Genomic DNA, 144,179 nt, shown 5'->3' on the forward strand with positions numbered 1-144,179 from the left:
ATATGGTAACTTGCTTGAAGGGCCAAAACTTTCTGCATGCTCATTCTGACATATACATATTCTCAGATTACAATGGCTGATTAAGTTGCTGGATATTATATTTTTCTTCTTGCAAAGGTGCCATGATCCACTTTCCCTATAGAAAATCAAGACAAAAATTCTGAATGTAAAAAAAAAAAAAAAAAAACTTCAATAGCTCCCAATGCACTTAATTTTTTTTGGGTCAATCTATAATCCTTTTTTAAAAAAGATCTTGGGTAGACATGTCTGCTGCAGACAATATTGGATGGATCTTCTGAAATTTGGTTTCCATTTTTCCTTTAAAACAGAAAAAAGCCATTTTTCATGCATGATTTAGGCATAAGGAAGGTATTCGTTTTGTTCGATATTCAAATACATTTGGTATCATTGATCATCGTAAATCTACAGGTTGTTGCTATAGGATTCGGAGGTGTTCTGTAAAAAGAACCATGGTTTTGTTTTGGTCAACATTGCTAAAGAGGAACAGGTGGCAATTGCTCATGGATTTATCCTTTGGAGTTTAAGACTTTTATTCCTTTTATTTTGAACTTCTGCATCAGCTTTCTTTAAGCATATGTCCTCTAACAGCACTGGGATTAAAATGTCTATAATTCTCAATTGGCATATCCAGGAATCAAGCTGGATAAATATAATGGAATTATGATACAATATAACTTGAGCCATTAATTTGTATAAACTGATTTGTGTGAAATATCTATAAAAATCATCCAGATCTGTATTAATTTTCACCAGATGTTTAGAATGCTGCAAAAATCCAGAATCGCTTCTAGGTCAGAACATTTATTGTAGAATAGATTTAAATCCTACAGTTTATCTTCTGCTGGTCAACAAGTGCAGTAAAGATTTTCTCACTTTTATTAAGATGCAGAGAAAATGGTTATTATTTATGCTTAGAAAAAGTTTTAGAAGTTTGGTGTAAAATAACATCTGGACCAAGTAGGATGCAGACTACATCTCTTCTAATTAATAAAACAGTAATCTGCATTAATTTTTGATGAACCTATATAATGAATTTAGATATTAATTATGCTACAGTTGCATTTGGGATCTTTGTACTAGAAATGATGGCAGATGTCATGTAGCATAGGATATTGGTTTACAAAATTTAAAATGCTAGGATTTTGACATATAAAAAAAGTAAACTAAAATAAATCACTTTTCTTTGTAAGAAAAGGTTTCTGTTTAGCTATCCCACTCCACAGCCCAGACTGAGGTTATTGTCACATGTAGTATACAACCAAGTACTTGCCAGACATTCCTCCAGCTTTTTTAATGTTGCTATAGGCCTCTTGGCAGTCTCTGACCAGTTTCCTTTCTTTTTTACATCTATTTTGGAAAAAATCCAGTTCTTGGTAATATCCCTTTTCTTCCACTTGATGACTGACTTTACTTTGTTTCTTGGTATAGCCAATGTCTTGAAAATTGTTTTGTAGTCTTCTCTGAATTGATATCTTCCAACAATGATATCCCTGTGATGCTCTCTAAGCTCTTTGAAAACCATGGCTTTTGCTGTAAGAGGCAACTGAGTAAATGTCAGAAAAATCCTACTGGGACAGTTCTACTTTATAAGGACTTGATAAGACTTGATACTACTATTTAACATCAGTTCAAATGTAACTGGCTAATTTTTAAACAGAGCCATATCCCCTACTTATAAATACTGTAGGTGTGCAACTTATGCATATTATTGTATGTTTTTTATTGTTATTTTCCCCCTGAAAGATTTCAGTTTGCTTTTTAATTGAATTGTATAGCTTATATGTTATATTAAAGGTGAAAAAAATTCTGAAGTAATTTATCTTGGTCTCATTTTTTTTACATCTCGAAAACCTGGTATTTTACCAGGAATACGTTAATTTTTTATATTCACTGTCTATTTAAAAATATATGCATTTTGCAAGTATTTGGCACTACCACTTTAGTTATGTTTTACTTCTCCCTTAAAATCTCAATGGTATGTTTTAAAAAATGCACTGTGCTGTATAATAATACCATTAATAACTATTTTTCCATGATTTGTGTCAGTTCCTATATAAGGCTCATGTCCATAGAGGCATGAAGACTCAAGATGCCTCAAAAGTGATGGAACAAATAGACAACAAAAAGAGACTGATATTTAGTAGATACTGACAGATTTCTAAAAGCTGAGTTGGAGCTGCGTAACACTTGAGTGAAGGATTAACCTTCGCTCTAAGGCAAGTCTGGGAAGTAAAAAAAAAATGTTTTACAGAAGGAGACAATGAAAAGGTATTCTAGTATTGTTTCTAGGGAAATCTTAATGAAAAGTTCATGAAGTCATCAGGGGTCAAGTCTGATTTGAAGAGATTATCTTAGCTTTTCACATATTTAATTAATATGGACAAAAGATGTATTAGAAATATCAGACACCCACATGATTAGTTTGTCAAAAGAAGCCTAACAACTCCAGAGCAATTTAATGTTACTTCTTGCTGGCATTTTGTAATTTTTCTTTAGTCTTAAGTTTTACCTCTCCATGTAGCCTTCTAACATTTGATTTCAAATTGTCCATTTCAATAAATAATGCTAGGTGGCGTGTATTATAAAATATACAACATACATTTTCAGGATATGCCTTACTTAGGTCAACAGGTTTATAATTAAGTTGCAGGTTTCTATATTTTGAAGAATACTCCAATGAAGAGAATGGATAAGTGTGCAGTAAACCAAGAGGGTGCAGAGGAAAAAGATGGTTTGGTTTAGGACCAATCATAAACATACTGAATTATGAACTCGCCAATCTCCTTGAAGTCCACTATACTATGCAAAGCAGCTGGAATAAGTACAGTACAGTATTTATTTTAATTTAATTTGTTTGTATCTTACCTTTATTATTTTATAAATAACTCAAGACAGTGAATATATTTAACACACACCCCTCCTATTTATTTGCAACAACCTTGTGAGGCGAGTTATATTGAGAAAGAGAAACTGGCCCAAGTCAGCTTTCATGGCTAAGGCAGGACCAGATCTCTGGAACCTCCACCCTTGTCCATTGAATTAATTACATTGTGATTTATATGAACACTAAATAAGCCTAATGTAGCTCTGGGATTATAAGGCTCCAGCTGATCATATAATGGTCTTACTCCAATATGGATTTCTGTTTTAATGACAATTATATTGTATTTTTCCTGCTCCTCTCTTTTTTTCCTAATTCCTTTTTCCGCCAGAGGTGGAGGGGAGCTTTGACTTCTCTTCAGTCTTGCACAAGTCATTTAGCTCCAGACAGGTTCAGGTAACAGTTGCCTTCAGTAGGTTGAAACAAAGGGGTCAATCCTTGAGTAGCCGTTTCTTTCCTCCTCCTTCTTTGCCTCCCTAAAAAAAAAAATAAAGAAAAGAAAATCCATTATACTGTCCCCTCCCCTCCCCCAAAACCTGTCACCAGTGCTCCCAAGATCACCGCCTGTTGCATTTCCTGTACAGAATGGGCTCCTGCTCCTTCCCTCTTGACAAGGCAGCTACTTCCTAGCCGCTCAGTTTTTTCTAACTTCTGGGCGAGGCAGACGACAAGGTTGCAGAGGTGGTGGAGAAGCAGCAGGGGTCGGTGTCCACTGTATGGGAGAGACTTGTTTTTTTTTTGCAGAGAGGATATTTTCCCCCATAAGTGAACAGCACCATTCTCTAGATATGCTCTCTTCAAGTAAATCTTTCGAAGTTGCAGGGTGCAATTCATAAAAATGGAAAGCACGGAGGACGCAGGCAGGGAGAGAATGTTAATTTGTGACCAAAAGGGTCTTTGGCTATACAGCTTGCAGACCTTTTCTCCAAAATGTAGTATTCTCCCGCATCCCCTTCCCGGGCGTTTAAAGTCTGGTTGAAGGAAAATTGCGCATATACGATTTCTAGATAGACTTAGAAAGACGAAACTGCATCGCTGCAAATCATCAGTAGAAAGAACAAGAGAACAGTACCTATTCAGAGTTGGGGTTATACAGTAATATGGAAATGATCAAATTGAAATGCTACTACTAGGTATTATCACTGCCGAATACAACTATGGTACATTCAGCCACAGTCGGTCTTATGGGGGAGCCCTGATCAACGGAGAAAGATTTGAAGCTGCAAGAGCAACAGTTTACTAGACAGTCGGAAAGGAGATGGGAAGAAACCTGCGGTAAAACTAGGAAGATGTAATACGATTGGGGCAACAGAGTAGGTTAAGGCAGAACGCGGCTATGATTAGGAAGACTTCTCCCGACTGAGCATATTTAAAATGAATCTCGAGAGGCCAGGTGCTTGTAAAGAGATTAGCAATACGAACCTATTCTGGACGTTGGCTGGGAGGTTTTTGCACAGCAAGCAAACGAGCCGAACCCCGGATTGGTTTGTCAAGCTGAGAGAGCCAGTATACAATAGCGCAAGCCCCTTCCCGAACGGGAGGGGGGAAAACCTGGGGTTACCTCATTAGGGAGATCGTGCGGAATTGAATGCCTCATCTCTTTCCGCAGATGTTCCAGCTGCAGGGCAGGGTGGGGAAAGGAAAATTGAAACTAGACACCAGGAGCCTGTGATTCTCTTGCAGCACATAAGACAAAACTCTCATAGCTTGCCCCGTTAGAAAGCAAGTCATCTCCCGGATCGCAGAGGCTGCGCGCGCGCTTCCTCGGGAAGCAAGGCTTGAGGGTCTCGGAGAATACAAATCTCCCTCGAGGAAGAAAAAAGGGGGGCAGCCCCCCCTTTGGCCCCTTTACGCCGCACCTGTGGAGCACGAAGCAATTGAGTGGGTCGCGTTTCTCCAACATTCCCTCACTCCCCCCTCTCCCGCAGCTTTTGCCACGCCCGGGTTGTAGGACGCCACCGACGCCGTTCATCATTCGGTAAGCTAAAGCAACGAAGTACGAGGGCGATTGGGACGTGCTAGACGGCTGACGGCGCAACATGAGGCGAAGAGCGAGCAGGCAACTGAGTCCCGCGGGGGGAAGAGCTGCTACTTGCCTTGGGATTTTGCTACAGTGAAAGGAACAAACGGAACAGAACGAGCCTCCCTAAGATCGTCATGGGGAGGAAAGGCTAATCCTACATGCCTCGTGGCGGTTTCTCCCAGAAGGCGTGCAACAAATGGCAGCCAGGTCTTTAATCCAGGCTGCAGTGACGACGGTAGCGGCTCCCAGGTGAGGCGCAAGACTCCAGTTCGCTAGCTGCGGTTCTCCATGCTTGCCTGCTTCTCGCCTCCCTTCCTCCTTCTGAGTCATCCCGCTGCATCTGGTAAGGCACTCGAACCCCCTGTCGTGTATGGTTTGGGTGGGCTAATCAGGGAGTCAACTTCATGCCCGAGTGAGAATCTCTCTTTTTTTTTTTCCCCCTTTTTTAAGTGGAATGTTTTGCACATTCCACTTAAAACCTTAACACGCGAAGACCGAGAACGCGAGCTGAATGTCCCATTGCAAGGAAAAAATAATTAATGTATAAATCGATCCAAAACGGGAGAACGTCCCAAGGGACGTTGTGGTCGCCACTCCAAAATACGCAGTTATGGACTATGTAAAGGAGATGTAGAGATTCGCCGCAAGTGGGAAATAGCAGCTATGTATATCTGTATATGTTTTTCTAAAGGGAATATAGAAATTCAATAGCCTTGAAAAAAGGAGGAAGGAGATAATACATTCTAATAGCTGTTGAAAGCCTTAGATAGTAGATAAATCAAATAAATTACTTCAACGGATCCTGTATTTGCCTAACTAGGAAGGGGAGAGAATAACCAATTGTGTAAAAAGAGAAGCATAAAAGCTGAAAAAATACAAATAATAAAAGTCTAGTTTGGAAAATGGAAGATGATGAATGGAAAACTTGAGTTAAACACAAATTCTGTTGTATTAGAATATTAGATGAGCTGTGGTAATTAAAAACAAGAATCTTGAAAGGTTTTTTTTTAAGGTACTGAATACTTAACATACTTTTCCTTATTGTTTTGGTAACTTCTTGACAAAAAAATGATACAGATGAGTGTGTGAATTGGGGATAAAGAAGAAACTAGTTATTTATTTGGGCCTTCAAATCATTATTGAGTCCTGGTGTATTGTGAACAAGTTGATACTATACAGTTTTCTTGGCAACATTTTTGGGTTTGCTCTTGCTTCCTTCCTAGAGTTGTGAGAGAATGACTGGTCCAAAGTCATCCAACTGGCTTCATGCCTAAGGCAGGACTAGAACTAATGATTTTTCTGCTTGGTTTCTAGATTGATTCTTTTAATCACCATCCCAAAGTGGTTAAATGCTAGAAAGTAAATGGACTTTCTCTATCTTTTCTCTTGATTAATGGACACTATTGAATATTTCTGTACTAGATCTCCTGAAAGTAGTCCTGTGACACAGAACGTCTGAGCAATTTCAGGAATGTTTATTCCAATTGTTTGTTCCAAATAATCCTTGTAATATTCTGAATCATGAATTAACAGTACAGATATTAACTTTCAGATCTCTATTATCTAAGATTTGCACAGTTATTTTAAGAGATTTAGTTTATCTTCATAATTTGGATTTAGTGTCCCTGATCACTAAAAGTGATTCCTGCTTGACTTCCAACAGGTTAAAAATATGTTCCATTCTTATCTAAATTTCTTTTCTTCTAAATTGCTAAAAATGCTACCAATACAGACACATTTAACATTTTTAATGGTGGTGAGCTAGGGATGGGGGGGGGGGAATACTTTGGGACATTTTGAGCAGGACTTAGTATTGTAGAAGACTATCTACATTTTATATCTGAATAAGAACTTAAAGGAAATAAATACATTGCAAGAAATAAAATTAATATACAGGTATATTCACATAAAGATCCAAAGTGAAGCAGTTCAAAAGAAAATGAGAGAAGCATTCCAGACATTCCTACATTCAGTTTCCTTCTCTGCTTAACAGTATATGCTGATCTTAATAAACCCTTTAGTGCCAATGCCACTGAAGAGCAAGACAGTCTATAACAAAATGCTTATTTATATAATAAATCCAGGGATCATAGTCCATGTAATTAACTTCATCTCCTATTTTGTTTACTATTCTAGGGACTAACTAAGGTAAAATGAATCTTTTCATTATTAAGTCAGTGTCACTTGCTCTTTTCACCCAAATTAAATGACCTTTTAAACCCACCAAGGTTATTTTCTCTGTAACACATTGGGAGGGGGCAGTGATTTGTTTCAGGCAAACACAATGATGATTTTTTTTAATATATATATATTAAAAAAACATGTTATGTTATATATATAACATAACAAAATTATGTTTTAAAACATTGCATTTTAGGATTCTTGAATTAACATAGTAGAGGGAAATCCCTATTAAATTTCCATGATAATGGAAGGTAAATAGAAGCTAAGTCACAAATTTAATAATTTCCCAATGGAGGGTGGAGATCATTTTGGAGATGATTAAATGTGATCCTGTAGCCATTAGGTCTAAAAAATTCTTTAACATAATTAAATGTACCTATGTTTATTATATGCTATAAGAATTGTCACTGGTTTTGGCAGGTCATAGGAATACTTGCCATGGATTGCTCCATTGGTAAAAATGAAAGTGCAATTAAGTCAACATGAAATATTCAATGGGAGAAATATAAGCATATACTTAAAATCATACAGCAATTGAACTCTTGTTCTATACATGTCTATCCAGAGAGGAACTTACTTTTTTTCAATATAATTGAGGCCTGCCAGTCTTAATCCTTAGTCTGGTGATCATTGTCTTTATTAAATATAATAATAATAATAATAATAATAATAATAATAATAATAATAATAGTAATAATAATAATAATGTTGGAAGGGACCTTGGAGGGACATCTGGTCCAACCCCCTGCTCAGGCAGGAAACCCTATACCATTTCAGACAAATGGCCGTCTAGTCTCTTCTTAAAAACTTCCAGTGTTGGAGCATTCACCACCTCTGGAGGCAGGTTGTTCCACTGGTTAATTGTTCTAACTGTCAGGAAGTTTCTCCTTAGTTCTAGGTTGCTTCTCTCCTTGATTAGTTTCCATCCGTTGCTTCTTGTCCTGCCTTCAGGCGCCTTGGAAAATAGCTTGACTCCCTCTTCTTTGTGGCAGCCCCTGAAATACTGGAACATTGCTATCATGTCCCCCCTTGTCCTTCTCTTCATTAAACTAGACATATCCAATTCCAGCAGCTGTTCCTTATATGCTTTAGCCTCCAGTCCCCTAATCATCCTTGTTGCTCTTCTCTGTACTCTTTCTAGAGTCTCAACATCTTTTTTACATCGTGGTGACCAAAACTGGATGCAGTATTCCAAGTGTGGCCTTACCGAGGCATTGTCAAGTGGTATTAATACTTCACATGATCTTGATTCTATCCCTCTGTTAATGTAGCCTAGCACTGTGTTGGCCTTTTTGGCAGCTGCAACACACAGCTGGCTCATATTTAAGTGATTGTCCACTAGGACTCTGAAGTCCCTCTCACAGTTACTATTATTGAGCAAGGTACCCCCTATACTATACCTGTACATTTGGTTTTTCTTGCCTAAATGTAGAACCTTACTTTTTTCACCACTGAATTTCATTTTGTTAGATAGCGCCCAGTGTTCAAGTCTGTCCAACTTATTGATTATTTATTTGAAACTATAAAATAGAAATTAAAGACAATTTTTAGCATAATTTCTTGAGCTTTCACAGTTTGTTCCTAAGCACTATGACCACTAACTGAGTCTGATGGTAAATCAACTGATGGCATCAACTGAGTCTAATGGTAAATCATGGTAAAGACTGCTACAGAGATACTAATGATAACATCAGTGTTTTTTGTTTTTTAAATTTAGACTTTTGTGTAGTTCTGAGCAGATTAAACATTTCCATGAATTTCTTTGGGCTTGGGGAAAAATTGTGATTTTTTTTTTTAAAAGGGCAGAGAAGAATATTTGAAGGAAAAGATAATTTCTTAAGTAGGGTGGATCCTTACAATAGATATCTTGAAATTAAAGAGCTTACTCTCTCTATTGGCCTCATTATTCCAATACTTAGACAATTTTAAGCATGATTAATTCAGTATCCAACTTTGACAGGTAATTCAGAACTACATATAGCAATTTTCAAGAATATTGGAATTTATTTAGCAAATGTGTTGTGCTTGGTTTAGGAAGTATTATAAACAATTATTTGGCCTTTAACTAAAATTAGTATTATTGCTTAATCGATAAAATATATATTAGTGTTCTTAACATGTTTGACCAGGAAGCACCCAATACTGTAGAACTTTAAATACACTGTATAGTGAATTTAATATATTATTTTCAATCCACATTCTTTAGTTTGTATTTCATAGAAACAAATGTTATCTTCAGACATGATTTGATCATCAGAATTAAGTCTTTATCTTATGTGCTATCACTCTGCTATCACCAACTCCGACCCTATTGCATCCTCATTCCATCCCTTAGTTTTTAGGATGTGTCTAGTTTGGAGAGAAATTTGAGTTTGTAACAATCATGGTTTGGTAATTTAGTTCTGTCCGACAATGGAATGACTCCCAGAAAGCCTAGCCATCATCAACAATGGTGAGAAACATTGTGAATTGTGATACAACTCTTCAGTAGTGAAATAAGAAACAAGACTTACTGAACAAAATTATTATGAGGGAGTGAGAAAATCTACAGTTCCAAATTTATAATACTTATTTTTAAGCAGACAAATGTTATTTCATAGGTATTATAATTGGACTCCAGTTGTCAGCAAGGAATAAATCTACAGAGTTTTCTTTATATTTGTAAAGATTGCCCAAGAAGAAAAATGTTTTTGATAGTGTGACTATTCAACAAGATCCATTTGCAAAGGTTATTTATATACAAATACATATTCAGTAGCACACATGTTCTAGGTTTCTGGTCATTGCTGATAGTTGAAAAGTTTGTCTTTAAAAATATGCCTTTGATTTCCTACTGTAAACCAAGATTTGACTCATATGATTTATTGAACATGTCTCAGTTGCCTGTCATTGGATATCACATTAAGTTATAGTTAAATTCACACTACTACATCAAGCCAAAATGAAGCCATAATTTGAGTTAATGTTATATAAGTATCTAGCAGGATCCTCCTACTGTAGAAGTAAGTCCAGGCTAAATTATCCTTGATTTTAGTAGTTTGTGCTTATAGCTTGCTGATATGCTGATATTTAAATCTTCCAATATGTCCTTTCCATAATTCCATTCTTCAAATTTAATTCAGTAGTCTAGGACTTTGTTTCTGGCGTACAGACATTCACAGAATGCAACACCAACTTTGAACAAAATCACTGATTTCAGCTGATTTAATACAATCAAAGTTCATGATTGCATCTGGTTAGTCTTGCTCACAGCAAAGACAGTATGCTCTGTTATGATATACTGTATGAGGATCTTTATTTGCTCATAATATTCCCAAAGAAGAAATTAGTGTTCCATGTTAGTAAATTGTGAGAATATTTACAAAGAAACAATATTTATATTAAAATATCATTGTCTGACATGTGTAACAATTTATTTTTATTCTCAGGATTGTTCATCCAGTTCGTATAAAATATCCTTCACCTTCTTTCCTTCTGTTATTTCTAGATGCAGAGGGTATTTTTCCCCAAGCCAAATTTCCTGAAAGAGCTTGATCATAACTCTTGGTTTAAGGAATTGTTCAACTCAGAGTTTGTTATCTTGTGATTGAACCATGACTAAGGGAAAAGCTTTTAATGCACTCAGAGACTGGTGCATGGAATGGTTGTTTCTATTTATGCTCCAGTGCCTAGCAGTAATGTTCCGTAGATAGAACTGAACTTCAAAATTTTGGCCATGTTGGGCTTCTGGCTCTCAGAAACCCAGTCTCTCTCTCTCTCTCTGTGTATATTTATATGTTGCAAATGTTATAATTAAGGCATATTGTTCACAGAGGATATTTCAGTACTAAATTCTGTTTATAGCTGAAGGAAGAGGCAGGGCTGGTCCATTTAAAAAAAAAAGTCCCCCTAGCATAAATAACCCCTCCCAATCCCATTTGGTTGGTAAGAGACTAGAGATATTATAATGTGGCACACTGGAGAGAACACTAAGAGATGTTACAAGGAGAGTAAAATAGGCATTTCAAAAAGACCAAAGAAGTTGTGCAGATATGCAAGAAGACTGTGGATCATGTACTTATGATAGCTAAGATATCAGAGTTGCAATCCCAAAGGGCTAATCTTTATGGTTGGGCAATGCTTCAGAATCAGACTAAAGAAATACTTTGGAACATATGGGCTCCAGATGAAGTACTTGAGCAGCTGTCCTTGGAAGCATCTTTTGGCTGAATCCAAAGTCAATGCAGTCCTGCTAATTATCGTAAATATTACATACTTCTTCTTTTGGATTATATGCTTGCGATCAGTTGCTTAATCATTTAAATTGGACCCCAGGTAGAATTTAGGCATCTAAAATATTTTTTTTTAAAAAACTACTCCTTGTCTAGAAGATTTGTATATTGTTTTTGAAAATTAAAGCAACATTGGAGTTCTGAAGCTACAAAATTCTAGCAGTGACAAAAGAGAACTTCTGCCCCAGAGGAGAAAAGAAATCAGCTCCCTTTCAGAATCAAGAGACTTGTTTTCTCAGACCAGGGCCTATTACTAATGGAAAATTCACAATTTGTTTTGGTCTTATTCTATTTAGAAAGCCATAAAACACACTTTCCCCCCTTTGATTGTGGATAGATGTATGAAATATCTGAGTAACATGAGAGCATTGTAAGTCAGAATAAACTGCATTCTAGCTAAGAAATAAGGTGACCAACTTTTTTACAATGAAAAGGAGTACACAAATAAATTGAAGAAAAAAATATCGTAAATAAAAGAAACATTTTATTCATTGCAACAATAATACAGACAACTTGCATGTGCAAAGTTTGCCAACCGAGTGTTTTGGTGCGTTCAGCAGCCATTCCTATTGGCTTTTGAAAGCCAATAGCAGGAGTAGCACAGCTCATGCAAAAGTTGAAAAAAAAACCATCTAAAAAAGGTGCCGGAACGCCGTTCTGAGCGTTCTATGAGAAAAAAAAAAAGCCCTGCTGATTAGTCTTCAAATATCGAAAAAGAAGACATGTAGGAGGACACTTTTTGAGGGAGGACAGAACTTACAAAAGGAGGACTGTCCTCCCTAAAGGAGGACGGTTGGTCACCTTACAAGAAAGAAAGCTGACGGGACTCATTTCTTTAATGTCTGTCTTTGGAACATGGGAAGCAGCCCTGTAATGCCCATAGCAATCAATTTTTGCACATTCGTAATTAAAGAACAATATTTTGGGATCAGAAACAGTGGATTATGAGTATATTTGAGTTACAGCATGCTTCTTTTCAGACAGTGAAACTACTTTTAACGCTGCAGGCTTTATTCTGGCTGCTATGCTCCTCTACCAGATGGCCAACCAATCAGTCATGCTGTGGTCAAATGATAGAATGTTCTGCTGTTGTGAACTGAATCATATTGCTTCTTGCTGACGGTCACTGACCCAGCTAGGAGATTTGTGTTTTCAACACTCAGCAGTCATCTTTTAGTTAATTAGTGTGTGACAATGGAGGACAATTACAAAGGCCATGGACTTTTTAAAACAGTGGTAAAGTGAAAGGAACCAGTTTCCTATCTATTATGTTTTCTACCTTAGGGAAACGGCTTCCTTGCACTTTACTACTGTTTTTAAAAGTCCATTGCCTTTATATTGAATGTATACTGTTCTTTCATTCTCAAGCATGATAAAATGTACTTTCTTGGAAGGTTGCAAAATTGTTACCTCAAGAAAAGCAATCTGGTTTGTTTGTGATCTCTCTCTGTACATTGTAAATTATTTTCATTAAAGGAATAGGTCCTTCCACAATACCAATTAATATGAAAAGAGGCAGACTCCAAAATGGAATAGTCCAGGACAAGAAAACGGATGGGGCCAGAAGAGAAACTAAAGTACAGTAAATTTAATCAAATCAAGAAAAAATATCAAACCAAATAATTTAATACAGGTCATTGACCCAGACTACACAGTTAACAGGATATCATATGGAGAGTAACATGGAATAGTAGAATATAACACAGGGATACCCTGTAGCTTACTATATAATGGACCAATCATATTTCAACTCCAAGGGGATGTTGTAAGAATAAAAATGAAGGGGATGCCATACATGCTACCTTGAACAATGTCAGGGTACAAAGGTAATTTAAGAAACATATTCCTCACATATTTGATTGTGTTTCTATAACACTGCAAATAATTAATCGACATAAAAGTTTGGAGAGGATATATGAGATTATGAACAGTTATGCTCTGTACTATTTTCTGCTGGAGGAAAGTAATTTGTTTCTACCAATACCAACATATTTTCTAGATGTATCTTATGGCACTAGTTGCTCAAAGACTGGAACCTTTCTAGTAGTAGACTTTGAATGGAAATGTATAATAAAGAACTAGTTTTATTATACACTAGCTGTTCCCGGCCACCCGTTGCTGTGGCTCAGTCTGGTTAAATGAAAAAGAAAGAAAAGAGAAAGCGCACATTTGTAATATGTTTAATTTCACAATGCTTGTGGTTATACAATACTTTTTGTTGTTCCATTGTCTGTGCAGATATAGAGATTGTCTGAAATCATAGCGTGTGTTGCTTTTACGTCCAACAGATGGTGCTGTTTTTCACCAAAAGCATGTTTTTATCTGTCATAGGTGTGACATCTATATAATATAGGTATATAAAAACACGTGCATATTCAAATGCAACGTTGTGTCAAACTTTCAAAGCAATCGGTGAAGAACTTTCAGAGATTTAAGATTTTGAACAAACAAACATTTACATTTTTATTTATATATACATTTTTATTTATATATAAAGATAGATTTCCAGTAGTTCAATAGCTAAGACCTAGGATAGAAACATAATTTTATTTCCTGAGTTGTCTGAAGGGTGATGCTTTGAGTTCTTTCAAAGGGATGGGACTTATATTGGTAATGGAAAAGAAAGAAAATTATAGGTTTCTTTCCAAATGCTCTGTCTGAATATGAACAAGTTTGGCATCAGGAAAAAGAGGATATAAAATATATCAGACTTTCCTTAGCCACAACAAGGCTTTATTAGGCTGAGTCAATGGAAGCTGGCAGGGAAGATAAAGAACTAAACTAAGTCAGGCATCCCCAGAAACACTTTCTGTCTTTTGCTGGGCATATCTGGAATTCTGGGAAGTTGTTACATGCTGTTGTGTAGACTGGCTGTTACCTTATCATAGAATAGCTGCCTTAGAGGATGCAACCATTTACAGAACACCAAATTACCTGCCAGTCCCCTCAAAACTCCAGATTGTTTTTGTCCATTTTTCTGAGCAGAAGAGCAAGCTTGCTATATAAAGAGTGCACTGACCTCTACTTGCCCATTAAACTGTTTGACTCCACTAGCAATCCAGTTTTCTGTTTTATTTTTGTTTTAATTGTTTCTTTTTTGAATGTAAAATATTAGGTAGGGTAGAAAATCTGGCAAGCGTCAAAGGAGATATTGTAGAGAACCTGGATTAAATTATCACTTGAAAATCTATTTGTAGGATTGCTTTGCATTCTGAACAGAGTGAGCTTCATGAATAAATTCCAGAAACTTATTTAAATGAAAAATTATTCCAGAAATACTTGAGTTTTTCTAGGAATCATGCTAAAATTTCAAAGGAAAAAAAATATTGATTTTAGCTTGGATTAAAGAATCATAGAAGGACAGGGTGATTGTGGAAAACAGTGTCAAGCTATGTTCTCCTCCCCCCCCCCAAAGTTGTGTGGCTCATACTTTACTTAATAGAGAAAGAAATATCTAGGCTATTACCTATTATTGTTCAAATAACATTTGAAATGCTAGTGCTTCCAGTAGGTAGTCAATAGTTTGTCTTTGATCAATGTAGGGATCAAGAAAAAATAGTATACTTATGATTTAGGTCTTCTTCTCTTTGCTTTCAACAAGAAAATGTGTTGAAACATTCAAGCTATTTTTTGCTAGCTTGTTAAGTCTTTATTCAGCTTTCCAATCAAAATGTAGCCATCTGAGCCTAGGTGTTTGCAAGAAGAGTTGCAAAATGATGACAGTGCTGTCTAGTTAAAGAACTGAAAGCAACAGCAGGGTGGCCTGCTGGGTTGACAGCTGTGTCATTTTTGCAGTTACAGATGTACAGGAAGTTTATGGAAACCCCCCTTGATTGGGTTCATTTTCCTGGTCATATGTTTTGACATCAAAATATAACGAGTGTGGTTCACCATGGATATTTTCAGTGAATGGTAATGCTTAACAAAATCTGTCATCTGATTATTCTTATAAATGTTTCACTTATATACTTAAGAGTAAGAAAAGAGAATTTATTTTTAATACAGGGATGAAAATAATGTGATTGTGTAATAAAATATCTATATAACATTTTGACTTTTTAATTTGCAGAGTGGAGTCCCTCTACAATTTTTAACAAAGACATATCTTTGTTAAAGATTAGGGTCTGCTGTTCAGAGAAAAATTGCAGTGGGGGAAGGTTGTTCTCTGGAATATATTAAGTATTAATTTAGAAATGAATAGATTTTGTTATTACTGTACTGAGGATATTCATGTGTATTATCTTAATTCTAATAACAAAAATAGAAAGCCATTCATTGGAGCATCATATGACAGATGGTGAGGCAGGAAAGGGAGTGGTCTGAATGAATTGGAACAGAGGTTTGAATTGCATTATATCTCCATAAACTCCACTAGATAAACTACTTGTGATTAATGGCTTCTTAATCCTCTTAAGAGCATGTAGAGCATTAACTAAAATGACAGTTCAGAAGAGTCACCTTGCATTGAATATCTGACATGGAAGTAGAGTTTAGACAATATGTATAAGAATATAATTAGTATTAAATTGCTTTAATGTTGTAGGAAAAAATGCTGGCTTTTGTTACAAATAAATCTGCAGTTCCTAAGTGGGATGCAGAAACATTTTCATGTCCTTCTACAGTTTACAGTACAAAATTGTGCAATGTACAATATCTGAAAGATGTAGTTTCCAGCATTGTTGACTTTTTAATTATTATCTTGAGTTGTAAATTGGAGACTATTAAGCAGCAAAAGGTTTGGCATATGAGCTAATACTAAAAATGTCATAAGTCTAAGTATGTATATATATATTCTGAAAAAGTGTTGGCTTATGCTCACCAGTTATCTCAACTGACCCCTTTCAGATTCATTCTGACTTAAGTTTGGGCTTTTTCTCAAACACCTCTTTTCCCAGGAGTTCTATATATCTCTTTCCACTTCCTTATTATATTCTCATCAACTGTGCTTTGGTTGCTAATTGGTCTCTAGGTGAAATCATATTCAACAAGAGAGTAAGGATTGGAACAAGTCTATTAAAGGACTCTCCCTTAGTGTATGCTCTCCTCAAGACTCCATCACATCAGTAAATACAGGAATGTCAGTACCTGATTTTTAAGTCATCCTGGGACATTTAAACAATGATTATGATGAGTGCACTGACCAGGGGCTTTTGCAGAAAAGACAAAATAGTCAAAAAGGTAATCAAACCACACAATAAAAGCCCCATCTATTTTGCATGTTCAGTCATGCAATTATGATTGCCATTCTTATTTTTTTCCATCTTTGTGGGCACTCCTGCCTCTGACACCAAGCAATAACAAGTAAAAAGAGCCTGGACATAGGAAACAGAATAAAATATAAAATATACACATATTTATAATAAGTGAAGAGGGGAAAAGCTGTGAGATTACTAGAATGGTAACAATTTACCTAATAGCAAGCATATCTTTAAGACCTATGAACTTTAATGGAATGTGTGTGTGTGTGTGTCTTTGGTTATTCGGGTTTTCTCCTGCATCAAATTGGAAATGTCTTGGCAACGTTTCGACGAAGTCTCATTCGTCATCTTCAGGCTGGTGTTTTCGGCTTTGTGCTTCTAGGAGCAATGTGTGATCGTAGCTGTTTCTTCCTTTTAACTGCCAGTGGGGGTATGAACTGATTGGGTGGGAGCTTGGCTGTGTTCTGATTGGGTGGAGGTATGTTCTGATTGGTTAGGGGCTTGGCTGTGCTCTGATTGGCTGGGGGAGTGTTCTGTTTGGGTGGGGGCTTTGTTGTGCTCAGGTTAGTCTGAGTTGCAGGGGGCTTTGAAATGGTGAGCTGCATTGCTGTTGTTTGGCTTTGCCTTCGTGGGTGGTGCCTCATCTTCATGGTGGGTATCAGTTTGCTTCATGTGTGGATTGGAGGGGTTTAAAGTGGCTAATGATACAGCTGTGGTCTGGCTTCTGGTTTGTGGTCATGCCTCATCATCAGTGTGGGCTTGGGTTTGCTTTTTGTGTGGATGTGTGGTGGTGACATCCTGATTGTGGGAGCAGTAGATGACCTTGGTTCCCACAGGATAGAAGATTATTATGACTAGTGAAGCACCTGGACAAGCCCCCCCTCCCTCCATCTTTTGTGGCAACCTAGAATGAAGAGAAAGATGGCTGCAGCCAGGCTCATTGTACAGTTGACAGCTGAAATAGTTTTCATTTCCTTCTTCTGATTTTTTTTTCTTTCCCAACTTGCCTGAAATCTCAGTATTTTGGTCAATCTCTCATCCAAATTTTAAGCAAACACTATTCCACTTAGCTTTCAGAGATCTATCAAGTACCAATCTCTTTTGTTCTCCTTTTTTTCTTCATGCCTCTCGATGGACATGACCGTTAGACATCAAGATATTTAAGCTTCAACTTCATTATTAAAGTTTACAATGACTGGTCTGGTCTTACTTCATCTAGCATCAAATGATTCAACATATTCTCAGAAATTATCACTGATACATTTCAAAAGTATTGTTTTTCCTCATTCGGCCTCTAGAATTGTCTTTAGATGCAGGGATACCTAATTTTGGTGCATTACTGCCATCAAATCTATGTTGACCCTTCATGACAAATGGGACTGGAGTTGCAAAACAGAGGAAGGACATCAGGGCAGTGGAGAGCAAGGCAGCCAAAAGGGCAGAGATGTGTGAGATATGTGGGGATAGTTGAAGCATGCTGTGATTGTAAATGCAGGTAAGGTGCTAAGTATCTGAATGTTGATCATGTGAATACTAGGGCATTAGGCCATAAATACAGTTCATTCAGCAATGTTGTAACTTTGAATGGTTGTTAAATGAAGTCCACCTATAGTCATTTTTGCTTTGGGAGCAGGTTATTTTGATAGTGTTTCGTATTTTTCTTTCTTATTTACTTACAGAAGCTACACACAAAAATGTATGCCACATATCTCAACTCTTGCAATTCTTTCTTATTGATTTGGTATAGCTATGGCAGATGAAATCATAATCTACTGCAGAAACAGCATGAACATTCTATTAGAAAGATGCTTAAAGTGTAATCTTTCATCTTCCATCTTGTTTTGCTTTTCAAGAAGATCAGGGAGTGTTCAGAGAGTACTTCTTGATACTAATTGGGCTAAAAGAGTATTAGTTTGGAAAGAACATCCTTTTAATTAATTTTGTTGAATTTGTTTATTTAAAAATGATTCTTTGAATATTAGTGGGAGTTCTAAATGGTCACCTTGTTCTATGTTAGCTGTTAAATCTGCCAGAAAAAAATCTATTTTTAATTAGCTGTGATAAGATTATCCCAATACAGAGAGTTCCTCTGGAGGCAATATATTACTTGAATTTAAGAAACCGTCTTTAGATTAAAGGTAAAATTAACTCCCATGCAGCATACATCAACACCAGTTAGGAATATATATATTACATACTGGAGTGAGATGGGCATCAAACTACGTTAGTATATATAATGAATATGCCATACATGTTTAAAAATCAACACTTGCTAGAGGACTAGTTCATCTAGTATATCTCTTTTACCATAATTAACTGAATACAGGAATATGTCAGAAACACCCATTTACTGCCAACTTAATTTACTCCCCTCCCCCATCTTCTGCAGACAGATGAATTCTTTGAAATAAAGCATTGTAGTTTGCAAAGAAAGAGTAAAATTCAAATCATACTGAGCCGATAATCTTTTTTTTGTAAATATTTTATTAATTTCAAGTTTTACAATCATAAGTACTTAATAAACAACTCGGTGTCTGTGTTCCTTTATCATTCAGTGGTATATATTAACTTTCACTCAAAAATCCAATACTACACCATTCAGTATTTCCCTGATCCTCTCTTCTTCCAATAATAATAGTTTTCCCACACCATGCAAGTATAATTCTTACTGCTATTAATACCTATACAATTAAATATAAACATCTTCATCACATGTTTCTAATGTTATACATAGTATCAATATCAGTTTATAATATCTTCTCTAGCCAAGACATATCTCAAATGTATTTACAATCAGTTCCCTTATTCAAACTGTATCCTGTTTTTTTTCAATTTTAATTTCCCATTAATATTCAAAATAACTTTATCAATTATCATTTTTCTCATAATTAATTATATTAAACTAAAAGCTTCCCTTGTACCAACCCTCTTAGTATTTTCATATTTCCATCTTATAAAAAATTATGTTATCCTAATTACAAATCACATCCTTCTATTTTATAATGGTCCTTTTATTTCTAACAATTGTCTATTTTTTAAAATCATGGTATAATACCTCATCTAATTAGTCAGGACCTCTGTTTTCTTCAGTCTTACTCTAGCTTTCTTCCTTTGCCAAATAACTTTGCAAGTCAGTGCATTTAGGTCACCAAATATTTCTTCCTCTGTTTCTGTATATATTATTTGGAATAAAAAAGACAATTTAATTAAAATGTTTTTGTAAACATGCTTAATCCATTTATATTTGTTAAACATCCTCCATTTTCTTTCTCCTTCAATTTCTCTTTTGGTCTCTTGTTTCCCAGTTTTCAGCATTTCTCCTAGTAGCTCTGTCATCCATTGTATCAATTCTTCTTCATTGTCCTCAAATATGTTCTGAAGTCTTGAAAAGTAAAATGTCTTTCCTATTTCTAATGTTATATCTGGGTCTTCCAAATTTTTATTTATCTGTGCCTTTCGGTTTCTTTTTTGAATCCTCTATCTTTATGTCAGTTTCCTCTATTTTTTCTTCTGGTTTCTGAGTTGCTAGTTAATAATAATAATAATAATAATAATAATAATAATAATATAAAAATAATAAAGTTAGAAGGGACCTTGGAGGTCATCTAGTCCAACCCCCTGCTCAGGCAGAAAACCCTATACCATTTCAGACGATTCATTCTTTATGGTCATTTTCTGAATGTTTTTTGCTTGTAAGTTTAAGTTGGAGAGTTGCTCATTTATGTTATTTAAATTATTTTTACTCTCTTCATAATTTAAAACAAGTGTCTCTTGAATTGATTTCAACATGGAAAGAATTTCTTTCTGAAGCCCATTTACAAATTCTTGTTGATTATCCATGTTTCCTCCAAAGAAAAATAATCCAGAGGCAGCTTACCCATTGTTTCTTAATATTTCTTAATAATAAAGAGTCAGTCAGTATTTGTAATCCAAGCCAGCCAATTTAGAATGGTTTATTGTCTCCTTCATACAGATAAAACAGCCCAAGGATTCCCCCCCCCATTTCTCAACTGCAGTCTGTAAAAGTGAAAGTTTCCAGGAACCACAGAGTCTTATCTATGTCTGGGCTTCATGCCAAATTTTCTTTAAGCATAATAAATTGTAATTCCAAGGTTTACCACTAGATGTCGTTAACATCCATCTTCCAGCTTTTAAGTACAAACCTATTTCACCAACTTTCTAAATATCTTTTCAAAAAGAAAGTCTTAAAAATACTTTTAGTCCCCAAATTTGTCAAAGCTATGTCTCTGTATTAAATCCAAATTAATCTTGTAGTTTTTTCTAGTTTTCACTTCTTCTCTATTCCTGAGAGAACGGGATGGAAATTCTCCTTCTCGCTATCATCTGGGAATTTCTTTCCTTTGGGAATTCTTTTTTCCAGGAAGTGGTTTTAAAATTATAAAAAAAGGATTGTTCTCACCCAGTTCTATCTGTGTTGTTCAGAGGTTGCTAGTTATTGCTTATCTTGGGTTGTCGATGGCTTCTGGCTGGCTGCATAAATGTGATCAGTCTTCTGCCAGTTTGAAGGACTTCCTCTGATCAAACGGAAGGGCCATTGTCCCTCTGGGATCGATGAGGGTCCCCTTCTGCATTGTCGCCTCTATGGGGCAACTTTAGACCCTTTTTAGGGTCCCCAGCAGAATGAAATTGGACATGGAAAACAGAGCTCTGTTTTCATGCACCCGTTATGCCATGATGTCTAACGGAAGTCCCTAAACTGATAATCCAACATACCAAGCAAGATGTCTTATGGGCAGGCTACTCTTCACTGAAGACTTCTAGAATAGACAGAAGCAATTTAAATCAAGATTCTTAAAATATATCCATATAGTTAATTTTAGTAATACTTTGTATGGGTTTGTACAACAATACAGTCAATATTGGCATTTTGAAACCCTTTTGTTTATTTGAGTTATTGTGTTAAGAACTAACTCACTGGCTATCTGAAATCAGCTCTTTGTGCTTCTAATGCTGTTATCATTATATAACTTTTCCGGAGCTTGTTTTAATTTAAGTTTGAAGAGATCACCAATGCATTAAAATAATCTTGCTCTCTGAGTCTAAATTTGTGTTCTTGGTTTTCCACTCATTTAATAAAAGTGCTTCTGTTAAAACAGTACAGCTTTGAATGGAAGGTGATGAAGTGAAACAAAGCCGATAATAAGATGCAATATATACAACTGCCACTGGCAACAGTTTTTCAATTTTTGAAAGACATCCAAAAGTTTATTTCTTTATGTATTTTTCCTCATATTCCAGCAGAATGATTTAATATTACATTTATTTTACTAAATCTTAATTAAAACTCTAGAGCAAGGAAAGATGTATAAAAAGGTTAATATTAGAAGTAAGAAGTAAATTATTTATATTTAACATTCTTTTTCATTAGAAAATATTTAACTTACAATTTATTTATCCATACATCCAGTTTTTGCCTTACCACAGTTGTAAAGCTGCCATTGGTGACATAAAACAAAGGTCATCTTAAACAGGTCGGCTTTTAATAATTTCTGAAGTCTAACACCATTCACCTATTACAAATAGATAGTAGGAGTGGTGGGGTGTTAATAATAGATCTTCCTAGGAACTCTGCGTTAGGTGGACTGAACATGAGGGGAAGAAATCATCTTGGAGGTACTATAATGCCAAGCCTTAATTTTTTTTATTCCGTTCAATAGTAATAGTAATTGCTGGCTGTGGAATTCTGGGAGTTGAAGTTCACATGCCTTAAAATTGTCAAGGTTGAAAAACACTGGTCTAGACAAATCCTTGCAGTGTCATTGGCAATGTTCTTCAGAAGAGGTTTTCCATTGCCATCTTCCTAGGGCTGAGAGAGAGTGACTGGCCACTATAAATAAGAATAGTTTCTAAGTACCATATATGTATTGATGTTAGATAAGCATTAAGGATGCCTTACTGAATTCTGTGTAGTTCTTTTCCTTCCTTACTCTTGCCCAGCTGTGTGGGATATGGTACATAGTTGGGGTGTCTTGGAACTAGTAAGATGAATTTTCACCTTCATTTATAGTGAATTAATCAAGGCAAATTGTCTTTAAATGATAGGAAATGCTTCTTCTTGCACTTTTTTCCACCTCGTTGGACTAAGTTGCCATTTATGAAATACATTATCAAATGACTTGATTACTATTATCTTGCGTTCCCCTTCTAATCCCCCATCTAAATTGTTTATAGAGATGTTGAGGAGTACTGGGCCTAAAACAGAACCTTGGGGTCCCTCACTGCTTCCTTCCTTCCAAGTAGATATAGTTCCACTGAGGACAATATGTTGAATACAATTTGTCAGCCAATTACAAATCCATTTGATGGTGATGCTTTGTATCCCACATTTTTTTAGTTTATCAAGAAGTAGGTTGTGGTCTACTTTGTCAGAGGCCTTACTAAAGTATATTCTATATCCACTGTATTTCGCTGGTCCACTAATTTAGTCACTTTATCAAATACCAAAATAAGACTTATTTGGCATGATCTATTTTTGACAAACATGTGTTGGCTTCTGGTTATAACTTTGCTTGCTTCTAGATTTTTGCAGATCTGTTGATTGATTATCTTTTCCAGGATCTTCCCAGGTATTGATGTCAGGCTGATTGGACTGTAGTTTCCTGGATCTATTCCCCCCCCCCTTTTTTTTTGAAGATGGAACCACATCAGCTCTTTTCCAATCCTCTGGTAATTCCCTGGTGCTTCAAGAACTTTGAAAGATATGGTTCAATGGTTTTGAGATAACAGCTTCTAGATTCTTCAGAGTTCTAGGCTAAAATCTATCAGGTCCCGGTGATTTGAACTCATCTAAACAGATGGATATTCTCTTACCATTCTTGTTTATTTTAATTTGTATTCCTAGTCTGTTTTTTACAGTTATGCTTTTGATATAAGAGAAATCTGAGTCCAAAGCAGGAATGGTGATGGATAATGCATCTTAGAATTGACCTTCCCTAGTTCTTTGGAATGTAAACATTGTGTCACTGTAACCTTGGAAAAAAAGTAGTGTTAGCATTCTTGGTTTTGATGTCCTAGTCTGGAGTACCTTAAAAGGCTGATATATCTTTTTGTAAGCCGGCTGTTTGTACGTTCACCTGCTGCTGGTGTTGCAACAATACTATAGCAAGGCAATCAGCAGATAGTGATATAGTATCCTGGGGATGGAAATATCTCTAAAAACCAAAACAGGATGTTTTGCCTCTTTAAAAAGACAATAGTAAATTTGCAAGATTGATCTCAGCTTTTAAGATAGTCCAGACCAGGAAAGCAAAACCAAGAATAAGGGAAGCCTGGAACCTGGAACTCATTTCTATCTAGTCCACCACCTCACTATTACACCATGCCAGCTATTATATATCAATGCTAATCCTGTTTAGACATTCCCTTCGCATATGGATCTCACTTTAACAAGATACAATGAAGAATCTCTCAGTTCAATAATGTCAGTACATAGTCAGTTATTTGCAAGTATAGCAAGTGTTATCAGCAGAAGGGTTTTGCATACATATGCAACACTGAGTTTAACTCATATGGAAACTTTTGTTTAAACACATATATTTTCCAGGGAATATTTAACACCAACTGTTTTGTTCTGTGCATTGGTAAGGCATTGAGACGGGGCAGGTATAACAACAGTTGCTTCTTTATTCAAACTTCAACAGAACAACACAAAATGGCGCAGATCCCTTTTATACTCTTTTGCAGGGAACAGCATCAGCCAATAAATGCAACGTATTTTCTGCTTTGTGCGTGTGCAATAGGCTGGAGACAGCCTGTCTGGCCTGGGCAGCCACATGGTCTGCCCGGGTCTCTCTGCAGCTTCCTGCACCTGCTCTGTCAATCACAGACACAGGATATAACACCCCTCCCCTCTTAGTTCAAAAAATATATACACTACTATTTTTAACTACTACAAGGTTACCCTTTTGAGCGTATTCTTATTTCTAGGGAACCCTTAGGTTTGCCAGCTTACTGACAAGAACCTTACATAATCTTGTAAGAACTTTGGAGGGCCTCTGACTTGCTCCAAATGTCTCGGAGCTGCTGCAAGTGCCCAGTCTGCAAGCTCACCTGCCAGGCTCGGCAGACCGGGAATTTGAGGCCCAATTGATACAGGTGAACCTGCATCTTGCTGACTGGCCTGGTCTGGTAAGCCCAATCCTTTGTCCATTTGACTTCGGCTGGCTCTTTCCGTTAAGCCCAGACCAGAGTTCCTTGGTGAGGTGGAATTCCCCAGGTCCCTGTTGGGGTCCTGCAGTAGGTGTGGCATGAAAAGCCAGTTGTGTGCAATGTCCCATGGACCCAGTGCCAGAGTCAGGAGCCACCTCGTTGACAAAACCCCTATTTGCAGAGTGCAAACCCCTGCTTTCACAGAGAGACTGAGATCCATGATCGTGATTCTCCTCCCCTCGAGAGCAGAATCAGGAGCGGAAGGGTGACTAGGTAGCCTCCATCGCAGCTGGTCAATGTGCCAACGCAGCACACGACCATCTTCCAAGGCCACTTCGTATGACAGTGACCTGGTGACCTTGCAGATCACTCTTGTCACTCAGAGATGTCCAGGACCATAGTTCCTTGCCCAAACTGGATTGCTTAGTTGTAGTCTCCTCGGTGCCCACAGCTGTGACACCTGTGAAGCCACCTGGTCTGGGTAATGAGACGGCGACCCCAGCGGTGACCCCAGCAGAGTTCAACTGGGCTCTTACCTGTAGGTATGCAAGGTGTGGTGTGGTGGCAAAGGAGAAAATCAGCTAACCTGTGGTGCCAGCTCCCGTGAGTGAGCCTCTTCAAGGTGTCTTTGGTTGTGCGCACCATGCACTCGGCTTGGTCCTTGGAAGCCGGATGAAAGGACGCCGAAGTAGCATGATGAATCATGTTGGCTTGCAGGAAAGCCTGGAACTCCTAGGGGTGAATTGAGGTCCGTTGTCGGAGACAAGGACATCTGGCAGCCCATGAGAGGCGAAGATCCCTCTCAGCACCTGGATGGTCCTGGCAGTAGTCATGGTGGACACTGGAATGACCTCTAGCCATTTAGAGTGACTATCCATCACAATGAAGAAGAATTGCCCCTGTCAATATGAACCCTTGACCAAGGAGCATGTATGTCCTCCCACCTATGCACAGGAGCCTGTGTCATTTAGGCCTGGACTGTTGGCAAATGTGGCACCTTTTGATCTTGGCCTCAATCTCCTTATCAAGCCCAGGCCACCAGAGATAGATATGTGCAAGCGCCTTCATCCAGACTATCCCCAGATGTCCCTCATGCAGAGACTGCAAGACTCTAGTCCTCAGTGAGGTTGGGATAACTACCCTGCTACATTACAGGACACAACCCTTAAAGGTGGATAGCTCATGCTTCCTTCTCCAGAAATTAGTATCAGGACACATATCAGGCCATCCTGACAGCACCCAGTTCAGCATGCGTGTTAGTGTGTGATCAGTGGCAGTTTCTGCAGCCACATCCCCTGCATTGAAGGGAGACTCAGGCAAATTCTGGATAGCCAGGATGTGGTTAGCTGGAGCAGGATCTGATTCTACAAGCTGTAGAGGCAACCTATTAAGGCCATCTGCACGGCCCATTTCTTTGCCTGGTTTGTGAACCAGGGAGTAGTCATATGCAGAAAGGAAAATTGACCACCTCAACATTCTAGGAGAAATTATGTGTGGGGTTTGCTTGTTTCTTGTGAACAACCCCAGCAGTGGCTTGTGGTCTGTAAAGACCGTGAAGTGGTGATCATACAAACTTTTTTATGCCATCCACTATGGCCAAGGCTTCTCTGTCTATCTGTGCGTAATTACGCTCAGCAGAAGACAGAGTCTTTGAGTAGTAGGCTACAAGAACTTGTGTTCCATCAGCCTTGAGGTGACTTAAGACAGCCTTGATCCCATAAGGGGATGCATTGCAGGCTATACACACTAGCAGCTGGTCATTGAAATGAGTGAGAACAGCATTTGAAGACAACAATGCCTTGACCTCAGCAAAACTCCTTTCGTGGACCTGTGTCCACTTCCATGGAGCCTGTTTATTCAAGAGCCGTTGTAATGGCTCTGCCACTGCAACCTTGTGAGGGAGGAAGGATTGGTAAAAATTTAGAAGCCCAAGGAAGGCTTGAAGCTCGCACTTTGATTTGGGACTTGGGGCCTGCTGAATCACTTTGAGTTTAGATTCAGCAGGACGGATGCCTTTGGCATCTATGCGAAACCCCAGATAATTCAGTGGAAGTTACTCCAATTTTGCATTTTTCCTGCTTAAGCTTCACCCCCCGCTTCGCGGAAATGCAGCAAAACGGACCGAAGCCTTTCAGCCAGGTTTTCGAGTGATTCCCCTGCGATGAGGACATCATCGAAATATGGGCAAACTACCTGAATGTTATGGAGCATTCGCTCCATCACGCTTTGGAAAATGCCAGGAGCTACGTTAATCCTGAACTACAGTCTTCTGACTTTGAAAGCTACCTGGGGCGTTATGATTGTCTGGGCCTCTTCTGTTGCATCATCAACCAGTAGCTGTTGATAAGCCTGAGCCAAATCGAGTTTGGCGAAAACTCGGCCTTCTTTAAGTGAGGCCAAAATGTGGCTCACCACCGGCACCGGATAAAAGTGCTGCTGTAATGCTTTGTTTAGCCTGCATTTATAGTCAGCACAAATGCGGACTTCCCCATTGGCCTTGAGTGGCGTGATTATGGGTGTTTCCCACAGGTTCCAAAATACCTTGCAGTAGCAGTTTATCCAGCTCGGCATTAATCTTTTGCTTAAGGCTCCCGACGAGGATTAATCCTAATCGGTGTAATGGAGGGATCTAACCGCAAAGCAATGGGAGGCCCCTTCTATGATCCTAGCTCTGGGCTGAACATATCAGCAAACTCCTTGCAAACTTCCGCAAGGCCTGCCGTTTGCAAGCTGTGCAGCCCAGTCACTTGAATCCCAAGTGCTTCGAACAAATCGAGTCCGATTAAACTAGTGCAATCACCCTCAACCACAACAATGTCCAGAAAACCTTTGAATTGCCTATGTTGCACTCTGAGTGTGGCCTCCCCTTTCACACTGACTTGGGAATTCTTGAAGCCTGTTAAGATAAGATTTGACAGCCTAAGTTTAACTCTCTGGCCACTTCTACAGCAGATCTGCTTGAAGGTGTTCTGGGAAATGATTGGCAGAGCTAAACCCATGTCCAGCTCCATCGTTAAGGGGACCCCCTGCAATTTGACATCAATACGCAGCTGTTTCTTCAATGGCTGGTGGGCCCCTGTTCTCAAAACACTCCTGCGGGATGTGCAGAAACCCATCCTATTCTGGCTGGGGACCCTGATACCTTTCTGAGGCTATTCTTCCGATGTACGGTCATTCATGCGACCCAAACAGATGGCAGCTATGTGGCCTTCGTGGCTACACACACAGCAAATAGCAGAGCGAAAACGGCAGTCAGAGTGCTTGTGGCGTCCTCCACATCCGAAACACTGAGGGAATAGAACTGCCTTTTCAGACCCCTTTCAGCTCGCTCTTGGGGCCTTCTCTCTGCTGGCTGCTGCGACGGTCGACCTCATTTTCGGAATCTAGTTCGGATACCTTTCGAGCAACCTCTTGATGGATTGAGCCCGAACTTGTAGGAGTCTTGGAAAGGTGCAAGGCCTTAACAGCTCCTCCCACTACTTCATCGGCCATGATCTCCCTTAGCGTATCCTGGAAGGAAATGTCTTTCCTTGCAAAGATCTTTTGCTGCAGTTCTCGGCTCCTCAAGCCAGAAACTAGCTGATCATGCAGCCGTTCTTCTAAGTGTTTGAACTTACAGGGCCTTGCAATTTGCTACAGAGCAGCAATAAAGTCCGCAGCAGACTCTCCTGGATGTTAGTCCTGCTGCTCAAATGCATGTCACCATGCAATCACCAATAGCTTTGGTTCAAAATGGTCCTTTAACATTTTCTTAAGCTCAGTATAAGCGATGGATTCCAGAGGTGCTGGGGCAACCAGATTTTCAGCAATATCAAATGTCTCTTGCCCACAGACACAAAAGTAATGTTGCGGCTTTGAGCCCGTCCTCACGAACGTGGTTTACTTGAAAGTAGTTTTCTACTCTGGCAACATATGAACTCCAACGTTCAGAGTGCACTGTATCGATTTCGGACAAACACTCTCCTTGGCGGCCTCGTCAATACCTCGTGCTGCTCAGGCTTGCGAAGGAGTTCCAGGGCAAATTTGCCGAGCTCTCCTCCAGCATTTTCATACTGGCAGGCAGAGTTGCACAAGTCGGAACGCTGAACTTCCAAGCAATTCGGCCTCCTGTGGTGAGTCAGCCTAGTATTCTTTTGTTGTTTCCTTGCAGCATGATCCCATCCTCATCGCCAATGTTCTGTTCTGTGCATTGTTAAGGCATTGAGACGAGGCAAGTGTAACAACAGTTGCTTCTTTATTCAAGCTTCAACAGAACAACACAAAATGGCGCGAATCCCTTTTATACCCGTTTTCAGGAAACAGCGTCAGCCAATAAATGCAACTTATTTTCCCATTTTGAGCATGTGCAATAGGCTAGAGACAGCTTGTCTGGCCCAGGCAGCCACGTAGTCTGCCCGGGTCTCTCTGCAGCTTCCTGCACCTGCTCTGTCAATCACAGGCCCAGGACATAACACCAACCATTCACTCTTATCAGATAAGCAGTAATGTTGTATCATTGGCTATATGTGTAACTAGCTAGTTATTATGATTTTTCTTTGAAGTAAATACAGTAGTAATTATGCATTAAGAACCATGATATTCAATTAGAATTCCAGTCATTTTGTTTTTCTTTAAAGAAAATTCCCCAACTCCCATATTGACCCCATTCCTTCCCCAACCTTATAAAACTTAATAAAACTTTATAACAAAAAAAAAAGAAAATTGTGGGAGTGTCATAGATTTTTTTCTACTAGATAAATTTAAAGTTATAAATAATAATATATAGCCAAATTGTATTATGGTGTTGTGACATTGCAAAATAATTCTTGTGAACTGAAAACAAAAAGCAACTTTTGAAAAATAAGTTTATCTAAGGTTACTTTCTACTTATTGGGAAAAATGAAAATTTTCCCTTGTTTTTTTCACTTGAGTTCTAATTCCATTCATATCCATAAAAATTAAATGAAAAATATGATTCCTTGGATACAAACATTCCTAAATAATATTTTTGTTCATATATTCAAGATGTTCTAGTCAGAATGGAAGGATCTGGGCATCAGATTATATTTATGTTGATATCTGACAATCAGCAAGTAGTCTGAAATAATTATTATAAATATAAATCAAAACTTACATCCTTTTAAAGCTTGCCTTAAAGCCCAGGAAAATATAATTGATTATAGCATGCATCTGTCAGAGCATGCATTTTTCTAAAGCTACTTTTTGTAAATTTCATTATGAATAACATAAGTGGAATTATTCAACAACAACAATAATAATAATTATAATAGAAAAATCTAAATGCAGCAAATAGAATTCTATAGTTTCTTACTGGTTTTTCATGCTTTCCTATTTCTTTTATTTGGTGTTCTCTTCTCTGTAATTGTAAAAATGCTTGTAAATTATATTTTTATGACTGTTCAGTAATTCATTTGCAGCTGCAAATGAAGATTTGTTTTAAAAATCAAAATAATAATTTCTATTTAGCTCTTTCTTTAAAAGGAAAGCTTGAGATGGAAAAAGTGAGCTTATTTCACAAAATTGATAATAAATTAATAATATATTCAAAAAGTGTTATAGATAAAGCACTCTGATGCAAAACTGAGGCCAAATAGTCTTTAGAAAGGACATGTATCTAAGAAATAGTGTTAAAACACTGTTGCCTATTTCTGCTTGTCTAATTTAAAACATTCATTTACTCAGTGCTTTTTTTGTAAAAAAAAAAAAAAAAAAAGAAAAAAGAAAAAAAAAGAGGTGCTGGAACTCACACACGTCATACAACCCGCTTTGCCTACCCTTACAAGGTTCCATCCGAAAAAGGTGCCGGAACTCCGTTCTGGGCGTTCTATGACAAAAAAGGCTCTGCATTTACTTAATTTCCAATGAGGAGGGACAAAAAGCTTCATTGTTAGCATAATACAATGTCTATCTTTTACAAACAAGAGTACACATACAAATCCTACAATAGACAATTAGATATATAGCCTTTAGATAAATACAGATTTGTTGGAAAAATTGTATTTATCTGGAATAATGCAAAGATGGGGAACATAAAGCCATATTGGTATGTTACTGTTACTGCAGAGGAGAAAGTACTAATATACATAGGGTGAGTTCTTTTTGAGGAAGATTGAGCATATAATAATAGGAGCTTCCTTTGTCTGCCACAAAAACAAAATGTTACTGTTGGTTCCAGTGAAAATGAAAATGATATGACATATGGTCTAAATGCCAGAAGGACTTATTTCAGTGCCTGGGAAGAGACTCCATGTATCTTTCCTCTGGAAGAGATGATGCAAATATCGTTATGCTGATTGGTTGTGCTGGGACTGCAGAAGTTTCTATATTGAGTCTAAGGCTACCTGTTTAGTGTATGTTTCAGCTTTTTTAAAAAAAATGATTCAAGGTCTGCTTTATTGCATAGATTTATTGCAGAAGTTGACAACTCAAGGCTGCATGTAGACTTCAGATGTTGGGGGGCAGCTATCAGTGATCTCCAAGGCTTCTTGCCAAATATAAGTTTTTACTTAATTATTAAATACATGATTGGTAAATATTTAACATTATTTAATTGCAATTATCTTTATTGTGAATAAGGTCACCCACTATTTATTGGAATATGTTCCTCAACATGTCATTCAAAAGCCTGGTGTAGCCCTTAAGCCTGTAAACATTGGGTTGGTAGCTAAAAGATATAGATTCAGTTGTATCATTGCAACTTTCACAGGTATGGACTGCAGCTTTTCTCAACTTTTTTAATCTGGAGAAATTTTGAAATAATTTTCAGGTCTTGGGGAACTTTGTATAATAATCTATAGCTAGCATTACAAGACACATAAAGGTTAAATGATTTTTTGGGGATCAACTAGTACCACAGCATCCTACATCTTCTGTAGCACTATTACCTGTATAATACCAATAGCATTTAGACTTATATACCACTTCACAGTGCTTTATAGCCCTCTCTAAGAAGTTTACAGAATCAACATATTGCCCCCAACAATCTGGCTCCTCGTTTTACTCTCCTCAGAAGAATGAAAGGCTGAGTCAATCTTGAGCCAGTGAGAATTGAACTGCTGGCAGTCAGCAGAATTAGCCTGCAATACTGCATTCTAACCACTGTGCCATTACCTCTCTTTATGCTTACACTTATGCATTTGGGGCTGCCCAGACTGCCTTATTTATTTTCATAATGATCTGGAATAATATTTCATTGTAGGTATTCTTGGAAACTGAAATGTCATTTAGGCCCTGTTGCTGATTGTGTTGATAGAGCCTAAGATAGATGAAGTAGTCCATCTAGAAAGTATTCTGTTTGGAGAAAAATGATGTTAAGGAAAGTAAAACCTTCTCCAGCACTGGAGCTGGAGAATCCACCAATGGGTTTAGACTGTATTCCTGCCCAATCAGATCAAGTCAGCCAAAGTTGCCATGCCCGTCCTGGACCATAGAGATCCCAGTCTTGACTTGATCTCGCTCAGGACAGACGTGCAAGTTTGGCTCTTAGGCAGGTACAGACTCCATTGGTGGATTTTTTCCCCAGTTGCTGAACTGTGCTTTGATTAGTAATTGAATTTGGCTTCCCTATTATAATTAATCCATTCAGAATCATCCTAAAATTTCAAATTTTCAACAAATTGCTGATTAAAAGTGGGGAAACAGAAACTGAAAGTACAGGAGGGATCTCCATATTTTCTTTCTTCCCCACTTCCAATCCTGTTCAATTTTCCTTGCTGAGGGTCCCTAGATTAATTGAGACACAGGCAGAATAGCGGCTGCTATTTTCCCAACTAGTCTCAGCTCGGTCTGCCTTGGCATCGGAGCTTGCAGCTGCAGCTCTGGTGATTCGTCGAGTAGTAGGTGGGGGAAGACTCCTCGTTTTCCTTCCGACGGGTTCAGGATCCCATTAGGGAACCTTAACTAGCTTTCTGGAGATTGCGGCTGCAGCTCCGAAGTTTTTTTCTGCTGGTATTTCCCTCTGTTTGCCCCTGTAGCCGGCTTATCCAGCCGTTTCTCAGGCGGTAGGCGCATTTGCGCTCTAAATCACTACCACCGATCAGCTGGTAGGCGGCATAGGAGGGGGGAAGTTAAAAGCTTCTGCTGCATTTTTTTCTATTTCAGGAGGCAGATTTTCAGCAACAAAGGAGCTCTCGCGCCCAGCAGTCTTTTGCCTCGTAGCCTCCTGAAACAAGGCAGGTGCGGCCATTGTTTCACGTGCGGCCGCCATCTTGGACCACATGGTCAAAGTCTTCAGGAAGTTACAATCATTGTGTTGGGAGGAAGGGTCTCCTTCCTCCTCAAAATGTTTTCCCAGTTTTCACAATAGGAATTAATTCAGGACAAGCAAATTGGGTGGGCAGTCTTCTAGGACGTACTGCAGATCCACCATCACTAAGCAGGTTGCCATTTAAGGGGATGGCCACCATCTTGTTTCTACAATCAGTTTCACTTTACATTGAGTCCTGATAATTCCTGGTGCTCGTTGTTGAGTCTAATTGGAATTCACTGCAATTGTTTAATATTAGATCTAGTAGGTTGTTATAAAAATCCACAACAATCCAGATTCATTTCCTTGGTTCACCATCTCTATTAGTTTTTGCAAGCTTGGTGTCTCCTGGCTCTATCCTGCACACACTGACTCATTGGACTTGAGATTTCCAGCTCAATACCAAGTTTTCCTTGGGTTCCAGGTGTACCTCATCATGCACCTGTTCTTACCCATAACAGCCCTTTCTGGATTCCAGGCGTCCCCCATCGTACATCTGTTCTTATCTGTGCACAGATATAGCTGGGTTCCAGGCGTCCCCTATCGTGCGCCTGTTCTTATCCACACTGTTGGCTTACCTGGATTCCAGGCGTCCCCATTAGTGCACCTGTCCTTATCCAGTGTATAATATTCTCTGTATCTCTGGGGCCCCCCATAGTGTCTCTGCAGTAGCAGAGAATGGAGGAGTCTATGTCTACCACAAAGGGCACTCTACCATCCTCATTGACTCCAATGAATCCTAATTCTCCTGGCCTGGTGAGCACAGATAAGCCTGTGGCCAAAAGCAAGGACAAAACTACCACCAAGGCTTCAAAGAGGTCAGAAAAGCAGGCCAGCTGGAGACACCAAGCTCTGGAAAAAGAGTTTTCCAAGGCACAGAAGAGGGCCAGGACAGAGACCTCCCAAGCAGAGGAGTTGGCCTTGGACCTACCTTTAGGTCCCCCAACCTCTCCCCTGGGCATATGGTCAACGGGGGATTCATTCCATTCCCCAGCGCAGAATGGAAGTGGCAGAATTCTGCCAGTTTCCCAAACTACAGCTTCACAGACTCCTCACGGAATCCCAAAGGTGACATTCACTCCTACTGCAGCCGGTCTCCGACCAACCGAGCCCATTCTCCTCCCTACGGAGGACCGTCTCTCCTTATTGATAGCACAAGCGGTAGACCGCGCTCTTGATGCTAGGGCACAAGCTTCTGGTTCAGGGACTGTCCCTCCTCCCACTACACACTACTCGGTCCCTCAGACCTATTATGTCCCATCCTCCCCGTCCGGGTCTACCTGTTCTGAGGGCTCATCCCTTCAGGCACACGACACCAAACAGGGGATTCCAAAGTCTGAGGAGGAGGATCCTATCCCAGAAGCCCCCTCATTCAGTGATCTCTTCAATCCTTCTTTCTTTGTCACCTTGCTCTACAAGGCCACATCCACAGCCCACCTAGGCCCTGAGCCTTCCACATCTACAACCACCGTTTCCCCAGAATAGGAGGTGGATCCAAATTTCACCAAACCGGTGGCGCTCAGCACCACATCCCTTGTCCCTCCATGTTCTTGAATGCGATAAGGAAGCAATAGACATCTCCTGCCTCCTTTCCTCTTCCAGGTAATACTGATAAGAAGTTATATAATGTGGCTAAGAATTCGAAGTTCCTGCAGTGGACGAGCCATTCGGGCCCCTAGTATCTCCCACTGCCATTCCCAGGGATATCTCTGAAGCCCTCAAAGCAGAGGACCGTAAGTGTGAACTCACTTATCACAGAACGCATCAGGCTGCTGCATGGGCTGTTAGGTTGGCCACCTCAGCATCTTTTTTCAATAGATCCGCTCTCCGCTGGCTCAGGCAACTTCAGGCCCGAGTACCAGCGGAAGATATCCGTACACATCAGGATCTTAGCAAACTGGTGGCTGCCACAGAGTACGCGTCAGATGCCACCCTCCAGGTTGCCAGGTTCTCTTCCAGAGCTATGCGTCTAACGTGACTGGTGGCCGGATGCTGTGGCTGAAGCACTGGCAGGCAGATGCCAAGTCTAAATGGTGTCTTTCGGCTGCTCCATATCAAGGGGGTAAGTTGTTTGGGGATGCGTTAGATCCTTACTTAACTGAGAACAAGGATAAGCGCAAGGTACTTAATCACCTCATTAAGAAACCAGACAAATGGCAAAATTATTACCAAAGGCGACAGTCATTTCGGGCAGGAGCTAGGTATAGTTACTCCCAACCTATGTGGTCCTTTCCAGCCAGACAGGACAGACAGGAGAGACAACCTGACAGACAGAAAGACAGGCCTAGACAGCAATTTCAGGGCAAGCAGCCCTTTCGCGGGAACGGCCGACCTTTCCGCCGATCCAGGTGACTCTCTGGCGAGTCCTCCCATAGGGGGCAGACTCTCCCTCTTCGCCCACCAGTGGGAGGCCATCACCACAGACGTGTGAGTAGTAAACACCGTATGTCACGGTCTGTTCCTAGAATTCATTTCCAACCCTCCAGCTCATTTTCTTTCTTGCCCCTACCCACAAAACTGAACAAAAAAGAGACTAATGAGGGAGGCCGTTCAACATCTGTTAAGCATACGGGCCATAGAACCGGTTCTGGTGGACCAGAGAGGTCGGGGATTTTATTCTATCCTCTTTGTCGTTCCAAAGGCGTCAGGGGGATGGAGAGCCATTTTAGATCTCAAAGGTCTGAATTTCCATCTGGCTTACCGTAAATTCAAAATGCAAACACTCCGCTCCATCTTGGGAAGCATGAGAAAAGGAGACTTTCTCATGTCTACTGACCTTATGGAAGTGTATCTTCATATCCCCATCTCTCTCGCCCACCGCTGGTTTCTAAGGTTTGCATACAAGGGACGCCATTTCCAATACAGGGCGCTCCCATTTGGCCTCTCTTCAGCTCCCAGGGTCTTTACCAAAATCCTGGCGGTACTGGTAGCTCACTTACGAATGATACCAGTCAGAGTCCAATGTTACTTGGACGACATATTAATCTAGTCATCGTCCATCCAGTCCGCAAGGATAGACCTCAAACTGGTGATAAAACTATTCCAAGACCATGGGTTCTCCATAAATTTTCCAAAAAGTCACATGATTCCCACAACCAGACTGTTGCACCTCGGGGCCATTATAGACACAGTGGATTGCCGGATGTACTTGTCCCAGGAACGCCGGAACAGCATAAGAGAGTCCATCCTGCAATTACACGGGGGTCAGTCAGTAACATTGGTCAGTCTTTACCAACTGTTAGGCAAGATGATTTTGGCCATAGCAATTGTCCCCTGGTCCAGGCTTCACTCCAGGGAACTACATGGTTCATGTTCCCTTTTTAGAGACAGAACCTCAGTTCCTCCCTACGACGAACAAGTCTCCCGCCACAGGTGGTGCGTTCTCTAATGTGGTGGCGATCAACTGCCATGCTCAGAGGGTTATGTTTCAAGGAACCGGATTAGATAGTAATAACTACAGACGCCAGCCTGTTCGGCTGGGGAGCACACCTGCATTCGCAGTGGGTTCAGGCCAGTGGTCTCGCTCAGACTTGCGCCACAACATAAATTGGCTAGTACTAAGGGCCATACATCTAGCCCTGCATCACTTTCACAGTCTGATGAGGGGGTGTCATGTACTGGTCCTCACAGACAACGTGGCCGCCAAGGCTCATGTGAACCGTCAAGGGGGCACCAAATCTCGGGCCTTACTGACCGAGTTGCTAATGCTGGGTTCTTGGGCAGAACACAATCTGGCCTCCATCAGGGCCAATCAGGGTCAAGCTGACCTTCTGAGCAGAGCCACAGAGTGGCGCCTTCAACCGAGACTCTTCAGAGAGATCTGTCACCGTTTTGGCCTTCCACTCGTGGACTTCTTTGTGTCCCTGAGAAACGCTCAGCTGTCTCGGTTCTTCTCCCAGTTTCCATCTCCAAGGGTGGAGCAGACGGATGCTCTTTGGAGCCCATGGCCTCAGGGTCAGCTTTATGCATTCCCTCCTCTATCTCTTATCCCAGTGGTAATCCGCAAGCTTCTTCGGGAGCAAGCGGAGATACTCCTAGTGGCCCCTTATTGGCCAAGGAGGCATTGGTTTGCCGATCTGATGAATCTCTCCCTAGCAGACCCTTGGCAGATTCCTCCAGAACGGGTCTCTCTCAGTCAAGGGAGCATCCTTCATCTGGACCTCCAATGGCTCCAGTTAGCCATCTGGCACTTGAGCGTTCACTCTTAATACAGGAGCTCCGCACACCAGGGGTCATTACTGTTATCCAGGCCTCCTGTCGTCCTTCCACAAACCGAGGCCACGTGGAAGAATTTCCAATCATGGTGTTCTGGTCGTCACTTATCACTTTCGGAACTCACGGTTCCACATATTCTGGACTATCTGTAACAGGGCCTAGAGAAGGGCCTGGCCACAAACACACTGCGCAGACAGGTTGCTGCTCTTTCCACGGTCCTCACCTGTGACTCGGTGGGGTCCTTGGGACATCATCCCTTAATTCGCTCTTACCTTAAAGGGGCTTCTAATTCTAGGCCTCCTACGGTATACAGGTACCCTTCATGGGAACTACCATGGGTCTTTAGGCCTCTTACCAAGCTTCCCTTTGAGCCCCTGGGGATGTGCGACATTTACTACCTGTCCCACAAGGTGGCATTCCTAGTGGCAATCACGTCAGCACGCTGTATTTCAGAATTGGCAGCGCTTTCTACAAGGATGACCTGTGTATTTTTCACCAGGATAGAGTGGTCCTTCAGCTCGACCCTACTTTCATCCCAAAGGTTAACTCTCTGTTCCATAGGTCCCAGGAAATAGTGCTGCTGGATTTCTGCCCCAACCCATCGCATGCACTGGAACGGCAATGGCATAGCCTGGATGTCCGCAGGGCACTTAGGCACTATATTTCGCGGACAGTGACATTCCGCAAATTGGAAGCCCTCTTTGTATCCTTCCATTCTTCCTCCAGGGGGCGGAAGGTTTCCTCTTTCATGATTGGCAGGTAGATCAGGGTGTGCATAGCTGAGGCATATCAAGCTGAGTCATTGCCGGTTCCACGACGGGTCATGGCCCACTCTACAAGGAGTGCGGCTACTTCTGCGGCATGGGCCACCCAGGCGTCCATTGAGGACGTCTGCAGGGTGGCTACATGGACTTCACCATCTCCTTTCATACAACACTACAAAATTGATAGGTTTGCCTCGGCTGAGGCCTCTGTCGGTAGGAGAGTTCTCCAATAAGTTTTACATCAAACTGCCACACCGGACCAGTCTACTACCCACCCTCAGGGACAGTAGGCTTTGGTATGTCCCATTGGTGGATTCTCCATCTCCAGTGCTGGGGAAGGGGCATTGTCTTACCTGAACAGCTTTTCTCAGCATGGAGATGGAGAATCCACTCCCACCCTTGTAGGTTATCAGGCCTAGGGTTAGTTAATTTTTGTGAGCCACAATGTCTTGCTATCGGTCAATGGCTATGCTCGCGTCAAGACTGGGATCTCTATGGTTCAGGATGGGCGTGGCAACTTTAGCTGACTTGATCTGATTGGGAAGGAATATAGTCTAAACCCATTGGTGGATTCTCCATCTCCGTGCTGAGAAAAGCTGTTCAGGTAAGACAACGCCCCTTCTCAGCTATTTGGAAGATAAATGTAATAAGATGAATATAATAATACATGGATTATAAAAACGGTAATAATTAATGCATAATCCAAAAATATGATCATGCATAGTAAGGAGATCTTACACATTTTAGTGGAATTTCCTTTTCTTTTCTGGTTCTCTATTAAGCAGCAGAACTTTGAAATACACATTGTGTCTATTTCACTGCTGTTCATGTTCTTGGTACTAGATTAGTTTGCAGTCATATGAATAAAGGTAGCCCTTGGTTAAAGAGGCTAGAATTTAGTCTAGCATGTATATCACCAAGCAATGCAGTCAAGAACAAATCCCCATTACTGTCATTAAGCAAGATTTGCAGGTCATTAAGCACAGACCTACTCACAACTTCCTGCTATCTTCCAAAATCAAAGTCAGTTGGGAAACTGATAGGAAGCTGACAGGTGGCTAGCAAGGATGCCTAGCAGGCAGATGAGGGAGAGCATGCAGGGTGCATGGATGGATGGCCATGGCAGCAAGGATTGTGATGGCTGCTGCTGTGTAGTAAGGTGACCAACTTTTTTACAATGAAAAGGAGGCCACAAATAAATTGAAAAAAAATATCGTAAATAAAAGAAACATTTTACTCATTCCAACAATATTACAGAATACACTATAATATGATAAATGCATAATAAAAAACATTTGTAACAATAATATTTTATATTGTAATTATGCTTACATCCCGCGCCCCCACCCACAGCCACCCTGCCAGCACTGCTGCCGCACAGTGTAGAGCGGGCCCCGTGGCTCCCAAAGCACCAGCTGCGCCAGCTCCGGCCCCAGGGGGCAGCCCACCATCAACACACCCTGCCTGCAGCTGCCTCGCCAGCACCACCGCCCACCCTGCACAGCCCCATGTAGAGCAAGCCCCACGGCTCCCACAGCACAGGAGGCAGCCGGCCACCGCCGTCCCTCACACCCCCACCTGCAGCAGCCCCATCACCCCTGCCTCTTGCATCCACAGCCATTATTGCCCTACCATGGCGTCGCCACTCCAGTCTCCTCCAGGTATCTTCGAGACTAACTAGGAGTTAGTGTAGTTGGGTAGCAGGGAGAGGTACAAAGTTCCTGCCAATTCGCCTTCACTGCAGACAACTTATATGTGCAAAGTTTGCCGGCTGGGTTTTTCATACGTGCTCAGCAGCAATTCCTATTGGCTTTCGAAAGCCAATAGGGGGAGTAGCACAGCTCATGCAAAAGTTGAAAAAAAAACCCATCAAAAAAAGGTGCCGGAACGCCGTTCTGAGCGTTCTACGAAAAAAAAAAGCCCTGCAGATTAGTCTTCAAATATCGAAAAGGAGGACATGTAGGAGGACACTTTTTGAGAGAGGACAGAACTTACAAAAGGAGGACTGTCCTCCCTAAAGGAGGACGGTTGGTCACCTTATGTGTAGAGAAGGTATGCAGGAGGCTGATTCAGAGCAAGTGTAGCAAGGCTTGGGGTGGCTGCTATCTTATGAGGGACATTTAGTGGAGTGACTTGTGACCTTTCCTGCCAGCCTCCCCATTGACTTGTGGGAATTCAGAGGGAAAATTCCAAATGGCAGTCTTGTGACCATGAAACTCTGGAATTGTCATTTGAGCCAGATACCAAGCACCCAGATTGTGATCATGTGGCCATGAGGTGGCTGGAATTTTGAAGACTGATCCTAACTACCATTGGTTCAATGCTTTGTAATAATCATGAATGAGTGGTCATTAGCCAAGGACTATCTCTATGCTAAAGTGTTTACTGTTTTATTGGTGACAATTTGCATCTGTTAAAATTTTGTACTTTGAGAACCATATCTGTCTTATTTAATGACAAGAATGTCTCAGATGAATAGAGATTGTTCTTATGACCTTTGTTGTGTTATCTTCTCAAGCTCTGAGGCGTTTTTCCTTTTATTTTTAACGAGCCAAGCAATGCTTCAATCATCAATATTGAATCTTTAAGGATCATGGAGCCAGAGCTTGCCATGATCCAGTTTAGCAACCTCACAAACACAGCAGGCAGTCTCAATGGTCACAGTGAGACTTAATACTAAAAAACACTAACTAATATTAAGAACAACAAAGTGCAAAGTGTTCAAATGAAAATGTGTAAGTTGGGATAGCTTCAGGAAGAAAAGTCTGGAAGAAACTACAGAACATGTTCCTACTGACTGCTTTTATTTGGAGAATAACAGCTGCGTGGTCCAATCTAAAATATTACTGCCAAACATTTTCTACTATCTGGTTTTACATCAAAATGGTGTTTGCAATAATATTTTTGAAGATAGTCAGAAAATAATACTTTTGAGCAGGAGTTCCAGCTAAAGCATTAGAACTCCTTGTCCTCCTAAAATAAAAGTGGGCAGAATAAACATACTTTTGTCAATATGGGACTAATATATCTGTCATCTTATTCCAAAACAGCAGAATGTTCTGGGTCTGTTTGCTGTCCTAAAAAGCAAGGAGCAGGGCAGACCAAAGGGCATTAATGGAGGAAATAGGCAGGTATGCGGGGGGGGGGGGGGATTAAAAATCCCTGCAATAATAAATGTAGAGGTCTTCCAAGTGCCTGAATTTTGATAACATGTCTGTAGAGATGTTACAACAGCCATACTTTGGGCATAAGTCAAAATATATTTTTTTAAGTATCATCATAATTTTGAATAATCATTGAATAAATGGTTATAAGGCAAGGACAATTTGTACAGTTGTAAAGATAACACTTCACACTTGTACCATTGTTGTTAAACATTTGTCTCTGCCAAGCTTCCACAGTGAGAAGCCCATCATACATCACAGCAGTGTGAAGTTAACATGTGAAAACACTGGTCACAGTAGATGCCTGCTGATCTGGAAATCCCTTCATGCTCTGTTGTTTGTACAAAGAGATCTTTCAATATCGCTAAGAATGTGGTGCCTGAAATAGATATTGTGTATGTGTACTAGTTTTTTAAGCTGAGAGCTACCTTTTGAATGATACACTGGAAGCTTCAAAACAAAGAGGGCACCTACATTTAATTTCATTTTCTTGACATATTTTAAATTTAATAGAGTTGATACGAACATATACTGTAAGGAATATTTTTTTTCTTCTTTTATATTGGAAACTACAATTTGATTATAGAGATCAAATTGCCAACATACGCTGAATCATGGAGAAAGCTAGGGAGTTCCAGAAAAACATCTACTTCTGCTTCATTGATTATGCTAAAGCCTTTGATTGTGTGGATCACAACAAATTGTGGCAAGTTCTTAAAGAGATGGGAGTACCAGACCATCTCATTTGTTTCTTGAGAAACCTATATGCAGGTCAAGAAGCAACAGTGAGAACTGGACACAGAACAACTGATTGGTTCAAAATTGGGAAAGTAGTCCGGCAAGGCTGTATACTGTTGTCCTGCCTATTTAACTTATATGCAGAGCACATTATGAGAAAGGCAAGGCTAGATGAATCAAAAGTTGGAATTAAGATTGCCGGGAGAAATATCAACAACCTACAATATGATACCACTCTAATGGCAGAAAGTGAAGAGGAACTAAAGAGCCTCTTGATGCGGGTGAAGAAAGAGAGTACAAAAGTTGGCTTGAAACTCAGCATTAAGAAAACCAAAATCATGGCATCCGGCCCTCTCAATTCCTGGCAAATAGATGGGAAGAAATGGAGATAGTGACAGATTTTATCTTCCTGGGCTCCAAGATCACCATAGATGGGGACTACAGCCAAGAAATTAAAAGACGCTTGCTCCTGGGGAGGAAAGCTGTGGCAAATCTAGACAGCATACTAAAAAGCAGAGACATCACCCTGCCAACAAAAGTGTGTATAGTCAAAGCCATGGTTTTCCCAGTTGCAATGTATGGATGTGAAAGTTGGACCATAAGAGTGACAAAGAATGGAGGCTTTTGAAATATGGTGCTGGAGAAGACTCCTGCGAGTCACCTGGACTGCAAGGTGTTCAAACCGGTCAGTCCTAGAAGAGATCAACCCCGACTGCTCTTTAGAAGGCCAGATCCTGAAGTTGAAACTCAAATGCTTTGGCCATCTAATGAGAAGGAAGGACTCACTGGAGAAGGGCCTAACACTGGGAAAGATTGAGGGCAATAAAAGAAAGGGATGACAGAGAATGAGGTGGCTGGATGGAGTCACTGAAGCAATAGGCGTGAACTTAAATAGACTCCAGAAGATGGTAGAGGACAGGAAGACCCCGAGGAATGTTGTCCATGGGGTCGCGATAAGTCGGACATGACTTTGCAATTAACAACAACAATTTGATAACTTCTAGAGGCCTACCTTCTTTTGAGGATGTCATGCTCTATAACGAGTGTCAAACTGCCAGCCCAAGGGCCGGATGCATCATACCAAAACCACCACCACCCCATTGCCGGCAATGGAAAAAAAGTCACGATACATCACGTGATGTTGTGAGTTTGACACCCCTGCTCTATAGGAAGGGGTGAAGTTTATCCTAAATTTGTTTTTCTGATTTTTGTAACTTATTATATAGCCATTCTGTATGTCCAGAATTGTGGATGCATAGTTCATCCTTTTCTCTGCTCACTCAGCAACAAGATCTATAGGATTCAGTTAGGCCTCAACCAAAATCAGTCACATCAGTTGTAAGCTTTTAAATATTCAGTGTAGCAGGATCCAATCTGGGTGGGTCACCGCATCAGAGGTTCTTTCTTCCAAGCTTTAGGACTCGTGTCGGAGCCCATTTGATCCCAGTGACCAACCCAGATTGCATCCTGCAACATTATCCTGTAACGCTTCTTCATTTGTAATATTCAATATATTTCAGAAGTAAACAAGGTTAGGGCTGCACTTTTATGTTCTCTCATCACAAAATGCAGTCAGATCAAATCAATCCTTATTAGTACACAGAGGCCTGCATTAATCTCCACAAAAAGTACAGTATTTATAATTGTACAGTATGAAAAAGTCTGAGAACTGTACAGTGGTTTATTTTTCCTAAGTTAATAAAGTACTTCATCAAATAGCCCTTTTGTATCCTTTTTTGCTGAAAAATGATTTTATATCATTGCTTAAATTAAAAACATCCGTCCCTGATTTTTGCATAGATGAACTGTATAAAAGAAGCAATTTACTAATATTAGTTCAGTTTATGCTTTTTCAGTAAATAAATCTATAGACAAAAAATTTCTGGGAAAAACTTTAATTGAAGAATCAGAATAATGCTAAGTACTTGGTTGAGTAAAATTTAATTTTCCTTCATGCTATGGCACTGCTCTTTAGATTTTATTATACAGTATTACCAATGGGGTTAGGAGGGAGGTTTATAGTAGCAGTGGAGTCCATGCGATCTTATTCCCTTAGTGATTTATTAGCAGTAAATGTGACCATAATATATATTTACTTCTAGCATAGTTAACTTCTTTTGATCCTTTGGGTGAGGTTAAAAACATTTAATACAGATGATTTGGGTACAGAAATCTTCCTAGAAAATTACCATATGGAAGACGAAATGGATCACTTTGTGATTTCAAGGCCTTGGAGATGGGCTTTTTTCCAAGCCTGTTAAATATTACCAAAGAGGTATATCAATTTATTCCCATCAAGAACAGGGATATATCTCCATTCCTTTATATACTAATAAAACTCTCCTGTCTCTACCCTTCTGTTAGCCCAAACAGTGCCTTATATCAGAACAATTTTTGAATCAAGACCTCAAATCTGCTAACTTAAAAATGCATTTAAAAAATGGGACTCATTACTCTTAGGGCAATGATGGCGAACCTTTTAGAGACCGAGTGCCCAAACCACAATCCCAAACCCACTTATTTATCGCAAAGTGCCAGGGGCCCATCAGCATTGTGGTGCCCTTCTGGGGGAGGCAGGGAGGTGCCTCTGAGTGCTGCCTCTGGCATGCAAAAACCAGGGGCGCAAAAACGTCACCGCTGTGCCGCAGGGTGCAGATACAAGGCGCTGCATCATACAAGAATGGGGCAGGGCTAGTGAATATCACGCAGGCACTAGCCCCGCCTCATTTGCAGCGTATGCATGTTCATGGCCCCATGCATGCACGCATGTAAAAGGCTTTCCCCTCCCTTTTCTTCCAGTCCACCAATTGACAATGGTTGGTGACCTCTGCTCTACCACCTCTACTCTACTTGCTAGTTGGCCACTTTGCCTCCTTTGTGCTGGGCGAGGCTCCTGCTCTGGGCAGTGGTGGCAGCCTGATGGACCTGCTGCTGGCGGTGGTGGTGCACATGCCAACAGAAAGAGCTCTGAGTGCCGCCTCTGGCACACGTGCTATAGGTTCGCCATCACTGTCTTAGGGAATTGAATTTTCCATGATATTCACCCCACTTTTATTCACAGAGCATCCCTGCAATCATATTATTGTGATGTCTAACACTCCCTGACAGATTAGAAATTTCACATTGAATATCCCAATATTTTAAAGGAGCTTCTGGTATTTCAGATTTGATGTAGGCTATAATATTAGGTAAGAGTAGTCCTCAACTTATAACCACAATTGGTCCACAAATCCAGTTGTAAGTCATTATGGTTATAAGTCACAGTACCTATGTGATCCTACTTTTTTTTACATTTTTCATGTAATAATTAAACAAAACAGGTGACTATTAGCTGAATGGCATAGTTATCATTTGAACCCTTTTTTCCTGAATGGGTATTTTTTGCCAGAACCTGGCAATTAGAATTATAAATGGATAAAAAAAGTTGCAAATTGCAGTCATGTGACCATGAGACACTACAGTGGCTGGAACTAGCTTTATGGGCTATAAAACATCCATTATGGTTTCTACTCTGAATTGTCATAACTCCAAAGCACATAAAATGATTGATTGTATATGGAAGACTATCTGCATTTCACCCTTTCACTCATGTTTCTCTGAACTGTGGTTCTTCTTCTATGGGGCAATGGGAGATTTAGTGGTCTGGAGAGTATATTTATAAAGTAAAATGGCATTTAAAGAAAACAATTAGATATTTATGTACAGGTATAGTATAGGGGGACCCTTGCTCAATAGTAGTAACTGTGAGAGGGATCTCGGAGTCCTGGTGGACAATCATTTAAATATGAGCCAGCAGTGTGCTGCAGCTGCCAAAAAGCCAACACAGTGCTGGGCGACATTAACAGAGGGATAGAATCAAGATCACACAAAGTATTAATACACTCTACAATGCCTTGGTAAGGTCACACTTGGAATACTGCATCCAGTTTTGGTCACCATGATGTAAAAAAGATGTTGAGACTCTAGAAAGAGTACAGAGAAGAGCAACAAAGATGATTAGGGGACTGGAGGCTAAAACATATGAGGAATGGTTGCTGGAATTGGGTATGTCTAGTTTAATGAAGAGAAGGACAAGGGGGGACATGATAGCAATGTTCCAATATCTCAGGGGCTGCCACAAAGAAGAGGGAGTCAAGCTATTTTCCAAAGTGCCTGAAGGCAGGACAAGAAGCAATGGATGGAAACTAATCAAGGAGAGAAACAACCTAGAACTAAAGAGAAACTTCCTGACAGAACAATTAATCAGTGGAACAAGCTGCCTCCAGAAGCAGTGAATGCTCCAACACTGGAAGTTTTTAAGAAGAAACTGGACAGCCATTTGTCCGAAATGATATAGGGTTACCTGCCTGAGCAGGGGGTTGGACTAGATGACTTCCAAGATCCCTTCCAACTTTATTATTATTATTATTATTTTACAGTGCCATTAATTTATTCAAGTTGAGAAAAAAGTATGTGGCATCAACTAGGGCTGCCAGTTTAGGCTTCATAACTTTGGACAACAGGAAGATACAGTAAATTCTGTTTGCTGCCATCTATTGGTTATATGGAATGTTGCATATAGATACAATAGCTCTACTTCCAAGCTCTAATGTAAAAAGGAGTTATGATAATCACATCTCCCAAAATGGGCAGAGCCAGAAATCAAGAACAAATTAATAATAGAGTTAATAACATTAAAGTTGATGATTATGTAAAAGAAGGTATTCATTAACTGATCCCATCTATAAATAAGTATACTATTAGTCCTAGATTTACGATTACAATTGAGACTAAAATTTCCATTGCTAGCTAAGCAAGGTAGTTATTAAATGAGTCATGCCATCATTAAGTAAATCTGGCTTCCCCCATTGACTTTGCATGTCAGAAGCCAGCTCAGAAGGTCACAAATGGCAATCACATAACCCCAAGCACTGCAACCATCATATACACATGCCAGTTGTCAAGCACTCAAATCTTGATTACGTGACTCTGAAAATGCTGCAGCGATCATAAATGTGAGGACTGTTAATAAGTCACTTTTTCAGCACCATTGTAACTTCAAACACTCATTAAATGAATAGTTGTAAGTCAAGAACTACTTGCAGTTGACGGTATAAGACACATTCATCTACAGAAAGACACATGTGTGCAGACAGATGCACCCATCCACGTTCCCCCTTTTTTTCCGACAGAAAGAAGAAGTAAATCCAAGGTGGCATTGAGGTAAGAAGAAGTAGTATCTTTATTGGGAAGAGAAAGAGGCTGCAGAACTGCAAAGAGATGAAGCAAGAGCAAGGACAGAGGTTGGAGCCCTGCTTTTAGGCCTTAGGGCAGTGTTTCCCAAACTTGACAATTTTAAGGCATGTGGACTTCAACTCCCAGCAATGCTGGCTGTGGAATTCTGGGAGTTGAAGTCCACATGCCTTAAAATTGTCAAGTTTGGGAAACACTGCCTTAGGGGGAAAAAAGAGTTACTTTCCCAGGGGAAAGATTCCTTTTGAGGCAACAGCTAATCTTCAAGTTTGTCATCTATGTTTTTAGTTTTTCTATCTTTTCTTCCTCAAAAATAGAGTCAGTATCTTAAATTTACCTTCCTTTCAGACAACTGTGGTATTGTTATCGTAGCTAAAGTACATGTTTGGTCATAAGCAACTATGCAAGTCTTAGTTGAAATAAGTGAGCTCAATAGGTGGAGCCATTCAGGACTAGCTTTCAGAAGACTTCCTTTGATAGAAGTTCTCACACTTTGAAATTGAAAAATTACTATGTGGAAAAGCCCCCTAATTAAGCTTTGTATAGTTGTATAGCAACTTTATTTTCAGCAGGCAGTAAATATAAATGATACCAAGACTGCTATTGTCTCTTGTTTGCAGCAGAGATTTAAAAATAGATTTGTAGTAGCTAGCTTAATAAAATAAGCATGCCTCATCAGCTTAAAGACATTTGGCACAGTCACTTGTAACCTTTACACCGAAGACACCACTGACATAATTTTTTATTAATATTATACAAGGGGGTTTGAATGACAGTTCTTTGGATCTGCAAATGATTTTTGCAGTTATATTGCTCATTATTAAACATGTTGATTATACAATTCTGTTAATGACATTTTAGAATTTTGTTTTAAATTAAATTATTTAATATCTACGCTTTTTTTTTTTAACTACAATCTATTCAGGTTTGGAAGAAAAAAGGCACTCTTTATAATTGCTTCTTTACTATTTTTGTAAAATAGATGTGAAAAAAAACTTGGTGAAGGACACAAGTGTTTAATATTTGAGGGCATGGAGGAAGGGCAATGATGCAAAATGGAATCAGATGGAACTGGAGGTAACCTCAGAGGAGGTGTCATATATGTCAAGACACACCCAGGATTGCATTCTCAAGGCTCCAGCCTTTTAAAATGGGCATTTCCATTACCTGTATCAATAAATGCCTCTGCCTTCTTTTCCTCCACCATGTTTAGAAGAGATGGGATTATTTTTGTTGTTGCTGCTGTTCTTATTTTCAATTTCTAAAGCTGTCTTAGGTCTGATTTAGGACTTTCTGCTAAATGTTTTATGTTTCCTTTCTGAAAATGGAAGGAAACCACTGCTGATTTTCAGCAATTGCACTAGCAAAACCTGAGTCCGTAAGGAGAGAGGGAAGGAAGGAAGGGAGGGAGGGAGGGAGGGAGGGAGGGAGGGAGAAAATAAATCTATAGTCCTTGGCCATAGGTTATCTATCTTAGGATAGAAAACTGCTTTGGCTCATTCTTTTGTGCCCCATTGTATTTTTCTAATCAACTAAGTATATTGATTTTCTCAATTTTTGTATCAGTGCAGAAACAATACTTTGCATGCCTCTGTTCCATGTGGAAATAAATATGTTTTCATCTGTCAGTTTAAATGTTTGCTTGTCAGCTTTCTAGCAGCATGAAACTTCATCTGAAAAAATGATAAAAGCTTGCATCAATATGATTTTTTTCATCTGCCTATACCTGCCTATTGCTGTATGCTATTCCCTTCCAGTATAGCTCATAATTGGATAACACAAGATAATAAATCAATTGGTAACTTCAGGTTTTCTCAAAAGATTATTTATTCATTGCTATTATATATTTTATTTCTTCCTGGGACTACTAACTGTGTTATTAAGTAGAAAAGGCAGCCTTTTTCAGCTGATGTTCTGGGCATCAGATTTGGATTTGTAAAAATTATTTTATTCTAAAAATAACTCAATGAGTTAAATTAATCATGTTAGTTAGTCCATTTACAAATATATTAGGAGAAGAGAAAAGAAATGCAATCCTAGTCCAACAACCTGCCTGAGCAGGAGTTCTTAATACTATCCTGCATAAATGGTTGTATAACCTTTTCTTCAAAACCACCAGCAATGGAGCATTCACAACTTCAGGAAGCAAGCTGTTCTACTGATTAATTGTTCTTATTATCAGGAGATTTCTCCTTAGTTTCAGGTTGGATCTGTCTTTGAAGAACTTTCATACATTGCTTCTTGTCCTACCCCCATGTTCTTTGGAGAATAAGTCAACTCCCTCTTCTCAGTGACAGCCCCTCAAGTACTGAAAGACAGCATCATATCATCCCTAATCCTTCTTTTTGTTAGGCTAGACCAGGGGTCGGCAACCATAAACACTCAAAGAGCCACTTGGACTCATTTTCCACAGAAAAGAAAACAATGGGAGTTGCAAAACCTGTGTGTGCTTATGAGCGTGAGGAGGGGGCTTGATTGAAGAGTTTAATTAAAAAGAAATAGAGCTGTCTCTCTCTCTTCTTTCTCTCTCTCTTCCTCTTTCTCTCTCTTTCTCTTTCCTCTCCCTCTCTCTTTTTCTCTCCCTCCTCTTTCTCTTTCTTTCTCTTTTCTCTCCCTCTCTCTTTTTCTCTCTCCCTTTCTTTCCTCTTCTTCTCTCTCCCCCCCCTCTCTCTTTCTCTCCCTCTCTCTCTTTCTCTCTTTTTCTCTCCCTCTCTCTTCCCCTGTCTTTCTTTCTCTCTCTTCCCCCTCTCCAATTTTCTGCTCACCTGGCAAGCTGGCTTCACGCTGTTCTCCAACAAGCTCACACACATTCTAATTGGACTGGCTCTCTCCTGCCCTTCCTGCTTCCTGCAGAGACACAGCCAAGGCAGGAGCCCTGCCCAATAAGCTTGTCAGCTCATCAGAGAACAGCATGAGGCCACTCTCTTTTATATATATATATACACACACACACACACACACACAGAGAGAGAGAGAGAGAGAGAGAGAGAGAGAGAGAAGGGAAGCACAAGTGCCTCTCTCTGTCTCTCTCTCTGCAAATGGCAGAGGAGGCTGGGAGTCGCAGGAGAAGGCTCAAAGAGCTGCATGCAGCTCCAGAGCCGTCAGTTGCTGACCTGTGGGCTAGACATATATAGTTCCCTTATATGTTCATCTTATGATAAATCATGACTCCAGACTCTTATCAACTTGATTGCTCTTCTCTGCATAGTTTCTAGGGCCTCAGTATCTTTTTTATATCCTGGTAACAGGAATTGGATGCAGTATTCCAAGTATGGCCTCACTAGTGCAGTATGAAGTGATACCATCACGTCTCATGATCTTGATTTTATATCTCTTTTGATGCAATCTAGGACTGCATTGACCTTATTAACAGCTGCAGCCCACTCTTGGTTTATACACCAGGACACCCAGATCCCTCTCACAGTTACTACTGCTGAGCCAGGTACAATCTACTCTGTACCTGTATATTTGGGTTTTGATTTTGCATATGGTATGATGAACACTGAGCAATATGGATATAGTCCTGTTATGAAAATGCACTTCATATGTGAAATGTAATAGAACCTGTACACAATGAGTTTTTCTAGGCCTTATATGAGACTTGAACTATAAAAGTATAAGAAGTATAAAAGTATAAGAATTCAATATATTCCTGTATAAGCTATCATTTTTTGCTACTTTATACAGCAATACAGGAATAAATTTAAGATACCTAGATCCAATCATTTGTGCACTTGCCCAGAAATAAATATGGAAGGTAGGAAGACTGATTTCTGCATATAGATGCACAAAACTAACTTCACTTATTTTCCAAACACTAGTTTCATTCACACAGAACTTGATTGTGAAAAATTTAGTTTGTGTTCCTCTTGCAGAAATATTATGTTTACATATGGATGCAATCTCATCTGAACAGAGATTATTTCCTTCATCCAGTTATATGTATGTCTCATTTAAGCAAATTTGCTTCCTTATCAGTTATTGGAAAGCAAAACCAGAGCTTAGAAATTGCAGTAGAGTGATTTGAGTTGTCACAACATACTAAGTCAAGCCATATTACAATTTAATTTGATGGAAAAAGTCAGTTCTAGAATGTTGATTTATTTTTTTCCTTATGAAAAACTGGTGTTCATGTAAGATGATTCCTATTTAATGGTACCAATTGTTCCAACTAATAAAGAAACTAGTAGTTTTTCAGTGTAAAAATAACATTTAAATAAAAAATGCAGTGAGCTATTTCAAATGATCCAACCAGTTGTAGATTTGTTTGAAATGCTGTGATGAATCTTCATTTTTCTTGCTTGTTTTGATAATTTATAGGATATGGGGCAAAGAGTATTGAAACCAATTTCATATTGAGCATGCCCCGATTTAAAGCTCATTTTATTATTTTATTAAGTTCCTTAATCCCTTTTAACATTTGCCACATACATTTGCAGTGGCATTGTGTATTGTTCAAAACTCAGGAAATGAATGAATCTCAATTCATATTCTATCCATTTCGTGGAATGGAATTTGTGACACATTTGTCTGATAATTCCTACTAATAATTGTCCTATTGGCTTTATTCCATATGGATTTCTCTGACTTTCAAGGGATGTATCACATGGTAGCCTCATATACAGCCTGGAATTTAAAGTCCTGTCATAAAAACCTTGATAACTGTTAGACCTGTGAGGTTAGAGAGTTTGTGCCCTTTCCCTGATCTTTCTTAACCCTCTCAGAATCAAAAGTTACCCTCATTTGCTGTGTCATGAGACTATAGTATAGAGCATGTCCTTAAGTAAATCCACTCATCCCAATCAATCTGAGACTATCCAAGGTCCTTCACTCCCTGATTTTTTTCAAGTAAGTAAAGTAAATAAGTCCATGTGTTTTATTCCACATTTTTTCTTTGTAAAATGGGTTAATGAATTTCTTATTGTAATTTAAAGAGGATCTTTCGACGGAAAGAGAAAAAGGATAGGCAGGGAAAAGAATGAGTCTGTCAGGTTTCTAAAAACAATTGAGCACTATCTCATATTGTAGTCTAAGTTGCATAACTTCACACCATTCTTGATGGTCCTTTAATAGATGCTGATCATCAGACTGATGCTGCTTCAAGACTTCTAAGGATAATTATGACAAAAAAAATGGTCTAGAAGACTTCAGGATCAAAAAAGTGATGAAAGTTATTTTTACCTCTTTCTGCCTAGACTTCTGCTTTCCACTTTCTGTTACAGTCATAGCTCTAAAGATAAATATTAATTAGGCATTGTTTTCCTTTTATTATTTCTCATTAAAAGAAATAACTCATAATTCTCGATTTTTATTTTCTGCAGTTTAAAAAATAATTTTCTTTTCTCCAGCACTGGAGATGGATAATCCACTAATGGGTTAACTTAATCCTCCTGCCCAATCAGATCAAGTTAGCCAAACTTGCCACGCCTGTCCTGGGCCTATTTTCCAAGTCTCAACTTGATCTTGCCCAGAACAAACGTGCATGTTTGGCTCAGGCAGGTAAATTTAACCTATTAGTGGATTATCCATTTGTCCTCTAATAACTTTAATAACTCCCAATACCTTCTAGCCCTCAGAGTAGTGCTGGGATCAGCGCTTCTCTAGAGGACTATCTAATCCCCATTGGGATTTAGCAACAAACGGAGGCTTCTGTTTCTCCCTTCCCCTTCCAGCACAGAGCTGGGCCCAGTGCTGTTACAAATCCCCCCCCCATTCCCCTCAGCTCACCATCAGCATCGGAGCTTGCGGCTGCAGCTCTGACGGCCTTACAGCATTCGGGTTAGCCTCGTGGAGGCTGCAGGGCCTCGGATCACAAATTATTGCATCGAAGGCTTCCAGCATTCCTGAAATGCTGCCAATCAGCTGGGGAGGCTGTTCGCCCCCCGTCTCTTTCGGAGAATTGTGCGTTTGGTTGGGTGAGCCTTTTCAGCCGTTCGGAGTCAGAGGGGTGAATGGAGCTTGGGATGCGGCCACCATTTTGCGGACCACGTGGTCATCCCCAGTCCTTGCTGGCTGCAAGGGGAGGCAGGGGGAAGGAATTTCCACCCAATTTCTGCTTTCGCTAGCCTTTCTTTAAGGGGCATCTCCCCTTCATTGTGCAAGCCCCTGGAAGAGATTTCATCTGAGAAGAAGGCATGGGAAGGAGCCCCACTGGTTACGGTCACCATCTTGGAGGCTTCATCATCCTCCCAGGCTACCATCTTGGAGGCTCCTCATGCTCCAGCCCAAGGCCTTACTGAGTAAGGCCTCTTTCTGATCAAGGCCCCTTCCCGGGTTCCTTGTATCCAAGGATTCCCTGAGATCTCTGTCTTGTCATCCCTGGAAACTCCTTTTTGTGGCATTGTCCTTGACTCTCTCATTCCTTGCATTGGCACAATTAATTTAATTGGGCTCTCTGGTGTCTCCAGTCCTGGTTACCACCTGGCTAGCTGATTAACACAGTAGTTCCCAACCTCTGACTCTGTATTGGTTGCCATTCTTTTAAATTGCTGGCCTGACAACACAGCAAGCCTCACTAGCAGGACGCATCCACCCTCTGGGAGGAAATTATAGCGACTGCAAGTAGGACCGGTTTTTTGGGATACCACCGGTTTGGTGACTGGTGGGGGTAGGGCAGTTCTTATGAGCCGTTGCCCTACACCTTTCTCCAGCATGATTAAGAAGAATCCACCAATGGGTTATCTTAGTCCTACTGCCCAATCAGACCAAGTTGTCAAGCCTCCTCATTATCTGGGGACCTCCCAGTTTTCTTCTTGGTCTTCGCCCATTACAGACGTGATTTCTTGACTCTCTCTACGTTGGAGCAGGTCTGATAGAAAATTTACTCATTGGTGGATTCTTTAAAAAAGTTTAGCAGCTTAGTTGAGAGTTTGTTTTCCCCTCTGTAAGGATTTGCTGCATTCCCCTCCTCAGGGTTAGGTTAAAACTTTCTAAGGAAAGGGGGGGTGGGTTTTTCACTTCCCCAGATTCAGTATCCTGCTGAATCAGCAAACAAACCTCACCCTACACAGTGGGGGGGGGAGGTTTAATCTATACGCATTTCAAAGGTGTTGTTAAAAAAAAAAAGATCTCAGTTTCACGTGCTTGGTTCCTTTCCTTGCTGCTTTCAGTTTTGCAGCCTCGTGGCTTCTCCCTAGCCTGGCTCGGCTAGGGACTCTTAGCAGCAGCCATTTGAATTTCAAAAGGCCTAATCTCACTTCTAAACACCTTTTTTTACTGCTGCAACAAAGGAAACAGTGGCCTTACAATCATCTAAAGCCATTGTGGAAGCATTAGGAGCCTCGTGGGGCAGCAGTAAAGCTTTTTGCACCTAACGGCTGTTAGGCACAAATCCCTGCTTCTCAGGCCAAAGCAGATTCCAATTAGCCTCGTTTGTGGCAGTCACTGGCCCCTTGCAGTGCAGCATTAATCCCTCACACACACACCCTTCTTTACCCCCCTCCCTCCTGGTATTCCCTCCAAGGGAACGTTCACAGAGCCTGCCATTTGGAGGCTCATTCCCCCTGGCAGTCGCCATTTTGAATTAAAAATAATAAAAATAAATAAATAAATAAATAAATAAATAAATAAAATAATAAATAAATAAATAAATAAATCTAAATTGAATGCAATAACGGGGGTGAACTACAAATGTTAATTGTATTAAATTAGATTGATTAACAAAATTGCTGTCTCCTTCATCTGAGTCTCAGTTTCAGCCATCTCCTGATCCATGCACCTGTGAGCAAGAGTGTGGTACCAACAGCAGCTCTGGTTCTTCAGCCTGGTCGCCATATTGCCTGTCTGCCCTTCTGCATCTGGTGGCTGTTCCAGCATCCAGACCTTCGCCACTACTGTGGGACACGTGTGATTCTTCCCCACCCAATCCACGTAGGTCAGTCCCCCGCGGGGGCCTCTGATGTCCCTTGCAGAACGAATCAGGCCAAAGACAACCTTGGGTTGATTTCGATGGAAATGGCAGACCCTTCTGAGCCATGTTCCTTGGACATGGACGTCATTCCCGCCTCAACTGAGCCGACACCCGAGCCTCCATCAGGTAAGGCGAGATCCAAGTCTAAGCACGGCAGGAAAGCTGGCACGGCGAGCGACAAACTGGCTGAACGCACCCACAGAGCTCTGGAGAAGCAATTCTCCCGGGCCCAATGCTCGTCTGCTGAAGGAGGTCTCACATTGCCAACCTCCATACCACCGGACAGGGGAGAGCCTCAACCATCCACATCCAGAGTATGGTTGCTGGAGACGGGGTATCAACAGGTCCCAACTCGGACTCTTGGTCAGGTAGGCCCACCCGTGTTTGGGGAGAACTTTGCCTTGCCAGGTTCATCTGCAGCACCCACTGCTGCCAGCACTCCACCTGCTGCGGGGTTAAGGCTTCTGCTAGAGCAGTCCATTTCCGACCAGCTCCAAATGTGGATATCACAGGCAGTGTGCCAAGCTATGGCATCAGCGAGTCATCAACAAGCCCCCTCCGTTCCAGGACCATGCTCTTCTTCGGCACCAACAACTGCCGTGAGGCCTCCACTGGATCAGTTAGGTATGGTCTCTCCCTCCCAATCCCCTGATTCGGACCCGGATGTTTCAGATTACGGGGGAGGCAAGGATGGTTGGTCGGATTGCGAGGAACCATCTTACGAATCCCAACCCATGGCGGAGCTTTTTAATGCTTCGCTATTTCCGGCTTTGTTACGCAGAGCATGCGAGGCAAGTAAGCTTTCCCCTCAGTCGGTACCAACCCCTCAGCCTTCCTCCGATCAGGAAACCAATCCTTTGTTTGCTGTGCCTGTAGACACGCACCTCCATATCCCTTGTCCACAGCTGTTCTTCCAAAATGTGCAGGATCAGTGGGAATCACCAGCAGCCCAGCCATCTCAAAGCGCGTCTGAGCGCAAAATGGTAGACATGCCTAAGGCATTCGGAGACCTACTAGAGGTCCCAAAAGTGGATGAATCGCTGGCACCGCTTTTCTCCACTGCCAGCCTTCCAGCTGATGTATCCGATGCCCTTAAGGCAGAGGATAAAAAATCTGAAATGGCCTTACGCAAAGCGCACTTGGCATCTGCCTGGGCTGTGAAGGCAGCGACGGCCACTTCCTTCTTTGCAAGAATCTCTATCACCTGGCTGCGTCAGCTGCAGGATAGAATCCCACTTGAGGAAACTAGACTGCATCAGGATCTAACAAAAATACTTGCCACATCCAAATATATGGCCGATGCCTCTCTGTATTCAGCCAAACATTCAGCCCGGGCTATGGCTTCCAACGTGGTAGCTAGGAGACTCCTGTGGCTAAAAAATTGGAGGGCCGAAAGTAAGCATAAGTGGCGCGCGGCCACAGCCCCTTTCAAAGGTGGCAAATTATTTGGGGATGCACTAACACCGTACTTAGTTGAAAATAAACAGAAGCAAAAGGTGATCTCCCACATGGCAAAGAGGTCCACAAGACGGTTCACCCCTTACAGTCGCCGGCAGCCCTTTCAGGCAGGGACAGCAACAGAGTCGGCACAACCGTACCGACCGGTCGCTCCCAAACAGGAGCGTTCACTGGACAGGACAGGTTATAGAGACAGGTCCAGGTACCAGCCACAACCCAAAAATTCCTTTCGTGGCCGAGGGGGTCGGTCCTTCCGCCGAGGCAAATGACTCCGAGGGAAATCCCCCCATTGGCGGCAGGCTCACTCACTTTACTCGCCAGTGGGAAAACACGACCACAGACTCCTGGGTGTTGCGTACCATAAGGGAAGGCCTGTCCCTGGAGTTCAAATCCATTCCTTTCAATCACTTTGTGTCTTGCCCAGCCATGAGAAACCCAGTAAAGAGGGGACTCATGGAGGATGCTATACAGCATCGTCTAGCCATCAAGGCGATAGAGGAGGTTCCCCCAAGCCAGGTAGGGCAGGGATATTACTCAATCCTGTTTGTAGTCCCAAAGTCTTTGGGGGGATGGAGGGCAATCCTCGATCTCAAGGGATTGAATCTTCACCTTCATTACAAACGGTTCAAAATGCAAACATTGCACTCCATCCTAACCAGTATCAGGCGGGGAGATTTATTAACATCCATAGATCTGAAGGAGGCATATCTCCACATCCCTATTCTCCCAGCTCATCACAGGTACTTAAGATTCTGCTATCTCAACCGCAATTTTCAGTACAGAGCCCTTCCTTTCGGCCTCTCTTCAGCCCCCAGGGTCTTCACCAAAATCCTGGCAGTGTTGGCGGCTCACTTGCGGCTGGTCCCAGTCAGGGTCCAGTGCTACCTGGACGATATCCTGATCCAGTCCCCGTCAGTCTCAGCCGCCCATTCGGATTGGACCCTCACTATACAGACTCTTCAGGCCCATGGCTTCCTGATCAACTTCAAAAAGAGCCAGATGAATCCATCTACCCATCTGCTTCACCTGGGAGCAGTAATAGACACGGAATCATGTCATGTGTACCTGTCAGAGGAGAGACGCAGGAGCATCAGGGACTTGGCTCGCAAGGTACGCAGGGACAGAACCGTGGCATTAGCCACGCTTTCTCAGCTCCTGGGCAAACAGATCTCATGTATAGCAATCGTGCCGTGGGCTCGGCTACATACCCGGGAGCTTCAGTGGTTTCTTCTCCCATACCAAAGACAGCATACCAGTACGTCCAACAGACGGGTTCGGGTTCCCCGTCAAGTATGGGTTTCCCTTGGCTGGTGGACTTCATCGGCTGTCAGCAAAGGGACCCTGTTCAAAGAACCCAACCGCCTTCAGGTGACCACGGATGCCAGTCTCTTCGGCTGGGGGGCTCACCTCCAATCCCGGATAGCTCAGGGTCGGTGGTCGCAAGCAGATCTCAAACACAACATAAATTGGTTGGAGCTCAGAGCGATTTATCTAGCTGTTCAAAAATTCCACACAGAAGTCAGGGGCCAGCATGTACTGATTCAAACAGACAACGTGGCTGCAAAGGCCCACGTGAACCGGCAGGGGGGCACACGGTCGAAATCCCTCATGACAGAAGCGCGAGCATTGGTCACCTGGGCAGAGAAACACCTGCTCTCCATCAGAGCCGAACACATTTCAGGGGAGGCAAATCGACAGGCAGATTTCCTCAGCAGGTCGACAATAGATCATTCGGAGTGGATGCTTCATCCAGATATCTTCAGGGAGATATCAGCCAAATTCGGCAGTCCGATCATGGACCTGTTTGCCACCCCGGAGAACGCTCAGCTTCCCAGATTCCTTTCCCGGTTCCCTTCTCGGGGAGCAGAGGGAACGGATGCGCTTCGCAGCAGATGGCCACAAGGCCTATTGTATGCCTTCCCCCCATTGCCTCTACTTCCTGCAGCGATCAGGAAGCTCCTGGAGGAACAAGCGGAGGTGATCTTCATCGCCCCTTACTGACCCAGGAGACCATGGTTCGCGGATCTGGTGAGTCTTTCATTTTCAGCTCCATGGAGGATTCCCGACAGCCAAATAAGGCTGATACAGGGAGATCTACAACATCCAGATCCACAATGGCTTCAACTGACCGCCTGGTACTTGAACGCCACGCCCTAACCAGGGAATCTTACTCAGCGGAGGTGATTGCTATGATACAGGCAGCCAGGAGACCGGCAACGAACCGGCTTTATGACCATACGTGGAAGCATTTCGGTCAATGGTGTGATAAGGAACATGTAAGTCTATCACAGGTGACGATTCCCAGGGTCCTGGAATATTTAATGGAGGGCATCAACAAGGGGTTGGCACCCAACACTTTGCGCAGACAGTTAGCAGCCCTGTCCTCAATTTTGTCATGGGACTCCTCGAGCTCCTTATCAAGACATCCAGCCATTCGGGCTTTTCTTAAAGGGGTCTCGAATACCAGACCACCTGTTATTCACAGGTATCCCTCCTGGAACCTACCCCGAGTGCTTCAAGCTCTAACATCTTCTCCTTTTGAACCACTCAAAATGTGCTCATTACGACATTTGTCATTCAAGGTCTCCTTTCTCATTGCCATTACCTCGGCCAGGCGCATTTCAGAGTTAGCGGCCTTGTCGGTTAGAAAAGACCTATGCACATTCCACAAGGATAGGGTAGTTCTCAGGCTTGACCCTTCATTTATTCCAAAGGTTAACACGGTTTTCCATAGGGCACAGGAGGTTATCCTCCCAAATTTTTGCCCTCACCCGTCACATGAATTGGAACAACGCTGGCACACTTTGGATGTAAGGAGGGCCTTGCGATGTTATATCAAGCGCACTAAGCCCTTCCGTAAGTCAGAAACTCTATTTGTGTCCTTTCAGCCTTCGTCTATGGGGCAAAAGGTTTTAGCTTCCACCATAGGGAGGTGGATAAGGGCCTGTATTTCAAGCGCTTATGTTTCCCTGGCCTTACCAGTTCCTCCTCATGTGACGGCTCACTCTACCCGCAGTGCTGCTACAACTGCGGCGTGGGCAACACAGGCGTCCATTGAGGACATATGCAGGGCGGCGACATGGTCATCGCCATCTCCATTCATTAGACATTACCGTTTAGACAAGTTTGCTTCGGCTGAGGCCGCCTTTGGTAGACGTATCCTACAACAAGTAGTCACACCATCTGAGGGCCCGGCCCCTACTGACTCCCACCCTTAGGGACTCGAGAAGCTTTGGTACGTCCCATTGGTGGATTCTTCTTTATCATGCTGGAGAAGGAGCGTTGGCTTACCTGAACGCCTTTTCTCAGCATGATGAAGAAGAATCCATGCCCTCCCTAAGTAGAAGTCAGTCAGGTCTGGGTGGGATGGTTGTTCTGTTAGTTGTCGTTACTACCTGCTTGAGAGTCATCACGTCGTACTGTTGTCAATGGCTTCGCCCGTCGATGAAAACTGGGAGGTCCCCAGATAATGAGGAGGCGTGACAACTTGACAACTTGGTCTGATTGGGCAGTAGGACTAAGATAACCCATTGGTGGATTCTTCTTCATCATGCTGAGAAAAGGCGTTCAGGTAAGCCAACGCTCCTTATCAGCCAACTGATCCTTTTTCCAGGGGTACTTTTCGTTCACCTGAAATCTTTATTGCACCGGAGGCTTCCAACGTTCCTGAAATGCTGCCAATCGTTCTCCCTGATTTCTGCCCTAATCCTTCCCATGATCTGGAACATCAATGGCATTCCCTGGACGTACGCCGGGCTCGCCATTATTATATCAAGCGGACGGCTCCCTTCCGTAGCTCTGAGGCACTTTTTGTCTCATTCCACCCTTCTTCAAAGGGTCGGAAGTCTCGACCTTCACGATCGGCCGGTGGATAAGAGCCTGCATTGCGGGGGCGTGCCAGTCTGATTCCTTGCCGGTTCCATCTCATGTCACTGCCCACTCCACGTGTAGTGCAGCCACATCTGCGGCTTGGGCCACCCAGGCTTCCATTGAGGTGTGTAGGGCGGCCACGTGGTCTTCCCCTTCAATGTTCATCCGGCATTACAAACTGGACAGGTACACATCCACCGAGGCCTCCTTTGGCAGGAGGGTTCTGCAACAGGTGGTGCCACGTGATACGGTTCCAAACATGCCCGCTTCCTTCCCGTAAGGACAGTGGGCTTTGGTTTGTCCCATTGGTGGATTATCCATCTCCAGTGCTGGAGAAGGGGTATTGTCTTACCTGAACACCTTTTCTCAGCACGGAGATGGATAATCTACACCCACCCGTTTAGGTCCTTAGGCCTCGGGTTTGTTTCTGTGAGCCAACACATCATGCTGTCAGTGAGTATCTGCGCCCTCATCGAGACTGGGAAAACAGGCGCAGGACAGGCATGGCAAGTTTGGCTGACTTCATCTGATTGGGCAGGAGGATTAAGTTAACCCATTAGTGGATTATCCATCTCTGTGCTGAGAAAAGGCATTCAGGTAAAACAACGCCCTTCTCTTTCTCATGCTTTCTTCATAATACAGTACTTCACGTTATCCTATTGTTAATCTTTTGAGCCCATGGTTAGAAAAAGTTATTATTTATTAACTTTTTTGAACAATTAACACAGATATTTACACATGAATTCAGTGATCAGCATTCTATGAGACTGAAATAGATAATTTGAAAGAAAACAAAGGAAAAGAGTAAAAGATTCCTGTTTCCAATATGGTATAGATCAGGGGTAGGCAACCTTGGCTTTTTTATGACTTGTGGACTTCAACTCCCAGAATTCCTGAGCTAGCCATGCATGTTGAAGTTGAAGTCCACGAGTCATAAAAGAGCCAAGGTTGCCTACCCCTTGTATAGATGTTCTCATAAGGATAGCAATAGTGATAGCACTTAGACTTATATACTGCTTCATAATGCTTTACAGCCCTCTCTAAGCAGTTTACAGAGCTAGCATATGGTCCCCAACAATCTGGCTCCTCATTTTACTGACCTTGGAAGGAGGGAAGGCTGCGTCAACCTTGAGCTGGTTAGGATCAATTCTGGCAGTCAGCAGAATTAGCCTGCAATACTGCATTCTAAACCCTGCACCATCATGGTTCTTGCCTGCAAGATAAGAATACTAAACATTTTTCTGTGATTTTTTTCAATATTAGGACTTTTTTCACACATGTTTGTATTCTAGCAGTACTTCCTGGAAAATCCATGTGTTATATTAAGTTGCCATACTATTACAGTATACTATAGCTCTCCAATAAAAGTTTATACATTTTAGCAATTACATTTCATAATTTGAACATTGCAAAACTGAGTTTGAAATAGTATGTAATGCTAAATGTATAAACTTTGGCTTGGTTATAATTTAGAGATGGAACAATGGAAAAATATATGGTTGAAAGGATTAAAATTTACACTTTTATCATTATCTTAAAGAGAGTTTTTATAAAATAATGTGACATATATCTTTGGAACATATCACAGAGAAATTGTCTAGAATGCATAAAAGGACTTCATATTTACATATGAAATATGAACAAGAAGGGATATTTTCTGATGTTTGGTAGACATGTTAGAAAACTATAAAATTTTGATGCAAACACACACCAATTCAGAGGATTTTAACAGTTAAATACATTTGAGATGTTTTTCTTTGGGGATTGATAGACAAATAATTGTAAAATGTCATGGCACTTTGTTTTTAATATGATAATTACAGGAAGATTGTTGTAAGATGGAAAGATTTGACACAATAGAAGAATGATTGGTAAAATCGGATAAGAATTTTTTTCAAAACTTTAACAAAACTATACTCAAATTTATTTGGCAAGGAAAAAAAGCAAGGATTAAATTAAAATTACTGTAGGATTCGAAGGAAAGGGGGGGACTTGGCCTCCCTGACCTGGAAAAATACTATCAGGCCATAGTACTAGTATGGGTGCAGGATTGGATACTTTTGAAGAACAGGAGGTTATTATGTCTGGAAGGTCATGATTTACAAATAGGATGGCATGGGACCAGAAATATAAGACACACAAATATTTTCGAAGGCATTATATCAGACGAGTTTTAATTGATGTATGGGTTAAAACCTGGCAACCAAACTATACTCAAGTCCCCGGCTGGATCTCATTGTTAGGAATGCATGTACATCCAAAGTTTATCCAATTAGGGAAGATTATAACATATAAAAACGTACTAGACGAGAAAGGGGAATTGAAGCCCAGGAAAATTCTTCCAGACGAAGGGATAGAACTAGAATTGTGGGCATACCTTCAACTACAGGCGAGATATTGAAAAGATAAAAAAGAGTTAGGCATAAAAATAGAGCCGACAGGGCTGGATAAAATATTACTAGGTACTGAGGATAAAATGATTAAAAAGCTATATCATTATTTGTTAGATCAGGCAATGTATGAAGAAGAGGTAAAAGAAACCATGCAGGGATTTTGATTTCAACTTTGATCTGCATATCTGGCAAGAACTATGGGTACGAAATAGGAAACTTACTTTGGCCACCTCCTACAAAGAAAACCTGTACAAAATGTTCTACAGATGGCATCTCCCACCCACAAGATTAGCTAAAATGGGTCCAAATATTTCTTCCACGTGCTGGAAATGTAAATTGGCAAGAGGGACATATTACCACATGTGGAGGGAGTGCTCAAAAGCTCGTGACTTTTGGAACAAAGTTAAAAAATGGCTGGAAGAAATACTAATGATAGAGGTAGAGCTAAAGCCAGAACTCTACGCAGAAATACGACAAAGGAATACTTTACTTGATGCTACATATTCTCACTGCTGCTAGATTGGCATATGCACAAAACTGGAGGAATAAAGAAATTCCAACAGAAGAAGAGATTTTATATAAAATCCTATCATGTGCTGATATGGATAGGCTCACAATGGAAATGAAGGATAAGACAGAGTCAGATTACTTTGAAATCTGGGACAAATTCTATTGTTGGTGTGAATCAATGAGAACTGTTCGGGTTTTAAGTTAGTGTTAAGACAGAGATATATAAAACTATGTTAGTATATAGAGAAACAAATTAGAGACTGTATTGTATAGAAAAATATGTATATATAGATATTAAGAATTATATGTATGATGAGGAACAAATTGTTAGGAATATATACACTGGAATGTTAGGTTATGTCCATCTTTGTTTTAACTGTTTTATAAATAAAAAACTTTTTATTAAAAAAAATAGAAGAATGATTTGTGAAGATGATGGGACATGCTGAGATGGCTAAAGTAATTTCTTTGATGAGAGAAGAGATAAATATCTGTATTTATGGCGGACTGGAAACCCTTTGTGGACTTTTCATATGAAATAGAAAAATGAATTTCTGATTTACAGATAGATTATAGAAACAAGACAGTTACGTTGCAACAGATAAAGTTATAATTGTACATTATAACAGCTATAGAGAAGATTGGAGGCTACTTCTTTTTTCTTTCTACTTTTTCTTTTACATTCTTCTATTCTGTACTTTGAGCTTTCTCTTTGATTTCTTTTTCTTTATATTAGCTTATATTAGTTTTCATCTTCCTTTTTAAAAACCATATGGGATATGATTTTCTAGAGGTTGCCAGAATGGGAATGTATGTGAAAAGAACAAACTACTGCTATGACCAAGCATGTAATTTTTAAAAAATTAATAAAATAAACCTTCAGATATGAAAATGTTTTGTACAGATACATTGTTCCTTCATAAACCCCATAAAAATCAGAAAAGAATGTGTCTGTTATACAGAGAAGAAAATATTACGTGAATTAGGGAATAGAAAATACAATTTCCAGCATTTTCAGTTGAAAGAACTGCTGGGATTATATGAGCTGCTTAGTGGAATAAAGTCATTGACTTTCCTTCCAAATGAGCAAGATAGGCAGATTCAGAAGCCTGCTTGAATGTGTGCCAATTATGCATATTCAAGCAAGCCCAACAGAAATAATGTAATAATCATCCTCATCCTCATGATATTTTGATAAAGTAATGCCTTTACATTTTCAGCCACTTTTTCTATAGTACTTCTATTTCTTCTACTGGCTAGTGAGACCATGTTTCTTGAACAATTTGTACCATCACAATGAACTAGATTTCTTGGGCAGTGTGTATTAATGTGCTTCTTGCTGGATTTATGTCACTCTGGTATTTACGCCTTTTCTGCCATGCTGACATTATTAACAGACTTCCTCAGTCTAATTACAGTCACACTTTTTTCTGTATTTCCTATTTAGCACCTCAGATATCTGCTTCTCATTCATTATTCTTTCCAAACAATCTTACTGTATAAAACAAGTGCTAATTAGGGTAAGTTAGTAGGTGCTGAAGTGTACAGCTCTACCCTTAGTCTCCTTTATTTGTGGATTTGTCTGTGTTGCACAAGAATAGAAGAGAGAAAAAGAAGGCTGTTTAGGTGACTCACTGCTTAGTCAGGGAGGATTTGTCTCAGACTGTTATCAGTTCATTTTAACTCAGGCAATAAAATTTATCCCATCTTTTATCTTTAGATCTCTTTCACTGGGCTCTCTATTCATAATTTAATGCCATTAAGCAATACATAGTGCATATGAGGTTTATATGAAGATAAACAGAGAAGGACAAGAACTGGTTTGTCTAAAATAGAAAGGATGAACTTTATTTTTTATTCTTCTATAAGTGATCATGTTCTTGACAATGAAGGGCCAAAACTGGAGCTCAGTGTAGCCAAAGCTATATGTGGGATGGCCACGTGCTTTCTTTTTTTTTATTTCCTTTTATTTCTATCCTTCCCTTCTATTTTTTCTCTTCATGCAAAGGGAGAGGGCTAATATGTATTTACAGAAGAATGGTTTCCATGGTGGACATAGCCAGTTAGAGAGCACCAGTTTAGCAATAGACAAATGGGTGAAAGTTGCTTCTTGTGATCTCATTCTATTACCCTTTCCTTTCTCTCAGCAGGTGATCCTATATCCAAAGAAAACACTGGGTTGCAGCTAACCTTTCTTCCCCAATAATATTTTCTAAGAATATCTGTAGGTACTATGCAAGGACCAGGGGCAGTCTTAGAAGTAAAGATAATGCTGGAGGCTGGTATTTTATCAAATTCTCATTTTAAAAGTTGAATTAAGAATAAATGTAAATAAAGCATCAAGTGGGCTATCAAAAGAGATGACCTATCGTCCCTCCTGTCCATCCATGAGGACTCAAAAGAACACACGTTTGATCTAACTGGGATCACAATTATAACCCAATGTCAACCCTCCGGCTGGCGAATTCAACATTAAAGAAACACTATTGCCTTGAGGTGCCATAAGAGATAAATTTTTATTGAATACACATCCTGGCACTGAAGAAATAATATCAACTCTAAGTTTCCTGTGTGAAGTTCTGGTTAGTTACCAATAGCTTTTCATAACCTCCACCCACCATGTGTTCACGCTGACTGATCACATTCTTTCTGTTTGTTATGGGAACTGTACATTTCTCTGCCATACACCTGCTTCGGATGACCTTGGTTCTCACAATCGATGGATGGCTTCCTGAAACTCCCATTTCTTTTCCAGACTCTCCCTCCCCCATTTCTATGGCAAGTTGAGTAGGTATAGAGGTTAGCAAGCATCTTAACAATTCAGTCTTGACACCCAAGCAAAGTCAAGGAGAGAAAGATAATTTCATGAGGCCTGGTTCTCCACCAACCAGTGAACAGACATATTGACATCGAACCCGCCTACCAACATATAAATATATACATATGTACGTACGTACATACATACGGGTGTGTGTGTGTGTGTGTGTGTGCATGTGTGTAAATTCAATCTTTTTTTTCTAAGCATAGATACACTATGGGAGAGCTGCAACTTGCTACTGACAGGAGAATTGCATATTCAAGCAGAAAAAGTGACATGCCCTGAATTAAAAGACAATTGGAGTATCTCTTTACTACTCGGGGGAACATATTGAAAAGATTTCCATTTCCGTTCTGGCTTACCATAAAAAGATTGTTTGATTTTTTTCTTTTTTAGTTTTTGATTTACAATTGCTATGGTTTTTTTCTCAGAAGATAGATATAATACAATGTATTTGTATAGCAAACATATGGACAGTAACACCTAAGAGAATAAAATTCTGTATATCAAACCTATACAGTTTGATATAGATAAAGATAAAACTATATAAATCCATGTATGACAATCTACACTTGATAATGAGAATAAAGGCTGATTTTACAAAGATTTGCTGCAACCAAAAGCTATGGTTTCTAATCTCTATCTTTCATACAGGTTTAGCAGTGGTATGCAAAATTGCTAAGCAAGGCAATTATTAATTGAGTTTGCCCCATTTTACAATCTTTCTTACTACTGTTGTGAAGTGAATCACTGCAGTTGTTAAATTAGTAACACAATTGTTAAGTGAATCTGGCTTGCCCATTGACTTTGCTTATCAGAAAATCACAAAAGGTGATCACATGATCCCAGAATACTGCAAGTATCATAAATATGAACCAGTTGCCAAGCATCCGAATTTTGAACACATAACCATGGGGATGCTGCAATTTTCTTAAGTATGAAAAATGGTTATAAGTCTCTTTTTTCAGTACTGTTGTAACTTCAAATGGTCACTAAATAAGTGATTGTAAGTCGAGGACTACCTGTTTTTCCCTTTCTCTACAAAAATGAAGATTAGGTACAAGTAATTATGTAAAAAGTATTTTAGATATTAGAAGAGTGGTGTCTGCAGAATCTAACAAATTTCATTAGAATGTCAAAACAAGCATTGCAATTTGGCTCCACTTATGTGTGTGCATTCAATGTCACAATACTTTTATAAAAGAAAAGAAACTGACGTCAAAACACTGGTTTCATCTCTTTTCCCCCCCTTGTGTTCTCATAGATAGCCATATAGCTAGGAGAGGCAAATGGACTCTTCATTTCAATTCAGTTAGAAATTGATCATTGGACTGAAGTGGACTTTTTTATTGTTATAAATTTAACAATGCATGCCATATAGAAAGGCTAGTAGAATTGTAGGGTATTGTTGCCAAGTCCTTGTGCTTTCATTGTCCTTTTCTCCCTTGTTCACCTTATATAGGCAATAGAATCAATGTTGAGGGAAATAGCATTTAAGGATTATCAAATACTCTTTGCAACTTTTGTCCAAATCATTATGTTTATCTTGCTGCAAGTTTTCTAAATATAAACTGACTTTGTATATGTCTTCCCTCTGCTTCATTTTTAAAGAGAAATGCATTATCCTGAATTTAATGTTTTGACATGATATTTTTCTGATGTGGGTTTTTAAGAGTTAAATTTTAAAGGCCACTACTCATATACATCTGCCAGGTAGTGCAGTTTTTAGAATTTTTTTTCTCCCCATAATTTTGATAAAAGAACAACAAATGTGACTTGATTTTATTTGAGATTAGTGTTGTGCTAGGAATCGATTCTTCAAATAGAAGTTTAATTTGATGTTCCAGGTAGAATACTTTTATATCCCTAATGCTGCAGCGGGAAATACTTTTAAGTCACAAAATCACAAAAAGGTTTTTTTTTAATAAATAAATAAATTATTACCACTAGCTGTTGTTTATTTTCAAAATGATCTATATCTTTTCTGTCCTACCTTTTGGTTTATTAATTTAAACATTGAAGGGGTGGAGCCATACCTAACTTATAAAGATTATCTTCCACATTTATGCGTATGTATAGGTTATTGATTCAGCAAGTAGCCAATTTGATCATAGGCTAATATCAGCAGAATCTCTGCATGTTTTTTATAGGTTGTGGGACAAGAGAAACTGAATAACTTCTCAAGATTCTTAAATGAAATAATTTAAGGTCATTATGTCTTGCTGTCATGATAAACCATATCAGTGTCTTTCAGACTTGGCAACTGTAAGATGTATGGACCTGAAATCCTAGAACTGGCCCACTCATCTTAAGTTTCCATGTTTGAAAAACACTGATCTATATAGTTATTAATGTCTCTATCCATTTAGTTTTTTAGTGAATAACCATTGGGTAGGACAGAATAATGCAATACTTGAATAGTTATGGCAATGTTTTTAAAATCTTTTTGTGATTTTGTTACTTTGAAGAACTTAAATAATTTTAATATTTATAAGTTTCAATGTATATTTCCTCAATAAGACTACACATTATTTTTATTAGATGGTAGACAGGCAGATAGGCACAGTGTTTTATTGTTTACTTCCATGCCAGGATGTACATGTGTATGTGTATTTGTATACTTAGAGACTTACCCAATCAGTTCTTCAGTAATTGCAATAAAATAATTTATGATTCAAGAGGTATAAAAGCAAACTCAAATGCCTTTTGAACATGAAGTGAACACATCAGTTGACAAGTGCTGATTCATTTATACGTACGATATAATCAAGGAAATTTTTAATCTAATGCAGAGCAATGTATTTGGTGATCGTGGAGTCAGTGTATAATTAAAGCTTTAAATATTCACGTGAGCTTTACTTACCATTTCATATTTCTGTAACTATTAGAGTTAATTGTTTATGACATGAGATTATTAACTGTTTTCTTCCCAGAGCCTTTGTAAAAGCTGAAAGCCAATCTAAAATTTAAAAATAATAGAAAGTTTTCATGGGGAAAAAAAACAGGCTCCAAGAGCTACATTTTATTTATTTTGGGCAACGTACAACTTACAAGATAGAAACATATGTATGTATGGATGTATGCATGTACAGTATGTATGTGAATATATAGAGTGACTGTTTTAATAAATATGTATTGGGCAATTTACAGCAAGATAGAAATATGTGTTTGTATACATACTGACACATATTAATAATACATACATATTAACAATTATTTAAAAGTTTTAAAAAATTATAAGGCACAAAGCAGTTAACAGCAATAACGGAACCACCTCAAGATCTCACCATTCCCCTGTGACTCCCAGGCCTATTGGCCTGATACATAGCCAGATTTTAAGAGGCTTCTGGAAAATAAATAGGGATGATGCCAACCTCATTTTTGGGAGGGAGACTTTCATAAAATGAGCACCACAGGAAAAAAGTTTCACCTCCTGGGGTCTGCTAAGCATAGTTCTGTAGTAGATAGGATCTATAGCATGAGTCTTCTGATAGATCTGATGAAATAAGCAAATGTAATCAATGAAAGGCATTCCCTCAAATAACCTAACCCAGTGATGGTGAACCTTTTAGAGATCGAGTGCCCAAACTGCAACCCAAACCCACTTATGTATCATTGAGTGCTGGGTGGGCGTGGTCCATTGGGTAGGTGTGGCCAATTGGGTGGGCATGGCTCGTTGGGTGGCCGTGGCTGCTGTGGAATGGCAGACTGGGTGGGACTAAAAAGTTCAATCAATCAATTCCAACTTTGTGAGATTTTTTTTCCCCGTTAGAAGTTGAAATTGATTGATTGATTGAACCTTTTTTTTTTGCACATGGCGGAAGCGTAAAGCAAAAAGGTTTTATAAAACCCAGCTGAAGGTCTAGGACTGGGGTGATGGTACGTGTGCCCACAGACAGAGCTCTATGTGCCACCTGTGGCACGCGTGCCATAAGTTCACCACCACGAACCTAACCCTATGACATGAAGGACTTTAAAGGTTAAAATCAGCACCTGGAATTAGACCTGAAGCAAAACTGGCAACCAGTGCAGCTTGTAGAGTTGTAATTTGTGCTTCTCCATAAGCACACATTTCTGCCAACACCACTACATTTTGCAGCAGCTGAAGTTTTCAAATATTATTCAAGAGCAGCCCCATGTAGAGCACATTACAGAAATCCAATTAGTTCGTGACTAGGGCATAGTGACTTTGAGCAGAACCCTCTGATCTATGAATGGATGGAACTAGTACATAACACAAAATTGCGCTAATACCAATGGTAGAATTCAGCTGGTTCACATCAGTTTGGCAGAACTGATACCTAATTTTTTCTTGAATTTGGGGAACCTGCTCTGAAATGGCCAGATTAGCGTGTATTCATGGGCCCCCAATCTCTTGCTTGCTGCAATCTGGCTTTGCAGCAAGCAAGAGGACTTGAGGCACGTGAATGCATGCTAGTCTGGCATCTCAAAAAAACAGGGTTTTTTCCCCGCTCCTGAATTTTTGCTGCCAGACTGTTTAACTTTCTTTAAAGTTTACTTGATGCAGAATGCGGACTCTTCCCATTCTGCATCAAGTAAACTATAAAGAAAGTTAAATAGTCTGGCAACAAAAATCCTGGAGCAGGGACAAAAAACCTGTTTTTTTGAGACGCCAGACTAGATGCATTCACATGCCTCCAACCCCCTTGCTTGCTGCAAAGCCGAATTGCAACAACCAAGGGATTGGGGCAGTGATGGGATTCAGCCACATCGCACCACTTCGGCAGAACCGATAGCTAATTTTTTGTTGCCCAGGCCCAGAATGGACTTCTAGAAGCAACATCCACACATATTTGTTCACATATTTGAATCCCACCACTTCATTGGGGGCACATGAATGCACGCTAGTCTGGCCATTTTGAAGCTGATCCAAAAGCAAAGGGAATTGTTCCCATCCCACCCAATTGCTGCAGGGCTCATTTCCAGAGACCCTCTAAACAGGCTCCAGACAAAACTCCAGGACTGAAAAAGCAGCAACAGGAACAAAGGGCTGTTCAAAGGAGGAGGAAGAAGGAGAAAGTGGGAGAAGTCACTATCGAACAGGTGAGGTACGATGGATATCAGGGCATGGTAGGCCTGGCTGCAGGGGCCCTTTGGCATGATAAGCAGTTGCGGGGTACAGGGGGCAGCTTCTCCCTCCTATACCTGCCTAGTGGCAGTGCTCCCTGCCTCCCCCCTGCAGGGAACCAATTGCTAAATTATTTGAATCCCACCACTGACTAAGACCCTTCTATTCACAACTGCACTTGTTCTTGAATAGGAGATTGTGATTTCAGGAGAACCCCAAACTGCACCCCGGATCTGTCTGGAACAGTACAACCCCAACCAGCAATAAAGATAGTACTAGAATTGGCAGTCTCCGAAACCCAAAGCCAATCAGGAATTAGAGCAAGTCTGTTATTACCCTCCAGACCCTCACAGCTTCCAGACACCAGGATAATACATCCATGGTTTTGCTTAATTTGCTAGAGACAGAACTATATTTTTGGATGTAATCAGGATTTTGATGATACTTGATGATGACAGATCAGCTCATCCAGCAGCCTCATGCAAATGTTGAATAGGAGTAGAGAGAGTACTAAACCCTGCAATACCTACACACCAAAATCTGATAGGATCTCTCCTCCCCAATCACTACCAACTGAAATCAACTTCAGAAAAAGATGAGCCAACATAACAAACACCTTCAATCCTAATCCAGAAGCACATGGTCAATGATATCAAAATTTGCAGAGAGTTTAAATAGGACAAGGATTGATGTATAACCTCCATCCTGCTCTTGCGTGAGATTATCCCAAAGTATGACCAATACCATTTCCATCTTTCTTATTCAGGTCATGAGAACAGATGCAGGCACCAATAAAGTCTTTTATTGTACTGCTAAATCAGGACAGATGGCTCTCCAAGAGTGTTGGTAAAGTCTACTATATTTTTCCCCCCAAAATAGCCCCCCCATCAGTGTAATAGAATCCCATCAGCTGAGTCCAATAGTCACCTGAACCAAGCCCCCAAACAGGAAGAAAGATGAAGTCCACAGACCCAATGCAAGGGCTGCAAAACAAGGTCCATAAATCACAATCCAGAATCAGGGTCTGCCAAGCAGGGAATGCAAATCCAGAGGCTGAGACACAAGTTGAAGTCCGTAAATCAAAGTTTCCAAAAGTCAGGGGAGTGAGTGCTGAGACAAACAGTTGTTCCTGACAAAAGCATTCTCCCCGGCCTTTAGTTAAATCACCCCAGGCCAAGTGTTCCTTGTGATGAAGGGGGGGGGGCATCTTCCTTGCAAGCAGTCTCTGGGCTTCCCTTTGCTCCATTCTCTGTACCCTCCATTGGGTAGGGAGACAGCTGTTCTTTGTCAAAGGGGATATGTTGTCTCTCATTGCTGCTTCCTGTCTGTAGCTGATCCTCCCCTATTTTTATGAAGGCACACAGGAGCTTGGGATAGCATCATCTTCAGCTACTGAATTCTCCAAACATTCCAGGCGAGAAGTGCCATCCCTGGATGGTCCCGGTTCTGACTACCTCTCCTTTTCTGAACTGAGTTCCAATGGGGCCATGACACCATTCCACACCTAGGTCTATATTCTGACTGAAAGAAATCCAGATAATCTTCTTCATCCATAGTTCTTTGAAGCTGCTGCACAGTCACCTTCTCAATTACCTTTCCCAGAAGGAGAGATTAGATAGAGGACAAAAATTGTCTAATATATTGGGGCTCAAAGAAGGTTTCATGAGGAGGAGTGAACCAAGTCTTTTTTAAGAGGTAAAGGAACAGCCTCGTCATTAGAGGAAGAATTCAGAATTCAGAAGCCACTCACACTAGTTCCCCAGGCACTTTAACAAGTCAGGAGAGCAAGGTGATTAAACTCACAGTCCTAAAGACTTTATCCTTTTCCTCAGGCTCAAAAGGTTCCCTGTTCTCCAGATAATTGTACAAAACTCATCCTCAGGCATCTCCTCTGTCCCTGCGACAAGGTTGACATTCATTTCCATGCCAATTTGTACAATTCTGTCAAACAGATTCTGAACAAATTCTTACTGCAGGAGGTTCTCCATGCCCTATCTACCCAAGAGGGCAAAACAGGGCTGCAGGTTGGCTATTTGCAGACACAATCAGGGCAGAGAAGTACTAGTACTCATTGTCCTTACCACCGCAAGATTAGGCCTTAATAGTTCTAATTTGGATTCAATCAACTTCACCCTTTGTTGAGTGCCAGCAATGGCCTAGATGTCTCTTCTCTCATTTCCTGTCCCTCAACTCCTTCATGAACCACAGGGAGCGATAGGATCAACAAAAGGAGAAAAGTCACATTGACACAGCCAGCTCCTATTCCAATGGTATTGAAGGCTCCAAATGGACCATGAAGCAGGCTAGAGAACAGCCCCCAGCTTCCTCTGAGACTCATTGGCATCTATTAGTCACCAGGGGTGAAGCAATCTAATTTAAGCTTTAAAGGTTCGAATAGGCTCTACATTTCATACTTGTGTTAATTGTTCATGACATGAGATTACTAATGTTTTCTTCCCATAGTCTTTGTAGAAGCTGAAACCCAGTTTGAAATTTAAAAAATAAAATACATTTTTTTAAAAAATCTGAACTTTTAAGACCTTCAGTTTAAATTTGATCTCAGATAAAATGCCAAAGTTTATTGTGTTAGGTAATGACTGTGTTCTCTCATTTGGAAGTAAAACTTAGTGATTATTTGTGACATCTCTATTATTCATTTAATTAGCGATCGCTTAAACTTCTTGCTGCCTGTCTAATTTACTGTTCATTTTTCAAAAACATTTTCCCCATTGATTAGTGTTTTGTCCTTCATGGTGTTATGGTCAGTTACTAGGAGCTGATGAGCTTGGGACTTTGAAAAAACCTGTTCAGACACTACAATTTATTTGGCTCTAACCCAGAATATTTACCCATTTACCAGTTCAAAAGCATACAAATGGGAGTAGATGAACAGATACCACTTCAGTGGGAAGGTAACAGCGTTCCATGCTCCTTGGCGTATAGTCATGCAGGCCACATGACTACAGAAGAGTCTTTGGATAATGCTGGCTTTTTCAGCTAAAAAATGGAGATGAGCACTGTCCCTTAGAGTCAGATACAACTGGCAGAGGAAACCTTTACTTTTAATTCAGAATTTTACAAATGACATCATATTGATGTAATAAGAGCCATTTTATATATTCAAGAACAGTATTATAAATTCAAGATAATCTGATAGCACAAGTTTTTCTGGACTGTAGCATTTCTGGACTGTAGCTGCAGGTGGTGAGTTTTACTGTTCTGTATAAGTCAATGAGGTCTATCATAGCCTTTCTTAACAGATACCAGAGAGAGTACTGACCACCAAGACATTTTTTGTGGTTAGTATTGAGCACCAGATCAGTTCTTATGCTTAATTATGTATATAAAGAAAAATGCATCCACATCATATTCAAGATATTGTACATGAAATATGCAAGATGTGTGAGCGGGAAACCTACCTTCCTGTAAGATTTACATCCTTCCTTTCCTTCAGAAACTTAAGGCAGTATTCCATCCTCCCATGTTTTTTCCAGCAATCACTTCCAAGCTAGGTTGACTGAGAGAAAATGACTTGTTCATATTCCCAATGAGCTTCCATAGTTGAAGATGGACTGGGAACATGGACCTTCTTATTCTTAGTCCAGCACCTTAACCACCATACCATATAGACTACAAGGAAAAGGCATCTATTTTTGGAAACTCCACTTCCATTATTGGACAAGTACAGTTCAGGGTCTTGGTTCTATTGATGTTCAGAATTGCACAAGTTTACAAGTTTGTTGTATAAGTTACAGTTCTCTTAAGAAAAGTTTAAAACATAGAAGCTCTGATATTGACAATATTCCAAAGGCTAAATTTATATCAGTCCCTGTTTCCTATCTCTCAAAATTATTATAAGAACAAAACAAACTAGGTAACAAATAGCACAGAATACAAATGTGCTGAATAAAGTTAAATATCATGAAGAAAGCAGTACATTTATTTTCAGATATGGACGTTTGGGTTTGAAAATATCTTCAATTAACTTTCTAATCTCCTGCCTATATCTGCATTGCAGTTTACAGAATAGAAGAGAACTGATTGAAAGGTGCTAGTTTAAACTACAGTATGTCATGGTTATGGTACTTTCTGTGTCTTGACATATTCTTTGACATGGACAGGGCAATACTGGATTAGTAAAATCACTATTAAAAAGTTTTCATCACCAACTAATTATTTACATTACTAATTTAAATTCAAAATACTTATTACAATCAAAGACCAGTACAATGAAAAGGCTTAGCTAATTTACAACTCATGTTAAATTTTAGCACATTGTCCTTAAGTCTTTATATACTGCTCAAAAAAATAAAGGGAACACATCCTATAGGATTTCTTATAGGATGTGTTCCCTTTATTTTTTTGAACAGTATATATTAGAATGAATTCCAGAAAACTGTTGGAAGTCAAGCAGAACAGTAAGACCATTGAATTTGTTGACATATAGCGATTTGCTTTTTAAAATTGGTGTGTAGGCAAAAAAATAAGTAGTTTGATTTCTCTTTAATATTTAAAATATATATGAATCCTCATACTCTAGTCAGATTTTGTGTTATCATTCATTACGGAAATTTTGCAAAAGGTTTTGTCATTTGTAAAATTCCTGATTTATGCTGTAACTATAGCTATATATCTAAACATATTACAAACACAATCTGCATTAATTAGGAATATAACAGCATATTGGAAATGGTAGACAAAGGTTTAGTTTATTACCTATTTTCACATGTATGATTAAGTGTTAGTAACCATTCCACTCTATTTTCAATCTCTGATAATCTTACAAAACATCAGTCCATTTTTAATTGTTTTAAGCATTTTAATTTGGGTTTTTGGGTATTCAATGACTACCCAATACACCCAACACAAGCAAATTTAGCCATAAAGAATGATCTATCATAACATTAAAAAATACTTGTTAAGCAGTACTCAATTATTTCTTAACTCTGATCTGGCCTACAGTACTTGCTTCCCTGATTTATAATGTTTATTTCATTTCATTTTCTATCCTGCTGCAGTCAGAATTGAATCTGGTGATTCTATGGTACCAACAGAATTAAAACATCTGCTGTAGAGATTAAAATAATGAAGATGCAAAACAAAATCAAATCTCTCAAATCCAATTAATAAGAAGTCAAATTATGGTCATTCTTCACTAGGGAACAGCTTAGGCTTCAGCATCTTTCTGAAAATAATGAGGGAAGGTACCATTCTGAGTTCCAGTAGGCGACTTCCAAAGAGCCAATTCTCTTCCTGAAAAGGAGCTCTTTCTGGTCTCACCTCTTTTATTTCTCAAAAGTAGTAGACTAAGAGTAATTTATCCTGAGATGACCCAATACCTTAGGCCAATTTTGGCTAGAATAGACAACTGTGATTCTAGCAAGCAATTTGCTCTGCAGCTATGAAGGAGGATCAGGAAGTGAGGAGTTGTTAGCATTCTGGACTACTGCTATCATCTCTGTGGGTGTTTCATTGTAAAATGCTAGTTATTGATATTGGAATTCGCATTGAATATCTAGTTCTTGGTCATGGAAAATGGATTTTTAGAAAGTTAGAAACTTGAGTTACCACTTTAACAATAATTAGGAAACTGCTTGTATTGCACTCTAGTCTGATAGAAGATAATACAGTATTTGTAGCTCATTGTGGAGTCCTTGGTGCTGTTTGCTTGCAGACATTTCATTATCAAACTATGTAAAATTATCTGTACAAATGAGTGTGGCTTTGCTTCCTGTTTATGCACTGTAACTTGTCCTGCCAGCGTTGGTATGGGTAATTGATCATTCTTGGTAATTCCTTGATTAAGGTATATTCTTTTCTGCTAGATTGTTTCTCTGGTGTTAATCCTTGCTTATCTGGCTTTTTGTTGCTTAAGAGATGTGTTCTGATTTTTTTGTTTCTTTCTTAGTTTTTTATTGTCTTTTGAATGTGTGTAAATATGGTTTATCTCTATATGCCTATTGATGATTCATATGTCTGAACAATAAACATTTGTTGGAAACAGGAAGAAAATCACAACACCAACTCTGCCAGGGTAAGTTACTGTATATAAACAAGAAGCAAACCCCACACTCACTAGCATTAGTGATGTTACCTAATCAGGTAATAAAACATCTCCAAGTTAACAAACAAGCTTAAATAGCACAAAGAACTCAATTCTAGTCTGAAGAATCGTCATGAAGGGAAAAGATAAAGCCTTTTCAATATATAGAATAATTGTCTGGAAGAATTACCTTATTACTGAATGTTTATGAATTTGCTCAACAGTTGTTTATAGCTGTAATTATTTTTCTCTCATAAACATATTCCAGCAGTGGAAACTGTTGGTAATTGTGGAATACCTAATAGTTCAGTGTTGGTTTCCTATGTGATTAAATGCACTTAAAAAAAAGATCATGCAGTTGTGCACAAAAGTGACTTCAATTTTGTTTCTTCCAGAATAGTCTGTTACATATTTTGAGACAAGCATATTAATAAGAGATTAGTTTACACCACAAAGAGCAATCGGAGAGCAATATGTCTTGCTTTTGTAATGTGTAGTTAACATGCAGAACTATATGAGCTAATAAGATGATGATCCTATGTTCTTTGTGTCACCTCTTACAAAAATGTTTCTCAGTCTTGACAGTTTTGAGATTGGACTTCCCCAAACACACACCTTAAAGTTGCTGACACTGATAAATACTGTCTTACAATATCACCTTAAAAGTGTTCATGCATAGCACCTCTGCCTTATCCTTCCCAATTCACATTTTGTAATTGATTCAGAGTCACTAAGAGTGAGTGGATGCCCATGTAAATTGTCTAAATAAATAAATCTGCACTTTGGAAAGAAAGAAAATCAAGCACTGATTGTGCCTCATTCTCATACTATAAGTATAGTAGAGAAAATAAATGTAGCAAATAAAATAAAGGCTGTGGCCTTCTTCCTTTCTTCCTTTTTGTTAAGTCCTTGGTTTAATGGCGAATGAAGAGTACACATTCTGTAACCAACAGCTCTTTATTTCTCTTCTGCTCACTCCAACAACGAACTCAGAGACTCGCAGGCCTCTTATCTTGTGACCGGATCCCCGGGCAAAACGGTTACAGGAAAAGGCGCGCTTTCACGCCTCGCGCATGCGCTCAAGGCTGGCGCCGCTCAGTCTGGTCCTGGGCAGCTTGCAATGCCCGGGACCATAGCAATGTCCCGAGCCTGCTTTTGCAGGCTCAGGACCTAACACCCCTTACCCCAGATAAAGTTTACTCTGAACACATGTGTGACCTCTCTGAAGGGACGTGGTATCTGAATCCATCATTTAAATGCATGGACTGTGGATATATATAGATTACTCATGGATCACACCCTTGAATGATGCCGTGCCATCGTTTTGGAAGTTATGGTACCGGCACTCCCAAACCCAAAACTACACCATTATTTATAGCATTGCTGCCTTGTTTTTTCCCTGACTTGACAACAACGTCACAAACTCCTTAAGGTGTTTGGGTGAGTGTTTAACCCGTTGCGACCTCCTCGGACCTTGGAAACACCCTTGGCTTCCCTGTTCAAATACCAGGGTTGAGGTGCCCCTCTTTGCTGCACTGGTAATCCCAGTGACCTTGGTTCTGTTGCCTGGCCTGCTTGCTCGCCCACCGGGCTTGGCAGACCAGGACTTCGCTCCTCCCCGTAACTGGTTGACCTGCCTGAGTGTAGGCTGGCTGGACCCTCTGAGTCCCACTGGACCGACCTTGGGAACACAGTCCCTCACTCCCAAACCCCACAGAAGGGTTGTCCGGGGTAGCTGTGGTGCCCCAATACCTTATGGCCCCCCATTCTGTGCCAGAGGTACCAGAGTCAGGATTTGCCTCTCTGTCTACCCCCTTTCCCAATGACTTTCTTCTGGGAGCAATTGCAGAATTGGGCCAGTTTCCTTGGGTTGGTGCCAGTTTTCTTGTAGTCTTTGATTTATTTGGATACCCCTGGTTAGTCTCCCTGTCTGGAGGGCTGTAATGTCCATGTGAATACTATGAGTACCCCCTGTGTGACTCTCTGGCTGGAGTAAGTAATGATGTAGGCATTGTTCCTTGTCCCCATGAATTCCTGTTGGGCACACTTGCGGAACCTTGAGAGGGGCCTTCCCCGTCCTCCTCATCTGCCCTTGATTGCTGACAGTGACCTTCAGCATGCATACTATAACCCTCCTCCCCCCCAGAGAAGAAGCAGGAGCAGAAGAGGAAGAGCCCAGTCTTGTACACAGCTGATCTATGTGCCGCCAGAGAATGCGGCCGTCGCCCAAGGAAACCTCATAGGACAAAGGTCCAGAGACCTTGCATACCACAGCTGGAATCCAAAGATGACCAGACCCGTAGTTCCGGGTCCAAACTGGAGTGCCCACTTGCAAACACCTAGGTGCCTGTGGCTGTGAGACTGCAGGTGCCACCCAATCAGGGTGCAATCTGTCAAGTTTAGTTATTAGTCTGCGATCCCAGCGGACAGCTGGGCTCTTCCCAGTGGAAGTACACAGTGTGGTGCGATGTGCAAGAAGAAAGTCAGCTAACCTGTGATGCCAGTCACCATAAGTCAGTTTCTTGAGGGCATCCTTGGTGATGCGCACCATACATTCAGCCATACTGTTAGTGGAGGGGTGGAAAGGAGCCGAAGTCGCATGACGGATCATGTTGGTCTGAAGGAAAGCCTGGAACTCAGAAGAAGTGAACTGAGGACATTATCTGAAACCAGAACATCTGGAAGGCCGTGTGCTGCAAAAATGCCTCTCAACACCTGGATTGTCCTGGCAGTAGTAGTGGAGGGAACAGGAACAACCTCTAGCCACTTTGAATGGCTATCAACAACAACCAAGAAGAATTGCCCCTGAAAGGGCCCAGCATAATCTATATGCACTCTGGACCATGTGATATAGTTTCTCCCACCTGTGAACTGGGGCCTGAGGCATTTCTGGACTTGACTGCTGGCACAACTGACACCCATGCATCTGAGCTCTATATCCTTATCTAACCCCGGCCACCAGAAATGGCTGCATGCAAGCGCTTTCATTCTGACAATGCCAGGATGTCCCTCATGCAGAGAGACCAAGATTCTAGGCCTCAATGAGGCTGGGATAACTACCCTGCTGCCCCACAACAGGCAATCCTTAAAAGTGAACAACTTGTGCTTCTTTAGCCAGAAGCTTTGGAACTCCGTACCTGGACTTCTGTCAGGCCACCCAGACAAGACCCATGATAATACACGTGTAAGAGTGTGATCTGTGGCAGTTTCTGCAGCCACATCCCTGGCATTGAGGGGAGATTCTGGCAACTCCTGAATGGAGAGAATATTGATGGCAGGAGCAGGGTCTGCTTCTACCAGCTTCAGAGGTAGTCTGCTTAGGCCATCAGCGTGGCCCATTTCCTTCCAAGGTTTGTGAACTAAAGTATAATCATAAGCTGACAGGAAAATAGACCACCTCAGCATTCTAGGGGAGATAATGTGAGGGGTTTGTTTGTTAGTGGTAAACAACCCCAGCAGAGGCTTGTGGTCTGTGTAGACCATGAAATGGTGGCCATATAAGAAATCATGAAATTTCTTAATGCCAGCCACTATGGCCAATGCTTCCCTGTCTATTTGAGCGTAATTACGCTCAGCAGAAGACAGAGTCCTAGAATAATATGCCACAGGAACCTGAGTTCCATCAGCCCTCAAGTGGCTAAGTACAGCTCCCACCCCATAAGGAGATGCATTGCAGGCGATGCAGACAGGTAATTGTTCATTGAAATGTGCAAGCACATCATTGGACGTTAGCAAGTCCTTGACCTCATTGAAACTCTTCTCGTGGACTTTTGTCCACTGCCAAGCTGCCTGCTTGTCTAAAAGCCTATGTAGTGGTTCTGCTACAGCAGCTTTGTGAGGTAGGAAAGCATTGTAAAAATTCAAGAGGCCTAGGAAAGCCTGCAGTTTACTTTTAGATTTGGGGCTAGGAGCCTGCTGTATAGCTTTCAATTTAGATTCAGCAGGGTGAATACCTTGGGTATCTATTCTGAATCCTAAGAAATCTGTAGAAGTGACTCCTATCTTACACTTGTCTTTTTTTAGTTTTAGGCCTGCTCTTCGGAAATGAAGCAAAACAGCCCTTAACCTCTCTGCTAAATTCTGAGTAGATTCTCCAGCAATAAGGACATCATCAAAATAGGGGCAAACTCCAGGGATACCCCTAAGTGTGCTCTCCATGACAGTTTGGAATATGCCAGGGGTTACATTTACCCCAAATTGCAGTCTCTTGATCTTGAATGCACCCCTATGTGTTACAATGGTCTGTGGTTCAGCAGCTGCTTCATCAACAGGTAACTGTTGATATGCCTGTGCCAGATCGAGCTTTGCAAAAACTCACCCCCCTTTGAGGGAGGCCAAAATATGGCAGACTACTGGTACTGGTACGCGTGCTGTTGCAATGTCTTGTTTAGTGTGCACTTGTAGTCTGCACGTATGCGTATGTCCCCATTAGCCTTGAGAGGCGTGACTATGGGGGTTTCCCATGGACTTGAATCTACAGGCTCTAAAATGCCTTGCTGGATCAATTTATCCAGCTCAGCATCAATTTTACCCTTTAGTGCAAAAGGTACTCTCCTAGCTTTAACCCTAATGGGTGTGATGTAGGGTCAAGCCTCAATGAAACTGGAGGCCCCTTGTAGGACCCAAGCTGTGGACTAAACACATCTGCAAACTCCTCGCAGACTTCTGCTAAGCCCAACGTTTGCAAATATTGCAGCCCAGTAACCTGGATTCCCAAGGCTCATTCGTTCACCCCCAACAACCAACACATCCAATGAACCTTCAAAATCCTTGTGCTGCACTGTAAGAGTGGCCTCCCCCTTTACACACACCTTGGAATTTTGAAAATCTGTTAAGATTATGTTGGATAGCCTAAGTTTGGCCTGGAACCCACTGATGTTGCAAATCTTTCTAAATGTATGAATGGAAATGATTGAAAGAGCGGACCCAGTGTCCAGCTCCATGACTAAAGGAACTCCTTGCAACCTCACCTTAAGTGACAGCTTCTTTTTAAGGGGTTTGTGTGTGCCTGTTCTGCAAATACTTCTGTGCGACACGGAGAAACCCACCCTGTTTTGGCTGGGGACCCTGGTACCTTTCAGATGCAATTCTTCTCGAGGTTGTACCTTCTGGCGACCCAAACAGATGGATGCTATATGGCCTTACCTGCCACACGCTCTGCAGATGGCGGAACAGAACCTGCAGTTGGCTGTCTTATGGCGACCTCCACACCCAAAGCATTTGGATGCAGCTGGAGCATTCTCTTTGCCTTCCTTCTGCTTCCTTTCCGTGGACTGGTAAAGGCGATCCACCTCTTCTTCAGGATCTTCCTCCGAGCCTTCTTTGACGCCCTCATGGTGCACAGAGACTGCTTCTGGGTTGTTCCTGATGGGCCGCATATTCTTTTTTTTATTATTTAAAAGTTTTATAAATTTATTACAATATAAACCTCCCCCACCCCTTCCCCCCTCCCCCACTTCCCAGAGCTGATTACAGGATAAAAAATAAAATAAACAAACATAATCTAACTAACATTAATCAACTATACTATCAATCAAAACCATAACACACTTTAACTCCCCCAACAAATATTAACAAATTAAGTCAAAAATAGTAAAATAATTAAAACTAATAATAATTATCTAGAATCTACTCAAAAGCAATATAATACTTTTCAATCTCATACTTCTTCTGAATATAATCAATCCATCTTCTCCAAACCATAATATATTTTTCTTGTGAATGATCCTTCAAATAGGCGGAGATTTTCGCCATGTCTGCTAAATTAGACACTTTAAGTATCCTTTCTTCCAAAGTAGGCAATAAGTTTTTCTTCCAATATTGACCCACCAATAATCTTGCAGCTGTTATAAGATTCAACATCAAATTAATTTCTTTAACATCAAAATCTACAATAATACCCAACAAAAACAATTGCGGAGTAAACTTTATCTTTCTCTTAAAAATCTTTTGAATATTTCACCAAATGTTAATCCAAAAAGCTTTAATATCTCTACAAGTCCACCAAATATGAAAATAAGTTGCATCTAAATTTCCACATCTCCAACATTTGGGCTGTAAATATTCTTGACCGCCCCACCTGCTGCCTCCTCAGCCGTCACCTCTCTCAAAGCATCTTGGAATGAAATATCTTCTTTTGCAAAGAGTCTCTGTTATAAGTCTCTGTTCCTTAAACCGCATACAAAACGGTCTCTCAGCCTTTCTTCCAAATCTTTGAATTCTCAAGGTTTGGCTGCTCTTCTCAAAGCTTCAATGAATTCCTTGGCTGATTCACCTGCCCTCTGGTCCCTCTGTTCAAATGTGTGTCTCCACGCAATGACAGACATCTTAGGCTGGAAATGTTCTTTCAATAACTTCTTTAAGTCTGTGTACGTTACAGACTCTAGAGGAGCAGGGGCCGCCAAATTTTCCGCAATTTCAAACGCATCCTGACCACAGACACACAACAGGGTTGCAGCCTTCAAGCCATCTTCTCTGACTTGGTTCACCCTAAAGTAATTTTCTACTCTAGCAATACAGGACTCCCATGTCTCTGAGTGGGCAACATCGAATTCTGACAAACGACCTATCTTCGCCATCCTTACTTCTAGGCCTGGGAAGGAGTCTATCAGCCGAACTTACCACCAGTGACGCTGTAGTGGCAGGCCAGATGCTGAGTTTAATGCCATCTTCCTTTCCTCAAGGACTCCTTGGGTAAGTCTTACAGCCTTTCTTCAAGCCTGTAAGTCATCCCACCTTCGTCGCCAGTGTTAAGTCCTTGGTTTAATGGCAAATGAAGAGTACGCATTCTGTAATCAACAGCTGTTTATTTCTCTTCTGCTCACTCCAATAACAAACTCAGAGATTCGCAGGCCTCTTATCTTGTGACCGGATCCCCGGGTAAAATGGTTACAGAGGAAGGCGTGCTTTCACGCCTCGCGCATGTGCACAAGGCTGGCGCTGCTCAGTCTGGTCCCGGGCAGCTTGCAACATCCGGGACCATAGCAATGTCCCGAGCCTGCTTTTGCAGGCTCAGGATACAACACTTTTAGCTCAGGCATGTCAAACTCGCGACATCATGTGACATCGCACTATGTATCGCGACTTTTTCCCCATTGCCGGGATTGGGGTGGATGTGGTTTCAGTATGATGCATCTGGCCGGCAGGCCGGCAGTTTGACATGCGTGTTTTAGTTAAACCAACTCCTTTCTGATGCAAAGACAGAAAGCCCCCCCCCCTGCAATCCCATTTAAACAAAAGCTCTCAAATCCAGTTCAAGGGCAGCCCTTACAAAGGAATTGCAACATAGAGTAAAGTTCCATCTCAATCAACCTGATTATTTTCAACATTTCAACTCTTTTAACAGTAGGCTTCCCAGCTCTGCTACCTTCCCGAAAGGCTCATTTTTCCAAACTATAGAAATAATAGCTGGCAAATCAGAGTCCTAAGATTTCTCACCTTGTAGCCCTCAACATCTGTAAAAACCTTTGCTTTCCCATTTTTGGGGTCCCTATGATTATAAAGCAGGTATCCAGTGACTCTTGTAATAAACATGGCTTCTTTGCCTCAGTGTGGTGGATTGTGGAAGTTCCAGATAAAGCATGGAAAAGCAAATCTTTCTCTAACTACAAGAATCATGTTTTGTTTAAACAGGAACTCTGACAGTCTTGAAACCAAACCCTCTTTTACAACTCTGATTGGCTTGTTCCAAAAACTATAATTTCTTAATTTGAATGTATTAGTAAACTGATCAAAGACATCTTGGAACATATATTTCTTTCCCAATGTGTTATCTGCAAATGTAAAACATTTATTTTGACATTTGGTAAGGTGACCAACTTTTTTACAATGAAAAGGAGGACACAAATAAATTGAAGAAAAAAAATTGTAAATAAAAAAACATTTTATTCATTGCAACAATAATATAGACAACTTGCATGTGCAAAGTTTGCCAGCCAGGTGTTTTGGCGCACTCAGCAGCAATTCCTATTGGTTTTCGAAAGCCAATAGTGGGAGTAGCGCAGCTCATGCAAAAGTTGAAAAAAAACCATCAAAAAAAGGTGCCGGAACGCCATTCTGAGCGTTCTATGAGGGAAAAAAAAGCCCTGCAGATTAGTCTTCAAATATCAAAAAGGAGGACATGAAGGAGGACACTTTTTGAGGGAGGACAGAACTTACAAAAGGAGGACTGTCCTCCCTCAAGGAGGACGGTTGGTCACCTTACATTTGGGCTTGACCAAACTTTTACCAAAAAAATTATCTCAATTTCTTTTTCAGTAATTGAACCAGCAAATTAAAAAAGCCACAGTCTCACCCAATATATATATAACTGCTGCTGTGAAGTCATAATGCAACATTCCTTTCCCCATTATCAGTTTCATTGTATAGTTGAGTCATTGCTTTTCTGAACATACTGTGAAATTGCTTTTGTTAACTATGATTATAGTATGCCCATTTTTAGCATTGTATTAATTCGTCATCATCATCATCATTTTAACCATTGTCTATCCTCTTCAGGATGGGGCCTCTTCCGCATGTTTCCAACCAAAACAGTCCTGAGACTTTCTTTTGCCAATTGGGCTCACAATACTTGCTGATGTCATCGATCCATCTTGTTTTAGGCCTCTTTTGTGGATGCTTTTTATCAAATAGGATTCATTCTATGACTGCCTTGGTCCACCTGCCATCAGTTCTTCTTGCTATGTGACCAGCCCATTTCCATTTCAATTCCTTTACTCTCTTGATGATATCGTATACTTTTGTTTGTTCTCTAATCCATGTGCAGGTCTTTCTATCTTGTCTTGTAATGCCGAGCATGTATCTTTCAATGGCTCTCTGCGCTTCTCGTAGCTTTTGTATCGATAGTGAGATTAGTGTCCATATTTCACTGGCGTATGTTAGAGCAGCACTGATTGAAAACTTTTCTCTTCAGATATGGGAGGTTTTCTTGAAAATTATACTTAGCTTGCCGAATGCCTGCCGACCTATATAGCTATTAGTTTTCATGATTTTTATTTTTATTATATCTTAAGGTCTTCAGCCAGACGTTTTTCAGACATGTTGGATCTGATAATTATAACCAGCCAGCAGAATCAGCTCTACCTGGGGGAATTAAGATAAGATGAAAAATAGCTAGGCAGAGTCATATTGAGGAGGCTGCATGGCACCATGTATTTTCCAGTCAGTTCCATAGTTCCTTATATAATAAACCAAGTTGGAAAACAGACCTCTTAATACTCTACAGTGTGAAATTTACTTTTATTGTTGAAATGATGAAGGAGCTTTGTTTTATAATTATATCCTGAAATAGCCATGATTTCATATTTTGAAAACTAAATGTGCCACTAATGCTGAAAAGAGGCAAAAGAGTCATTTCAGATTGTCCAAGGTATTAATTTGCCTTTATTGTACTGTACAGCAAGGATGATGTATACCTGCCCCAAATACAAGTCTGCAGATTTTCTCTGGAATCTCTACTTTCACACCTCTTTCTTCCTGAGTTCTAGGATACTTAATATAGTTTTTTCTGGGCAGATGGTCCTGAACAGAGTACTCTCCTTATGTGGAATTGGCATGAGGGAGGAGATCTCTATTCTTCCCCAACAAATAAGCTTTTAAATAAATGACATTGGTTTCCTATTTTTAAACTGGCTTACCAAGTCGAAGTTGATTTGGAGTGTGTGACACTATTAATGTGCTGAACATTTGAGTGATCAGTAAAAAGTGATATTAAATAAGGGAATAAAGAAAAAATGAGAGAGGTGGGCTAATTACATTAAATTACAAGAGACTGAAAATCAATCCTGAAGCTCCAGATCACTAATATGAGTAAACAAAGGGTTAGAGCAGTGGTTCTCAACCTGTGGGTCAGGACCCCATTTGGGGTCGAACGACATTTCATGGGGGTCACCAAACAACGCAGCCCCCCATTTCCCCCCTTTTCCTTAGCTGTGTTACTCCCTTTTATTCTATTGGCTTTTGAAAGCCAATAGAATAGACTTTCTTGAATAGAGTCTAATTCTATTGGCTTTCAAAAGCCAATAGGAATTGTCCAGGCTGTCTCTGCCCTGCTGAGCCTGCCAAAAGTCCCATTCTGCAAATGGTGCTGCACCAGCTGAGTAGTCTTCGACTTACGACCAGTTGAGTAGTCCTCAACTTACGACCAGTTGGGGGTTGCGGCATTAAAAAGGTTGAGAACCACTGGGTTAGAGGGACTAAGATTGGGAATGAGTTAAAATAATGCTTTTCACCTCAACAAAAACAGACTGAAAAGCAACTAAAATTAGTGACAAGACTGCCAAATTCTTTTCCTGTGGAGTTTACCTTACTTTATCTTGTTTCCAGGTATTACTTTTCAGACACAGCCCTGCATCCTAGGCCTAATAAAGAAATTTTCCATCTTTATTGAGTTTGTTTCTTTGAGGCTTATCAACTAAACTACCTGCCAGTTGCTTACAAATTTCTGATTTTCTCTCCATGAATCCTAATCCTACCTCCTATTGGAAGATGACAATAATTATGTTTGTAGAATACTTATTAGAGATTCTCAGTTGGCTCATATAAAGAGGGGGGGGAAGTATAGATATAGGTATGTAGTGTTTGTGTTGTGTGTGTGTATGTGTGTATGTGTATGTGTGGTATATGCTTATCTTTAAATTGAGACTAAACTGACTTCCTTTAACTCATTAATTTCTCAGAATTTTGTTCTAAACTCAGATCATACCTTTAGGGATAAATTAGCATTTATAACAGAAAACCTGTAGGAACGATTGCACAGCATGTATGTCCTGTTTAGATTCATAAACTGCTATGGTGTTTTTAATATAGCTCCTGGCATAGACCATCTGCCATAATGATAATTTGGCTCTAGGTGTGCACAACAGTGATGTCATCTTCTTGCAAAGCCAAGTTTCAGTAACTTCTTTTTGTCACAAAACTTATTTTTCTCATGTTGTAGCCATTGGAGGGATGCATGATCTGTCATAAACTCCTCAGATGAAGTTGTAAAATATCTCCAAAGGATAGATAATAGCATGAACTGGGCTGCAAATCATTTGCACTGTTGCCAGATTTGTGTCATTGTGACTGGTTAGGGGGTTGCAGGATCTCAGCTGTTCCATTCTCATGCTAATTTCCAAACATATATCAGAACACTCATTTCTTCTATTTGATCTCCTATTTTATTAAACTGGCAGTTTCTCATGCACGGTAAGACTTGAAAGTTCATGTACTTCAACTGAGGTTTACATCAGATTTCTGGAAATTTAATTACACAATTCACTGTCCCTGCTCTCTTGTTGATCGATCTATCTATCTATCTATCTATCTATCTATCTATCTATCTATCTATCTATCTATCTATCTATCTATCTATCTATCTACCTACCTACCTACCTACCTACCTACCTACCTACCTACCTACCTACCTACCTATGAAATAACATTCTTTTCAAAATGTACAGAATATCCCTGAGATGGAATGTATAGTTAAAAATTAAATGACTAGATTGTGGTCCATGTCTGAGCATGGACTAAATCCACATTCCTTGATCAGCACTTTAACCACTATATGGCAGCCATTTTTATGTTCATGATTAAAACAAAAACATCTTAATTAAGTATTTAAATTGCAATTGCCCCCTCTCAGCAACTTTTCTCTCCCAAAAAGAAAAGCAAAACAATAAAAGGGAATATTTAAGCAGCTTTCAGATTTTACCCTTTTCTTAAATTGCAACTTCTTATTTGTATGTCAGAAGAAACTTACAGAATTGGAATTGAGAAATGTAAAACTGAATTCTGCAGGAATTTTGTAGAGGAAAATGTTGAGTCCTTCGCGGAAATGTAAGACACGAGAAGCAGTTGTAGTTCTCAGTTTTCTTTATTCTGCGTTCAGCTTACAAGTAGATGGCTTCAGCAGCTCCCAAAATCTCTCAGCTTCTTATATAGACATTTTCCGGGTCAATGCGATACTTTTCCCGTGCCAGCACCCGCGCATGCGCACGGCGCTGGCGACAGCCTGTCTGGTCCCGGGCAGCTTTGCACCTGCCCGGGACCGCCTGCAAACGCCCCGAGCCATTTGCAAGGCTCGGGACATAACAGAAAACATCTAGTTCTTTCTTTTGTATTTAGACTTTGTGCCTTATCCCACTGATTTCTTTCTATGTTTTTGATAAAGATCTTTCCATAGAATTTTGTCATTATTTATTTTCGTACATAGTTCCTAAATGCTAATGCTAACCTATTGATGTTAACTTTTATAGTCACCACCTCATGGTAGTGACTCTGGACATAAATCCATGACATCCTGGTTAAGCAATAACCCTTGAAACAAAAGCACATCACCTACCCAGCTCCTAAAACTGAAAAATCCTGAAGAAATAGCCCAGTTTTCAGAGCCTTACAGAAAGCTAACAGGCTCATAGCCTTTTACAAACAAAAAATATGAAAACTTCTTACCTGAGTTTGAGTTTAAATTTTTAAAATAATTTTATGTTTCTTTAAATGTATATCATATGGCAGAAGTGAGGTATAAAGAGAAATAAGAAATTATCTATTTTAATGCAAGGGCAGGGTGAATTTATTGTTTTGTTTGTGTAGAGTTTCATTGGTAGGAGTGTGATTCACAAGGATTTCCTTCAGAGATGTGTCTGTAAAAATAAAGTCATTTTGCTGAGAATGAGAAGACAGAAAAGAGATATAGAAAATGCTCATTCTTTGTTGTACTCTTAATTGTCATCTGGATTTATGCAGCCCAAATCCCCTTGCCGTACACTTACCATCCCCCCCCTCTCCCTCTCCTCTCCATCCCCTCACCTATATCAAAATTATATAAAATACATCTGTAGTTCTTTCAACATGTACGCTACCTTTTAATGCATGTTCTCAAAAGTAAACACAGCATCAAACTTTATATTTCTTTTAGCAATCTACTAGAAGTTTCCTTTCCTTTAATATTGTTAGCAAAACAGGCCTGTGTGTTCCACACATCAAAATACATGCTTTTACTTATTTTCTATGGATCATAGTTTTTTCCCCAATTTAAATACGTAGAACCGTTCTACTCTTCAATTTTAAAGAACTAATTTTGCACAATCTTATAAAACAATCATTTTCTTTCTCTTTTCTTTAAGATGTCCTGACCATAAGATACGAGATGGCACCATGTGATTCACTCAGCAAGATCTCTTTCTACCTCTTTGACAGAAAAAAGGAGCAACTTAAAAAGCTTCCTTTCAATCCCCAAGGCACCTCATCAAAGTAACTGAACTACAATAAGTTGACAGGTTCTTGGATCTTATTTTACTTTATATTGTGTTTTTTTAATGATCTAGAGAGGTTATTTGCAATTTTCTCAATGCTCAGATCCTAGGTCAGAGACAGCATTCTTTTGATATGATAATCATTAACTCAAATTCTAAGATTATATTGCTTATATATTTTATTTATTCATCACATTTGTGAGTATTAAAGCTTTGCTAAAATATACTTGGAGAGCAATTTTCATATTAAAAGGGGTTCAAAACTGTTTCTCTCTTAGCATCTCTGCTGGCTTCATTTACAAATAAAATTTATTGGGAAACACTTCTCACTATTCTTGGGTGCCATAAGAGCGGAATACTTTCGGCTTTTATTTACAAAATTTATTTGCTGCCCATCTCGTATCCAACAATTCTGGCCTTTATTCATTTGTCTTCAAAAGCAGTAAGATAATCATCATGTATCAATAATGGAAAACCTACAGTATACATTACCAGTAGTAAATGTCATGTCATCTACTCATTTGCCCAAATTCTAAAATTTCCAGATTACATCTGAAAATAAAAGAGTGGATATTTTACTTACTGCTAGTCCTATATTATTTTCCTTACATGTTAAAATGAACTTCATGTATATTTAAATACAGTTTAAGAATATGCAAACTTCTCAGCTTGTTGGTAAAAGTTATATGTGTTTGTGATATAAATGACTGAAAAGATGGCGGTACTTTATAATGAAGAAATTAAAGATACTGTATTGCACCGTTTTACAATCTATCTTTAGATTCTGTTCAAGTTATTGCAACTTTTCCCCTTTCAATAAATTGAGTTCCTTGAAAAACACAGAAGTTTCTTATTTCATCAGATTTTATTTTAAACACTGATAAATATAATATATTTATGTGTATATATATATATATATATATATATATATATATATATATATATATATCAGTATTTATATAAAACACTGATAATTTTTTAGAGATTTTATAGCAAAATTCTTTATCAAATAAGCAGATAAAGATTGGAGACTCCAATACACTTCCCATAATTTCCCAACCAGAATGCCTGTGAACTTGATGCAAAAACATGTTCATGACTTCAGATTTATCAATATTTGGTTTGTTTGAAAAATAAGTACATTCTTTTCTTAAATAGTTTAATTTGGATTTAAAGCAATATGGAACATTGTAGCGCAAGGTCATTAAACACAAAAATCCTTCCTTAATTTGTCACTGCTGCATGAGTCCACTGTAAATCTTATTAATGTGTCTGTTACTGTGAATGGAAGAAAGTAATTAAGTTTTATTATGCTATTCTAGAAAACTTGTGTTTAAAAAAGAAAAAAGAAATTGTCTGCTTTGGAAATGGTAATTTTAGAGTGAAAGAACATCTTAAGGTCATTTATAACAGTGAACCTATTGGACATTTAATAAATTAGACTTTGCCATCAAAATTTCCCATTTGAATCTACATGTTTATCTGGAGACAAGACCCACCAAACTTAATGGAAGAATATTTCTGAATAGTTTTGCCTTGGTTTGTACCTTTAGCTATATTGACATCATTTAAAAAATATCCCTCACAATCTTTTAAAAGGTTTTTTTTTTTTCCTTTTCCAGGAATGTCCTTTTAAAAAACAAACCAACCATGAAGATCTCTACATACTAAACTATTCTTGACCTCCATTGTTGGTGAGAATGAGGTTGCAGTTTTGTTCCTGAGACACTTTGCCACCACTGTTGGGTAAATGAGAAGTGGTTGGGTGATTATGCTGACATTCCAGCATGCATTTGGTAGACCTGTGGTTAACTCGCTCCCTCTCCATGTGTCTGCTTCTACAAAGCTTTGTACTCATGATACTATGCTTTCATTCTGCCAGTATGTGCCCCAAAGGTTGCCTTTGTTCTCATTCTGGAGGTTTGAATGTCAGCTGCAGCAATGCGAACCTGAAAGAAATACCCAGAGATCTTCCTCCTGAAACTGTCCTGCTCTATTTAGACTCCAATCAGATTACATCCATCCCAAATGAGATTTTCAAGGACTTGCACCAATTGAAAGTCCTCAACTTATCCAAAAACATCATTGAATTCATAGATGAACACTCCTTCAAAGGAGTGGCAGAAACCTTGCAAATGCTAGACTTGTCAGACAACCGGATTAAAAGCGTGCACAAAAATGCTTTTAACAATTTGAAGGCTAGGGCTCGAATTGCAAACAACCCTTGGCACTGTGATTGCACCCTGCAGCAAGTCTTGAGAAGCATGGCTTCCAACCATGAAACAGCCAACAGTGTCATCTGTAAGACCTCTGATTTAGATGAACATGCTGGGAGGCCATTTCTCAATGCAGCTGATGCTGACCTATGTAATATTCCTAAAAAGACAACAGATTATGCCATGCTAGTCACCATGTTTGGCTGGTTCACCATGGTGATATCCTATGTAGTTTACTATGTGCGGCAAAATCAAGAGGATGCACGCCGGCACCTGGAGTACTTGAAATCTCTGCCAAGCAGGCAGAAAAAACCAGATGAAGCAGATGACATTAGCACTGTTGTATAATGCGCCCAAACCCAGTGACAGACTGAGGTAGCCATTAGATATGGAGAGCACGGATGCCAGCTATTTCTTTCTAACATTCATGGTCAATGTGTTAAAGACTTTTTCCAATTAAACTGAATTCTGCCACTGTCAACCTTTCTTAAAAAAAAAAAAAAGATGTCTGTTTTGGGATAATAACAGTACTCTTTTATTGTTTCTCTGGTGGTATTCTAAACCAAGTGAACTAATATGTAAACACTAGTTTAGACTCATTCCACTCTTTAATAATGAGATTTATTTTTTTAATTTAAAACCAAATAAAAGCTAAACTTTGAACCATGTAAATGAAGAGTAATTTATTGACCCAAATACTGTCTTATAAGCCTTGTTTTAGCTATTGCTATGTGGACAGATCAAAGATTTACAATGATCAAAAAATAATTTTTAATCAATACAATTCAACATTTCTGAAATTGGCTCTCTGATATATATCTAAATATTGATATTTATTGATATATTTATGAGATAGTTTATCTTATTATATGACATAGTACCATTTTATGCTCCAAGAATATACATAGTATACAAGTGTAATTTAGATATTATTGAGTTAATGTCTGGTTATTTCCAAGCTGCTGAATTCAAATGGTCCACTTATTATTGATTTTGGCATTCATATATTTTTTATTCTGGCTGCCATGCAACACCGCAACTTTCCATAACCTGGTACTGAGATTTTGAGTTTCAAGTCTTATCTCTTGGATTTGGGGAATTGATTTCCAAAACATCTGGTGAATATTGGGAAGAAGTTTATTGTAACAAACATATTGTTACATTTGAATAGATGTATACTGAGTATTAGAATAGTTTTATTTTAGCTTTAAAAAGACCTTGGAGAATTTATCTGTGCAAATCTATTAGGAATTGAGATTGAAGTATAATTTTTCTTCCCTTTCATTCTAAATTTTAGAAAATCCACATCCATTATTATGTAAATTATTTTTCATATACGTATGAAAGAGCATATACAAATAGTTCGCAGTTCTTTGACTCAATCTTCCATTTTTACTGTGATTCTGAATGAACATATCTGTAAATGAGATAGATATAGAAAATCTTGTCAAGCATATAGATGAAATTGGCTGGATCCTAACTAAATAATAAAATGAGCTCCTTAAAATCCATGGGAACATGTTGTATAAGTAGAACCTGTGTAACAGATCAATATCCCTGATATTGAAAGCCCAACTGTTCCAGCTATTGTCAGTATTAGGTTAGGGGAATCCCAGAGGTATTGACTAGACTAGAAAGTTAAAAAAAAAAAAGCAGTGGCAAACCATTTCTGCAACCTGCCAAGGGAAACATATAGAGGTTTTCTATTAGAACTCCTTTTATATAGAACCAATGAGCTGATGGGGACCATCAGACTATTATCTAACTCCCTGCTCAGTGCAGAAATCCAAATTAAAGCATCTCTGGGTCTAACAGATGGCTGTGTATCTTCTGGCTTCACTGAATGACAAGGAGAAAACCAGCTCTGAAAGAAACTTATTCCTCTAACAAAATATTGTTAATGTTTTTCCTAATGTTCAGTCAGAATTGTTTTTTCTATCATTTTAACCTATCAAGCAACTTGATTAAAATTTGATAAACTGAATCTGGCAAGATTTATTATTAACAAATATATGCTGAAAATAGTGTCTTCATTGTTTTCAAAGTGCTTACAGATTGCTCTTTATTTTCATCTTTAGGTCTTCACAGCCACACATCAATTTTAGATTGATCTGTAGTTTCTTGAGTCCACCTATTGAACAAAGATATGAATTTTGACTTTCTCCAGTCATCTAGTATATCACAAGGTCTCAAGGGTCTTTTCAGAGATAATTCATAAATGTTTGGTCAGACCATTAGCAAATCTACTGTGTAGTTCATAAAGCCCTAGATATTTAAACCATTCATGATAAATAGAGATTTCCCAAGCTTGTTTATGTCAGTCTTGAGCTTCATTCCTTCCTTTTCATTATATTCATGAGCGGTAAAATATATATCTTCTTGTTAGAGATGATATGGTCAAGACAGGAGTTGGGTAGTTCTGTTGGCATTTTACTCCTGTTTCTTTAATTTTAAATATACTTTAAGAAAACCTGTTCATTTTTCTAATCCTCTGCTAATTTCAGGTCATTCTGAACTTCAGATTTTGTGCCACCATTTCTACAATTTGGGGTGTCTCACTGTACTTTGCCTTAGTAAACACTCTTTACAAAATTTTGTTTCTTTATTTGTTTTTCAGAACTCGTGTTTCTGGAACTGGGCCTTATTGATTCAATATTTTAATACCTTTATTTAGTTAGACTGTTTTGAATCTCTTATTCTTCATTATATACAAAGAAATATACCCAGAGTGAACTGGCATCTGAAGGTAATGGAATCCAGGCCTGCCATTGGGCCTCAACCTATTAAGTACAATCATACAAATGCAGTACAGTTAGTTCATCACATAAACTTGAAATACGTAGAATAACCTTATTTAATTTTTGTCAAGACTGATTCGCCCTTTTACCTATAGCTTCTGCTCAGCTTGACAATGAGATGGAATGCAAAGGGGGGGAGGAGTGTTATCTAGGCAACCGAGGCTTCTGAGAACCAAGGTCATGCTTGATGGAGAAATGGACTATTTCCATAACAAGAAGAAATGTTACTACTGGACAATGTGAACACCCGGTGGGTGGGAATGAGGGAATCTATTGTTTTATGTAAGCAAACCTTCAAGTGGGAAAATTAGAGCTGGTTCGCTTCTTCTGTGCCAATGTAAATTTTCAGTAAAGTGTTATACTTTTGGTAAAATCAGGTCCCAGGAGTTTCTTTTTCTGGAAATGCCAATTGGACAGTTGACATTAAACCAGCTCTCCTGTAGCAGCCTACCTGGACCCACCAAGAGCTTGGCAGTTTTGAGATGTTAGCAGTTGACAGAGGAGTGGATAGAGGGGTGAGACCAAGGGAGCCTCCTCTCCAGAAAACCACGATGGCAGCCCAAGCCAAAGCAGGATGTAGGGGGGCTGGCACACACAACCCTAGCAACATCTGGCTTCCCCATTCAGGCACTGGAGCTGCCGCCCAGGTATGTCTTAGTGTGAGAGAACCAAGTGCCACTTCCCTTTGCAGTTTGGTTTGATGAATGGCCCAACCATGTGGCTTACTTCCTGACCCAGCTATGGAACTTCATGGAATGACATGGAGTAAGGAACCCAGATGGGCGCACCTGGGTCAACATTGTCACATCTAACCTAGAGGGACTGGTGTCTCTCCACGATGAAGGGGTTCTGGAGTTGCAAGACTTGGATGCTTTCATCTAGGCGTTGCAAGACAGGTTTGAAGACCCTGCAGCGGCCTGGCATACAGAGATCCATATCTGTTTCCTATGGCAGGGCAAGCGGCCAGTGACAGAGTACATCCAAGACTTTCACAGCCTAGCAGCTCACCTGAAAGATTGGCCCAAGTGTATGCTAGTCTACCAATTCTGGAAAGGACTGAACAAGGAGCTGTATCACAACTGCCTGTCCCAGGGCATGCCATGCAACCTTTGAATGTGGTACCAGTTGGCCACAAACATGGAGCTCGATCTAATGGAGTATCATGAGCATGCAGCACATGAAACCAGATGCCCAAGGGATGCCCAGCACCTCATGTAAGAAGACTCATGTAAGAAGTTGCTAGCCAACGGGCAATGGAAGCACCGCATGCCAGCCATGAGTCTATGGTTAGGGAACTGAAAGCAAAGTCATTGAACACGCTAAAGGAAAGTGAGGATTTAGAGCCACTTGTTCTAATGAATTCCATGACCTAGTGGAGGCATTCATCGAAAGAGAATCAGACATGTTCCTGCCCCATAGCCCACAGACTGCCTATTGAAATCTTGTCAGGGCAAAATTACCAAAGCCAGAGATGTATTCAATGAGCCTGAGGGAGATGGAGGAACATCAAGGTTTTATAGACAAAAATGTAGCCAGGGGATTTATCCAACCAGTGAAACCAAGGATGGCTGCCCCTGTGCTTTTCAAAAAGGACAGATCTCTTAAACTATGCATGGATTACCATCGACTGAATGGTATCTGCATAGAGAATATGTATCTCCTCTCCCTTACGAGGGAAATGCTGGGCTACTATTACTGAGGATTAAAGAAGGAGATGAAGGAAAACCACATTTAACTGCCCTCTGGGTTGCTATCAATTTCAAGTGATGCCATTTTGGTTGCAAGGAGTGCACGCAGTATTCATGCAGTTAATAAATGAAGTCTTGCATGAGCACCTGTACAAAGGAGTGCTGGTATACATGGATAACATTCTAATCTGTACTGAGACCATGAAAGAGCACGTAAAGCTGGTGACAGCAGTACTTAAAAAGTTATGGAAAGCCCAACTGTACATGAAGCTATCTAAATGCAACTTCCACAAAAACAGCCTAGACTACCTGGGGCATTGCATCTCCAAAGATGCTGTAGAAATGGACCCAGGTAAGGTGAGGCCAATTCTGAAATGGGAGACCTGTTAAACCAGGAAGCAGTTACAGAGCTTCCTGGTATTTGTGACTTACTGACAGTTCATCCCACATTTGCCTAGATAGCCTACCCATTACCAACCTGCTCAAGATGGGAGAGGGTGAAGCCCAAATCGAGCCAATCATTAAACTGATCTGTCGAATGCCAAGCGGCATTCGAGAAACTAAAGCAGTTCTTTGCTGCAGAACCAGTCTTAAAGCATCCAAACCCAGATGAGCCTTTTGTAATCCAAGCAGACACCAGCAATGTGGCAGTAGGGGCGGTTTTACTCCAAAGGAACAAAAAGGGGGAGCTGCAACTCTGTGCCTACATGTCTCGCAAGTTATCTGATACTGAGAGATGTTGGCCATCTGGGAGGAGGCTTATGCTTTTCTGATGGGCCTTCTGAACTGGAGGCAGTTTTTGGAGCGTAGCAAGATTCTTTTCACGGTGTGGACAGACCACAAGAACCTGGAGGCATTAAGGACCCTGAGGAAGCTATTCCCTAAGCAGGTCCGATGGGCTCAGTATTTTAACCACTTCAATTTCACCCTTCGCTATTTCCTAGCAGATGCCCTCTCTCACAAGCTTCAGTACAGAAATGCCTGAGAAGAAGTAGTTAACTCCATCATCTCATCCAGGCAGTTCACAGTGCCAGCACTTACAAGGCAGCAGAAAACAGCCTACCTGCAACCAACAAGAGATTCATTGATGCAACTGTTAAAAGATGCTTTGGGGACGGATGAATGATTCCAGAGACAAAGAAGACCTGATGTCAAAGGAGGGCTTAGTGTGGAAGGGAAGTAAATTGTACGTCCCAGCCAGTCAGAGAATCTTGGTCCTGCAGAGGAGTCATAATGCAAAACCCGCAAGGCATTTTGGATTCGTGAAAACCCTTCATTTGTGAAAAAGACAGGTTTGGTGGCCAAAAATGAAAAAGGACATAGAAGCCTATGTGGCCAGTTGCCCCATGTGTGCCTCCATGAAGTGCCTACCTGGGAAGCCTCCAGGCTTGCTACAGTTGGTAGCCAACCCAACTAAGCCATGGGAAAAGATATCCATGGACTTTATCGTGAAGTTGCCTGAGAGCGCTGGGAACACCATGATCTGGACTGTCATTGACTTGTTTTCAAAGCAAGCACATCTTGTAGGGTGTCCGAAGAGCTCTTCAGTCCAGACCCTAGCCAAGATGTTTGTGCAACACATCTACCAATTACATGGGATCCTGAAGCACACTATCTCGGACAGGGGGGTGCAATTCACTGCAAAGTTTTGGTGGGAATTCTTGAAAATGATAGGCTCCTCCCAGATACTTAGCTCCATCTATCATCTGAATACTAATGAGGCTGCTGAATGCTCCAACTCACTAGTAGAGCAATATCTATACTATTATGTAAATTATGAGCAGACTAATTGGGCCGAATTTCTGCCTTTCGTAGAGGTGGCATATAACAACTCGGTGCACAGCAGCACACGTTTTACCCCCTTCAAAGTGGCCATGGGGACCGAGTTCATGTTCATGCCAGAGCTCTCCTATCCTCAAGGTCATTACTGATTGGATGGATACATTAAAAGCCACAGGGCCCAGTGTGTGTGAGGCACTGAATAAGGCTAGAGAAAGTCAAAAGTGGCAAGAAGATCATAAGAGAGCCCCCCAGTGACAGTTTAAAGTGGGGGCTAAGGTATATTTGTACACTAAATACCTAAACCTGAGGTAACCTCACAAAAAGTTAGGTCCCAAATACATAGGACCTTTCCACACTGTTGGGATCGTAAATCTGATGATGGTGGAGCTAAAGTTGCCGAGAAGCCTCAGGCAAGTTCATCTGGTATTCCATTGTAGCCTATTGAAACCTTTTCAGGGATCTGGTTTGAGGCCAGTCAAAGAACCACTCCTCCTCCCATCTTAGTAAAGGGAGAGGAGCACTACAATATCTCGACTCCAGATATTACAAGGGGAAATTACAGTATCTAGTACTGTGGAAAGGCTACCCATTAGCAGATGCTGAGTGGGTGGCTGCCCCTGATGTTAGGGCAGTGAGGTTAGTTAAGAAATTTCACATTCGGTATCCTCAACAGCCCCATTTAGGGATATAGCAGTAATTGGGTTTTACATAATAATGTATATATATGTTTATTGTTGTTCCAGGTCTGTCTTTCTTCCAGGGGGGTCGGCATGTCAAGACTGATTCACCCTTTCACCTTTGTTTTCTGCCTCGCTCATATCTTGACAATGAGATGGAATGCAACAGGGGAGGATTGGTATCTAGGCAACCGAGGCTTCTGAGAGCTAAGGTCATGCTCAATGGAGAAGTGGACTGTTTCCATAACAAGAAGAAATGTTACTATTGGACAATATGAACACCTGATGGGTGGGGACGAGGGAGTCTATTGTTTAACTAAGCAAACCTTTGAATGGGAAAATTAGAGCTGGATTCGCTTCTTCTGTGCCAATGTAAATTTTTAGTAAAGTATTATACTCTTGGTAAAATCATGTCCCAGGAGTTTCTTTTTCTGGAAATGCCAACTGGACAGTTGACAATTTTGTGCTATGTCTCACATACTCCTAAGCTAGCTGTGAATTTGGAGAACTAAAATCCCAACACTAACCTAATCAGGTAATAATCTGAATTTGGTACTGCTTTCTAAGGTATCTGCTTTCACTTAGGTGGGTGGTACCTTAAATAAATAAATAAATAAAATATGTAATTAATAATGAAATGTTTTAATATAATATTAATTTCTGATACACTGATGAGCAGGTATCAATCATTTTTAAGCTTTTTAAGGGAAAAAGAGACACTGGATGACTTCTTGAATCAATCCAAAAGCACTTAAATTTATTTGTATGCACCTCATACATTCTGAATATATATTTCAGTTGAGAAATTTTAAGGTACTGATATTGGAGAATCCATCACTAATCTTTCCTTCTAGACAACTTTTATTTGGAATATATAATCCAACCAGTATTTCAGTGTATTGATTTACTATTGAATATTGAATTTAACTGAATTCCAGAATAAGTAGATTCATGAATATTAGAAAATATGTATCACTAAAGGAAATACCTTCCTTGGAAGTAATTTGTGTAAGTTTTAATAAATTGAATACTTTGCTTTTTTCAAGTTGTATTTCCAGATACTTTACTGTGGCATAACAACACAACCTGAGAGTGTCTGTAAATCAATGCAATTTCAATTTTATTAAACAGAGATGTCATGTATTGATGCTGTCTCCTATGCTGTCAGGAACACATAATCTTCATCGCAAAGCAGCTAAACTGGGCAGTTGCTTTATTATAGATTAGTTTTGCAAAGGTTATAAAATCAGCATAAATGGACTCATTAGAAAAAGAAATATTGGTAGCCCTCAACTTACAAACATTTGTTTTCAGTGTTCAGAGTCACTGAAAAAAATGACTTACAACAGTTTGAGCATCCCCATTGGCACATGGTCAAAATTTGTATGCTTGGCATATGGCATGTATTTATGACAGTTGCAGTGTCCTGGGGTCATGTGATCACCTTTTGCAACCTTCAAGCAAAGTCAATAGGGAGACCAGATTTCACTTAACAACTGTATTACTAGACGGTATTACTAAGTTAGCAATTGCAGTAATTCACTTAAAACTGAGACAAGAAAGATTGTAAAATGGGGCACAATTCACTAATAACTATCTTGCTTAGCAATAGAAATTTGGGGCTCAGTTATGTTTGTAAGTCGAGAACCACCTATAGTCAAAAGAAACCAGGTGTATTGTCCATTATTAGTTTACAGCACACTAATACGTCACAAACAGATACCCATCCAATTTATAAAATTAGTGTCCATCTTTTTGTTACCATATCCTGTATTAAACTGTGATGCTACATTCAGAACTTAATCGCTCCTTGCCAGGCTTGAAATTAATTAAACTACTCTATAATGGAAAGAGAAATAAGCCTGTTTGTATTTTATGAATGTAATAGAAGCCTACTTTTTAACCCTAAGAAACGTCTCTCTCTTTTTTCCTTCAGACATTTTCTTCAAATGTCTCTTTTTTCTCTTTTTCTTTTCTTTTTCTTACTCAGTTCAATGATCAGGCAAGATAATGCTTGAAAAGGGAGAAATGTCAACAAAAGAAAAGAGAAAGGAAGAAAATCCAATTGCTGTTGATAAAATATATGTTCTTCATTAAATCAATTAACTTTTTTCAAGAGTAATACAATATAAATCGCTACAAGGTGAAAGCTTGAAAGAAAAAATGTTAAGTAACTTGTAGCATATAATAAAGTAATTTGATTATTCAGATATGTATATAAAGTCATATATATAATTAGAAAATGGTACATTTTGGTATTATAAAAAACAAAAATCAGGAATTCAAAATTAAAAATAAGGGATCAGAATTCATATATGTATTTAAACTCCCACAAACACAATGGATAAAATAAATTTATAATAACTGAAAAAGAAATAGGAGGAAAAGGAAAATCTCTGAATAATCCTTAGCTTTTGAGTGAAAAAAAATCAGTTGTGAACATTCTCTGCAAAACAGGAGCATTTAAATGCTCATCTATATTAATAAAAAAACGTTAGTAATTTTAAAAGTCTCATAGAAGTGAGCAACATGAAGATAAAATATCTAAACATGTCTCATTTATATCCATATGAACTATAATCAAACTCATTACTAAGTTGTATAGATATAATTGAGTTCCCAGTAATGTATCAGTTTCTTATTCTATGAATTATCTTCTTGGTATCTTCAAAAATTGAATTGCATACATTATATTTCCAGTCCCACAAAAGGGGCTTCCAATTTGGCATTTTGTATTCCCTTACGTGTCTTTTCAAGGATCTGGAAGTGTGACCAAAGTATCTCTTTTCACAAGTGTACACAATAGCTTAAAACCACCACATAAGTCTGAGCTATGTGTAATAAAATAGTTATAACCTCTATTCCTTCTGGTTCCTGGGATTATAAACAATCTAATTAAATTTATAAGTACACATGACATTACTGTCTGATAACCACTAATAGGGGTGAGAGCCACTGGTCTATAATCATTGAGACTGTTAATAAAGGACTCCCTTGGCAGTGGAACAATGATGGAGGCCTTCAGACAGGATGAAATAGTGGAAAGGGAAAGAGACCAACTAAAAATCTTAGTAAAGATCCCAGCCAACTGGTCTGTGCAATCTTTAAGCACCTGGTCAGAAATGCCGTTAGATCCAGCAGCCTTCCTTGAATTCACAGCTCTTAAGGTACTCCTCCCCTTATGCTCCAAGGTGAAGAGAGGGCTGTGGTGGAATAGTGGCTGTGGTATAGCTGCCTCTGATGGCTTCACTTTAGAGTGGGCAAAGAAATAATTCAGCTCCTCTGCCAATGAAGCATCCCTGTCAACAGGAGTGATGTTATTGGGTCTATAGTTGGTGATTTGTTGGATCCCCTGCCATATCTGCCTTGCATCGTTATAAAAATGGTCTTCAATCTTCCTCTTATAATCTGCCTTGGCATGCTGAATGCCTGACTTCAGACTGGTTCTGGCAGTACTATATTTTGCCCATGTCAGGAAAAATAAAGATAATCTGGCTTGTTATTAAAAGAAATAGAGCAAAGCTAGTGATCCTATTGCTCCTTGACAGTTTCAGTTATCAACACTGTAACAGGAAAAATATATATAAACATAATCTCATTTCTGCTAAATCTGCATTTACTAGAAATTTAAGATGCCAGTCTCAGATCTATGGAATACATGTTTTTTTAAAATGCAACCAACTTTTAAGGATTGGATGGAAATCTGATCCTACTGCTGAAATTCATTGGTAGGATTAATCAGATTTATGTAAATACATGATAATTATGGTCTGAGTATATCTAAATCAATTAAGATAGTAGCAGAGCTTTTTTGTCATAGAACGCACTGGAATGGAGTTCCAGCACCTTTTTTCGATGGATTTTCTAGATTTGCATTCTTTTCCTATTGTTTCCCTTCCTATCCTTGTTTGCTTTTGAAAATGCCCCATTGGCGGTACGGTGCAAGCAGAGTCCCCTCCAGTGCTGTCTGCCTCCTCTAGGAGGAGCCATGAGGCACCAGAGCACCACAACCAAAGCACGGCTTGATTGGCTGCGTCGGACCATGTGGTGTGGAAGCTGATGGTGGTGGTGGGAGACACATAAACATGGAGGCCATCTTTCACAAGAGGGTGAGTGAGTTTTTGCATTCCCTTACAGAAGATGGGGTGTGTGAGAGATTAAAAAGAGACAAAGCCAGAGGAAAGAAAAGTGGCTTATGTGGAAGCTTAGCTGACAATGAAACTTTGCTGCTTCAGTTCCTTGGGCAGTTCAAAGGCTGGGATGTCTACAAAAATCTCTTTTTAGCCTTTTATACTTTATATTCAAACTGCAGAGGGGAAGAATAAGAATAAAGCCAATGTCTTGTGATTTGGAGATACTATTATTAATGATAATATATATTAATTATGTATAGGTCGAATTTAAAGGTAGATCTACATTATGAGGTTTAATCAGATCTATTTATAAATTGGGTTTAACTTAAAGATAAATCAAAAGTAATCTGTTCACTGACAAAGTTTCAACTTTAATTTGTTTCAAGTCAATATCCATATTAAACTCCAAATGTAAATTTTTCCACCTTGTTTGACAACTTCTTAAAAATAATTCAACCTTTTACAAGCAACCAAATTTTATTTTATTGGGCCAATTTCGTTCCACATAGAAAGCTGACATTTCCACTCATTAAACTTAATGGATGTGCCAATGCTAAATGTCCCAAAAGATTAATAAAATGCCTTCTTGTAATTTAAAGCTACACACTGCATGGTAGCATTAATAGTATTAACTTACCTTGAACAAAATCCTAGTCTTTTAGATACACTAAAAATTGAAGGGGTTTTTTTTTTCAACTACAAAGGTAAACCTTGTAAGTTAGGTAAGGTGGGTTGTATGACATGTGTGAGTCCCGGCACCTTTTTTTTTTTTTTTTTTTTTTTTTACAAAAAAAGCACTGATAGTAGTAATATAATCAGTAAATTATAAACTCAGAAGGACCTAAAATTCAAAGAAAAAAATTTGAAATAATTAAATTTATTTGAGCTTCCACTAGTGATTAGAATGTTGTTTTATTCTAAGTTAGACTACTATATCTAATCTAGCTCTCCCAAGATTTTAGATAGCCAGTTTCACACCCCACCCCCAATATCCAAATCTTAATCTTTTTAAAATCCATAATCATCAGTGTAATACAGTTTGCATTCTGGGAATAATTAGGGAAATGGGGACAACAGAGAATGAGATGGCTGGATGGAGTCACTGAAGCAATAGGCATGAGCTTAAATGGACTCCAAAAGATGATAGAGGACAGGAAGTTTTGGAGGAACGTTGTCCATGGGGTTGCGATGGGTCAGATACGACTTCACAACTAACAACAACAGGGAAATGGGAAAGCTTTGGTTTCCATCCATCCTTATAATATCTCCTTTTTATTCTTACCTGTAGTTGAGTACAGGTAATTCTCCTCTTACAACCATTTGTTTAATGGTTGAACAAAGTTACAACAGCATTGAAAAAAAGTGACTTGTGATTGTTTCTCACACGTATGACTTTGTACCATCCCCATGGTCATGTGATCAAAATTTGAATGCTTGGCAATTGACATATAGTGTATGTAGGATTGAATGGAAACTTCTTATGTGAAGTATAATTTCTCTACTATCTCACCTCATTCAGTCTCTAATCCTTTGCACCAACCTGAATCTATGACCTGTCCTAGCAACTGGAATCTTCTATGTAGGGCTTTGTTTCTTTATATTTTTTTTGTTTGGCAAGTGTTTCCCCTTTATCTTCAAGTTAAGAAAAAGGAATCTTATTATTATAGAAACAGAATTGGGAGGGGCATGTAAAGCACCCAAGCTACTCTTCTGTTCGATAAAGAAATTCAAATTAATTAAAGCATTCATAACTTGAATTAAAGCATCCAAGTTTTTGCTTGAATATGTTAGATAAAAGAGAACTCCTTATTTAGAAGATAAGTTAACAGAAGATAAGATAGAAAAGGATCAAGAAGGAGAAATAAGAAAATGATGATGAATTCTTCCAAGCTGAAATGAAATGCTTTACTTACATGCATTCACATCAAGATTAAGCAAATAAAATTGACTGCTCTTGCTGTTTTTGCCTGAATTATTCCTGATCCTGTGGGTGATGGGTGACCCTAGAGTGTGCTAACTGTTTAATCTTAAGTCCTGGAAGACTGTAATTCATATTACGAGAGAAGAGCATAGCAAACTCTACTTAGTCCTTAGCTGATGTCAAGAGATCCCAAACAGTTTAGGAATATTCCTCTCAGTCCCACTTATGCAAGTGTAGTGCCTGGAAAAAAACTTGGAATATGTCTGTTGGCTTTGTCTTTACTGGAACTGTTATTTCTGCTCTGTTTTCATATGTAGTATTTAAATAATTTCTATAGCTGTACAGTGTATATAGATCAGCTTTGTACATTCTAGAAAATACTCTATCTTTGTATATATCAGAAGAGAGTGGACATTTCTAGGCCTCTTATTGTTTAAATATTACAAAGCAGGAGAGTTAAAGAGGCGTAGCCATCAAGTATGACACAAAGCAAGGCTATAATTATGAGACAAATCTCAGAACAGTGAAAGACAATGCAATTGTTAGGCTTCAATGTTCCTTTTGAGATCCTTCAAAGGTCGAATGCATTATGTCTCTGAAATCTCCCTAGACTAGGGGTTCCCAACCAGGGGTGCTCACACCACCTGGGGGTGTGAGATGATGTTCCAGGGGGTGCGAAAATTTGGGTTTTCAAAATTATAGTATATATGCATAATTCGTTACCATTATTTTGAACTTTCGTAAGGGATGCGAGAATATATCAGAAGCGTTCTAGGGATGTGGGGTATAGAAAAGATTGGGAACTACTGCCTTAGACTGAACTCAATATCTTTCAGTTTTTTAGTATAGTATATTTACTTGCTTATACCTTATCAGTTTTTTATTTTTAGGTTTATTTCTCACTGGTATGACATAAATTCCCTTTTTCCATCGCTCAGTGCTGCAAAATTCAAAATATGGGCTGCATTCTAAAGAATAAGTACATTACTGGTGCAGAGCAAAAGCAGAGAGAGGAATAGAACCAGAGGTAATATCTAAATTTCATCTCCAATTCAAAAACAATATTTTTCTCTAGAACAGTGAAAGTCTTATGCCCCTTAGCTACTAGTGCCCTGTTTCCCTGAAAGCAAGTCCTAGCCAGAAAATAAAGCCTAGCTTGATTTTGGGGGTTGGGACTAATATAAACCCTACCCCAAAAATAAGCCTTAATTTTGGGGCGAGACACAAATCTAAAAATCAAGCTAGGGCAGGGGTAGGGGTATGGAGCTGCCCCATGGGCCCCACACCAACTTACCTTGCAGCCAGGCCTCTCCTCGCCAGCCCACTTCTTCTGCGGCATCTTCTGCAGCCAGGCCTGCATTTCTCAGTCCCAAGCCTTTCCAGAAGGCCTCTGCACCCGTGAACCTAGCTATGGATTCAATCTGTAGCTTAGTTCTGCAAACCTTACTGTGAAGTTCACAGATGATACAACAGTAGTGGGCCTTATTCATGATGACAATGTGGATGCTTACCACAAGGAGGTTGAGGGGTTGGTGAACTGGTGTAAGGAAAACAGCCTAGTTTTAAATACCAGAAAAACCAAAGAGATCATTGTCAATTTCAGAAAAGACAGGCACAGCCACACTTCTCTGTGCATTAATGATTCACCTGTGGAGATGGTTACCATCATCAAATTCCTGGGTGTCCAGCTAATGAGTAGGCTGGCTTGGTCGCTCAACAGCGAGACACTGGTGAAGCGAGCACAGCAGCGCCTGCATTTTCTCTGTTGCATAAGAAAGGCACATCTTCCTTCTTCTATCCTTACCACTTTCTACAGGGGGACAATCGAGAGCATCCTGTCATACGGCATCACAGTCTGGTTTGGAAGCATCACTGCTTCTGACAAGAAGACAGTGCAGAGAGTGGTGAGGATGGCTGAAAAGATCATTGGCAGTTCTCTCCCTCTCATCCAGGACATAGCACAGAAGCGTTGCTTGAGCAGAGTCTGTAAGATTATCTGGGACACTACACATCCTCTTTTTTATGTATTCGGTTCTCAGGCATTAGACGAAGACACATAATGAACAAGCAATCTCTTTATTGATCTTCTCCTTACAACCAAGCAAGAGCCAAAAGGCACGCAGGCCTTTTATAGAGTCCTGAACCCGGACAGTGTCAGCCAATAAGGAGCTGGCTGTTTTCGCGCCTTGTGCATGCGCACAAGGCTGGTGACAGCCAGTCTGGTCCTGGGCAGCTTTTGGTCTGCCCGGGACCATTTGCAACATTTCTGAGCCTGCTGAATACTTCAGCAGGCTCAGGACACAACATTCTTCACAACCTGTTTTTCTTGTTACCTTCTCGGAGGAGGCTTTGTGGTATCCGTAGCAGAACATCCAGATTCAGCCATAGTTTCATTCCATACAGCATTAACCTTGTGAACTCTCAAGCTTCCTCCTTCCATTAAATATTCAAGATGGACAGTATTTATTATTTATTTGTTACATATATGTAGGGTTGTGGTCTATACATATGTGGTATATAGTATGTTTAGATGTGTGTCATGTATGTTATTCTGACCCAGACAGAACAAATTCCTTTAGTCCAATCTAGGGCAGACAGACCATTCAATAGAAATGATTGCATAACAGATAAATATGTTTATTCAGAGAAAATACTTGCTTTTACGTTGTAGCTTCTGGATAACACATCTCTCTGTTCATTTCCATAGGTAAATTGATAATGAATTTCCCCCTCTTCTTCTGCATAAGCATCACATGTTAGCATAGGACCTCCAAGCCGTGTGGCTGTGAGGCATGAGGCTGGATGAACAAAGGCATTCCAAACTGGGCACGTAGCCAGTATATCCTGAGAGGCACTCAGAAACTCGTTGCACTGACCCATTAACATGAAATGACTGTCTAACTAAACTGCATTTGCCATAATCCATCTCTTAAGAAAACAACACTTAACTCAATAAATGCCAGATATTTTAACATACTGATACATGCTCTCTAGTTAGGGTTACATAGAGCTATATGATCCAGAACATATGTGTTTCACTTTGAGAGTGGGCAACTAAATTTCATTTTTCGATGTGTGCCATTGTGCCCACAGTAAAAAAAAATGACAATAAAGATTATCTTCTCTTCTCTTCTCTTCTCTTCTCTTCTCATCTCATCTCATCTCATCTCATCTTATCTTATCTTATCTTATCGGACCTCTCGGCTGCATAGTCCTTCCGGAAAGGCCTGACTGCAAAATGCAGGCTGGAATGCAGCTGCAGAATGAAGCTGCTCTTTTGGCCCCAAAAGAAGTGGACCTCCTGGGCAGGACTGCCAGTGTTACACTTCTGAAAATATATGTCTTTAATAATTTTGAATATTGGAATCCTAGATATGGACATTTAAAGTCAATCAGATAAAAATAAAGAGCTCTGGGATGTAAGATAAAAGGCTTTTTTTATTAATTGCTGAGCTTTCGTTAACAACCTGTTAACATCATCAGAGCAAAGGGCTAAATGAGAAGGGGGAGTATGTGCATGAATTTACATAATTTTACATAATATGGGCAGCACTCCCATACATCAATGGAATCTCAGAAGCAACCGCCAGGATCCTTGCCCCATACAATATCAACATAGCACATAAACCCAACCAAACGTTACGTTCCCAGTTGATGCGACCCAAAGAACCATTACCAACCAGTGATTTGTCCTCCATCATATACAAGATCAACTGCAACACATGCCAATGTAACTACATTGGAGAAACATCAAAAAGACTTAAAACCAGAATACATGTGCATGTTTTGGCAGTAAGAAGACAAGAACAACGCTCCCAAGTCTGGACCCATATAGCTGAGCATGGCCACACTTTCAACTTTAAAGGAGCAGAAGTCATTGCTCATGATTCCACCAAAGGAGGCCGTCTTTTAAAAGAAGCTTGGTTTTCAGACTGTCATTCTATTAATAGACACATAGACCTACTACCTCCTTACCAAACCCTAAAAAGACATTTACAAAAACATAAAATACCTAAATACTTCAACCCAACCAATAATAACACAAAAACACCACCCCACCCACTTATCAAACCCCAAACCAACACAATAAATATCCTTTCTATAACATAATCCTTTCATCAAACCTAATTAAAGAATATAATTCTAACACAACCATGACAACTCACACAACCAACACACCATGTTCTGATATTCTCACACACAGAAACAACAACCCCCCTGACCACAACATCCAGGACATAAACATCCAAAACATAAATCCTGCGACCTCACAAGACACTCACACACAACAAAACATATACACACAATACCTAAGTAACAACAGAATATTAAGATCAAGACCAAAACTCCCCCCTGCAATGAAATATGACTTATCACATTCAATGGAACAAAATATTACAGCCCAATTCCCAAACACCACAAAACCACCCACAACTAATAAGCATAACAAACGAACACACACAAACATTCCAAATAACCGTACCCAACAAATCACACACACACAGCAATCCTACACCAAACAACCTATACAATCCAAGAGGCTGGCTAAAAGGCGCGCTGGATCTACGTGCCAAACAGCTGACAAGCGTGACTTTTAAAATGGTCTTGAGTCTTACTGCTCTATGCCTTTAAGAGTTTCTTAAGCACGTTATGTGCACATGCCTCACTGCAACCGTTTTTTAACTGTTATGTAAATTTATGCACATACATGCCCTATTGTGGCATTTAAGAACACCCCGACTTCAGGTCTGGCCAGGTGGCTGAGTAACCGTATCAATCACTTGGTCAGCGATAGCACTACCAATATAAGGTCAGCAGGAGAGTTCTTAGATATGATTAGGACCCTAAGGATAGAGGATGATGAGCTAATGGTGTCGTTTGACGTCGTGTCACTCTTCATCTCTATCCCACAGGATCTCGCGGTCATGGTAATAAAGGACCGCTTGAACCAGAAGGGCCTGGGGCAACAACTACAAGACTCCCTCCAAATTAACGATCTAGTGGACCTTTTAGAGGTGTGCTTAAAAACCTTTTTTACATTTCAAGGTACCACGTATGACCAGGTCAAACGAACACCCATGGGGTCCCCAATCTCTAGCGTCACAGCGGAGGCTGTGCTGCAACAACTAGAGCACATAGCGATGGCCCAATACCAACCTAAATTCTGGGCCCGCTACGTTGACGACACATTCGTGGTCATCAAAAGGGAGCATAAAGCTAACTTTGTGGGGATACTCAACTCGGTATACCCTGACATTCAGTTCACGGAGGAGGAGGAGAACCAGGAGAGACTGGTGTTCTTGGACATAATGGTCCACCGCCAGCCAGATGGGACCCTGAGCACGAGGGTATACCGAAAACCTACGCATACAGATAGAATTCTGCTAGTAACCATCCTATGACCCACAAAGTTAGCTGCATAAGAATGCTATTTAGACGAATAGACTCCCATTGCAGCACAGCCAAAGCTAAAAGGGAAGAAAGAAACCATCTCTTCCAAATATGCAGACGCAATGGTTACCCTACCAGGTTCATCAGACGCTGTAGTATACCACCCAAACCCCGGATGAGCTCGGATATGGAGGAACTCCCGTCACAGATAACCTGTGTCACCCTCCCGTACATCAGCAATGTTTCAGAAGCAACAGCCAGGTTGTTAGCCCCCCATAAAGTGAGGGTGGCTCACAGACCTGATCAAACTTTAAGATCCAAAGTGATGCGCCCAAAAGACCCGCTCCCCAACACTGAAAAATCAGCAATCATATATAAAATCAACTGCAAAGATTGCCCCATTAATTATGTTGGATAGATTTCAAAAAGAATGAAGACTAGGGTCCATGAGCATAAATTAGCGGTAAAAAGGGGGGAACAGCACTTCCAAGTATGGGCGCACATGGCAGATTCTGGACATTGCTTTGACTTTGACAATGTATGCATCCTGTCTGTTGACAACACGAAAGAGGGCCGGTTACTAAAAGAGGCATGGCTCTCTGATGGGGACTCTGTCAACCAGCACATCGATTTGTGCCCGGCACATCTAACTTTAAGAGCATGGAGCAGGCGAGACCACCCACCCCTAAGGAGACACCCTGCGACAGTACCACGTAACCCTAGGGAAGAAGTTATGGAGGGGATGAATTTTCACCCCCCACAACAACAGCAACGGCCCATGGACATTCAGGAGAATAATCAACGATTGAGGGACTCCTTCCCCCCCTGCTCCAGGACCATGCACACGCTCACGGACAGTGAGAGAACGGTTGCATGATGAGAAAGAGGCAATTAGCCAACAAACAATCATTCCCGACCCCCCGAAACCCAAAACAGCAATGATTCAGCAGCATCAGGAAAGAAGGAGGATGGGACCAGCTTGCCCTGTGACAACAGTCCATCAACGGAAACAACAGAGCGCCAATTGGAATGCCCGAGAGGATATAGAGATCGAGAGCAGTGTGAATGGGGGGAAAATGCAAATAAGGGTAGAATGTGATAGAAACTGTAAAAAAGATCACTGTGTTGATGGAGGGAGAGATATAAAGGAACCAGGCATACATATTCAAAAAAGGAGGGCACACAAGGGCTGGTGTGAGGAGGAAGGAGATATTCAAGGGATTCAGTCTGACGTGGAGTCTGAGAACATTAATAATGGGGTGAAAGAGCAAGTAGATGTCAGACAGAATGGCAACGAGAGAAAAGGAGTTTATGCAGCCAAAGAGAGGAAATGGAAAGCAAGGGACGGGGAGAAAGGCTGAGAGTGCACCCCCATAGAATGAGGGATGACAATTGGGGAGCAAGTAAAGATCAGAAGAAGGAGGAAGGTAGGAGACACAAAGGTGTGAAGAGGGAACAACTTAGAGATACAAATGACCAAAAAAGGGGAGGAAAGAACCTCCCTAATTCAAGACAGTGGGAGGCAGAGGGGAATAATGACACACCCACAAGCAGTAAAAGCAAGAAAAGAGGAGTCATCAGTATGGAAGCCGTAATTAAAAAGCACTTAAATCAATTAGGACCTACGACAAGATCTAGGAGCCATGTGCAAATGACGGCTCACCTATAAAGGCACTCTCCCACAGACCAGCATTAACCCTGACGATGTCAGAAGTATCTGACGAAAGCTTGGTGATCGGTGATGGTATTAAACTTTTATAGTTTATTATATTCCTGGTGTTCACGTTTTATTGGTAATTGACTATATATATATATATATATATATATATATATATATATATATATATATATATATATATATGTTTTCTAAGGTTTTCACGGGTATTTGTATGTAGGTTTTGGTTGTTCGGGTTTTCTCCCGCGTAAAATTGGAAGTGTCTTGGTATGCTCTCTCACACCACCACCCAGCACAGATCAACTCTGTAGCCAAGACACTCATCTCCAGAACAAAACGCTTAGCTGATGAACAACACCTAAAACTCGAACTACACACTCTCACCAATGTACTAACATCCAATGGATTCCATAGAAATAAGATTACAAACCTAATCCAAAAAGAAACCCCCACTAAAATCCAAGACAAAGAACAAGAAAACAGCAAAGCTCTCCTCCCATACATAAAAGGCACCACAGACAGAATCAGTAAGATCCTCCATAAACACAACATCAAAACAGCATTCTGCACAAACAGAAAAATATCCACCATCCTTAGAAACCCCAAAGATAAAATTGAATTAGAAAATCAAGGAGTATACGAAATCCCATGCACCACTTGTCCCCCCACATACATCGGACAAACCAACAGAAGAATAAGTGCACGCATTGAAGAACATAAGAACTCAGTCAAAAAAGAGGAACCAACATCTTCCCTAGTCCAACACCTTAAAGCCACAGGACATGAAATTGACTTTAAAAATACCAGAACCATTGCCAAAAGTGAACATTTTAATAACAAAATAATCAGAGAAGCCATCGAGATAGAAAAATGCCCACACAGCATGAACAAGCGAGATGATACCTCCCGCCTACCAGCCATTTGGAAACCCGCCCTTATTGACAAACGACTCCCTAACACAAAAAATGATACTAGACCCACACTCACAAAAACTACACAGGATGTCACCACCACACATCCACGCAAAAAACAAACCCAAAACCACACCGATGACGAGGCATGACCACAAACCAGAAGCCAGACCACAGCTGCATCATTAGCCACTTTAAACCCCTCCAATCCATACATGAAGCAAACTGACACCCTCCATGAAGAGGAGGCATGACCATGAACACGAAGCCAAAAAATAGCAAGGCAGCCCAAAATCTTAAACCCCTCTGCAACTCAGACTAACCTGAGCACAACCAAACAGAACACTCCCCCAGCCAATCAGAGCACAGCCAAGCCCCTAACCATTCAGAACACACCTCCACCCAATCAGAACACAGCCAAACTCCCACCCAATCAGTTCATACCCCCACTGGCAGTTAAAAGGAAGAAACAGCTAAGACCACACATTGCTGCTCGAAGCATGAAGCTGAAAACACCCGCCTGAAGATGACGAATGGGACTTCGTCGAAACGTCGCCAAGACACTTCCAATTTTACGCGGGAGAAAACCCGAACAACCAAAGACCTATATATATATATATATCTATATATATATATATATATATATATATATATATATATATATATATGTGTGTGTGTGTGTGTGTGTGTGTGTGTGTGTGTGTGTGTGTTTAATCTCATTAAAAACACAAATCCTGGGTAGAGACATATTATAAAAACAAATAAACACAAACACCAGGAAAAAATTTAAACTAAAAACGTTTAATCTAATGCCAAGCTTTCGTCGGTCAACTACCAACATCATCAGGGCTTAAAACAGGTCGATGGGAGTCTCCTTTATAGTGTTGGCCAGTTTTTGCGCACGGCTCCTGGAAGGGAAGTAAGCAACGGAGCAGCAGCCCTAAGCAACATCAAGAAAATAGCCAATACACAACTTAACCAATTAGGACCACTGAGTGGACCTAATTGGTCTTATTTTGGGGGAAACACAGGTACTGGAGCAAAGATGGAAGGGAAATCGGATTTCTGTTTTTTTCCTTAAAACTTCTGTTCCTATCATGTCATTAGCGTAATCTAAATTATAGCAAACTAATCACCTCAATTAACCCTGAAGAATATACTCAATAACAAAAAAAATTGAAACTGTAATCCGAAACTTCTGGAAAGCGTTTGTTTCAGTAAGGGGGATAATGCAACTGAAAGATTGATAGAATATTTTGGGCACTGTGGTGGTAGATGGACAAAGGCAGAATGACTTACTGTTATGGTAAGATGAATACTTTTCAGGAAAGACAAACATATTGCACATAGCTTGGGGCAAGCTTCAGGGGAAATAAATGCATCTGCCTATTGTTTCATACCAACTGCTGTTTCCAAAATGGAAAACAATTCCCTCACCCCTACTTAAATACAAATGATTGAATCTAGGTTTAGACATATTGAGAATGAATTTCTTGCAACTACTGAATCTGCTTGAGTATACTCTAGTAGATAACCAGCAGAACAAATTAAGTAACCTGCTCCATTGATTATAAAAACATTATTTTAGGATTGATGAGAAGCAGTTATCTTAACAAACATTTATAAAATACTAGCCTTGGCAGCAATGTTTCAAAGCATTGTCACAACCATTTTTAAACATTTCCCAGAAGAAATTTCTGTTTCTACTCAGCCAAATACCCGTCCATCTGCAACTGCTGTGGACTTGAGTTAACAAGTTGAGAAGTAATTATGTTGGCAGCATTTCTTTCTGTTATTGTAAAAACACAAAGAGATTTATTATAACTTAAAGATCAACACATTTATTATAGCATACATTTTTTGAGGTTCTGGTTCACTTTGTAATATGTTATGCTTACAGAGCTTCTGTTGATCATTACAAGAAAACACTATTATATTTTGGTTGATTTTTTGGAAAATTAATTAAGAACTAAGACACAATATGTTACTACTCGTACAAGATATTAGCAACAAAAAATAGTCTAACCCTAAATATTGATTTAAAACATCAAGGAACTATGAAGAAATTGGTTTTGTACTGTTCAGTGCCTCAAAACTTTGCTAGAGCTGATCAATATGGGGTTTGCAATGAAGGGCAGCAACCAAAAAGAGCCCACAGTAGCACCTAGCTTTGCTGATATTATTAATTAATTATGTTGTCTTTCTTTTCTTCCAACAGCCTTAACATAACAAAGCTTAGCCATTCACATGCTCAAGACTATTAATAACTTGTTAATAGACCAGAATGGCAGCCTGTTGATTTAACCTTGTGAATTATACAGGCTGGCGTGATTTTCTCTTCATTGTTTTACCTCCCAAATAATTCCCCATTCCCAAACACATAGAAATAAAAAAGCTTATTTCAGAGTGAGTGAAGCCAGAGCAGTCTTGGTTTTTCATACAAATCCTCCTATTTCCCCACCAGTTGACTGATCAATGTCTTTTACAGTTGAGGTGATATAAACCTCTATCATTGCTTTCCTAAATGACCTAGTGATTAAATGAGAGTCCAATTGTTTTAAGAAAAAGTTTGGAATTTAGAATGCCTATAGTTAAACCCATTTGGTTCTGTCTTCAAAGTTCTCTTAATGCCCCAAATCCCAGAACAGATTTTTCCTCATTTGTCCTCATAAGAAATACATCCCAAACTCAACTCATCATTTGACAGCAGGCGGCAATCATTTCCTCCAGCTTAAGAGTTAATGACATTTCACTCATTCCAATTCTTTAATTGGTTTAAGTTTTGTTTTACTTTTGTGGAGGGACTGGAACTCATGGCCTCCTTTTTCTAGCCTGCTGCCTTAACTTCTGTTTTAATTAAGTTCTCTTATGTAGTTTCATTATATTTTGATGCATTTTCTCATTTTTTTTAGAGTCAAATTATAGATTACAGATACAGTACACTATTGTGTATGCTTTTTAATTATTTTTCCAGAGCAAAAGTGAGTAATTTGCAGCTCTAAGACCCCATGCAACTCACTGACTTTAATTTGAAACCCTTTCTTCAAAACAATTGGTACAGGCAACTGATAAGTATATGCAAACCTATGTCGGGAGGATAGGAGGAGGATGTTTTCCCTAAGAGTTGCCAAGGTCCAAATTTGTTTTTCCTATTTGGAATCTACTGGAACCATATTGAAGCTGGTACACTATGATGTGATGGCCAGAGAATATCGAGCTGTAGAGACACCAGATTTTTTTGCCTTATTCCAGCATTGCTAATATTTTTTCACTTACTTTTTGCACATTTGTAAAGGATACATGTATATTCAATGCCAGTGTATAACAAACATAGTCCTTTAATCTACAGCAAATTCATAACAGAGTGAATCTCTAACTTCTTTGAAGACAAGAAAAATTAAGGAATGGAGTCAGAAAGACTCTGTAGTAGTAGTACAGTAGTAGTAGTAGTAGTAGCAGCAGCAGCAGTAGTAGCAGTAGTAGTAGTAGTAGTAACCTTTTCCTTCTATTGATCATAGTTCTAGTATGATGGTGCAACTTGATAGCAATAGTTTTGGGAAATCTGAGCAGTGACATATAGTATAGAATTATAGATGACAAGAAATGGATTAGTCTCTAGGTGCTTCAAGTCTTTAGCTTTGGTGTATGATAAAAATAAAATGGATTTGCTGTGATGTCATATCATAGATTGTATTGGTAAGTACATCTTGGCCTCTAAAAATTTCCAGGCAAGAGTTGTACTCGAAAATAGTAAATGGTTAATGGAAAGAAAACAAAGTCAATGCACTTGGAACTGACTGTTATGAATGAGACTAAAGAAAAGAACACTTTTATTATTTATGAGCAAATTGCAGAGACAACTTGATAATATAAAGTTGCATGGATTTGGAAGCATTGCTTATCAGAGATCATAACCTTTACTGTCTTGTGCCAATTTCTCCCTAAAGTCAGCTGGAAGAATATAAAAATAAAAATTCCACAATGACATGGAGATCTTTGATGGGATCTTAAGTTTTCAAAATACATAATCATGACAGAAACAATTGTTGCAGTGCTTTTTCACTATTAGTCCATAGCAACAGTCTGCAATATGATAAAACATTTTGAAATAGACTGAAATTCATTCTGTTAGCCAATTCAAACAGTTGTTTTCACATATGGACCACTGTACATTTCCAGTGACTTGAAACAACCATTATTATTTGCCTCATTGAACATCTGCTGCAGCAAATCCTTTCTACTCATTGATGAGTGGCAAAGCTTGGGTTGCTGAATGAAGTTTCTCATTCCAATTTCTGCAAAGTTTAAGTGTAAGTATCAGTCATTTTGTAACAAAGGAGCACCTTTGAAAAATACATACATAGAGCAAGTTTGATGGAATGGATGGATGGATGGATGGATGGATGGATGGATGGATGGATGGAAATAATTAGAAGATAGATGATATAGACCACAGATTTGATAGACAGACAGACAGAGAGATACTGTAGATAGATAGATAGATAGATAGATAGATAGATAGATAGATAGATAGATAGATAGATAGATAGATAGATAGATGATAGATTTGATGTACCACCAATTCCAAAAAATGCATGGCAATTAATAATATATCCAAATCAATAAATAGTTAATACTAATCAAAACTGATAAAGCCATTAATCCATTTGGCATCTATTATCCAGTGACAATGCTTCAAATACAAAGAAAAAAGAAATTGAAGAGCCCTGCTCAGCCTTTATTGCTTTTCTAAGTTATTGAAGAGGTTGCCATCTGGAACTCTGGATAGGACTATTCCATTGGGATGGGATAACAATGGAAAAACATTGTCTTTTGCTTCATTTATGGGAGGAATTATCTATAATTTTACTTAGGATCAGAAAAAATGGATAAGTTGATTGTATTTGAAAGAAATTAAGTTAGGGATACATGAATGCTGAGCTGTAAAAGAAATATTCTGAAGACTATTGTAAGTCAATGCTATGCTTGCAGGATTGGTTTCACCAGCCAGCAGACTGGTTCTAATGCTGCTTCTGAGAAGTCTTAAAAGCAATTCCAGGTAAAATGCCATGCAGTAGTCTAGTCAAAAATAAATGCAAAATCTAAACAGTTATATTTCCCCAGATAATTATTAGATGTGCTCAATTGCCATAAACTCAGAGTTTTGTAGCAGAAAAAAACTAGAATTAATACAAAGGAGATTCTAGAGAAGATGATTAACAGGAAACTGAAATGTCTCTCACTGCAATATTTTCTTGCACCATCCACTTGTTTAGATTTATAGAGGATAGCCCAGATTGTGTTCCATAAGCGTGTGAAAATTGTTCTGGTAGTCTGAATTCATCCTAATTTTTGTTTTCAAAAGTTTGTTAATGCAACACATAAGGGTCTGGACCATATAGACCAGGGCTTTTGAACCTTTTCACCCATTGTACCACTTTTAGGATATGGCAACATCCAAGTACCACCAGTCACCTAGCAAGGTGTCAAAAACTTAATGGCCAAAAAAAAGAGGAAAAAAATGATAAAGTACAGGTAGTCCTCAATTTACAACAGTTTGCTTAGTGACTGTTCAAAGTTACAATGGCACTGAAAAAAGTGCCCCCCTAAGCCACATCCTGCCTGCCCGGTGGCGCTCTTCCTCCTGTCCGAGGTTTTCATAGTTGTGAGCATTTCTGTTGAGGATTGGCAATGGGGGTGGGGTGGGAGGATTTTGGTTTTTATTCCCCCCATCTGCTGAGTGGTTGCAGCAGGTTTTGGTCACTTCACATGACCCTGGGACACTGTGACCATCATAAATATGAATCAGTTGCCAAGCATCTGAATGTAAATCCCAAGACCCTGGAGATGCTGCAACATTCCAGCTGATCGGTGCTTCTTCTGGGCTCAGCAGAAGCGCCAGGATCAGTGCAGAGCTCCAGCTGGAGCCTGGCGCTGATCCTGGTGCTTCCACTGAGCTCTAGCAGCACCGAAGAAGTGCAGATCAGCTGGAAAGTGGCACTGATCCTGGTGCTTCTGCTCAGCCCTGACAGCCCTGCAGCTGCAGCCATCTCTTGCTCAGGCTTGTGCGGTGCTGCCACCAGTTCAGCTCATTCCCCTCCCCTGCTACTTTTCTAGGATGGTCGTGTACCACCTGCCAGGTGCCAATGTACCACAGGTGGTACCCGTACCACTGGTTGAAAAGCCCTGATATAGACTAAATGCTAATCCATACTGCTATTGTGTTTTCTCTTATTTATCTTTTTATCTTAAGCTTAATCTAATGTATGAATAAAGTGCCTCTTACAAAATTCCCATTTATTCCTATTAACTTTGTCAAATATTGCAGGAACAATGGCTATTTTTGTCTGTTCTTATGATAAATGCATCAGCCCAGATTTTTCAACTGGCTTAAATGCATGGGTAATATAGACTTTTATGGAGCTTTTTATATCTTCCAAATGCCTGGTAAAGTTCCCCCATGTTTAACTTTTGTTCTCTTCTATTTTTAGTTTAATTACTCAGTTTCCATCCCATTACACTAGTAAGTCAACACCTGTCCTTCTAAATATAAAGAATGTAGAACTGATTTCATTTTATCTCTGTGACTAGTTCTCATTATATTGCTTCCTGAATTGACCTCTGTGATTATAAAATAGCATGGAAGATCATCCTTTCCTCTGAAGGAATTTTTCATCTAGAGTGACATGCAATTTGGATTGCATGATTTCCAAATAGGCAAAGCCCACAAAAATGCCTTATGCATTCCTTTCCCTATTTTTAATGGCTATGCTAATGCCAAAGAATTTCACTGTATACATTTGGAATGATTATATGCTCAACTGAGATGAGCAAAATAATTGCCAGAGGCTAAATTCTGCTTTACTTGCTGTTGCTGGAGATCTGTGCATTGAGAGGAAACATGTTTTGAATATATTTCTCTTCAGTGCTTTTATGTTTTCGGGTCGCAGGCATTAAATGAAGACACATGGTGAACATCAAGCTTTCTTTACTGACTCCTCTTACAACCAACAACAACCAAAAAGGCACACAGGCCTTTTATACTGTCCTAAACCCAGACAACATCAGACAATAGAAATCTAGCTATTTTTGCGCCTTGTGCATGTGCACAAGGCTGACGACAGCCAGTCTGGTCCTGGGTAGCTTTTGGTCTGCCCGGGACCATTTGCAACATTTCTGAGCCTGCTGAATGCTTCAGCAGGCTCAGGACACAACACCCCTCCCCCCTAGATAAAACAATATATCTTATGATGTAACAGCACAGGTACATGTGTTCAAGGGACTGGGGGTTAATGGAAATTACAATTACCTGCACACAGGCAAGCGCTCTTATATATACAATCATTCAGAAAGAAAATACAACAAATAATAAGCTGAAAATAACACCCCTTCACTGACTGTTTTGTTCTGCATCTTGTTTAAGGACTAGTAAAGTTCCCTTAGAATTGACAGAAACCTCACATAGTCCTAAAGATGTTTAGGTGAGCCCTTGGCCTGTTGTGACCTTCTGATGGCCGGTGAGTGTACCTGTCCTGCCAGCTCACCTCCCAGGCTAGGCAGACCAGGACTTTGATGCCCCAAAGACCCAAGTGATCCACCCAGCTGCTGACTGGCTGGACCCTCTAAGCCCAAGCCAGAGTTCCTTGGGGGGGGGATAGAATTCCCCAACATGGTGGGATGTTATTCTCCAAGTCCACAATGGACTCCTCTTGGGCACACTGTCCCTTGAGCCCAAAACCAACAGCTGGAGTGGCCTGAGTGGCAGATGTGCCCCAATACCCCATGGCCCCCGTGTATGTGTCAGAGGTGCCAGAGTCAGGAGCCGCCTCCATGGCAAACCCCCTTTCTTGGGACTCCCTGTTTGGAGCAATAACTGATGTGCGGGATGACTCCCTTTTCGGAGACTCCCTGTTTGGAGCAATAGCTGAATTATGAGAATGCCCCCGATCTGCCACAGGAATCTTTCCAGCAGCATGTAAGAAACCACTGGAGCGGGGAGACTGTGGTCCAAAATGCAAATTATGGTCCTCCCCCCCTGAGAGCAGAGCCAAGTGCAGAAACATTGCTGGAGAGCCTCCAACGCAGTTGGACAATGTGTCATCTGATGACGCACCCATCGTCCAAGGCCACTTCGTATGATAGCGGCCCAGATAACTTGCATACTACTGCTGTGATCCAGAGATATCCAGGGCCATAGTTCCTTGCCCAGACTGGATCACCCATCTGTAGTTTCCTAGGTGCCCGCGGCTGTGACACCTCTGAAGCCACCCGGTCTGGGTGCAACCTGTCCAGTTTTGTGATGAGGCGGCAACCCCAGCGGAGTTCTGCTGGGCTCTTCCCTGTGGCTGTGCAAGGTGTGTGCGATGTGCAAGAAGAAAATCAGCTAACCTGTGATGCCAGCTGCTAAAAGTGAGTCTTTTTATAGCATCTTTGGTAGTGCGCACCATCCTCTCTGCCTGGCCGTTGGAAGATGGGTGAAAGGGAGCAGAAGTCGCATGCCGTATCAAGTTGGCCTGGAACTCAAAAGAGGTAAATTGAGGGCCATTGTCTGAGACCAGGACATCTGGAAGTCCATGTGAGGCGAAGATCCCTCTCAACACCTGGATGGCCCTGGCAGTAGTAGTGGAGGAAACAGGAACAACCTCTACCCCCTTGGAATGGCTGTCAACGAGGAGAAGGAAGAATTGCACCTGAAAGAGCCCTGCGTAATCTATATGTACCCATGACCACGGGGTTTGTGTTTCCTCCCACTTATGTACTGGGGCCTGAGGCATTTCAGGCCTTGACTGCTGGCACACTTGGCACCCGTGCACCTGGGCCTCGATGGCTTTATCGAGCCCAGGCCATCAGAGATGGCTGCGTGCAAGCGCTTTCATCCTTACTATGCCTGGATGTCCCTCATGCAGAGAGAGCAAGACCTCAATGAGGCTGGGATGACTCCCCTACTACCCCATAACAAGCACCCCTTGAAAGTGGAAAGTTCGTGCTTACTTTGCCAGAAGCTTTGAAACTCCATATCTGGACATGTATCGGGCCACCCTGACAACACCCATGTCAGCACGTGTGTGAGCATGTGATCAGTGGCAGTTTCAGCAGCCACGTCCCTAGCATGGGGGGAAGATTCAGGCAACTCCTGAATGGAAAAAATATTAATAGCAGGAGCAGGATCTGCCTCTATCTGTTTTAGAGATAATCTGCTGAGGCCATCTGCATGGCCCATCTCTTTTCCAGGTTTGTGAATTATCATGTAGTCATATGCTGACAGGAAAATGGACCATCTCAGCATATGTGGAGAAATAATGTGTGGTGTCTGTTTGTTAGTAATAAACAAACCCAGCAGAGGCTTATGGTCTGTGTAGACCGTGAAGTGGTGGCCATATAAGAAATCATGGAATTTCTTTATGCCAGTCACTATGGCCAAGGTTTCTCTACCAATCTGAGTATAATTCCTCTCTGCAGATGACAGAGTCCTTGAGTAGTAGGCCACAGGGACTTGTGTTCCATTAGCCTTCAGGTGGCTAAGTACTTCTCCCACCCCATAAGGAGATGCATCGCATGCGATGCACACAGGCAGTTGCTCATTGAAATGCGCTAATACAGCATTTGAAGAGAGCGAGGCCTTAACCTCATTGAAACTCCTTTCATGGATTTTAGTCCACTGCCATGGAACTTGTTTATCTAAGAGCCGATGTAACGGCTCTGCCACTGCAGCCTTGTGTGGAAGAAATGCGTGATAGAAATTTAAGAGCCCAAGAAAGCTTGCAGCTCGCTTTTGGATTTGGGGTTTGGGGCCTGCTGAATCGCTTGAAGCTTCAATTCAGCAGGATGGATGCCTTGAGCATCAATTCTGAAACCTAAGAATTCAGCGGAAGTGACTCCAATCTTACACTTGTCTTGCTTCAGTTTCAGACCCTCTTGGCAGAAATGAAGCAAGACAGCCCTTAATCTCTCAGCTAAGTTTAGAGATGACTCCCCAGCAATGAGGACGTCATCAAAATAGAGATAGACCCCAGGAATATCACGAAGTGTGTGCTCCGTGAACTTTGGAATATACCAGGGGCTACATTAACCCCAAACTGCAATCTTTTAACCTTAAAGACTCCTCTGTGTGTTACTATTGTTTGAACCTCAGCTGTTGCCTCATCAACAGGTAGCTGTTGATAGGCCTGTGCCAAATCGAGTTTTGCAAAAATGTGTCCCCCCCTTGAGGGAGGCCAGGATGTGGCTTACCACAGGGACTGGGTATGCATGCTGTTACAATGCTTTGTTCAATGTACATTTATAGTCTGCACAGATTCGGACTTCTCCATTAGCCTTTAAAGCTGTTACAATGGGGGTTTCCCATGGACTAAAGTCCACAGGTTCTAAGATGCCCTGCTGGAACAACTTGTCCAGCTCTGCATCAATTTTGCTTTTGAGAGCAAAAGGCACCCTTCTGGGCTTAATCCTAATAGGTGTGATAGTTGGGTCTAATCGTAGGGCAATTGGAGGCCCTTTGTAAGAGCCAGGCTCTGAGCTAAACACATCAGCAAACTCCCTGCAGATTTCTGCAAGGCCTGGTGTTTGCAGGCTGTGCAGCCCAGTCACTTGGATTCCAAGGGCCTCGAATCAATCGACTCCAACCAATGAGACTCGTGCGATCACCCCCAACTACCACCACATCTAGTAGGCCTTCAAAAGCCTTACGCTGCACTTTGAGCATAGCCTCCCCCTTCACACTGACTCTGGAATTCTGGAAATCAGTGAGGATTATGTTCAATGGCCTGAGTTTGACTCGAAGGCCACTACTGCTGCAAATCCTTTTGAAGGTTTCATGTGAAATAATGGATAGAGTGGACCCTGTGTCCAACTCCATTGATAAGGGAACCCCTTGCAACTTCACGTCAATGCGAAGCTTTTTCTTAAGGGGCTTGTGTGTCCCTGTCCTCAGAATACTCCTGAGCGATGCGCAGAAACCCACCCTGTGTTGGCTGGGACCCTGGTATCTTTCCGAAACAATTCTTCCTGAGATTGGACCTTCTGGTGACCCAAACAGACAGAGACAATGTGGCCTTGCCTTCCACATGCCCGGCAAATGGCGGAGCGGAATCTGCAGTCAGCGCGCTTGTGGCATCCTCCACACCCGAACTACTGAAGAGATGCTAAAGCCTTGTCTGGATGCTCCTTCAGCCTTCTCTCAGCTGGCTGGTGTAGCCTATCCACCTCCTCTTCAGGATCCATTTCTGGATCTTCTCTAGTGACCTCTTGATGGACGGTCAAGGTGGCTGGAGGGTTTCTGGTGAGCTGCAAAGCCTTCACAGCGCTGACTGCTGCTTCTTCAGCTGCAACCTCTCTCAATGCATCTTGGAATGAAACTTCTTCTTTGGCGAAGATCTTCTGTTGCAGCTCCCTACTTCGTAGGCTACAAACGAAACGATCTCACTGCCTCTCTTCCAGGTCCTTGAATTCAGAAGGCCTGGTCACTTGTCTTAAGGCAGCAATAAAGTCCGCAGCAGACTCACCCGGCCTCTGGTCTCTTTGTTCGAATGTGTGCCTCCAAGCAATTACAGAAAGTTTAGGCTGGAAACGTTCTTTAAGCATTTTCGTCAAGTCAGTATAAGTTACTGATTCTAAAAGTGCAGGGACCACCAAGTTCTCTGCTATGTCGAACATTTCCTGTCCACAAACACACAGCAGAGTTGCCGCTTTAAGGCCGTCTTCCCTTATCTGATTGACCCTAAAATAGTTCTCCACCCGCGCCACGTATGAATTCCAACGCTCTGGGTGGGAGACATCAAAGTCAGATAAGCGGCCAATCTTCAACATCTTAAGTCTTCACAGGCCTCGTTAATGCCTTTCGCTGCAAGGCTCATCTTACTGGGGGGGGAAGAGGTCCATTTGCCAAGCTCACCTCCAGCGGTGCTGTACTGGCAGGCTGAGTCACAGAGCTGGACGCCAACTTCCCACTTCAGTACCTTCTGTGAGTCCTCAATTCAGTTTTAAATCTTCCTCTTGCCTGCAGCGATCCCATCCTCATTGCCAGTTTTATGTTCTAGGGTTGCAGGCATTAAACAAAGACACATGGTGATCATCAAGCTTTCTTTATTGACTCCTCTTACAACCAACAACTAAAAAGGCATGCAGGCTTTTTATACTGTCCTAAACCCGGACAGCGTCAGCCAATAGGAATCTGGCTGTTTTCACGCCTTGTGCATGTGCACAAGGCTGGCGACAGCCAGTCTGGTCCCTGGCAGCTTTTGGTCTGCCCAGGACCATTTGCAACATTTCTGAGCCTGCTGAATGTTTCAGCAGGCTCAGGACACAACAAGTGCCATCTAGTACAACCATTAGGAAAGGATTGTGAGATATAATCCAAAACATTGGGAGATACCTTCTCTTTTGCATCCTCAAGGAAAATAACATTTTGCTATATCTCTGGGATCAGCTTTTGTTAACTCCAACCTATATGGCCATTGGCAAGAGGCTGGGAAAGCTGTGATCCAAATAATCTGGAAGTCATTTGGTTGCTAAGCTATAGAAGCAATATGGGATAGGAACAGGAAGCTAAGGGTAGGAATCATTAGGGCACATAATGATGACCATTTATCCTAAACTTACCATCTTTGCAATAAATGCTATCCTGAACTAATTTGTTGCTGCCGACAAATCTTGCAGTTGGAGCATCAAATGCTATTTGTGTTCATGATGCCAGTCATGACTGCATGATTGAAGCTGTCATCTTGAATTTTTTTTTACAGCATCTACATACCCCCCAACACACATATACGTTGTGGATTCCTTCTGGCTGTAGTATTGCTAAATTGTGCAACTTGTACAATATCTTTTTTAAAAAGATTAAAAAAACAAGGACCCTAACAAAATAAAAAAAATATCCTGAATTTTATAAACAAAAAGCTGGTCAGAAATTAGACAACAAAAACAACAAGAAAATCTTGGTAAAATAAACTTGAATTAAAAATAGAGTAACCAAATATATTTTGAAGAATGTTGATAAAAATTATATTTGTAATTTTTAGGGCCTTGAAATGAGAGTTGAAAACTTCTGGGATTTGTTCCTTTGTTTTGGCACTAATTTACCATATGCAATTCACTCAAAACTGTGCAAGAAGCTCGACATCTCATTCTGTTTGGTTTCCAGGCAAGTATCCAAGCTGACCACTTCTAAAGCTAATCCTGATCACTTAGGTAGAGAAGAATGAACAAAGAACATGACTACAGAACAGATGGTCTTCAATTCAAGGTCTCATCAGCATGGCCAATACTGTGACATCATGAAAACGGAAGCCTAAGAATAACTACTAAAGCCATATATTGCCAACCTATTCAATAGCACTAAGTAAATAAACAAATTAAATAAATGTATTAACTAAATAATAACTAGAAGCAAACAAAGTTATAACTAGTAGCCAACACAAGTTTGTTAAAAACAGATCATGCCAAACCAATCTTATTTCATTCGTTGATAAAGTGACTAAATTAGTAGACTAGCAAAATGCCTTTGACATAGTATACTTAGATTTCAGTAAGGCATTTGACAAAGTAGACCACAACCTACTTCTTGGTCAGCTAGAAAGAGGCAGAAAAGATAACATCACCACCAGATGGATTTGTAGCTGATTGACAGACTGTACTCAATGAGTTGTCCTCAATAATATTATATCCACATGGAGAGAAACAAGCAGTGGGGTACCACAGGCTCCATCTTAGGCCCAGTACTCTTCAATATCTTCATAAATGACTTAGATGAGGGAATAGAAGGGGAACTCATCAAATTTGCAGATGACACTAAACTGGCTGGAATAGCCAACACGCCAGAAGACAAGCTTAGGATCCAAAAAGATCTTGACAAACTTGAACAATGAGCCCTATCCAACAAAATGAGTTTTAATGTGGAGAAAAGCAAAGTTTTACATTTAAGCAGGAAAAATCAAAGGTTTAAGTACAGATTAGGTGAGACCTGGCTCAAAAACAGCAACTGTGAGAGGGACCTTGGCATCCTAGTAGACGATCACTTGACTATGAGCCAGCAGTGTGCAGCAGCAGCCAAAAAAGCTAATACAATCCTGGGATGTATAAATAGAGGCATAGAATCAAGATCACACAAGTATTAGTACCACTTTATAAAACCCTAGTAAGAACACACCAGGAATAATGCAACCAATTTTGGTTACCATACTATAAAAAAGATGTTGAGGCTTGGGAAAAAATTCAGAGAAGAGCAACTAAGATGATCAAAGGCCTGGAGACTAAAACATATAGAGAACGGCTGCAGGACTTGGGTTTGGCTAGTCTAAAGAAAAGAAGAAATAGGGGTGACATGATAGCAGTATTCCAGTATTTGAGAGCTGCCACAAAGAAGAGGGGATCAAATTATTCTCTAAAGCACCAGAAGGCAAGACAAGAAACAATGGTTGGAAACTGGTCAAAGAGAGAAACAACCTGGAATTAAGGAGAAACTTCCTAACAGTGAGGAAATTAACCAATTGAACAGCTTGCCTTGAGAAATCATGGGCACCCCATCACTGGAGATTTTTAAGAAGAAACTAGACAGTCATTTGTTTGAAATGTTATAGATTCTCCTGCTTGAACAGGGGGCTGGACTAGAAACTTCCATGGTCCCTTCCAGCTCTATTCCAGAAGTCCCCAACCTTTTGAGCACCAGGGACTGGTTCCGTGGAGAGAGGTCTTTCCACGGACTGGAGGTGTGGTTTTGTCTGCTGCCTGCATCCCACAGATGGGGCTTTGCTTGTTTGTGCAGATCAGTTGCTGGCATGCCATGGCCCGGTACTGGTCCATGAACCGGGGATTGGGGACTCCTGCTCTATTCTATTCTAAATAGGCCATATGTTGATCGACTGCCTGACACTTCAAATTAGCACTGTTTCCAAGGATTAAATTCAGTGATATTAAAGATTGCTTTTCCTAGAGAGAAAAGGTCTCTTTACATATTAGTTGCACATGATATTGTAAACTAAAATCTTTGGTTCATGTGCATGTGTGTGTGTGCTATCATCAATTTTTATTTTATTTTATTTATTTTTGACTACTCATCACAATGTTTACACAAGGCTTGTGCAATATCTTGGTAATTACTACATTACCCAAATCAAAATGTCGCTGTATAGATGGAGATGAGATGGGGAAAAAAACAAAGAAAAGAAATGCAAAACTGCAGCATGTTTTTTTATTTCTTTGCTTTCTACCATAGTGTGCATGGCAATAATGAATTGTTAACATCTGACAGTTTATTTCAGTAGGGCGCTAGGAAGTGAACCTCAACCTTTCATATAAATAGCATTATCTCTCCTACTGGGCTATGGTTCCTGTCCTCCTCTAAATCTATTTTGTTCTTTGCTAAATAGCAGGTTGAAAAAATATACCATATAAGTTATTTTTTTTAAAAAATGCACCCTTTTGTTATTCCTGAGTGACAAATCTGAATAATTAATTTTAAATCCCTTTTTTTCTAACTTGACATTTTCTTCTTAAAAGCAAGAAATGGGCATGTTTAATTAAAAAAGAAAGTGCTTGGGTTTCACAATACTTCAATAGCACATATAAAGTTTAATAAGATGCTGTCCTTTCATAGCAACACAGTGGCTTTTCAAGCAATATTTACTTTTTTCCCATTAACATTTCTAAAGTCTGTTTTCTCAGAGCTGGAACAGCAGCAGACTGCCAAAAGCTTAGCAGAAACACAATTAACAGAGATCAGAAGCATGAAATTTGCACATGTTGCTATTTTCAGAATGATTGCATCAATTTATTCTCTTATATCTTTCAGTACAGCACAATTTATTTTATCAGGCTCCATGTATTTCAATGGGTTTGAATCAATCTCTTAACTGGTTTGGTGTTGTAGACATTAAACTTTGATGCATTTTCAGATTGAAACTACACTTTATATTTTTACATTTTTAGAGGAAAATTGGGCAACTTGTAATTTTAAAATGACATGCAACTCATTGACTTAATTTGAAACTTTTCTTCAAAGAGTTTGGTTCAGACTACTGATTAAACTGTCTGACCCTTCTTACTGTCTCTTGTTAGGAGGAGAAAGTCATTGCCAGAGGTAAAGAAATAAAAGGATCATTAGCAAAATCTACATATATACTTGCAAAGAAACCCCAAATGAAATTTTTATAGGGAACCGTTTGACAAAGTCTTTTTAAAGTACAAAATGTAGTTCATTTGCAATAACTAATTTCAGTCCAAATTTCAAATTTAGAAGTGTGTAACGCTGCTAGTTGACTTTATAAGGATTGGGGGGAGGGGGTGATGTTGGCTAGGTTTTGGAAAGCTAAAAAGGAAAGGAGAAGCAAACTGGAAAAACACAGGCTTTGAGGATCAAGGTAACTTTTTAAGAAAGGATGGATTCACACAAAGAAATGACTATTCATACTACTCATAATGGCATCCAGCACATCAGTACATAATATTTAATCTAAGTTCTGAAAGAATTTACAGAGACACTCATTAAACTCTCAATAATTTCTGAAAACTCATTAAAACAGATGAGTTACTAGTTGGTTGAGAGACAACATAGGAAGTTCCAACATTAAATCAAAAGTTAAACAAGAAATTACCTGGTACTGTATTCACCTTTAATAACTGGTTTAAAATACAAAGATCATCAATAATTGCATGGTAAACATTTAATTAAGAATTTCTAGTTTGTGGTAGTAAATCGGTGAGGGAATAATTCTGAATGTATTTGGATCATCTTCATTGCAACCAAACGGTATCTGTCTGGGACAGCAAAGCAGCACAGAAAAAGCATTTCATTTCATTTATTCAGTTTATGATCATAAATTAGAAAAAGCAATTAAGGGAAAAATATTGAGAACATTAACCATTTTGATCAATACTTTAATAAATTATAAACAGCATAGATCAGAGTCATACAAATTATCCTGATCATAGCAAAGAACATTCTTGGAAGAAAATCATTTTGTCAAATAAATTAAGGCCTAGGCTTTCAAATTCTGTAAATAAAAGTTCATATTAATCACAACATTTTTATATTTTTGATGCTCAAAGCAACAATATATTTTGATACAATAAGTCTGATAAAACAATAATAAATCAAGGGAGAATTTATCAATTGGTGGCAATGCTTTCTGCGAGAGTGCTTTTCCATTACTATACATTTTCTATTATTTTTTTAATGGTACAACTCTTTTCTTAGGCACTTACTGTACTAAATGTTTTGCTGAAAATTTTGCAAGCTAGTGTACAGTTGTGTTTACCACTTTTGTGTAATTATAGGTGATCCTGCTTACGCCCCCTGTTCAGTGATTGTTCGAACTTGTGGCAGTGCTGAATGAGTGGTACTTATGAGCAGTCCTTGAAATTTTGGCTATTGAAGTTATGTAATCATGATCTGGACACTTGGAAATGAGGCCAGATTTCCAGCTATTGAAACATGACATGGTCACATGTCTATGATTTGCAAACTTCCCTGCTGTCTTCTCACAAATCATTGGGAAGCCAGCAGGAAGTCAGAAGATGAAGTTATGTAAGATCCTTGCTTAATGACATTAACTGGGAACTGTTGTTGCTTAGCAGCATTGCCACATAATGTCACACTTTATGACTGCATCATTTAGCAATGAAAATTCTGGTCACTTCCTGTATTTTGTTCATAGAGCTGTTTACAGATAGTCCTCAACTTAGAAGTATAATTGATCCAGAATTATGGTCATATGTCATGGTAATAGTTAAACAGTTAACTGATCCAATTTTATGACTTTTTTTTTTGCAATAGCTTTTAAGAGTTGTAAAGCAAACATGGCAGCAATAAAGTGACCATGAAGTCATTAAGCAAAAACCAGGGATTCTTAAGCGAATACTGTAGTTGTTAAGTAACCTGTTTGTATAAAATGAATGTGGGGTTTTTTTTTTGCCAGAAACTAGATGTGAATGTCATTTTCTAGCAAAAGAGATCATAAATTATGGTCATGGGACTGCAGGACACTGCAAATAGCTGTAATGTAAACCAATTGCTGAGCACCCAATGCAATCGTGTGATTGTGCGGGGGGGGGGAGTGGCAGTTGGAACTTCAAATCTGAATAGGATGTGCTTTGGGGAAGTTTGTAGTAACTTTGAATAGTTGCTAAGCAACTTAATATAAATAAGGACTGCTTGTGTATTATAAATACTCTAGAAATATTTTAACATAAATAAAAATACAAATGAATCAGCCTGATTTGTTATCATATTACTGCATAGCAGTTCAAATTTCAAGCTGCAAATCTTTATCATCTAATTCTGTAAAACAGAATAAGATAGACAAATATTACTGAACTTTTAGGGAAAAAAATCCCAGATGTCAGTAAGATTAATCATTTGCTCCATGCTGTTTTCTTAATAAATTTTGTTTTCTCTGTAATAGTCTGTGGTACACAGAGACACCTACCAAGCAAGCTGCTGTTTGATCCATCAGGGGAAAAAAAAAATCTTATTGGCTTTTTGGTGCTACATTTAAGAATAGCTAAAACATCGAAGCCAGAAAAATATACACAGTGGCAGAATATAGGGCTGGGGAAATATAGACTTAACTCACATAATTATGTTTTGATGTTTATTTTATACTGGAGACCAACTGAAAGTAGAATATTCCAAATCTTGTGGAAAAATAAAGCCTTAAAAAAATAAAGGGCTTTTACGAAATTCCATGGGTGAAAGAGAGATCTTTATTTTTGCGCAAAAATGTTCAGAAGTGATTTAACAATCAACAAATTTCTGAACAAGGGGGAGGGTCTAAACTAAAGCTTTATAGGTTTCTTTTTCTCAGGAACAAAGGAAGCATAGATGGAATCTTACATTGTATATGGAATCTACTTTGTGTAACATTCAGATAGTTTCTCACACGTTAGCTCCATTTCTCATGGGAATACCTTGAAGGCAGTTTTTACTTTTATACAATGTTTCTAAACATGCATTAGGTCATTCACGTACTGTTAATACAGCTTTTGGCTAACACAGCTTTCTTTCAGAGATTATGCAGACACATGATTTTTGCTTTTAGTGATTTTTCATTATTATTATTATTATTTTACTTTATTCTTCTTTATTCTATGTTATTCTATTTCTTTCCCACTTTACTCCCCCCTTTTGGAAGTTTTCCAGCTTAAGCTTCCATTATTCTACCTCTGATTCCGGATCTCCTGAAGGTACCATTTTATATTCCCATAAGGCTAACATTGTTTCATGTTTTGCTGTTAATTGGGCTGTACTTTCTGAGATCCTCCGAATCATGGCTATAAGGCAGGGGATCAAGCAAGGAATTAAAATACATCCTAGAATTAACAAAACTTTCAGGCTACAAACCTTCATAGTTATAGCAGCCTTGTTAATTCCAGGATCCATAGCAGTGGTCTCATTGGTTCTAGACCACCATTTACTGTTTTCCCATGTCCCTGTGCATAGGAGGTCACCTACTGCTACACAAGATTCTGTTTTGTTTCTTGAGTAATATACATGTCCTACCAAGTTGGAAGTGAGACCCCAATCACCATCTTTCCCACTTGTGTAGGTTAAATTATTATTTTTAGACATTTCTAGTACCTTGGTATAATTTAACTCTTGTGCCTCCCATGGCCACCTTTCTCCCATGTTTGTTCCACCACACACAAAACAGTTAGACACGCCTAAAGTATGGGCAATGTCTTCTGCTAACTTAACAAAGGTATTGGTTACATGTCTAGGTACTTCAGGAATATGTAGGTTCTCCATTTCCTCATAATATGACCAAAATAATGATTTTTGTTCTGGTCTTTTGGTTGCAATTATAATTTTGACTTCTATTTCTGACATTGGGTCATAGCCATTTGTATCTATTCCTATCCCAAACATCCATTTCTTACCTTCCCACCTATTTTGTTCTAGGAACCAACTGCCATTCTTGACTGTGAGAGTTACAGTTATCCGTTCCACAGGAATTTGCTTTTGTTTCATTCTTTTCAAACAAGATGTGCTCTATCTCTTTTGGGTCTTGGGTATGCCACTTAATACATGACCATCACTTACATTTGACCGCACATCCATCTGGTGTGCACAAGTATTTATGTTTTGGGATAAAGTTGTGAATATTACCGATCCCTCTGCAACCATATGTTGGAGTCCAATAATTAGCTGCTTTGCAAACATCAAAGGTGACGCTAAAACTGGAGTGTGGATTGGATTTCCATTGGGAGATCCCTAAGAGTGCCTGGTCCTTATAGCTAGTTCTTGTTCTATGTGTTTTGATTTGTAAGGCCCAACGATCAGGATCAGACTTCGGGTTATAACACTGATATTGGACACCTTTTCTACAAACTTTATATGTAGTTCTATTGTATGTACAAGAGTCAGGAGAACTATCTTGGCACCCTTCTGGTTTAACTGTATGGTAAATCAAAGTCTTGGTTATCTGGTTTCCTTGTTTTGTAGTTTTGATACAGTTTTGACAACCTTGGTTTCCCTGTGTTTCTGCTCTTTCTTGGTGTGTGCTACTCAATAATTCTTTATTAGAGGGTTTCTGCATTATGACCTCTCGTGTAGCCATTGTACTGATTTGTGTAGGAATGTGTGTGCATATTAAATAATTAACAAATATTATGAGCTGTAGAATCCTCATATCTTCCACCGTGCGTAGAGAGACAGTTTCCTGGGGTGTCTCAGCAAGGTTGTTGATCATACCGTGTCTTGGGACCCGTTGCTGTATTTCTTGTAAATTTCAACACCAAAGGCTTGTCAGTCTTGTCCACCTTGTAGGTCACCGGATCTGCAGGTGCTGCTGCTTTTACTCTACTCCAATGGATCCAAGACTTTCCTTCCAAGGTTTTCACTGCCAAAGGAGAACACATGACAACAGTATACGGTCCTTTCCATCTTGGGCTCAAGGGATCTGATTTCCAGTGCTTTACCCACACTCTATCTCCAGGCTTGAACCCATGTGTTGCTGTAACTACTGGAGGGGGTTGTTGTTCCATCATATAATGGCGCAATTTTGAAACGGCCAAATTATGAAGCTGTAACTGATGTAACAATTTCTGTTGATCTACTCCCCCCCTTATGTGCCAAGTCGGGCCATCCTTGATTGTCAGGTTTAAACAGGCAAGGAGGACGGCCAAACATGAGCTCATAAGGACTAAGTTGTAATTTAGTGCGGGGGGCCAATCTGATTGCATACAAAACCATAGGCAAAACATCTGGCCAGTGTAGATGAGTTTCCAAACAAAATTTGGTAATAAGTGTTTTAATTGTTCTATGGGATCTTTCCACTCTAGAAGCCGATTGAGGGCGGAAAGCACAATGAAATCTCCACTTAATTCCTAATGCTTGGGTTAAAGCCCGATTGATTTGGTGTACAAATTCAGGGCCATTATCTGATGAAATCCTAGAAGGACAACCAAATCTAGGAATAATTTCTTGAAGAAATATTCTGGCAACCTGTATAGCTTTCTTATTTACAGTTGGAAATGCTTCAATCCATCCTGAATAGGTATCAATTATTACTAACAATGCTACATATTTCTTACTTCTAGGCATGTCAGTAAAATCAACAACAACATAGTCCATAGGAAAATAAGCGATTGGTTGTCTGCCAGGTGGTATTACTGGTCCTTGGCGTGCATTGGTTTGGGCACAAATGGTACATTGAGAACAAACATCTGCTATTAGCGAAGAAGCAAATGGAATATAAAAAAATCATTCAAGTTGCTGTAATAATGCACTTTTTCCCAAATGATGTTGCTTGTGTGCCTGAAAAATAAGTGGGCAAGCAAGTGCCAAAGGAACAGAAATGCGTCCATCAGGTAAAGTGTACCAGCCCTTAACTAGTTTGGCTTGTACATCTTGTTGTAATTTATGAGTTTCCTCCCTCGTATATGTAGGATCAAGTTGTTCTAAGTAAGTGTCTAGATACATGAACCTTGTGACATCTGATTGGAGAGGGGGACCTTCCAATGCAGCTCTTTTTGCTTCTTTGTCTGCCTTCCTATTGCCCTGGGTAATAAGGCTTGAGTCTTTTTGATGTCCAGGACAATGGATGATTGCAACTTTGGATGGCAATTGTGCTGCCTTGATAAGTCTTTTAATCAAAGTTGCATATTGGATAACTTTGCCTGTGGAATCCAAATATCCTCTCTCTTTGTAGATAGCCGCATGTGTGTGTATTGTTAAAAATGCATATTTACTATCTGTATATACATTTAAAGTCCTTCCCGCTGCTACTTCTAATGCACGGGTCAAGGCATATAATTCTGCAAACTGTGAACTGGCTTGACTAGGCAACTGTGCTGACTCAACAGTAGACGTTTGAGAAACTATTGTGTAACCAGAGTATCTACATCCTTTATCCATAAAGCTAGAACCATCAGTAAACCATTGATAGTCTGGATTATGCAAGGGTTGGTCTGTAAGGTCAGGTCTGCAAGAATATTGTAGTTCTATTGTTTGCATGCAGTCATGAACAGGTTTGGTTGAATCAGGAATTGGCATTAGAGTTGCTGGGTTTAAAGTTGAGCATTGTTGCAGTGTAACTTGTGGATTTTCTAATAAAAGAGCCTGTATTTTATGCATTCGTTGATTACTTATCCATAAATGTCCTTTATTGTCAATGATTGTCTGCAAGGCATGACTAGTATAAACAGTCACTGGAGCTGAAAAGGTTAACTTATTTGCCTCCTGCAGTAATAGCATAACTGCTGCTAGAATTTTTAAACATTGGGGCCAGCCTTGTGAAGAAATGTCCAGGTGTTTTGACAGATAAGCGACAGGGCGGTTCCAACTTCCCTGTTTTTAGGTAAGGACCCCTAAAGCTACATTTTGTCTTACATCCACATAAAGTGAAAAAGGCTTAGATATATCAGGTAGTCCTAGGGTGGGGGCTGTGGTGAGAGCCTATTGCAATTGTCTCATTGCTTGGGTTTGTTCCTCTTGCCACAACAGAGGTTCTTTTTCTGATCCCCTTAAAGCTTGGTACAATGGTTTAGCTGTGAGAGCGAAGTTAGGAATCCAAATTCTACAGAAGCCTGTAATTCCCAAAAAGGCTCTAACTTCCTGTTTTTTTTCTGGGATGGGAATCTGTAACACAGCTTGCTTTCTCTGGGGGCCCAAAGTTCTTTGTCCTTGTGAAAGTTCATAGCCTAAATACATTACAGTCTCTTGAATTAATTGTGCTTTCTTTTTGGATGCTCTATAACCACAGTCTTGTAACAATTGGAGCAGTCTGGATGTGTTTTCAAAGCAATCCTCCCTGCTTTGGCCAGTTACTAAGACATCATCGACATATTGAAGGCAACAATCCTCTTGTCTGAATAACTTCAAATAAGCAAGATCTTGGGCTAGGGCTTGACTAAAGCACGTTGGCAAATTTTTAAATATACAGCTACCACAAGGATTTGATTGCTTGCCAATAGATTTATTTAGGACAGATCTGGTGGCTCCCGTGTCAGCTAGCATCGGGACAACCTGTCCTCCCACCCTTATTTTAACAATGGGCTCTGGGGGTGGGGCGATAGAACCCTGTCCTCTTCAGTCTTCCCATTCGATGTCAGTTAAGCTGATCATGTTTTCTTCTCTTTCCTCTGTCTGATTGGGATAAACTGGATGCCCTCTTCCTTTGAAGCTCTTTCTGAAGCCTCTCTGGAAAGTCCCTCTAAATCCTCTTCCTCTTCCATACTGGCGAGATTGTCCCCTGGGTTGGCCATTCCTCTGGGGGCACTCCCTTTGCCAGTGTCCTTTTTGTTTACAGATGGCACACTGATTGGGTCCTAGGCATGTTCCTCCCAATGCCACGGCTAACATTTCAACTTTCTTTTTTTCTTTTTGATCTGATTTGCGTTCCTCCTCCCTGTCACAGTTACGGAACATATTGAAGCATTGAAATATTAGTGTTATCTGGTCCAGGAACCAAAACCTCTCTTAGAGGGGCAATATTTTCTTCTGTTTTTATTTCTAACTTGCTCCTGGTGCTGCTAGAAACTGAGGTTTCACTTTCAAAGTTATTCAAGCTTTTATCCGTTTCTTGAAGGGATCCAGCTGTTGCTAATTTTCCTTCCTCACCGGCTTCTGGCTGAAATTGGGCTTCTCTTTCAGGCAGAGGGGGGGGGAATTTGCTGATTTATTCTCCTTCTTCTCTTCTAGGAACATAGGGGGGTGGTCTGGCAATTTCCTCCCTATCTTCCTGGCTGAAAATCTTAGCTTTTGTTTGAGGCTTGGCTTTTTGGCTTGCCAAATATATCTTTGCACACTCTATCTGACATTTTGCTAACCATCTCGGTTTTTCTGCAATGTTGATTTTCCATTGGTCAATATAGGGATACTGGTCCCAATAACCATTTCCAGTCACAATTTGATGAACCCGTGCAACGAGTTCGGGATTCGCCGATCCCATTTTTGGCCACCCTATGCCCAGGGCAGTCCACTCAGATTCACAGAATCTTTTTAACATGGCTGGATTTGGTTTTGGATCTCCATAATCCCTAGAAAAACCCTTTTTGAAATTCTTTAACATGCACTGGAGTGGCGTCTGGTCAACGCTCTCTTTTGACTTTTTCCCACCCATCTCTAATACACTACGATTGATCACTCAGCATGAGCTACAATGGTTTAACCTCCCACACAATCCTGCCTATTGAAGGCTTAAGGACGCCACCTTTGCCTTCTCAGGGGGTGATCAGTCCCCTCTTCCGATCCAAAAGGGATCAGGTTTCCCCTGTTTTACAATACTTGCCTGCAGGCGTTTCCCAGACTCCTTTGTTGATTTAAGATCTGTCTGTCACCCTCATGGATCCTCAGACTGGAATGCTTCCTGATGGGTTAATTCCCTTTCCTCCCGTCGAAGTCTCCTCGTAGTCAAGAGCTACGAAGCCAGCTTTTGGAGCTGTCGTCATTTAGGAGAGGGGGGGCCTCACCAGGGCAATCCGTCTTGGAAGGTTAAATCCTTTTTCTTAAAAGCCCTTAAAAATGTCCCGGCGGAGAAGTCACCATAAATCTTGTGGAAAAATAAAGCCTTAAAAAAATAAAGGGCTTTTACGAAATTCCATGGGTGAAAGAGAGATCTTTATTTTTGCGCAAAAAGGTTCAGAAGTGATTTAACAATCAACAAATTTCTGAACAAGGGGGAGGGTCTAAACTAAAGCTTTATAGGTTTCTTTCTCTCAGGAACAAAGGAAACATAGATGGAATCTTACATTGTATATGGAATCTACTTTGTGTAACATTCAGATAGTTTCTCACACGTTAGCTCCATTTCTCATGGGAATAACAATGAAGGCAGTTTTTACTTTTATACAATGTTTCTAAACATGCATTAGGTCATTCACGTACTGTTAATACAGCTTTTGGCTAACACAGCTTTCTTTCAGAGATTATGCAGACACATGATTTTTGCTTTTAGTGATTTTTCATTATTATTATTATTATTATTTTACTTTATTCTTCTTTATTTTATGTTATTCTATTTCTTTCCCACTTTACAAGAAGTGACCAAATTTTTAAAAAAACATTCCAATAATTCTTATTTGTCAAGCTAGATACTGTCATGTGCTGTTTCTTCCTGAAAAATCACTATTGCTAGGTTTGCCTTTTAAAAGTCCTAAAGTTGGGCAGGGACAAGAGGGAATAAAAAGTGGTAGATAGTCCATTACTCCCAAAGCCATGTCACTAACACTATGTTGGAAATAAATATGAAGTCCATTCCTTCTTCGGTTGAATTCTTGTGGAAAAACGTAAGAGACTTTTACGAATTCCAGAGGGTGTAGCAGAGAGATTTATTTTGCGCAAGGTTCAGAAGCGATTAACAACCAGCAATTCTGAACAAAGGGGGCAGGTACAAACTACAGTTTTTATACTTTCCCTTTCTCAGGAACAAAGGAGTACACAGAGAAATCTACATTGTATTTTCTTTGGTTAGTTTCTCGCAGGCATACAATGAAGAGAGTTTTACTTTATATAATGTTTCTAAATGTCCTGCGCATTTGGTTAGTCACAAATTGCTTACACAGCTTTATTCCAATAACTATGCAGACACATCATTTTTCTTTTAGTGATTTTTCATTATCATTATTATTATTCCACTTTATTCTACTTTATTCTTCATTATTCTACTTATTCTACTTCATTCTACTTCAAAACAACAAATTCTATTCCTTTTTCTTTTATTATAAATCAAAGAGCTTAATTAACTACAGCAGCACCAGACAATGACACAGGGATAAATCATCTCATTTTATACTTTTCTGCTTTCATGACTTCTTTCCCTTCCTCTTCCTTTCCCTTTCCCTTCCTTTCCCTTGGCATTAGGGATCCAATTAGAAGGCCAGGGACAAGCCACACTGTTGACAGGTGTCCATCTTAATATTGTTGCTGATAGGCCTGAAAACATAATAACTTGCTTTTCTCTTGCCAATGCTACTTTCCCTCCCCCTGATTTGTTATGTCATTTTCCAGTATGCACATCCATCCTGGGCTGTAAATGCAAGGTGTGCAGGGAATATCTGCTATGATTCTCATCTCTTGTCCTAGAAATAAGAGCTGAATACTGGAGTGACTGCTGTTATAAAAATCCCCATGAGATTGAAGAAAACCAGGATTCATTTAATGTAGTCATTGTCATCTCACAGAGGATGCATGGAGAATTTTAATTTATGTAAGCTGAGGTGCAAATCACAAATTAGAGTTGCCAATTTTGTAAAATCAAATTAATTACAAAATAGTTTGCTGTGTTACGCTGCCCTATTCAAAATATGCTGCCATTCTATGATCTAGCAAGGATCCTTGTATTAGTGGGATTAAATTTTAAATAAAGAAGCTGAAAGTTATTCCAGACTACAAAGGTGAAAGTCCTTGCCTGTGCAATATTTATTTCTCCTTCTTAGCTGCTTTCAGTTTTCAATTACAGGCTGTTTTCAATTTATAATTGTAGCTTAGCAACCTTTTGAAGTTAAACTGAATCTCCCAAAGTTACCTATGACTAATTCCAAAGTTTTGATAGCCCTGCATGGGTTTCGCAGCTGGCCCACATCATGGCCATTTGTAGCATCCCATGGTCACATGTCTATGATTTACAACACTTTTTTGCCAAAACCAGGAATTTATTCTGTTTCTTGACAAATATGCTCCACAGTGAATGGTGGTTTACTTAATGAACACAGTGTTTATTTAATTACTGAAGAATCACTTAATAACCATGATGATTCACTTAATGATAGATGCTAAAAAGGTTAAAAATCAGTTTGGTCGGGCTTCCGGTGGTTCCAGCGACAACGAATGGCGGCGTTTTACAAAGCTGCCTGTTCCTGGTCCGTGTAAAAGCCGTGGGACTTTGACAATCAGCTGTCCCGCGGCTTGAATCTCCTCCCTGGGAAAAAGGGAGGAGGAGAGCTCTCAGGTAGAGGTAAGAGCTCCCCTGGATCCCTGTTATTTTGGGGATCGGAGGGTAGAGCTCCCTCGGAGCCTGAGCAATCTCCGCGTTCCAGGGAGCCTTCATTCCGAAGCTTTTGGGATGAAGCAAGTTGCCGCTTCCACATCTGCTTTTTTTTTCAGCTGCTTGTGAGTATTTGAAAGCAGACGGAGCAGACCAGGAGAGACTGTACTCAAGCTTGATGGTGCCTTTAACTTCAGCAAGTTTCCTCTTCTTCTTCTTTTGTTCACTTTCCCTTTAGAAGAAAGGGAAAGTGAAAAGTAAAATGGCGATTGTCTTTCTTGCCTGATTTGCATTACAAAGTAAAACCTGGATACAGATTAACTCTTTAAACACAGAAGTAAGAATTTGGCTTTTATTCTTTTCTCTTTTTTCTTCTTTGTTTTTTTTTAAGAATATTTAAAAGAACTGTGCCTTTTTTTTTTCAATAAGAATCTTTCTTCTTGGAACTTAAGAAAATGGCTTCAAAACGCCTGCCTCCCGCCCCTAAAGTTCCTATTTCTTCTCCAATGCCTCAGCCTGCTTCTCAGAAACCAAAATCACCTCCACCTTCTCCTCCTCCTCCTGCAATTTCTCTTAATGATTTACAAGATGCTTTAAAACAGCATGCCCTGGATATTAAGGAGGAGGTAAAAGATCTTATAATTGCAGAGAGGGCTAATACAGAAGAATTATTGGAGAAAAAGAACAAACAAGTAAGAGACCATATACTTCTGGCCTTTCAGGGCTTAGCCCTGCATATAGAGAGGATTGATGACCAGATGGAAAAGATTACTGAAAATGCAGCAAGAATGGAATTTAGGATGCAGGAGGTAGAGAACAAGATAGAAATTACACAGGATGAACAAATCATTTCACAATATAGGGAGATGGAATATGCATTGCGTATCAGGGGCCTGAGAGAGAACTCTCAGGAGGACTTAAAGATGCTTATTGTGAAAGATATTGCTTCTAATATTGGCTGGCAGCCTGAAATAATTGAGAATGAGATAGAAAATTTTTTTAGAGTTAATTCATGGCTTGCTAGACAGAGAAATTTACCAAGAGATGTGGTTATTTATTTTTCCAGAAGATCTATTCGTAATGAAATTATACAGGCTTTTTACAAATAAAAGTTTCAAATTGCTGATCAAGATGTGATAATTTTAAAAGAGATACCTCCAAAAATTTTAAGAGCCAGAAAAGATTTTACTTTCTTGTCTGATGAGCTAAAACATTGTCAAATTCAGTTCAGATGGGAGATTCCAAGAGGAATAATAGTAAATTATGAAGGGATACGTCACAGATTAACTACTGCTTCCAAGGCAAGAGATTTTTATCAGTCTATCTTAAAAGCAAGATTGTCACCACCCCCACAAATAAGGATAACGGAAGAGTCTCTTATGGCAGGAGCTTCATCAATGATGGTTATGGAACAAGCTGCACAGAATTCTGACATAAAAGAGCAAAGGATGACACAAGCCGCCCATAAACGTAAAGAAAAAGAGCAGTTGCAGAAGAGTGGTGAAAGTTTGGTTGCTACAGAGCCTGTGGGAGGGGCAAGACCAAAAAGATCTTCGACAGCAGATCTGCAGGCCATGCTCCAGAGGCTCCAGGCCGGTGGAGATGGTCAGGTTCCTGACCTGGAATGTTAATGGCTTAAATGTGCCACAGAAACGAAGAAAGATTTTCCATTATTTGAAACAACATAACAATGATTTGATATGTTTGCAGGAGACTCATATAACTTTAAAGGATTCTAAATTCTTGATGAATTCCCGTCTGGGCTCACATTTTACTGCTCCAGCTCCAGGGAAAAAAGGGGGAGTGGTAATTTATGTGAAGAAAACTTTTTCAGCTAAACTAATTGAGGCTGATTCTGAAGGAAGATATCTTTTTGTGGAACTATTATTACAAGGCCGAAAAGTTCTTATTGTTGGACTATATGCTCCCAATCAACAACAGAAACAATTTTATAAGTTGCTGCATGGCAAGATATCTCAGTTGGATTATAAATCGGTAATTTTGATGGGTGATTGGAACGTGGTTTTAGACCCAACTATAGACAAAAGAAGTTCTTCTAAAACTTTTATTCAAACTAAACTACCTATGACTTTTTTTGATTTGAAGGAAGAACTGGAGCTTATTGATATTTGGCGAGAAAGGAACATAAGTGATAGAGACTTTACTTTTTATTCTGATAGACACCAGTCATTTTCAAGGATTGATTTTTTTCTGATTACTAGTGACTTCCTCCCTAGAGTGAGGAAGGTGAAAATTTTTCCCAGAACATTGTCAGACCATAGTCCTGTGTGGATGGAGTTATATTCGGAAGATGGGAATAGAAGATCTTGGAGATTGAATGAGAACTTGTTTAATCGGGAGGAGTTTGTACAAAAGTGTAAAGAACATTTAAAGGATTTTTTTGCTATAAATATGAATAAGGGGACATCGATGTCTATGGTGTGGGATGCTAGTAAAGCATATATGAGGGGAATTCTGATTCAATTGAATAAAGTTTTTAGGGAAAAAGGGTTACAAAGACGTAGAGAAATAGAAGAAGAGATCAAATCAAAAGAACAAGAGTTGGTTCTTAACCCTACTGATAATAATTTAAAGGTATCTATAAAGATGCTTAAGGAACAATTTAACATGTTGATGGCAGATCAGGTGGCTACCAATCTGTCATATATGAGACATAATACTTTTTGCAATGCGAATAAGCCTGGGAGGTGGTTGGCTTATCAGTTACGAAAGAAACAGAAAGCTAGAATTATAGAGAAAGTAAAATATAAAGGTACTGAGGTTTTTCAGCAAGACCTGATTAGAAAAAGTTTTTGGGATTTTTACACAAAATTATATTCAAGTGATAATATAAGGGGTTTGGATATAGATAAATATTTACAATCAGTACATTTTCCTAAACTTTCAGAGGAACAACAAAATGGGATGAATAGTTTAATTACTGCGGAGGAAATTGGTTTAGCTATTAAGCAGTTAAAGGCTGGAAAGTCTCCTGGAACAGATGGACTGACTTCGAGGTATTATAAGATCTTATCTGAAGAAATGATAGAGCCATTAAAGGAACTCTTCAATAGTATTTTGTTGGGTATGCAAGTTCCTCCTTGGAAAAGAGCTTTTATATCACTGATTCCGAAGGAA

At 39.9% G+C, this 144,179-nt stretch overlaps 1 protein-coding gene and 1 long non-coding RNA gene across 11 annotated transcripts; one reads left to right on the forward strand and one right to left on the reverse strand.

The window, feature by feature from the left end:
- Nucleotides 1-2,859: 2,859 nt before the first annotated feature.
- Nucleotides 2,860-4,401, reverse strand: LOC120308129. The gene is made up of 2 exons (XR_005556754.1): nt 4,325-4,401; nt 2,860-3,614 (listed from the first exon to the last, which is right to left on the reverse strand). It is a non-coding gene; the product is annotated as an uncharacterized LOC120308129 (long non-coding RNA).
- Nucleotides 3,673-100,737, forward strand: LRRC3B (leucine rich repeat containing 3B). 10 transcript variants are annotated; one of them, XR_005556751.1, is made up of 5 exons: nt 3,673-5,268; nt 90,305-90,457; nt 92,056-92,127; nt 95,267-95,395; nt 99,661-100,737. XR_005556751.1 is itself a non-coding variant. In XM_039343701.1 (3 exons), the coding sequence occupies exon 3, from the start codon at nt 92,221-92,223 to the stop codon at nt 92,995-92,997; it is 777 nt and encodes a 258-aa protein (XP_039199635.1). In that variant the 5' UTR covers nt 3,673-5,268; nt 90,305-90,457; nt 92,056-92,220; the 3' UTR covers nt 92,998-95,224. The 10 variants fall into 10 exon arrangements, 5 of the variants coding, with proteins under 5 accessions (XP_039199635.1, XP_039199636.1, XP_039199637.1 ...); XR_005556752.1 differs by lacking the exon at nt 95,267-95,395 and having other exon boundaries at nt 90,305-90,431; XR_005556753.1 differs by lacking the exon at nt 99,661-100,737 and having other exon boundaries at nt 90,305-90,431; nt 95,267-99,654.
- The last annotated feature ends 43,442 nt before the right edge of the window (nt 100,738-144,179 follow it).

Source organism: Crotalus tigris, unplaced genomic scaffold (genome assembly GCF_016545835.1).
Source record: "Crotalus tigris isolate CLP2741 ecotype Arizona unplaced genomic scaffold, ASM1654583v1 scf7180000017871.4482833, whole genome shotgun sequence".
In the NCBI taxonomy this organism is placed as follows: Eukaryota; Metazoa; Chordata; class Lepidosauria; order Squamata; family Viperidae; genus Crotalus; species Crotalus tigris.

What these genes read in the sequence shown, in the direction of transcription:
- LRRC3B (XM_039343701.1), top strand. Translation starts at nt 92,221, where the DNA reads ATGCATTTGGTAGACCTGTGGTTAACTCGCTCCCTCTCCATGTGTCTG.